The sequence below is a fragment of the Musca autumnalis genome, unplaced genomic scaffold, assembly GCF_047663935.1.
Source record: "Musca autumnalis isolate F117 unplaced genomic scaffold, ASM4766393v1 scaffold_2, whole genome shotgun sequence".
NCBI classification, from domain to species: Eukaryota; Metazoa; Arthropoda; class Insecta; order Diptera; family Muscidae; genus Musca; species Musca autumnalis.
In genome coordinates this window covers 227,960,971-228,089,922 of record NW_027411755.1, presented here as the reverse complement: position 1 = coordinate 228,089,922, position 128,952 = coordinate 227,960,971, and the positions used below count along the sequence as shown (strand labels likewise).

The 128,952-nt window shown below is 34.9% G+C and overlaps 5 protein-coding genes across 7 annotated transcripts in view; 3 read left to right on the top strand and 2 right to left on the bottom strand.

Moving 5' to 3' along the window:
- The first annotated feature begins 7,626 nt into the window (after window positions 1-7,626).
- Piezo (piezo type mechanosensitive ion channel component) lies at window positions 7,627-81,562 on the top strand. Of its 3 annotated transcripts, none has more exons than XM_073970987.1 (23): window positions 7,627-8,259; window positions 8,420-8,617; window positions 8,685-9,238; window positions 9,313-9,700; window positions 13,345-14,020; window positions 14,460-15,234; window positions 15,309-15,466; window positions 26,853-26,918; window positions 39,339-39,490; window positions 44,512-44,686; window positions 44,748-44,967; window positions 50,241-50,525; window positions 51,514-51,567; window positions 61,647-61,782; window positions 61,845-62,128; window positions 69,300-69,389; window positions 69,744-70,026; window positions 70,250-70,623; window positions 70,686-71,245; window positions 71,452-71,736; window positions 78,238-78,517; window positions 78,583-78,724; window positions 80,719-81,562. In XM_073970987.1, the coding sequence occupies exons 1-23, from the start codon at window positions 8,014-8,016 to the stop codon at window positions 80,935-80,937; spliced, it is 6,600 nt and encodes a 2,199-aa protein (XP_073827088.1). In that variant the 5' UTR covers window positions 7,627-8,013; the 3' UTR covers window positions 80,938-81,562. The 3 variants fall into 3 exon arrangements, with proteins under 3 accessions (XP_073827088.1, XP_073827087.1, XP_073827089.1); XM_073970986.1 differs by having other exon boundaries at window positions 50,238-50,525; XM_073970988.1 differs by lacking the exons at window positions 50,241-50,525; window positions 51,514-51,567.
- On the top strand, window positions 25,481-26,201 carry LOC141395325 (uncharacterized). The gene has a single exon (XM_073970990.1). It carries the CDS (start codon window positions 25,506-25,508, stop codon window positions 26,076-26,078), a length of 573 nt encoding a protein of 190 aa, XP_073827091.1. The 5' UTR covers window positions 25,481-25,505; the 3' UTR covers window positions 26,079-26,201.
- On the bottom strand, window positions 41,456-42,745 carry LOC141395323 (probable transcriptional regulatory protein Teth514_1449). Its single transcript, XM_073970989.1, has one exon. The coding sequence runs from the start codon at window positions 42,484-42,486 to the stop codon at window positions 41,602-41,604; it is 885 nt and encodes a 294-aa protein (XP_073827090.1). The 5' UTR covers window positions 42,487-42,745; the 3' UTR covers window positions 41,456-41,601.
- A 31,365-nt stretch (window positions 81,563-112,927) lies between the features above and the next one.
- Window positions 112,928-113,875, top strand: LOC141393354 (uncharacterized). Its single transcript, XM_073966353.1, has one exon. The coding sequence runs from the start codon at window positions 113,036-113,038 to the stop codon at window positions 113,408-113,410; it is 375 nt and encodes a 124-aa protein (XP_073822454.1). The 5' UTR covers window positions 112,928-113,035; the 3' UTR covers window positions 113,411-113,875.
- An 11,721-nt stretch (window positions 113,876-125,596) lies between these two features.
- LOC141395321 (pyruvate kinase-like) overlaps window positions 125,597-128,952 on the bottom strand; it is a 7,240-nt gene continuing 3,884 nt past the window's right edge. Inside the window, exon 2 of the mRNA XM_073970985.1 lies at window positions 125,597-125,878. Coding sequence (XP_073827086.1) covers window positions 125,643-125,878 — 236 coding nt within the window. The 3' untranslated portion in view covers window positions 125,597-125,642. The remainder of the gene's footprint in view (window positions 125,879-128,952) is intronic.

The window sequence follows — 128,952 nt, the reverse complement described above, 5'->3', positions numbered from 1 at the left end:
GGAGCATACAGTCTTATCTTCCTTCTAATGTACTGGGCACAGGATACTCAGGTTCCTATCGTAGGGTACTCGTTCTTCCTGTCAGATGGTGCTAACTAGCTGATGAATACACCTTGTCAGCGTGTCGCCTCCGGTTTTAAACAGCTCGGCTGGTAGGCCATCAGCTCCTGCTGCCTTATTATTCTTCAGCCGGTTTATTGCTGTCTTTACCTCATCTCATGACCAGTTGGTATACATTCAATACCATCTTCTGGGATTGGATCTGTGGTATCTTCGTCGTCTTCGCTGCTATTGGATACCAACAGTTTTGAAAAATGTTCTTTCCATATCCTGAGCACACTATTTGTATCAGTTACCAAATTACCTTGCTGGTCTCTACAGGAGAATGTGCCTGTACCAAAGCCATCAGTTTGATGCTTGGCTCTTTGGTAGAATTTTCGGACTTCATTCTGTCTCCTGTACATTCGATTTGTTCACACTCCCGCTTTTCCATCTCTCTCTTTTTCCTGTGGAAAAGATGTTTCTCCTCTCTCCTTTTCTCGCGATACCTCCCGCACGCGCCGCGTTGCTACGGATTGTAAAGTAGCCCTATATGCCGCATTTTTCTCTTCGGTAGCAGCACGACACTCCTGGTCATGCCATGGATTCCTTGGTGGAGGTCTCTGGTATCCAAGTACTGATTTTGAGGTTGTTTGCATGGAGTGGACAAGGTTTTGCCATTGTCCTGATATGTTATCGGGACGAGGAGTGCTTTGATTAAGCAGTTGGGCCAGTTGAGTGGAATATGCTGTGGCTATCTGTTGTGATTGCAGCTTACCGATGTCCAACTTCCGTGTTGTGTCTGTTCGCACTTTGCTTGCTACGTTTAATCTGGTACGTACCTTTGCTGCAACAAGGTAGTGGTCCGAGTCTATGTTTGCACCTCTGAACGATCGTACATCCAACACGCTTGATGCATGTCTTCCATCTATCACAACGTGATTAATTTGATTTCTTGTTCTTTGATATGGCGACAGCCAGGTGCCCTTAAGAATATCGAGATGTTTAAATCTGGTACTGCTAACTACCATGTTTCTTGCAGCTGCAAAGTCTTTCAGCCTCATACCATTGTCAGATGTTTCACTGTGGAGACTGAATTTCCCGACTGTTGGGCCAAAGATATTTTCCTTTCCAATTTTGGCATTAACATCGCCTAGTATAATTTTAATGTCATGGGCAGGACAACGGTCATAAGTTTCTTCTAAGCGCTCGTAAAAAATATCTTTGGTCTGTTCGTCCTTGTCTTCAGTGAGAGCATGAGCGCAAATAAAGCTGATGTTGAAGAATTTTGCTTTTAATCGAATTGCAGCGAGCCTTTCATTCACTGGGGTGAAGCTGGAGACCAGATGTTTTAACCTCCGACCAACTACAAATCCGCAACCAAACTCATGCTTTGTGTCATGGCAGCTATAAAACAGTGCGTCTACCTTTAGGTGTTGTTGTGACGCCTTTCCCGTTCTATCGTATTTCCTGTATGGCAGTAAGGTCGGCTTTGTACTTTTCAAGTACGTCTGCCAATGCGTAAACTGCACCTTCTCTATAAAGAGTGCGAACATTCCAGGTGCAGATTCGCAGATCATGGCCCTTAAAACGTTTGCGGGATTCGTCAACTTTAGAGGGGTTTGTTTTTATTTTCTTTCGTTTTTTCATAGTAGGCTGTTTTTTCTAGGGGAGGGTTACTAACCCGACTCCCAAACCCTAGTTTTTAACGCTCTTATGGGTGAACGCGCGGCACATGTTAGCTCACTACCTCAAACGGGTGCTAAAGGTAGTTTCCCCGGTGACACAACGGGAATGTCAGTGTCCACTTGAGATCAAAGAGGGACCAAGATAAATCCTGGGCCTTGCCATGTTAAAACCGGTCAGGACCGTTCCTTGGTATCTTCCATCCCCTACGTCACCCAAATAAAAAATATATAATATAAAATATAAATCATAAAATATTAAATATTCAATATAAAATACAAAATATAAAAAATAAAATATTAAATATAAAATACAAAATATTTAATATTCAATATAAAATATTAAATATGCAATATATAATATTCAATATAAAATATTAAACATAAAATATATTATAGAAAATATAAAATATTCAATATAATTAATATTTTATATTGAATTGAATATTTCATATAAAATATTAAATATAAAATACAAAAAATGAAGTATAAAATAAAAAATGTAAAATATAAATTATAAAAAAAAAATCAATACAAAATATAAAGAATAAAATATATAATATAAAATATAAATCATAAAATATAAAATATTCAATATAAAGTATAAAATATTTAATATTCAATATAAAATATTCAATATTCAATATAAAATATAAAGTAAATAAAATATAAAATAAAAAATATAAAAAATAAAATATTAAATATAAAATATATAATATAAAATATTAAATATTCAATATAAATTATTAGGTATAAAATATGAAATATTAACTATAAAATATAAATTATAAAATATTAAATATCAAATAATTAATATAAAATATTCAATATAAAATATATAATATAATAATATATAATATGTAATATATAATATAAAGTATAAAATTAAAAATATATGACATCTAAAAGATAAAATAAACTCTTAAAATATGAGAGTGATAGCGTATAAGTGATGTCAAGACTCATACGCAACCTGACATAAACAAATTTTTTCCTGCGGTTTCTTTTAACCTTTGAAATGGTTTATAGTTTTATTTATCTTGAATTCTTTGTGGAGGAATTAACTCTTCAATTTTCCATAGTTTTTTTTTCACTTTTAAAAAATCTTGTCGTTACTTTAAACTAATTGATGTTTCAGATAAATACATACGTAGTATGTATGTATTGTCCTGGTCATTAGTTATAGTTTTCCCACACTTTATGTATCATACCATCCTCATAAAATGTTGTTATTTCTTTCCCCTAAGGAATTTATATAAGATTTACTCCTTGTTACCAATACTGCTACCAGTTCTTACTACTGCTACTGGTAACACAATGGTATCTATAATCGTGTGTACAATCGTTCGTAATGTGTTACTAATTAACCTAAAACCTATTGTTGTTGTATTATCTCTCTGGGGGCTTTGACTAACTGTTGGTGGCAGCAGTGATTGTCTGGTGTTGGTTGTCATTTATGTTTATTGTTGTCTGTTTGTATAATTGTGAGATTGTGCGTTTTATCGGGTGTTGGGTATGTGTCCAAATGTGTATGTGTGTGTGAAGTGGCTTCCTCTTTATATGTTAGTAGTGTCACACATGAACATTGGTTGTGATTGTTTTTTTTTTCCTGGGCCCATTAGCGACACAGAACAACCATTGTCTACCAGAGAGAATATCACTTTGTGGTTGTAGGGACATTTGTGTCATCTTCCCCCTAAAAGTATGCAGCATTGTAAGCTTATGGCATTTATAACTAGCCGTACAACAACAACAGCAACGATTACAACATTTCTATGCGAATTGTTGTCATCCTTTGTTCTACTTTAATAGTGTTGGGGGTTTTAAGTATTTTTGCCAGTATGTTTTTTATTTTCTCTTTTTTTCAAATTTCTATAGAACAACACACATTTATATTTTACAGAGAACAAGCTAATTGCTTACGGCCATTTGTTGGTACTTTAAAAAACGTTCACTTTTATTATTTATATATGTATGTGAACCAAAAAAAAACGAGAACAGAAAAACGAATCTCATTTAAATTATAACAATTACATTTTAATTAGTTCTAGTTGGTTATAACAATTTAATTAGCTACAAGGGAGGCTGGTTGTTCTTTGTTTCTCTTTCCTGTTACAAATTAGAACTTAAGTAGAGAAATTATAACGAAATAGATTTAGAAATTTCATAAACGGTTAGTGCTGTATCTAAATGTTAGGAGATAAAAAAATTAAAATTATGTGTTAAATAGAGCGTATGATTGATGTCAGTACTTATACGTAATCAATAAAATGGCAAGCTGGCGAATACGTATTGACAACAGTTATTTTTAAGTTGGCAACAATTGCTTTAAATCATTTGATAAATTAAAAATTATAAATGTTGTATTTTATATATTTTATATTTTGCATTTTATGTTTTATATTTTACATTTTAAATTTTGTATTTTATATTCTATATTTTATATATATTATATTTTATGTTTTATAATTTATATTTTTTATTTCATATTTTAAATTTTATAGTTTGTATTATATATTTCTTTATACTTTATATTTTATATTTTACATTTTATATTTTATATTTTATTCTTTTATATTTTAAATTTATATTTTCTATTTTCTATTTTATATTTTATATTTTATATTTTATATTTTATATTTTATATTTTATATTTTATATTTTATATTTTATATTTTATATTTTATATTTTATATTTTATATTTTATATTTTATATTTTATATTTTATATTTTATATTTTATATTTTATATTTTATATTTTATATTTTATATTTTATATTTTATATTTTATATTTTATATTTTATATTTTATATTTTATATTTTATATTTTATATTTTATATTTTATATTTTATATTTTATATTTTATATTTTATATTTTATATTTTATATTTTATATTTTATATTTTATATTTTATATTTTATATTTTATATTTTATATTTTATATTTTATATTTTATATTTTATATTGTATATTTTATATTGTATATTGTATATTTTATATTTTATATTTTATATTTTATATTTTATATTTTATATTTTATATTTTATATTTTATATTTTATATTTTATATTTTATATTTTATATTTTATATTTTATATTTTATATTTTATATTTTATATTTTATATTTTATATTTTATATTTTATATTTTATATTTTATATTTTATATTTTATATTTTATATTTTATATTTTATATTTTATATTTTATATTTTATATTTTATATTTTATATTTTATATTTTATATTTTATATTTTATATTTTATATTTTATATTTTATATTTTATATTTTATATTTTATATTTTATATTTTATATTTTATATTTTATATTTTATATTTTATATTTTATATTTTATATTTTATATTTTATATTTTATATTTTATATTTTATATTTTATATTTTATATTTTATATTTTATATTTTATATTTTATATTTTATATTTTATATTTTATATTTTATATTTTATATTTTATATTTTATATTTTATATTTTATATTTTATATTTTATATTTTATATTTTATATTTTATATTTTATATTTTATATTTTATATTTTATATTTTATATTTTATATTTTATATTTTATATTTTATATTTTATATTTTATATTTTATATTTTATATTTTATATTTTATATTTTATATTTTATATTTTATATTTTATATTTTATATTTTATATTTTATATTTTATATTTTATATTTTATATTTTATATTTTATATTTTATATTTTATATTTTATATTTTATATTTTATATTTTATATTTTATATTTTATATTTTATATTTTATATTTTATATTTTATATTTTATATTTTATATTTTATATTTTATATTTTATATTTTATATTTTATATTTTATATTTTATATTTTATATTTTATATTTTATATTTTATATTTTATATTTTATATTTTATATTTTATATTTTATATTTTATATTTTATATTTTATATTTTATATTTTATATTTTATATTTTATATTTTATATTTTATATTTTATATTTTATATTTTATATTTTATATTTTATATTTTATATTTTATATTTTATATTTTATATTTTATATTTTATATTTTATATTTTATATTTTATATTTTATATTTTATATTTTATATTTTATATTTTATATTTTATATTTTATATTTTATATTTTATATTTTATATTTTATATTTTATATTTTATATTTTATATTTTATATTTTATATTTTATATTTTATATTTTATATTTTATATTTTATATTTTATATTTTATATTTTATATTTTATATTTTATATTTTATATTTTATATTTTATATTTTATATTTTATATTTTATATTTTATATTTTATATTTTATATTTTATATTTTATATTTTATATTTTATATTTTATATTTTATATTTTATATTTTATATTTTATATTTTATATTTTATTATTTATATTTTATATTTTATATTTTATATTTTATATTTTATTATTTATATTTTATATTTTATATTTTATATTTTATATTTTATTATTTATATTTTATATTTTATATTTATATTTTATATTTTATATTTTATATTTTATATTTTATATTTTATATTTTATATTTTATATTTTATATTTTATATTTTATATTTTATATTTTATATTTTATATTTTATATTTTATATTTTATATTTTATATTTTATATTTTATATTTTATATTTTATATTTTATATTTTATATTTTATATTTTATATTTTATATTTTATATTTTATATTTTATATTTTATATTTTATATTTTATATTTTATATTTTATATTTTATATTTTATATTTTATATTTTATATTTTATATTTTATATTTTATATTTTATATTTTATATTTTATATTTTATATTTTATATTTTATATTTTATATTTTATATTTTATATTTTATATTTTATATTTTATATTTTATATTTTATATTTTATATTTTATATTTTATATTTTATATTTTATATTTTATATTTTATATTTTATATTTTATATTTTATATTTTATATTTTATATTTTATATTTTATATTTTATATTTTATATTTTATATTTTATATTTTATATTTTATATTTTATATTTTATATTTTATATTTTATATTTTATATTTTATATTTTATATTTTATATTTTATATTTTATATTTTATATTTTATATTTTATATTTTATATTTTATATTTTATATTTTATATTTTATATTTTATATTTTATATTTTATATTTTATATTTTATATTTTATATTTTATATTTTATATTTTATATTTTATATTTTATATTATTATTATATTTTATATTTTATATTTTATATTTTATATTTTATATTTTATATTTTATATTTTATATTTTATATTTTATATTTTATATTTTATATTTTATATTTTATATTTTATATTTTATATTTTATATTTTATATTTTATATTTTATATTTTATATTTTATATTTTATATTTTATATTTTATATTTTATATTTTATATTTTATATTTTATATTTTATATTTTATATTTTATATTTTATATTTTATATTTTATATTTTATATTTTATATTTTATATTTTATATTTTATATTTTATATTTTATATTTTATATTTTATATTTTATATTTTATATTTTATATTTTATATTTTATATTTTATATTTTATATTTTATATTTTATATTTTATATTTTATATTTTATATTTTATATTTTATATTTTATATTTTATATTTTATATTTTATATTTTATATTTTATATTTTATATTTTATATTTTATATTTTATGTTATATTTTATATACTAGTTGGTTTTAAAAGGAACCTGGGAACTTTACTTTGTTTCACTTCCTTTGATACTTTCCCTGCCGTTTATGAAATTTAAACACTTTATTCTACTAAAATTAATTTTTTTAAAATACTTTATGTGAATTTTATTAATTAAATAATTTGTTTAAAATTTCTATTATTAAAAAAGGGAACTATTTAATTTTTAGAGTAACTTATAGGTCATCGGATTTTATAGCTAAGTCTAGTTTTAGGAGTTCACTTGTAGCCAATTATGTTTTATTTTGTTGTGATATTGTTCTTTAGTCTATCGTTTTGTTTAGTCTTATTTTGTATTTACATTGTTTTAATTTTTTTCATTTGTAAATTCGTCACTTCATTTGTTTTTAACGTCCTAACCGTGTAGTTGTCCTTTGTTCATAATTATTTTTTTAACATTTTATTTAAAAAAATAAAAATTAATGCTTTTAACAGAATGGTATCTTTGCCAAATATTATTTTTTTATCCACCTTTTTCTTCTTCTTCATTATTCTATAGTTAATGCGTGCGGCTACACGTAAACCAGCCAATGATACAAACAGTTCAGCTGTTGGTGTTGGTGGTGCGGGTGTCCTCGGTCAAACATCACCCAATGATATACCGTTGAGTAGCATCGGATCAAATCGTACTGCGAATCGTGAAGATGAATATAAATCGGGAATATTGGATCAAATTGCCTATGGCATAACAGGCGTTGGTGGTTTTATATATCAGAATAGTTATATATTCACCAATGTGCTGATGATGGTAAGTTTTAAAGTTTAAAAGGGTAGAACAGAATCAGAGTAGTGAGCGTTGCTTGATGTTACGCCATGAGCTTCCATCCAAAATTAAACTTCTTTGATTCTGTTTTGTTTTTCGTGTAACTCCCTTCCATGATTTCTAAGTCCTTTCTGTTTCTTTGTAGGCCTGGTCCATTATCTACCACAGTTGGTTGACATTTGTCCTATTGCTGTGGGCCAATGTGTTGTGGATGATACCAAATCAGCGCAAGGCCATGATGCGTTCTAGTCTTTTTATTGTAATTTATGCAGAGTTGTTGTTAATAGCCCAATATATTTATGGCATGGATTTAACAAATGATGAACTACCATCCAAGATTAAGGTAAGTCTTGAATACACCCTAATTTCCATATCAGGCTTAATCTTACTCCCTCCCTCTCTTCTTACAGATAACCGGCATTAATTTACAACAAATCGGTTTTGAACGTCCCAAAGACAACGATATGCAACCTTGTGTTCCTTTGATAGTGAAAACCTCATTCCTTCTCATGTTTTGGGTTACCATGAGACAATTCTTCAAGGAGAAGACAGATAAACGTCGCGACAGCAATACCTTGGCTGATATGTTTGGCCCGCTGCGATCTTCGGGTGATGATGCTGATGGCGGAGCAGATGCCAAGAAAACCTCAAAGTTCCTAAAGAAAATTGGCACCGTAATTAAAAATCTCCTAGTGCGGCTATGGATATGGTTACTAATCCTCGTGATATTCCTGTGTGCCATGACTGGTGACAAAATGACTGGTTTCCGTATTTGTTATATGGCCTTGTTCTTGTTCTTTTTATTGGTATTCCAATCGTCGTCCAAGGCCTGGGTAAAACTGATGTATGGTTTTTGGTTGTTCCTAATCTTCTATGCCATGTCCATATTGATTTTGATCTATACTTATCAATTTGATAAATTTGATCAGTACTGGAATGATTACTTGAATATCTCCAAGACTTTGTGAGTATTAGAAAATAATCCCTCCCCACTTTTATTATCTAAACCAATAATCCTCCTTCTTCTTATATTTTCAGACAAACGGACATTGGTCTGGAACGTTACAGGACCAAAGATTTACTCTTGCATTTCATATCGCCCACCATAATTGTCATTCTAACTGTGATCCAGGTACACTATTTCCATAAACGTTTTATTGCCTCGATGAATCAAACGCCAATGGTTGATAAACCCGGTCCCGATCAACAGCAAAGACAACGCACAAAAAGTGGCTCCCGCCCCGCCGACTATGAAATGAAAGATTTCACTGAATCGGCCGGGGAATTGGTGCGTTTGTTTTTGAAACGTTTCCGTCAAAAGGCTGAGAAATTCCTTAAACAATTCAAAGGAGTTTTCTGGAGCATTTTGGAATTACATTGGATAAAAGTGGTTTATATAACGGCATTTGTATGTGCTGTTAGTGAGGTAATAAAAAACGAACAACAACAATAAGGTTTTATGGAAGTTTGGTAACAAAACTCAAGGGGTTTTCTTGAGTTTGAAGACTTTTGTAAAATTTTGAGTAACAATCGGACTTTTAGAAAAGTCTTCTCTGCTATTACTAACAACAACAAAAACAAGAGAAATGTGTTCAAAATTTTAAAGATTTTTGGAATACTTACGGAGTCGAATACATTAGATTTGTAGGAGTACCTTAAAAAGACAATAGGCGTGGATTGCTTAAAGATTTTAGGAGTACCGGAAAAGCACAATAAACGTGGATTTTTTTTAAAGATTTTAGGAGGACCTGAAAAGCACAATAAACGTGGATTTCTTAAAGATTTTTAGGAGGACCTGAAAAGCACAATAAACGTGGATTTTTTAAAGATTTTTAGTAGGACCTGAAAAGCACAATAAACGTGGATTTTTTAAAGATTTTTAGGAGGACCTGAAAAGCACAATAAACGTGGATTTTTTAAAGATTTTTAGGAGGACCTGAAAAGCACAATAAACGTGGATTTTTTAAAGATTTTTAGGAGGACCTGAAAAGCACAATAAACGTGGATTTTTTTGAAGATTTTTAGGAGGACCTGAAAAGCACAATAAACGTGTATTTTTTAAAGATTTTTAGGAGGACCTGAAAAGCACAATAAACGTTGATTTTTTAAAGATTTTTAGGAGGACCTGAAAAGCACAATAAACGTGTATTTTTTAAAGATTTTTAGGAGGACTTGAAAAGCACAATAAACGTGTATTTTTTAAAGATTTTTAGGAGGACCTGAAAAGAACAATAAACGTGGATTTTTTAAAGATTTTTAGGAGGACCTGAAAAGCACAATAAACGTGGATTTTTTAAAGTTTTTTAGGAGGACCTGAAAAGCACAATAGACGTGGATTTTTTAAAGATTTTTAGGAGGACCTGAAAAGCACAATAAACGTGTAATTTAAAGATTTTTAGGAGGACCTGAAAAGCACAATAAACGTGAATTTTTTAAAGATTTTTAGGAGGACCTGAAAAGCACAATAAACGTGGATTTTTAAAGTTTTTTAGGAGGACCTGAAAAGCACAATAGACGTGGATTTTTTAAAGATTTTTAGGAGGACCTGAAAAGCACAATAAACGTGGATTTTTTAAAGATTTTTAGGAGGACCTGGAAAGCACAATAAACGTGGATATTTAAAAAGTGTTAAGAGGGCCTTCAAAGGCCAATAAAAGTGGGTTTTTTTAAGATTTTTCAAGGACCCAAAGACAACAAGAAACGTGGATTTTTTAAAGCTTTTTTCAGGGACCCAAAGACAACAAGAAATGTGGATTTTTTAAAGCTTTTTTCAGGGACCCAAAGACAACAAGAAACGTGGATTTTTTAAAGATATTTTCAAGAACCCAAAGACAACAAGAAACGTGGATTTTTTAAAGATATTTTCAAGTACCCACAGACAACAAGAAACGTGGATTTTTTAAAGATATTTTCAAGGACCAGAAGACAACAAGAAACGTGGATTTTTTAAAGATATTTTCAAGGACCCAAAGACAACAAGAAACGTGGATTTTTTAAAGATATTTTCAAGGACCCAAAGACAACAAGAAACGTGGATTTTTTAAAGATATTTTCAAGGACCCAAAGACAACAAGAAACGTGGATTTTTTAAAGATATTTTCAAGGACCCAAAGACAACGAGAAACGTGGATTTTTTAAAGATATTTTCAAGGACCCAGAGACAACAAGAAACGTGGATTTTTTAAAGATATTTTCAAGGACCCAAAGACAACAAGAAACGTGGATTTTTTAAAGATATTTTCAAGGAACCAAAGACAACAATAAACGTGGATTTTTTAAAGATATTTTCAAGGAACCAAAGACAACAATAAACGTGGATTTTTTAAAGATATTTTCAAGGAACCAAAGACAACAATAAACGTGGATTTTTTAAAGATATTTTCAAGGAACCAAAGACAACAAGAAACGTGGATTTTTTAAAGATATTTTCAAGGAACCAAAGACAACAATAAACGTGGATTTTTTAAAGATATTTTCAAGGAACCAAAGACAACAATAAACGTGGATTTTTTAAAGATTTTTTTATGGAACCAAACATAGCTATGAACGTTGATTTTTAAAGATTTTTTTCAAGGACCCAAAGACAACAAGAAACGTGGATTTTTTAAAGATATTTTCAAGGACCCAAAGACAACAAGAAACGTGGATTTTTTAAAGATATTTTCAAGGACCCAAAGACAACAAGAAACGTGGATTTTTTAAAGATATTTTCAAGGACCCAAAGACAACAAGAAACGTGGATTTTTTAAAGATATTTTCAAGGACCCAAAGACAACAAGAAACGTGGATTTTTTAAAGATATTTTCAAGGACCCAAAGACAACAAGAAACGTGGATTTTTTAAAGATTTTTAGGAACACCCAAAGACAACAAGAAACGTGGATTTTTTAAAGATTTTTTCAAGGACCCAAAGACAACAAGAAACGTGGATTTTTTAAAGATTTTTTCAAGGACCCAAAGACAACAAGAAACGTGGATTTTTTAAAGATTTTTTCAAGGACCCAAAGACAACAAGAAACGTGGATTTTTTAAAGATATTTTCAAGGACCCAAAGACAACAACAAACGTGGATTTTTAAAGATATTTTCAAGGACCCAAAGACAACAAGAAACGTGGATTTTTTAAAGATATTTTCAAGGACCCAAAGACAACAAGAAACGTGGATTTTTTAAAGATATTTTCAAGGACCCAAAGACAACAAGAAACGTGGATTTTTTAAAGATATTTTCAAGGACCCAAAGACAACAAGAAACGTGGATTTTTTAAAGATTTTTAGGAGCACCCAAAGACAACAAGAGACGTGGATTTTTTAAAGATTTTTTCAAGGACCCAAAGACAACAAGAAACTTGGATTCTTTTAAAGATATTTTCAAGGACACAAAGACAACAATAAACGTGGATTTTTTAAAGATATTTTCAAGGAACCAAAGACAACAATAAACTTGGATTCTTTTAAAGATTTTTTCAAGGACCCAAAGACAGCTTTAAACGTGGATTTTTTAAAGCTTTTTTCAAGGACCCAAAGAAAGCTATAAATGTAGATTTTTTAAAGATATTTTCAAGGACCCAAAGACAACAAGAAACGTGGATTTTCTAAAGTTATTTCCAAGGACCCAAAGACAACAAGAAACATGGATTTTTTAAAGATATTTTCAAGGACCCAAAGACAAAAAGAAACGTGGATTTTTTAAGATTTTTTCAGGGACCCAAAGACAGCTATGAACCTAGATTTTTTAAAGATTTTTTCAAGGACCCAAAGACAGCTATAAACGTGGTTTTTCAAAGATTTGTTCAAGGGCCCAAAGACAACTATAGACTTGGATTTTTTTCAAGGACGCATAGGCAACAAGAATCTTGTATTTTTCAATGATTTTTTCAAGGACTCAAAAGCAACAAAAATCGTTCTTTTGCCCTAGGTGTTCACTTGACTTAGTGCAGATTTTGAACACATTTCTCTTAACAAAATATCTAGCTTATCCCTTTAACTCCTTTATTCAGCTATCACAGCATAAAAAATACATTTTTTCTTCTCTCTCCTTTATTGTCATAATTTCCCATTTATCACTTTTAGGTTTCCCTACTTCATGTTCCATTCATTGTTTTGTGCGTCATTGGTATTATATCCAATGTACGCATGCGCATTTTCTTCAGTCGTGTCATCTCCCTCGTAGTCACACTAATTGTTCTCTCCAAAATGATCTATCAAATTGCCTATTTGGATCATACGAAATATAATGCCGAATGTATGGAGAATGGTCAAACGAAAATTGTCGGAAACAATGCGGAATGGTTTGGTCTATTTAAGGCAAGCAAAGAATCAGGTCTAATGGGTCTATTGAAAAAATATATTATTTATATGGTCATTGCCACGCTGCATGCTGTCATCTCGCTGCGACAATATCAAATGCGTCGTTTAAAGGGTACACAAAATGATCCATTGCCAAAGGTTCCATTCCCCGAAGTGACACGTGAAGATGCCGAAAAGAAGTTGGAGAGTATGATCAAATATTTGTTAAATTATGGTTTTTACAAATTTGGTTATGAAATTTGTATGATTTCATTGGTTTCGACCATAACCTATCGCCAAGATATTGTTGCCGTGGCCTATGCTGTGTGGTTGGTGCTGCTGTTGATATTTAAGAGGAAAAAGATTGCCCATTTCTGGGGTATCTTTCAGATATTCATTATGATATCGATTATTGTACAATATATTGTTTTGGTACAGCTGCCGCCAACAATGTGCACGAGTAAGTAGAACAAGTTGTGAAAGTGAGGTTATGGCGGAAAAACACTTTTTAATGAGAGGAATTAAAAGAATATCTACACTAAGGACTTCTTAGTCCACTAGATGTTTAAATTTAACTCATCAGTCCTCTAGAAGTTGCAATTGCATTCATACAAAACATGTGTTTTTGGTCATAACCTCGTAATGAAAGTGAGGTTATGGCGGTTTTTTTTTTTAAATGTGAAGAATTGAAAGGCAATTTGCACTAATGGTTGTTCAGTCCACTAGAATTTTAAGTTCAACTCCTCAGTCCTCCAGAAATTGCAATTGCATTCTTACAAAACATATGTTTTTGGTCATAACCTCAATTTGTGAAATTAACAACTGTTGAATCAATATACTGTTTAAAATCTTCCATAAATGTTGCATAATTTTTTAAATCCCCCCTTCTTTTATTCCAGAATACATTTGGGAAGGTTCTCCATTCTCCGACTCCATTCAAAAATGGGCCATGCTACCGGGCCCCCTGAAATATGATCACACCAAAAAGCTGATATTCGATTTTATATTGCTGTTGCTGGTGAATCGTCAGAAGCGAGTATTCTCCATTGAAAATATACCCAATTTCCCGGGTGGCAGTAATCAATCGGTGGTCAAGGATATTGCCAATTTGGGCAAAGTCGAATTCGTCAATCCCACTCATGATTTCCTCTCACACATGCGCAATTATTTGGATATTTTCAAGCATGCCGTATTGTGCGGCTTCTATTGGGTAACTTTAGCTGTGGTGTTTTTGGCTGGCACAAGTATAGCAGACTTTTTGGCTTTGGGTTATTTAATCGGGGCCTTCTTCTTTTTGTGGGAAGGTTCTGATTTCTATTTGCGACCAATTAAATCCATTATTGGTCTATGGAAAATTCTCATTGCCTATAATGTTGCTAATATTGTTATAAAAACTTGCCTGCAAATGGCCGGTTGTATGTTTATGAGCACATTGGTGAGCAACTGTTGTTGGCTTGTCCACATGTTGGGTATTAATTGTGCCAGCGATGGTCCGCCACCAATTGATCTCGATGATGATAATGAAACTGATTGCCCTGCCACCACTGTACAAGTTGTCCTACTATGGGATTCAATATGTTTTGCTTTCTTGATATTCCAATTGAGAATATTCAAATCACATTATTTCTGTCACATCATCACGGATACAAGGGCGAATAATATTTTGGCTTCAAGGTAAGAAATGGGGAATTTTAGTTTTGTATCCAAACAATAGCTTTAACTGTATTATTTTCCATCCCTATTTACAGAGGTGCTGAAATCATTGAACATCTGCGCCAAAAACAAATTGAAAAACGCCAAATATACGAAGAAGAAGTGCTGCACAAAATCAAACGTAAAATGGAAAAGATCCGTGCCACGCAACAGAAAATGTTGCGACCATTAGAAAAACCCACACACTTTGATGGTAAGTTGAGAGTTTTTAATTTTATTACAGAAGATTTGCAAATTTCTAAAGGAAACTGTGGAGGATTTGTGAAAAGCGACTGGCTAATAATTTTTATGGCCAGTACGAGAATAACATTTCCAAAGAGGTTTTAACTTCATACATATGCATCTATTAAAAAAATATGAGGGGTATCTGAAGATATTTAGTATAACCATCCTATAATTGTATACAAATTTAAAAATATATTCGAGTCAATTTTGTTAACCCATATTATTGCGCTAATCGACATTGGAAACCATTTAGTGGTATAGGGAGCAAGGCTGCAGGGCTACATGTTGTTTGTTATTTCTTAATCGAGTTGTGTTTCCGGGTTCAGGTAGAATACAACCTCAACTGGGTGTGTTCATAGAGACCTGATGGTTAGATGAAATGGTGTAGCGTATCGTAAGGCCCATTAAACAGATGTTCTGTGTCGTATTATCAATTCCATTCCGCCATCCAGAGCGCAATTGCGCTAATTCCAATATTGTCTGCCTTGGGAAGTTGAACTTTCTCAGATATAATGGACGGAGAATCGTTCCCAGTACATACTGCACACTGTTATTTAGGACGGCCCTGTCTTACTATGTCGATCTGTACATTTAAGCACCTATCTATCTCCGCTGTACATGTGGCGAAGAGTGTGGATGAAGATTTACTGGCTGATATTGTAAGGTTTCTGAAAACCATGTTGGTGATCGGCAATTTTCTCTACGTCTCGGGAAGAAGTAAGATCTAGAATGTCTTTGAAGCATGATCGGCTTGTAAGATTCTCACTTACTCGCATCTTCCCAGGTTTTAGTATCGGGACCACCCTATCCATTTACCAGGCTTCGGAAACTTCTGCCAGTGTATGTCCTCTCAGCTTCTCCGACTTGAAAACGGGAGGCACCTTGGTTGTTGTTGTTGTAACAGTGTTTTTATTATGTTTATATGTTCGTTCCTCTGTTCTATCTGGCTATGGGTCTATCTCCAGTTCCAGAAAAGTGACTGCTTCGATGGGATGTAGATGGCTAGGTTTGGGGGGGAAGTTAAAAAGGTGTTGTGTGTCGTGCGAGCCCATGCCGCATACTGGGCATATGTCTTGCACGGCGCGATCGATTGCCGCCCAATACGATTTTAGGCGACTGCAATATCCCGAGCGTAGTTGAGCCAAAACTACTCTGGTTTGTCGTGGCAGCTGACGCTCCTCAGCTGCGATAGATGGAGGATGTACTCCGAGTACTTTATTCACACTATAATTTCTTAAGGCCTTGACAACTGCGTCCGTCTGAATGCTATTCAATCCTGCTTGATATGCTTGTTGATCTAGGGGTTCTCTCCTGTATCGTTGGACCTCTCCCTCTAGAGCATGGATATCCTTCCTGATCTCCCTGAATGGGCCGGGCCTACCCACAAGATGGGGATTGGGATGGCTCACACGATAACATCCAAGCAGGTACTGCAAAGAAAGCATCTCATTGTGTTGCTTTACAGGAAGAATTTTGCCTTCTCATGTAGATGGTCCACTGAAGATTTGAGGAGGCACCCTGTCGCTGTTCTCAGGGCTGCATTCTGGCAAGTTTGAATCTTTTTCCAGTTCGAATCACACAATCTCGGGGACCAGACTGGAGCCGCATAGCTTACCACAGACCGACCTATCGCGTTATACGTGGCCAACAAGGTTTCTTTATCTGCAACCCTAGTGCTGCCGGCCAGGGACTTGAGGACCTTGTTCCTACTTTTCAACTTGTCGCAGATAGCTATGGCGTGTGCGCACGACGTGAATGTAGTGTCGAATGTGACCCCTAAAATTTTGGGGCAGTTTGTGGTCGGAATTCTGCTACCGTCGACCACGACATTCAATTCTCTTCCAAACTGCGCTGTCCATGTGGTGAACAGAGTGGCTGTTGATTTTGTGACGGAAATCTACATATTCCTCGAATGGAAAAAGGCGGTAAGATCAGTTAAATAGTTGTTCAGTCTCTCACAGATGTCATCAGGATAGGTACCCGACGCCAGGATCGTGCAATCATCCGCATACGTTACGATCTCGATGCCGTCTGGAGGGGGCGAAATACAGGAGAGGTAGAGGTTAAACAGTTCCGGAGATATCACCCCACCTTCTTATTCCTGAATTCCACGTACGACTGGCGTCCACACATATAGTTGACTATCCAACGTTTCAAGCTTGGCCGGAGGGTTGTCTTCTCAATGTCCTCAAACAGCGTGGAGTGCCTGACTGTATCAAAGGCTTTTGATAAGTCAAGCGCCACCATCACTGTTCTATCACACGGCCGTCTCTGGTTGAGTCCTTTACAGATATATGTGGTAATGGCGTGCAGCGCTGTTATCGTGCTGTGCTGCTTACGGAATCCATGCTGATGATCGGCAACTTGATAGCTATTTCTGATACTGGGGAGGAGCAAGGCCTCAAGTGTATTTGCTACGGGCGACAAAAGCGAAATCGGTCTGTACGATTCACTTTTGCTGGAATCCTTGCCTGGCTTCCGTAGTGGGACCACCCTGCCCATTTTCCAGACTTCGGGAACAACGAGGGTGGCTAGAGACAAGTTGAAGACTTTGGTGAGATACTCGACTCCCGGCTCATCCAGCTGCTTCAACATTACCATGGAGATTCCATCAGGGCCCAACGCTTTGGATGATTTAGCGTTCCTGATGGCATTGGCAACATCATCCATTGTAAATTGTGGTGGTTCATCCTCGGCAGGAAGAGATCTGATGCGACGTAATACTCTTCTCTTCGCCCTGTCACTCTGGGGATGCTCGAAAAACTGTCGATTGAAATTACTTGCGCACCTCTTCGGGTCAGTCAACGTAACGTCGCCAAACGTGACTGAGGTCCTATCATCCCTTCTTCCAGGGTTCGAGAGTGACTTAACCGTTGCCCACAATTCACATATACCGGCTCCAATGTTGCAGCTCTTCAGATGATTTAACCATTTGTTCCGCTTATGCTCGCCGACCAGTCTGTTAACTTCCAGTGTCACCTCCCTGACTCTGGGGTCATTGGGGTTGATACGACGAAGCTCATCACGCTCATTTGCTAATCCCAAGCCGGGACGGAGGAGGCACCTTGGTAGGTATGGGTGGTGTTGTTGTCGTCGGGGCTGATGGGGTCAAATTGCCCGACGCTATCACGTCCGCAAGGGACTCAAGTAACTTGTAGCCACCGGTTTTTTAACTCATCCGGAACTGGGAATTGGACATTTTTTTCAAACTGAAGATATTAATATATAAATTTCAGCCGAATCTCACAGAATTCTGCTTCATCATTTGGCGTCCTGTCAACAAATTTCTTGCATGTGGGGAGTGTAGCAACTTCCCTCGAAAAATGAATGATGAAACGATCAATGGTTCTTCGCCTTACACCCTAGACCAACTGAGGAGGACACTTCCCTGTTCGATTGAGATGGGATGACCACGGTATACATCTTATCGTCAGACATTGTCTTCACGGCTGAACTTTCTCGACACTGATCAAAAGTTGCACTCTCCTTCAGAAGATCGAACCACTCCATGTTCTGGATTGCCTAGTCCATTGCCCGAGTAAAATTGTCGTCATCACACGAAAATGTGTCCGCCGAGTGCTACATTGTCCGAGGTCATTGTTGTGGTCGTCATGTTGTTGTTGTAACAGTGTTTGTTATTATGTTTGTATGTTCGTTCTTTTGTTCAATCTGGATCTGGGTCTATCTCCAGTTCCTGGAAAGTGGCTGCTTCGATGGGATGTAACCACAGATCCACTGGAGTTAGATGAGTACATTTGGCTGGGCAGTTGAAAAGGTGTTTTGGGCAGATGTCTTGCACGGCGCGGTCGATTTCCGCCCAAAAAGAATTTAGGCGACTGCAATATCCCGAGCGTAGTTGAGCCAAAACTACTCTAGTTTGTCGTGGCAGCTGACGCTCCTCAGCTGCATTAGATGGGAGATGTATTTCGAGGACTTTATTCACACTATAACTGCTTAAGGCCTTGGCAACTGCATCCGTGTGAATATTATTTAAACCTGCTTGATACGCTTGTTGATCTAGGGGTTCTCTCCTGTATCGTTGGACATCTCCCTCTAGAGCATGGATATCCTTCCTGATCTCCCTGAATGGGCCAGGCCTACCCACAAGATGGTGATTGGGATGGCTCACACGATAACATCCAAGCAGGTACTGCAACGAAAGCATCTCATTGTGTTGCTTTACAGGAAGAATACTCATGTAGATGGTCCACTGAAGATTTGAGGAGGCACCCTGTCGCTGTTCTCAGGGCGGCATTCTGGCAAGTTTGAATCTTTTTCCAGTTCGTATCACACAATCTCGGGGACCAGACTGGAGCCGCATAGCTTACCACAGACCTACCTATCGCGTTATACGTGGCCAACAAGGTTTCTTTATCTGCACCCCAAGTGCTGCCGGCCAGGGACTTGAGGACCTTGTTCCTACTTTTCAACTTGTCGCAGATAGCTGTGGCGTGTGCGCACGACGTGAATGTAGTGTCGAATGTGACCCATAAAATTTTAGGGCAGTTTGTGGTCGGAATTCTGCTACCGTCGACCACGACATTCAACTCACGTCCAAACTGCGCTGTCCATGTGGTGAACAGAGTGGCTGTAGATTTTGTGGCGGAAATCTGCATATTCCTCGAATGGAAAAAGGTGGTAAGATCGGTCTCTCACAGATGTCATCAGGATAGGTACCCGACGCCAGGATCGTGCAATCATCCGCATACGTCACGATCTCAATGCCGCCTGGAGGGGGTGGAATACAGGAGAGGTAGAGGTTAAACAGTTCCGGAGATATCACCCCACTCCCTGTTTCACTCTACGAGGTTTGGACTTCTTATTCCTAAATTCCACGTACGACTGGCGTCCACACATATAGTTGACTATCCAACGTTTAAAGCTTGGCCGGAGGGTTGTCTGCTCAATGTCCTCAAACAGCGTGAAGTGCCTGACTGTATCAAAGGCTTTTGATAAGTCAAGCGCCACCATCACTGTTCTATCACACGGCCGTCTCTGGTTGAGTCCTTTACAGATATATGTGGTAATGGCGTGCAGCCCTGTTGTCGTGCTGTGCTGCTTACGGAATCCATGCTGATGATCGGCAACTTGATAGCTATTTCTGATACTGGGGAGGAGCAAGGTCTTAAGTGTCTTTGGTACGGGCGACAAAAGCGAAATCGGTCTGAACGATTCACTTTTGCTGGCATCCTTGTCTGGCTTCGGTAGTGGGACCACCCTGTCCATTTTCCAGACTTCGGGAACAACGAGGGTGGCTAGCGACAAGTTGAAGACTTTGGTGAGATACTCGACTCCCGGCTCATCCAGCTGCTTCAACATTACCATGGAGATTCCATCAGGGCCCAACGCTTTGGATGATTTAGCGTTCCTGATGGCATTGGCAACATCATCCATTATAAATTGTGGTGGTTCATCCTCGGCAGGAAGAGATCTGATGCGACGTAATACTCTTCCCTTCGCCCTGTCACTCTCGGGATGCTCGAAAAACTGTCGATTGAAATTACTTGCGCACCTCTTCGAGTCAGTCAACGTAACGTCGCCAAACGTGACTGAGGTCCTATCTTCCCTTCTTCCACGGTTCGAGAGTGACTTAACCGTTGCCCACAATTCACCTATACCGGCTCCAATGTTGCAGCTCTTCAGATGATTTAACCATTTGTTCCGCTTATGCTCGCCGACGAGCCTGTTAACTTCCAGTGTCAGCTCCCTGACTTTTGTCATTGGGGTTGATACGACGAAGCTCATCACGCTTATTTGCTAATCCCGAGCCGGGACGGAGGAGGCACCTTGGTAGGTATGGGTGGTGTTGCTGTCGTCGGGGCTGATGGGGTCACATTGCCCGACACTATCACGTCCGCAAGGGACTCAAGTAACATGTAGCCACCAGAACCGGTGTAGTGAGCCCAGCACTTGCGAATCCGCCTAATTGGGACATTTTTTTCAAACTGAAGATATTAATATATAAAATTCAGCCGAATCGGACAGAATTCTGCTTCATCATTTGGCGTCCTGTCAACAAATTTCTTGCATGTGGGGGAGTGGAGCAACTTCCCTCGAAAAATGAATCTATCTGCTACGATCAATGGTTCTTCGCCTTACACCCTAGACCAACTGAGGAGAACACTTCCCTGTTCGATTGAGATGGGATGACCACGGTATATATCTTATCATCAGACATTGTCGTCACGGCTGAACTGTCTCGACACTGATCGAGAGTTGCACTATCCTTCAGAAGATCGAACCACTCCATGCTCTGGATTGCCTAGTTCATTGCCGGAGTAGAATTGTCGTCATCACACGAAAATGTGTCAGTTTTTGCGAGGACATTGCTGTGGTCGTCATCGACCAGTTTTTTTATCATCCATAACCGTTTTGTATAAGGGGAACTGAGGTCAGTCATTGTTGTAGCTATGAGAGGAAATTGGAAACTAGATCTGTTACTCGATGAAGCAGACATATATCAGTTACAATTCCATATATTCAACAAAAAGGGAGGTATGGAGAACATTGTGACCTTAAGCCCCTCATTGCGTCAAGATCGCTATACCTGACGGGTATGATTTTCAGTTGTCTGGTTCCTCTGCGTCCATAAGTAGACAGGTTAGAGAGTTTAGCTGGGCAGTTAATCAACCAGTATCAAACTTATGCATCTATGTAGGTTTCTGTACTGCTACAACAACAACACTTTACCGATTAACTGCCTGCATCAGTGTGAATGCTATCCAAGCCTACCTGATAGGCTCGTTGATATAGATGTTCCCATTTATACCTTTGGACCTCTCTATAGATCATGAAGATCTCCCCTCTTTTGTCTGGGTGAGCGAATCCTGGCCAAGTTCTGCATCGGCAACATCTTTTTGTTCTGATACTCCGGTAAAATCTTCGTCTCCTCATGAAGATGGTCCACTTGTGTCATAAGAAAGCAACCTGTTGTAGTCTTCAAGCCGGCATGCTGGCAGGTTTCAACATTCTTTCAGTGTGTGGCGCTAACATTTGGATATCACATTTATGCTACGATGGAAGGGGGTAGTCTATGAGTACGGCATATACAATATACCTTCGGACAGCCTGTGCAACTACATTAACGCATGCTATCCAAGCCTGCCTGATAGGTTAGTTGATCTAGAGGTCCCCCTTTGAACATTCGTTTCTAGATCATGAAGACCTCCATTGTGGCAGAGATGCTCGTGTTATCGACAACCAGGTACTGCATCGACAACATCTTGTTTTGCTGATGCGTCGGTAAAATATTCGTCTCCTCAGGAAGATGGTCCCTGGGATGTCATGAGGAGGCACCCTGTTGCAGTCCTCAGTGCGGCATACTGACAGGTTTAAAATTACACAACGCGAACATTTGGCATACTGCGCTGGCGACGAATATATTTCCACGGACCTACCTATTCCTTTATAAAACTCAACATGGGTTCTTTGTCAGCGCCCCACGAGCTACCGGTCAGGGACTTGAGGATCTTGTTCATACTTCAGATCGTTTTGCAAATGCCAGGGGTTGTTCTAACGACTTCATCATGATATCGAACCTTATACCCAATATTTTGGGGTAGTTGTTGGTTGGTAGTAGGAGACCATCGACCAATATGTTTTGGGAGAGCCTCATTTCACCCGTCCAGGTTGTGAACAGTGTGTCAGTAGATTTGGCGCCGGATCCTTACATATTCCTCAGGTGGAAGAAGTGCATTAAGTCATTTATGAATATATTTAACCTATCAGCATCGTCGATAGGACCCGACGCCAAGATCGTACAATCAGGTTTGAACATTGTTCGCATACATTACGATCTCTAGACCGTCTGGAGGTTATGGAATTTCAGAAAGGTAGATGTAAGCAGTTCCCGAGATTTTACCCCTACTTGGGGAACTTCCTGTTTCACTCTGCGGGTCTTTGACATCTTATTTCAGAATTCCACAAGCGACTGGAGTCCGCGCATACAGTTTGAACGTTTCACCACTATGTCCTCGAATAGCTTGGCATGGTTGACTGTATGGAAGGCATTCAGTAGGTCAAGAGCCAACATAACTACTCGGTCGCACGGCCTGTTCTGGTTCAGTCCTCGACTGATATGTGTGAGTAATGCTGTTGTGGTACTGTGGATATTGGGCAAGTGGGAAACTGTTTCTCACCATGGGGGCTAAAGCGCCTCCAAGATCTTCGCTATTGTACGCTACCATACATTCACATTAGCTGGCATCCTTGCCTGGCTTGACTAGTGGGACCACCCTTCCAACTTTCCTGGCTGCACAATATGGGTGGCTAACGTTACTTAAGCATTACAATAGAGATCCCCCGTTGCTTCAGTATGGGGGTCACCCATGCGAACTTTCCGGGTTGCTGGCACAATATGGTTGGCTAATGATAGATTGAGGACACTTGTCAAATACTTAACTTCGAGGTCATACAGTTGCTTAGACATTACCATTGAGATTCCGTGTGGATCCAACTCTTTGGAAGATTTCGCGTTTCGTATGACATCTGGAACATCACTGCCTTCTCGGCAGAGGGGGCTCTTATACGGCTTAGCACACTCCTCTTCGTCCTATCACCCTTGGGCGCTCTATAAGCTGCCGGTTAAAATAACACGTGTACCCGATCTATCATCCTTCTACCCCGGATTCGAAAGTTATTTAGCCGTTGCCTACAATTTATTCAGTTCTGGCCAATGTATTTCCGTCTGATGACTGCAAGAGAAGGTTCCCTAACTCTTGGGTCTTCGGGGTTCGTACGACGAGCGAGCGAGCAGCAAGCGGTTTCAGTTGTGATGATGACTGAATTGACTTTTCTATTGTTCAGAAAAGTACGGCGTTCAAAGGTTATAAAGTCAGGTGTCTGTTAACAGAGACTATGATAGGAACGTGGTCTGAGCCAAGGGATAAAATGGGTTGTCAGGACCCCTCATTTATAAGTCCGGTTTCCACAACTGTGATGTGACTGAGCTGTAGCAATCTCCTCTTATCCTCGTGTGAGCGTCTTCGTTTACCCAGGAAAATGTGGAGTCACAGCATGTGGGGTCATTCAAGAGACGCATCCAAAACCCGACTTGAGTCATGTAGTCAAAAAATGTTGTAAAATTAAGTGCAATTACCAGTGATGATTGTAGATATGGCGAGTTCCTTTGTACCCGGAAATTGGTTCCTAGAGGAGTATTTCTTTTCCTTTGTACCCGCAAATTGGCCCCTAGAAGACTATTTCATTATCTAATTTATTTTACCAAGTGGATATTTTACTCTGTTTTATTTCCTATTAAGTTTTTTATAATTTTTATTTTCACTACAAATGTGAGGTTAAACATAACCTCAACAAAAATGCAAAGTGCCAGAAAATATAAACTATTTAATAAAACAACAAATAAATTAGGCTTTAGACGAGCATCAGATTATTTGATGCGTGATAGCAGTGGTCAATCGTGTAATGATGGTTCGGGATATCATACACCAAGTGGTGACAGATATTATGCAGCACACCAGAACGACAGCAGTGGAAGCAGCAGTCAAAGTGACAGTGTTTCAGATAATGATTTTGATCTCAATTTTTCACATGAATATGAAGAAATTGGAGCAGAAGAACCCAAGCAACATTATAACCAGATGGCATTGCCACAAATTGAAATAGAAGGAATGACACCACAGGTAATTTTGGAACGAATCATGAGAAATAAAGAGAGAAGAAGATGTAAAATTAAAATGTTTTTGTTGCTCTAAATAAAAGCCCACAACACCATCATCGGATGTTTTAACAATGCCTTTGGAGGGATATTTGGAGGCACCACGATTATCTTGCTACTCCTCCCACACCCAATCGGATATGTCAAGACCTAAGTATTCGCGCGACAACTCGGAAGATGGTTCAAGTGATGTGTTTACACCAATGGTAGTGTGATTTCTTTTTCGTTTTGCTTTTGTGCTTTGGAATTAAAAATGTATTCAATTTGTTTTTAGAATCCAAAACCAAGACCATCACCCATTTTGTTATCAGTCAGAACCTTACAAGATGACATGAACAATAAGAGTGCCGCCAGTTCAATGATATCATCGAATTTTACACGAGAAACTAGTTCTTCGTTGAGACGTAATTCTTCCATAAGACGACGTCGTCAATCTTCGGTAAATGCTGTTTCTTGGAATGATACGGTATCCATACAACAGGAACCGGATACCACAAATACTCCACCACCTCATTCACAGAAGACCGATGAAACGATGGACCAGGTTGCCATGCGCCGTCAACGTTTGTTGCATAGAAGACATCAAAGTGTGGGCAATGCAAAATATACCAATGATGATCAAAATACCTCCCACAAGGCCCAACGGAGACGTTCCAGTAATTTGTGGTGGGCCCAAGAGGAGGCGGCCAAACAAAATGCCCAACGTCCCTATAGTTGGGGTCCTGCTGGTGGTATGGATGTTTTTGCTACGGACTCTTCGTTAATGTGTTCGGCTGTTTACCCATGTGATCTGCGCTTGCTGCATGGACAATGTACACACTATGTGGATTTGTTTTCTTCCTACTTCACTTCTTCTTCTTCTTTAGAATATAGTTTTTTCCTAATAAAACAAGAAATTGTATAAAAGAAAAATAAAAAAATTCTTTTTGTGATCAAAAGAACTTGGACACAGATTTTTTTAGACGATTTTTGTTCTTTTTTGTAAATAACACCGTTTTGAAATTATTTTAGATTATTTGGGGTCTTAAAGGCGATTATGTGCAAACCCACATTTAATGAAAACTTGTGACAAAGTTTCCTAGGGTTACTTTTATTGAAAACATTGGCAGGAACCCAGAAACTGTCTCCCTGAAAAATATTAAATCCACAACGCGGACACCATTTTCAAAAAGGTGGCTCAGTGGTTGTTATTTTCCAGGGCACTACTGCAATGTTTTCTTTTAAATACACCCTCTTATATTGTGGGCAAGATCGCCGTCATTGTAAAAACTCAAATTCTTAGATACTTTGGAATGCCTGAACTAAAAAACACATTTCTCTTCTCAATGTTTAGTTTGAAATTTCTATTTTCTCTAATAAACAACAAAACCAACAACGTTAATGTATCAACGACCAGATCCATCACTTTAAATATTTCTAGCAAGGAATGAAACAAAAAGTAGTAGCCTATACCTGTAACAAACACTGGATGTTCACACCTATCCAGGCTAATTAAATACTTTTTTTAATAAAATAAATTTTAAATAATATTTCTAAGCTTTTTGTATAATAAAATGACTTTTAATTTGCTTTAATTGTTTTTTTTTTTTCTTCTTATAAATGCATTTTTTTAATTATTATTTTTCCGTTATTTTTATAATTTTATTTTTTGTTTTGTTTTTTTTTTCCTTTATTATAGAACATGGAAATCCAGTTTATGGCTCACGACCACATAAAAGGAAAGAAATTAAATTGCATCCTGCCGGTAAATGTTTTATTTTTATTATCACTGCTTACAATTGTTTTTTATGCTTTGGTATTAGCAGTAAGATTTATTATGCTTGTATGTATGTATATTTATTTATGTTTTTTTTTTATATACTGGGCACAAAAAGTCGTGTGGTTAGGAGGGAGGCATACGCAGACTTATTGTGTATAAAACAAAAATTCCCAAAGGATTTAGGTTGAGAAAAAAATTTCGATTTAACTTTCAGTAAAATTCTGCAATTAACTGTATCTTTATGCGGGAGGTATGAGAACGTTGGCTAATAAATAAAAAAGTGAAAGAAGATACGTACCTTCCACGTTTCGAAGAATTCATTATTCAAACCTGACTTATTTCAAGTCGTCAAAACGAGTTGTGGTGTCATGTAGGACCGCAGTAGCCAGCGTTTATATGACTGATATATGGCAAGCTCCTTTTGCAAATTAATTGTCAAGTGGCAATAATCGTGGATTTTTTAAAAAATATTTTTTCAATGATTTTTTTTAAAAAAATATTTTTTCAATAATCGTGTTTTTTTAATATTTTTTCAATAATCGTGGATTTTTTTTTAAATATATTTTTCCAATAATCGTGGATTTTTTAAAAAATATATTTTTCAATAATCGTGGATTTTTTAAAAAATATATTTTTCAATAATCGTGGATTTTTTAAAAAATATATTTTTCAATAATCGTGGATTTTTTAAAAAAATATTTTTTCAATAATCGTGAATTTTTCAAAAATATTTTTCAATAATCGTGTTTTTTTTTTAAATTTTTTTTAATAATCGTGGATTTTTTAAAAGATATTTTTTCAAATGTCATGGATTTTTTAAAAAATATTTTTTCAATAATCGTGGATTTTTTAAAAAATATTTTTTCAATAATCGTGTATTTTTAAAAAATATTTTTTCAATAATCGTGGAGTTTTTAAAAAATATTTTTCCAATAATCGTGGATTTTTTTAAAAAATATTTTTTCAATAATCGTGTATATTTTAAATAATCGTTTTTCAATAATCGTGTGGAGTTTTTAAAAAATATTTTTTTCAATAATCATGGATTTAAAAAAAAAAATATTTTTTCAATAATCGTGGATTTTTTAAAAAATATTTTTTCAATAATCGTGGATTTTTTAAAAAATATTTTTTTCAATAATCTTGGATTTTTTAAAAAATATATCGTGGATTTTTTAAAAAATATTATTTCAATTTTTCTATATTCGTGAATTTTTTAAAAAATATTTTTTTAAATAATCGTGGATTTTTTAAAAAATATTTTTTTAATAAACGTGGCTTTTTTAAAAAATATTTTTTTATAAAATATTTTTTCAATAAACGTGGATTTTTTAAAAAATCTTTTTTCAATAATCGTGGATTTTTTAAAAAATATTTTTTCAATAATCTTGGATTTTTTAAAAAATATTTTTTTCAATAAACGTGGATTTTTTAAAAAATATTTTTTCAATAATAGTGGATTTTTTTAAAAAATGTTTTTTCAATAATCGTGGATTTTTTAAAAAATATTTTTTCAATAATCTTGGATTTTTTAAAAAATATTTTTTTCAATAAACGTGGATTTTTTAAAAAATATTTTTTCAATAATAGTGGATTTTTTTAAAAAATATTTTTTCAATAATCGTGGATTTTTTTAAAAAATATTTTTTTAATAATCGTGGATTTTTTAAAAAATATTTTTTCAATAATCGTGGATTTTTTAAAAAATATTTTTTCAATAATAGTGGATTTTTTTAAAAAATGTTTTTTCAATAATCGTGGATTTTTTAAAAAATATTTTTTCAATAATCTTGGATTTTTTAAAAAATATTTTTTTCAATAAACGTGGATTTTTTAAAAAATATTTTTTCAATAATCTTGGATTTTTTAAAAAATATTTTTTTCAATAAACGTGGATTTTTTAAAAAATATTTTTTCAATAATAGTGGATTTTTTTAAAAAATATTTTTTCAATAATCGTGGATTTTTTTAAAAAATATTTTTTTAATAATCGTGGATTTTTTAAAAAATATTTTTTCAATAATCGTGGATTTTTTAAAAAATATTCTTTCAATAATCGTGGATTTTTTCAAAAATATTTTTTCAATAATCGTGGATTTTTTCAAAAATATTTTTTCAATAATCGTGGATTTTTTCAAAAATATTTTTTCAATAATCGTGGATTTTTTAAAAAATATTTTTCAATAATTATTAATTTAAAAAAAATCCATGATTATTGGGGATTTTTTATAAAATATTTTTTCAATAATTATTAATTTTAAAAAAATCCATGATTATTGGGGATTTTTTAAAAAATATTTTTTAATAATCGTGGATTTTTTATGAAATATTTTTTATAATCATAAATTTTTTAAAAATATTTTTTCAATAATCGTGGTTTTTTTTAAAAAAAAGTATTTTTTCAATAATCGTGGTTTTTTCAAAAAAGTATTTTTTCAAAAATCGTGCATTTTTTAAAACATATTTTTTCAATAATCGTGGATTTTTTTTTTAATATTTTTCAATAATTATTTTTTTTTAAATATTTTTTCAATAATTATGTTTTTTTTTAAATATATTTAATAATCATGGATTTTTTTAAAAAAAAAAATATTTTTTCAATAATCTTGGATTTTTAAAAAATATTTTTTTCAAAAATCGTGGATTTTTTAAAGAATATTTTTTAAAAATCCAAGTTTATTGAAAAATATTTTTCAATATTCGTTGATTTTTTAAATAGTTTTTCAATAATCGTGGATATTTTAAAAAATATTTTTTCAATAATCGTGGATTTGTTAAAAAATATTTTTTCAATAATCGTGGAATTTTTAAAAAATATTTTTTAATAATAGTGGATTTTTTAAAAAATATTCCTTCAATAATCATGAGTTTTTTAAAATAATATTTTTTCAATAATCGTGTATTTTTTAAAAATGTTTTTTCAATAATCGTGGATTTTACATCTTTGTGTTTATTTCAGCTTGAGTCCATATTTTGTTGTAATTCAATTGTTTGAATAACAACAAAATATTTTAAAGTGGATATGAAATTGATTAGTTGCGGGTGAAGGGTAGGGAATACTATAGTTTCAGTTGTCACCAAACAACTTCATCAGTTCCCTTTTTCGCCGACTCTGTATCGATAAACAGGTCAATAAAGCCATCTAGCAAATTAAATAAATTGAGAAATTTGCTGTATGACACTAAAGCTATTTATCCTACAATTTGAGTCGAACTAAAGAATTTCATATCCACCACAGTTTTTATGTCGTCTTTGCTTCGCAAAGAATACGAACATAGGAGTGTTGCTTCAATAAGCGGGGGTAAAAACAACAAGAAAGTTGTTTTTGCATTACGCATTGGTCAACAAGGCCGTGTTGATGCCTATTATTGTTGGACTGCAGAATTTTACATCTTTGTGTTTATTTCAGCTTGAGTCCATATTTTGTTGTAATTCAATTGTTTGAATAACAACAAAATATTTTAAAGTGGATATGAAATTGATTTCAATTTCATCATCAATTTCATATCCACTTTAAAATATTTTGTTGTTATTCAAACAATTGAATTACAACAAAATATGGACTCAAGCTGAAATAAACACAAAGATGTAAAATTCTGCAGTCCAACAATAAAAAACGCCATCGTGGATTTTTTTAAAAATATTTTTTCAATAATCATTATTTAAAAAAAATAAAAAATATTTTTTCAATAATCATTAATTTTTTTAAAAAAAAATATTTTTTAATAATCAAGGATTTTTTAAAAAATATTTTTTATAATCATGGATTTTTTAAAAATATTTTTTCAATAAACGTGGATTGGTAAAAAAGTATTTTTTTCAAAAATCGTGGATTTTTTAAAATATTTATTTTAAAATTCGTGAATTTCATATTTTTTTAAATAATTGTGGACTTTTTTAAAAATATTTATTAATAATTGTGGATTTTTAAAAAAATAGCGGATTTAAAAAAAATATTTTTGTAATAATCGTGGATTTCTTAAAAAAATGCTTTTTTAAATATTTTTTCAATATTCGTGGATTTTTTAAAAAATATTTTTTTAATACTCGTGGATTTTTTAAAAAAATATTTTTTAAATACTCGTGGATTTTTTAAAAAATAATTTTTCAATACTCGTGGATTTTTTAAAAAATATTTTTTAATACTCGTGGATTTTTTAAAAAATATTTTTTCAGTACTCGTGGATTTTTTAAATTTCGTGAATTTCATATATTTTTAAATAATTGTGGATTTTTTTAAAAATATTTATTAATAATTGTGGATTTTTAAAAAAAATAGCGGATTTAAAAAAAATATTTTTGTAATAATCGTGGATTTCTTAAAAAAATGCTTTTTTAAATATTTTTTCAATATTCGTGGATTTTTTAAAAAATAATTTTTCAATACTCGTGGATTTTTTAAAAAATATTTTTTAATACTCGTGGATTTTTTAAAAAATATTTTTTCAGTACTCGTGGATTTTTTAAATTTTTTTTCAATACTCGTGGATTTTTTTAAAAAATATTTTTTCAAGAATCCTGAATTTTTTAAAAAAAATATTTTTTCAAGAATCCTGAATTTTTTAAAAAATATTTTTTCAAGAATCGTGAATTTTTTAAAAAAAATTTCTTTAAGAATCGTGAGTTTTTTAAAAAAATTTTCTTTAAGAATCGTGAATTTTTTAAAAAAATGTTCTCAATAATCGTGGATTTTTTTAAAAATCCACCATGATTGAAAAAGTTTTTTTTAATTCACGATGATTGAAAAATATTTAAAAAAAAATACAATTATTAAAAATAATATCTATATTTTTTAAAAAAAAATCACGATTTTTGAAAAAAATACTTTTGTAAAAATTCACAATTATTGGAAAAATATTTATTGAAAAATTCACGATTCTTGAAAAAATACTTTTTAAAAAATCATCGATTATTCAAAACAAATTTAAAAAACATCAACGAATATTGAAAACAAATTTTTTGAAAAATCCACCATTATTGAAAAATATTTTTTAAAAATCCACTATTATTGAAAAAAATATTTTTTAAAAAATCCACTATTAAAGAATAAAACTAGTTTTAAAAAAATCCACGATTACTAAAAAAATTATTTTTAAAAACCAACAATTATTGAACAATATTTTTTAACAAAATTCATGATTACTGAAGAATATATTTTTTTAAAACCACGATTATTGAGACATGGACACTTCAGAGCTATCGGGCCACCTTTTTTCATTCCATCTTACCAGGAAGAATTGGCTTGTCCAAGAAAAAATATATCATTTTATTCGGTGAACATTTTCAACCCAACCTTAAATAATCCTTAAACTGCATTTTACCTCTTTCATCAGGAAGAATAGAAAAAATATTTATTTATTTATTTATTTATTTATTTATTTATTTATTTATTTATTTATTTATTTATTTATATATCAGGACAAAAGGAATACCTTCGGTAAAAAATTCAAACCGATAGATGAACAGTCCTTGCTGTTAATCAAAATTAACAGCCTTTAAACTGCATTTTAGGATTTTAAATCTTTCGTGTAATTATGCTGAAAAGCTTTTACTTGTCTAAGAAGAAAATATTAGTATTCAACGATATTTTTATATTTAGAGTTAGAGAGTTTTCATACGTTCGTTTTTATGAAAACACTCCTACATGTGCGAACTATATAGTGAACTATAAACAAGATGATTTGTCTGATATAGACTTTTTTGAAACTTGAAAGTGAGGCTTATTTTAATAGTAGGAATTTATTTATTTAGGTGATATGTTTCATTTGCCCCTTGTCCGTCTATGACTCATTTGGGTTTGTTTATGATTCCTGACACAGTATTTATAATCTTTTATTTAGAATTGGCTATATAGTTCCAAAACATATGAGTGATGTCGCACAAACTAACGTATAGAATCACGCAGTTTTTCATACAAACGATGAGATCGATTGGAACTACATGCCTAGCTAGTTCAAATCGTTCAATTGAACTAGATTTAGGCAACCATATCCTTATAATGAAATTTGTAATCAAGTAAGTCCGATTTTTTAGAAAGAGAGAATGGACGAAGTTATAGGAGCTTCTCCTTCTCATTAAAAATTTCACATGAAAAATTGTTAACCTGTTCGCAGACAAGTGCCCAGTGTATAAGAAATAAGAAATCCTATTAAAGTTATTGCATATTGGAGTTATAAATTCAAACATTTTATGTTCGAATAAATTCTATTATGGTATTATTCTTTCGATTTTGTTCGAACGTATTAAAATGCGTCCTATATAAAATTTAAGTTATAGTTTTTTTCGGTTTTATGGCATGATATTCCCTTTTACTGTATGTTTATTTTCCGATATGCTTTCTCTTGTCTTTATTTCCTTCTTCACCTGTGTCTCACCTGCTTGGAAACTTCACTATATTTTATTTTTATTCTCTTTTATTCCATAATATATATGGTTATATGTTTTCTTATTTTTGTACCAAATAATATTTGTAATTATTGAAAGTCTCTATCATATTGTCGATAGAATACGATATTTTTTGTGTGTTTGTCCTTTGTCTATGAATGCCAGAATTTGTAAAAAATGTGGAAATGTTCTAGCTTGAATTAGTTTTTCCACAAAGACGAAGTAAATATGCCTGTTCGTCTCCATGATTTGTTTAACACAAATTAAGATTCAGATCTTTTCTCATGATCTTCGGAATTTATTATTTATTTCAAATATTCGCTAATAGTACGTTTACATGTATATATTCGGATTTAATAAACCCACGGGTTCCAAATGTCAATTGCATTACGTATACGTTAAATAAATCTCCATGAACAACCAGCAACCCGTCAAAAAGCTATAATATAAACAGGCTATAAGACTTTTTTATTCGATGAAGGAACGTAAATTTTAAGATATAAACATTTCCCACATCCTCCCCTGTAAAGTTGCCAAAGACACTATATACCTAAAATGCAAGGATTCCAAGATATCTTAACTGGAATATTTCGAAAAAACTAGAAATGGGCGGAATTTGTCCCGCCTACTTTGGTTACTTTCCGATGTTAACTCTAAAAACGCCGATACACGTGTCTCATATTTTTAGCTCTATTTTCAAAATCTACTCAGTTTTCCTTGTCATTTTTTTGTTGTCGCACAGTGTCATGAACGTTTGTGGGGGAGGTACCGGAAGCAGTTGTCCTATATAGTTTATCTTCGAATGTCAGTCACTCCTTTCAGCAAGTATCATATCAGTTTAGTTGGTCATCGTTAATTTTTTAGAGCCTTTGAACCATTACTTTCCAAGAATTTGCACACGATAATTTTAAAATGATCCTCGAATAGTCATAACTTTCCCCCTAAGTGAAAATGTTGAACTTTTTTGAGAGAGGTGAGGGAAATATTACGATTTGCAACGTTTCGTCTAAAACAGATCAGAAGGTGTCTGAAAGGTTTCTATATAGCTTTTGACCTATCATCTAAGATAGTATTGGTTCGTCCAAGGAAAAAAATTATATCTCTCCCAATACGATAAGTATAGCTTTGTAATTTGAATCACAAAGAATATAATAATTAGGTTATGTAGCAATCATTATGTTGAAAAATTTTTGGCAACGCTAAAAATGTGATATTTTTTGGCCTCGGAGACGAATCCTGGCATTCAATTTCAATTTATTTTCATAAATGGGAACATAGCCCATAGGGCCAAGAGCGGTTCCAAAAGCTACAAAACATTCATGGTGCATTGAGGGGGAAAATATTGCTTGAAAGTCCAAAAGTCTTAAAGCTTTGCCAAAATATTGTCAATTAATTTCAATTTAGAATTTGTTTTAGTGGCAAAATACTAGTCCTATTTTCTGAGTTTTTGGGATGTTCAAAACGCTGTTTGGATTCGTCCAAAAAAGTAAATATCTAGAGATATAGAAGTCATATCATGAAGCTAAAAATCGTGCTACATACACTAGGGCGACCTAAAAAAAGATACAATCCCGCGACGGCCGGTTCTATGCACCGGATTGACTCGGAGCTCTTCTGGTCCGTGCCGGGATAGAAATGAACCCCGGGCCAGTATGGATCTGTTCCGTTTGCCAGATCCGCATCCACCACATGTCAACAATGGTGAGATGTAATGGATGTATGGAATGGGTGCATTTTCGTGGGTGCTCTGGCCATAGTAGCACCCGGGATTACAGCGACAGGTATGTTGCTGCTTGCTGCGTCAGCGCATCACCCAGTGCGTCTTCTACGTCGTCGTCGGAATACGAGACGCCCCCGCAGTCTCCCCAACAACAACAACAACAAATGCATCATCTAACACCACATGTTGTTGTTCAACGGCCCGGGAATGCATCATTCCTGCAATTCAATTGCAACAGTCTCCGCAATAAGGTCAGTGAAATTGTGGACTTTATGAGTCGGAAAAACATCATGGTCGCCGCGATCCAGGAAACAAAGCTCACCGCCACCTGTAGCTTACGTTGTGATGGTTACAACGTTTTGCGGAAGGATCGCACAAGAAGCGGAGGAGGAGGACTTGCCTTCCTAATACACCAGTCTGTCCAGTACAGACCTATCTCGCTTGAACTTGGCTCTAGTGACCCATACATGGAGTGTATGGGGGTAGCAGTAAAGTGTGGTACTGCCGAGGTAGAGCTGCTTAATGTGTAATGTACAGCGCTGGCAGAGCAAATCGATAGCTCCACGTTCTGCACGGTGAATGAAGACGCTCCTACGAGGATTAGAGGAAACTGCCACAGTTCGCCAGATATCACCATTGTGGCACCAAGTCTGATAAATGACGTAACCTGGCAATCCGTCATTTCCCTTAGTTCGGACCACCTTCCTATCATCGTCTCCGTAAACAGACCACCCGACTTCATAACATCTGAACGCCGTACTTTCCTGAACCATGGGAAAGCTGATTGGCAAGGTTTCAGAGAATTTACTAATCACCGCTTCAGTCAATTGCCCACCCCCTCAGATCCTCGGGTAGCTGAGAGAACTTTCCGAGACATCATCACTAAAGCAGCCGCTCGCTACATACCTGCTGGTCGAATACCCGAAATAAGACCAAATTTCCCAGCAGAGGCGACGGGACTAGCAAATGAACGTGATGAGCTTCGTCGTACGAACCCCGAAGACCCAAGAGTTAGAGAACTTACTCTTGAAGTCAACAGGCTAGTGGGCGAACATAAGCGGAAAAAGTGGCTAGACCATCTGAAGCAGTGCAATATTGGTGCAGGAATAAGTAAATTGTGGACAACGGTTAAATCACTCTCGAGTCCGGAAAAGAAGGATGACAGAACGGCTGTTACTTTCAACGGCGTGACAGTAACTGACCCAAAGAGGTGCGCGTGTTATTTTAACCGGCAGTTCATAGAGCACCCAGAGAGTGATAGGGCGAAGAGAAGTGTGCTACGCCGTATAAGAAGAACTTTTCCAGCCGAGGAGGTACCACCACAATTTACGATGAGCGATGTTGCAGATGCCATCCGAAACGCTAAATCATCCAAAGCGTACGGCCCGCACCGAATATCGATGGTAATGCTTAAGCAGCTGGATGAACCTGGAGTTGAGTATTTAACAAGTGTTCTCAACCTATCGTTAGCCACCCATGTTGTACCGGATGCCTGGAAAGTTGGCAGAGTTGAATCGTACAGGCCGATTTCACTCCTTTCGCCAGTAGCAAAGATCCTAGAGACGCTACTCCTCCCCACGATGAGAAGGTGTTTTCCAGTTGCCCAACATCAACATGGATTTCGGAAAATGCATAGTACTACAACAGCATTAGACGCCATATCCACACATATCAGTAGAGGACTGAACCAGAAAAGGCCGTGCGACCGAACAGTCATGGTGGCTCTTGACTTATCGAAGGCCTTCGATACCGTCAACCATGCCAAGCTGTTCGAGGATATAGAGAAAACTAATCTCCAGCCATGTTTGAAACGTTGGGTAATCAACTATATGTGTGGACGCCAGTCGTTTGTAGAATTCAGAAACAAGAAGTCCAAAACCCGTAGAGTGAAACAGGGAGTTCCCCAAGGAGGGGTGATATCTCTGAAACTGTTTAACCTCTACCTTTCTGAAATTCCACACCCTCCAAACGGCATAGAGATCGTGATGTATGCGGATGATTGTACGATCTTGGCGTCGGGTCCTATCGTCGATGACATATGTGATAGGTTAAATCTCTACATAGCTGACCTAGTGCAGTTCTTCCATCTGAGGAATATGAAAATATCCGCCGCTAAATCCACAGCCACGCTGTTCACCACATGGACGGCTGAGATGAGGCTCCCACTGAACATATTGGTCGATGGTGCACTGATTCCGACCACTAACTACCCTAAAATACTGGGTGTAACGTTCGATAGCATGTTCAAGTCGTCCGCGCATGCCACAGCTATTTGCAATAAGATCAGAAGTAGGAACAAGGTTCTCAAGTCGCTGGCCGGCAGCACTTGGGGTGCTGATAAAGAAACCTTGTTGACCACCTACAATGCAATAGGCCGGTCTGTGGTAAGCTATGCGGCGCCAGCGTGGTCCGCAAAGGTTAGCGCATCGCAGTGAAAGAAGATTTAAACCTGCCAGAATGCCGCCCTGTGGACTGCAACAGGGTGCCTCCTCATGACACCAGTGGACCATCTTCATGAGGAGGCGAAGGATTTACCGGTGCGTCAGCACAATAAGATGTTGTCGATGCAGTACCTGCATGGGTGTTACCGCAGTGAGCATCCCTGTCACGATTTAATGGACAGGCGCCCCCCACCCAGGCACGTCAGGAGAGACCTTCATGATCTAGAGAGAGAGGTCCAAAGGTATAAAAGAGAACCGCTAGATCAACGAGCCTATCAGGCAGGCTTGAATCGCATTCACACCAACATGGTTGTGCAAGCAGTACGAAGATACAGTGTGAATGCCGTACTTGGAAACCATCCCCCATCCATCGCAGCAGAAGAACGACAGCTGCCAAGGCAAACACGAGTGGTTTTAGCTCAGTTAAGATCCGGACGATGCAGCCGCCTCAATTCGTATTGGGCCAGAATTGACGCCACGATACCCAACATATGCCCAGCATGTGGATTGGGACCACACGCTACTCTGCATTTATTCAACTGCCCAGCTAACCCCACTCACCTGTCTCCTCATTCTTTATGGACGCAACCAGTCCAGGTTGCAGAATTCTTGAGTCTGGATACAGAGGAACTTGATAACTGTAATAATACACGAACGAACATATATGCGTTGCTACAACAACAACAACAAAAAAAGATTTATTTTAAAGGACCACCTTCCAAATGTTGTAGTGTTCGTTTTTTTCACAACAATGAACTGGTAAACTTGTCTTAAATATTGCGGCCTTTCGAGCTTTATCGTGGAAATTTTGTCTTTGACCCCATACAAATTACTATGGGGCACGAGATAACGTTAACCGATCGCCATAAATTTCATCTTTAAGGTTTTTGGACCAAATCGAAAAAATTTAGTGGATGAGCCTTTCAAAACAAACTTTTTGGGGTCGCCCTAGGAAACTCTCATTGGAATGAGAAAAGTCCAAATGTCTGTTCTGGATTGTCGTATAAATTAGTTTTTTTTTATACCACGGGTATATTACCCGTTTCGATTTCTTTAGTATCATTCATGTTTTCATATTTAATCTATCATAATTATATTTGAATTACTAATTTGTACTCGTATTTCATTTATAAAACGCATTTTAACATAAACTCAATACTTTTTCTAGATACAGATCCCATACATGATTTTATAGAACATTTATTTTTTATTCAATTGTATAAAAATGCAAGTATGTTAATTTTGAATTTCCAAACCGATTGTAAACTGTAACTGCACTCTAATTGAGTGGTCAATTGACAATGGAACTTAATTGTGAAACTTAGCAAAACGTACATATTGGTTTAGTTATAGTTTCATTGGACGACACGAGATGAACTCCCTAACCTAAAGTTGTAGTTTTGTCAATTTCTCCACACAATTATGTGTGCCAGTTGTTGTTCATAATCGTAAATGTACTTTTGTAACAACATACATACCTGTGTGAATATTATACCGTAATTGATGGCTTACAAATCATATTTCTTCTTTTTCAAGTTTCTATTACTTTTTTAACACATTTACATAAATGGTTATCTTTCTCTACATAAATATTTTATTCAATTGGCAATATGCCTAATAAATATTGAAAATTTGTGTTACATACTTTTTGACTTGTGTATAATGTAATAATAAACCCATGTAAATATTGTGTAATGTTTTTTTATACTTTTTAACTATTTACTTTTATACTTTACTAACATTTTTATTAATTTTTTGCCTGTATATAATAAATATATATTTTTTAATAAATTAATGTTTAATTTTATTGCTTTTTGTTGCATTTTACTAATATTCCCTACGTTTTAATATCCACCATAGCTGTTCGTGCTGGTGATTACTACATGTTTGAGGATATTGATGATAAATTCGAATTGGATCTGATAACCGACAGTGATGGTCTATTCGACAATGATAATGAGAATATTACCGAAAGTGAAATTAAAATGAATCGCCGAAAGACGTTGTATGATGTAAGTATTGTAAATTCAATATGTCAGAAGAATTTTTTTATAAATGTGTAATGAATGCTATGCAATGGTCTGAGTGTTTTTATTGTAAAAACAAAATGTTGTAAGCTAGATGGCTTATTGTTTTGAAATTTTAATAAGTTATGTAACAATTAACTTGAAACAACAACAACAAACCAAATCGAATATTTAATTCGTATGTTATGGCGCAAATCAGTTATTTTAGTTAGTGTCGATATAGATTTTTGCAGCTTTTGGGCCACTATCTGGGGAAGTATGAACTTGTGAGTTGGAACTTTCATCTACGGACAGATCGAATGTATTTAGGGTCTTTTCAGAATTTTATGGCACTTTTTACACATTTGAACTTGCCGACAAAATGTGGATTAGGATTAAAGTTCAAAAGTTTTGCGGAGGAGGGAATCGACCGACATAGTGCAATACGGAAGTGGATCTTATTTTGAGAGTCATATATTTCCGATAGATATCGCGCCCACTAGTCATTTTAGTGGGTTCCACGGAAAACATAATATGGCTGCACATCATCGGTATAAGTTTCAAAAGGATCTCCGAACAGACCGTAAACTGCACTTGGACACAAATGTTGAACTTTTGTGGGGGAGGTATCCTAAGGAGAGGACCGATATGGGCCATTTTAGAAGTTAAACTAATTTTGGATAAAATATGACGAAGGCCAAATTTTGGACCAAATCGGTCTATCAGTTCGAGAGTTATTGTGCTCTCCAACTACTACATATGGTGGCATAGGGGTTTTTACAACTTCGGGCTGTTTTCCCAAGAAGTATGGACTTGCCACGGAAAAAAATTTTACCGTTGTAATTGAGACAGCGATTGCAATTTGCTTCAACAGAAACCAAAGTTAGTCAAGAGCAGGTCTTAAAGTGAACTTATCCGAAATTTTGTGTGGGATGTACCCGAAGGAATGGGCAAATATAGTCCATATTCGAACCTGATCTATATCTGATACATATATTAGGATACAGCCTTCAAGAGTTATCGTGCGCACATTTTTTCCGAACATTTTTGAACTTTTGTGGGGGAGGTACCCGAAGGAGTGAACCGATATGGCTTATCTTCGTACTTAAACTAAGTTTGGGCAAAGTATTATGAATTCCAAATTTTGGATCGAATCGGCAGATCCGTTCGAGAGTTATCTTGCGCTCCAACCACTACACACGGCGTCATAGGTGTTTTTTGCATCTTTCAGGCAAGTATGGACTTGCCCCTACTGAAACTTGTACTGTCGTATAGAGGACAGTGAATAGAAGTTGCTACAACAAAAACCAAAGCGATTCGAGAGAAGGTCCTAAACTGAACTTTTCCGAAATTTTGTGTGGGAGGTACCCGAAAGCGGGAACCGATTGAGTCCATATTGGAACCTCATCTAAGTTTGGTAGAAATTTCACGATATGCAAACTTTCGACCAAATCAGTTACTCCCTTCAAGAATTATCGTGCGCACAAAATTGCCGAACATTTTCGAACTTTCCTCTTGGTACCGGAAGGAGTGGACCGATATAGCCCATCTTCAAACTTAAACTAAGTTTGGACAAAATATTACTAAAGCCAAATTTTGGATCGAATCGGTTGATCCGTTCGAGAGATATCGTGCGCTCAAGCCAGTCAGACAGACGGACGGACATTGCTAAATCGACTCCAAATTGTCTGAAACACATTTCGTCCAAACATACTTGGAGTCTAAAACCATTATTTCGATGAGGCACATTTTGCCCGTATGAAAGTGTATATACCCTCGTTAGCATAAATGCTGAGGGTATAAAAAGACATTTCCGAAATGTCAGGTCCATACCTAAGCAATATATTTTTGTAATCAGTGTATTGATCCTATGGTAAAAATTTCAGGCCGATCCGAGAGCTGCTCCTAAACGAGACTTAAGTCCAAAATGTAGTGCTTAAGGGCTGAGGTTATAAAAAGATACACATTTAATTTTTATTTATTATTTAAATTATGCATTTTAATTCTCCTATAACTTAACAGTTATAACAAGTATTTAACAACATTCACTTTAATATCTTTAGAAAAAACTTAAAAATAACATTTGTCTACAAAAATAAAACAGAAACATTTTTCGCCTATTCTGTTTCCTCCACTTCGATATTATCATAAACATCTTCTATGCCCTGAATTTCTTTAAGTTTATCAACAAACTTTTGATAATCAGCCTTTTCCTCTGGCGTCAGTTTCACCGTGTTCAATGGTGTATAAATGTGTTCGGTATTATTAACAGTATATCCTTTATTCTCCAATGCCTTGCGGACACCATTAATACCTTCTGGTTTGCAAATGAAATTCACAGATGCCGTTTCATCATCTACAACTTCAATATCTTCCGCACCCGATTCGATGGCATCTTCAGTTGCCTTATCTTCCAAACTTTCACCGGCTGCAATACGTGTTTTATCGGCTGTCGCTTGTATTAAACCGAAATCTTCAAATAAATGTCCTGCATCCAATTGTACACCACCACCTTTACGCAATACTGTGGACATATCCATTTTCAATTGGGCAAAATTATCCGTATATATGGTACAGACCATAAAAACTTTTTGCTTGTAGCGTACATCCAAACGATACTTTTTCAATTGTGTCTTGGAGGCAGTAAATTTTTTCAAATTATTTTGTATGCTAGCCATGGGCATATTTTTCCTCAGAGCTTCTTCGATGACACTTTTTAATTCCGAATTCAAATTGGGATCAGCACTGCCGCCATCCTGTATGGCCAAACGTATTTGTCTGGCGATTCTGGAAAAGAGAGCAGACTTTTGACCATCTTTGGCGGCTTTGATATGTCGTATGTTGGCCCATTTGGAATGACCGGCTAATAATGGATACAAATGCGTGGAAATGTCTCGTGTTGTACAGGTTAGATTGTTTGTCCAGTTGCTTGGTTGTACCTTTCCTGCGACTTGTTGTTTCAGCACATTATTCCGTAAAACAGTGAATAATAATTTTCTCATTGTAAAGTTATGGCAGGTGTGTTTTCCAAGTAGTTTTGTTAAATATTCAATTAAATTTGTATTATTTTATTGGAATTCTTTGTTATAGTAATAAAGCTAATTAATTATGCTATTGTAGGCTTTTATTTATTGTTAATATTTATTATTTTATGATTTTATTATTTGTCCCTACAAAGCTACGTTCGTTTATGTAAAAACACCAACACCAAGTTATAGGTTATGTTTATTATGTTTACCTCACACATAGAGCAAACAGCTGATTGTCAACGAACAGATGACGAACACAGCGATGATGTTATTTCGTATGAAAAATGAATAACCTAAACAAAAATAAGAGGTAAGAATGAGGTGTAAAGCACATGACGAAAAAATAATGAGCCAGGCAATACACGCTGTGTAACGGCGCGCAAAATAAAGATTTCATATGACGGCGTAGACGATACAAACAATTGTGACGGCGTTAATGCGTTGTGACCGTTAATTAATATGAAATAATTTGTAGTTTTTATTAGTTGTTGTGGTAATGAAGGACTGCCACTACTTTTAACAACTATTAATAAACATTTTAATTATACCCTACACCACACAGTGGTAAGGGGTATTATGTCTTTGTGCATTTGTATGTAACATACAAAAGGAAACGAAATAGACCCACAGTTCTTTTTGGGGATATACATATAATCACTTTCTGTGTCGATGAGCCACGCAATGCATGCTGTGTAACGGCGCGCAAAATCAAGATGTCATATGACGGCGTAGACGATAGAAACAATTGTGACGGCGTTAATGCGTTGTGACCGTTAATTAATATGAACTAATTTGTGGTTTTTATTGGTTGTTGGGGTAATAAAAGACTGATAATACTTTTTACAACAATTAATAAAGATTTTTCTTGAATATTTATTTGGAAAAACTATAAAACAGAAATACAATTTTAATAAGATCGATTTCACGACTGGGTTGTCTCTAGTCATAGTTTTCAACTCTCGTCTCTCTCGTCTTGTTTGTTAACGGGTTAGGTAGATGTCACAAATGTGTTTATTTATCGAAAAATTAGGGTGTATTTTCTTATTTTTAATATTAAATAAATAAAATAATATTCAGACCATTGTATAAATATATAAATTATTTAATATTTGTTTTCTGTTGTGTCATAAATAAACGAAACATTTTGTGTTAAATCCAAACAAATTTATGCATCCATTGGAATTTTATGTGTTCTAACAATCATCAAAATTTTCAAATTTTCAAATACCTTTTTTATTACAAAAAAACACAAATACAAATTTCCTCCCAACAACAACAAAACACATATAACCCAAATATATATAAAAATGCTGTTGTAAAACAAAGGTTTGGAAGGACATAAGTGCTGTGGAATATCGTCGTCAGGTATATTTACGACAACGTTCGTATGCCTCGGCACCACCCTCCCATATTGGTATACTCATGAATGAGCATCAAAATGATGCCGATGTTAATACCGAAGGTGGTATACGTATATCAACATTATCTGAACCTTTGTGCTATGCTCAACGTTCGACAAGTGAATATTTTGTGAGTGGCAAAAAATGTTATTCAAAATTTCCCAACAGGCAAAAACACACAATTTTGGTTATTTTTATCAACTTGTAAAAGACACCATTGTTTTCTTTTTAATTTCCAATTTAAAAAAATCATATTTTTTTAAATCACCTTTATTCTGAAGCGATGTACTCACAAAATCACACTACAAAACAATTAATTTACACTGAATTGTTATATAAAAATATTTTAATTTTGAAACGTTTTTAACAACTAATAAAAAAAGTTAATTTTATAAATATAATGTAACGTTATGTAAATAAATGTGTATAAAAACATCAAACACAATTGATTACACATTACCCCAGATTAATATGTTCATTACAGACATACATTTGTATAATTTTATATCGATGTTGTTGTTTTATTCAATATTTGAAATGGATAATAATGTCTATGCTAAATTTACAATTAAATTTTTGTATTATTCTACTTATAAAGGAGAGTCAAAAGCCTAGAGTACAAAAGGATTCCCTAACCGATACTGCCGGACCTTCCACCAGTAAGGCTGGAGGAGCAACAGGAGTAGAAACTCCCGTGAAAATACCACCCATGGAACCAAGGCAAAAAACCGAAGTTGATAGTGGTGAAATTACTGAAAAGGACACAGAAGAAGGTATGGTGCTATTTTCTTTATTATTATTATTTGAATGCTCTTGACACTTTTTTATTTCAAGATTTCGAAGCCAATCCCATTATACGTTTAATGGCCGGATTTTTGGTATCACTAACTATTCGCTTGAATCGTTTCTCACGCAATTATCGTTATGTGAATAAAATTTTGGAAGAAGAAAAGAAGGCCCTGAAAGAATCGAATAATCTCTATATGTTTAATGGCCGTTTTAGTGGTCGTAATGCTGCTGCCATATTCAGTTTAATGAAACGTAACATTGCCAGGTATTTCTTTCTGAAGATTTCTCTCTATAATTCTTAGGTTTTTTTTGTTATTTTCTTTCAACCAACAACAGTAACGTAAATATTTCCAAAATTTTATTAAGATTAATTTGGCTTTTTTTAAAAAATTTGTTTTTCAAATTTTGTCAAGTTTAATTGTTTTTGTTAAAACTGCATTTTCATATTATTGTTATTATTTAAAACATTTTTTCAAGTTATTTGTTTTTGTTATTAAAACTAGAAGTATTTTGTGGTATTATTAACAGAGTTAGTGCAAAGATTGATAGAATTTTTACCATATTAAGATTGTGTCAAATTTTGTAGGCAAAAATGGGGATTTTTCTCATTATTTTGTATGGCGACCATTGGAATATTTTTTTTTCTGTATGGCTAAAAGTGTTTCAGTTGCAATACTGGAAAATAAATAATATTTGTCCGCCGACTAAGTATACAGACGTGTGGAACTTATGTTATTTTGTGTGTGACTATTCTTATAGTGTTAATAAGATCAATACACAAGCAATTCTCTCTGAACTCACACCGATTCTCTCAAAGTGTGCCAAAAACCGAATTAGATATTCGGTTTATAATTATCCTGTTTAGTTTCTTGTTTGGGATTAGCGGTCGCCATTTGTTTTTTGTATTTTTTTTTTCATGCCAAGAAGATGGTAATTTTGTTACCTACCAGGACGCTATTCTTTTTAAAGTTAGGCATCTGTTTATAGGACATTTAGCTGCACCACTTTTGTTATTATTTTGTGTACAGCCATAGGCTAGACGTTTATAGCTGACAAACACTTTGTTATCAATCAGGGTGATCATGAATGTAAACTCCGCATGAGTTTTGCTTTTCTGCCGCTTCAACTTAAGGGAGAATGTGAGAAAACTCACGGGGAATCGGTGTTCATTATTGGACTGTATATAATTTTCCGCTCGTCCAAACCTTTTTTTTAACAATACAAGTCCATTTCAAAAATAAGATTCCTCGTAGCGTATGATTACTGTTAAATAAGTATTTCTCATACGGGACATTAATATATTAAATTAATAGTACGTATACCAACCATGATCCTTTCGTAGGCACAAGATTATCTTAAGAGCTTTCTACTAACAATTTTACATATGTAAAGGCGAGGGGATTAGTAAATGAGCGTAGTCGGTGAGCATAAGCGGAATAAGTGGTTAAATAATCTGAAGAGTTACAACATTGGAGCCGGTATAAGTGAATTGTGGGGAACGGTTAAGTCATTCTCGAACCCTGGAAAGAAGGAAGATAAGACCTCAGTCACATTTGACGACGTTACGCTGACTGATCCGAAGAGGTGCACAATTTAATTGAATCGACAGTTTGTTGAGCTCCCCGGGAGTGACAGGGCAAAGAGAAGAGTACTACGTCGCATCAGATCTCTTCTTGCGTAGGATGAAACACCACAATTTACAATGGATGATGTTGGGAATGTCACAAGAAACGTTAAATTATTTAAATCGTTGGACTCTGATGGAATCTCTATGGTAATGATGAAACAGCTGGATTTACCGGGAGTCAAGAATCGTACTAAAGATCTCATCCTGCGGCTGCCACCCAAGTCGTTCCGAAATCTGGAAAACGGGCAAGGTGGTCCCGCTACTGAAGCCAGACAAAGATACCAGCGAAGTTGAATCGTACAGACCTATTTCGCTTTTGTCGCAAGTAGCAAAGACCCTTGATGTTTTAGTCCTCTCCAGCGTCAGAAATAGCTACCAATTTTGTTGATCATCAGCATGGGTTCCGTAAGCAGCACATCACGACAGCTTCATCTCCACACATATTACTCGAGGAATCAACAAGAGCAACAGTGATGGTGGCACTAGACTTTTTTTTTTTTTTTTTTTTTTTTTGACGTGAATGTCAAAAGTGACTATGAAAAGGCGACAATATCGATTAGTTGTCAATGAGAGCCGTACCTAAAATTTTCTAAGCGACATTTTTGCAGAACATGTCGAAGCTGAAAAATTTCATTTTGTGGTACATTTATTGCGGTTCTTGAAATAAAGGATGAAAAGGACATGGAAGGAATCGAGTTAGAAGGTCGAAATGTTCTACGAAAAAGATCATCATTAGATTTGAAGCGAAAACAACATCGATCAAAGATATAACGCTAATTTCTGATGGCTTATAGGGTCTCCAGTGAAAAATTCATCACGCCATAACTCAAAAGTTCGACTCACGGCGGATCTGCTCTTTGGGGTTCTGTATATACTCATCAAGGGCTTTCAGCTTCAAAAGGAATTTTCCACCCCCCAAAATTTCGGTTCACAGTGTTATTTGTGTGCACGTCAGTCGTACATGGAATTCAGGAGCAAAAAGTCCAAGCCCTGTAGAGTGAAACAGGGAGTTACCCAAGGTGGGATGATATCTCCAGAACTGCTTAACCCCTCCAGACGGCATTGAGATCGTAATGTATGCGGCTGGTTGTATTGATTGATTGGTATCTGGTCCTATCGTCGATGACATACATATGTTATAGGTTAAATGTCTACATAACTGACCATCTGGGGACAATGTTCACCACTCGGATTGCTTAAATGAGGCTCCCACTGATCATATTGGTCGATGGTGTCCTGATTCCGACCACTAACTATCCCAAAATATTGGGTGTAACCTTCGATAGCATGTTTAAGTCGTCCGCGCAAACCACAGCTATTTGCAATAAGATCAGAAGTAGGAACAAGGTCCTCAAGGACCGCACTTGGGTGCTGACAAAGAAACCTTTTTGACCTCTTATAACGCAATAGGCCGATCTCTGGTAAGCTATGCGGTGCCAGCGTGGAATGCAAATGTTAACGCTACGCAGTGGAAGAAAATTCAAACCAGCCAGAATGTCGCCCTGAGAACTACAACAGGCTGCCTCTTAATGGCACCAGTGGACCATCTTCATGAGGAGGCGAAAGTTTTACACGTGCGTCAGCACAACAAGATGTTGTCGATGCAGTACCGGCTTGGGTGTTATCGCAGTGAGCATCCCTATAACGATTTAATGAACAGACTTCCCCCACCCAGGCACGTCAGAAGAGATCTTCATGATCTAGAGAGAGAGAGAAGTCCAAAGATATAAAAGAGAACCTCTAGACCAACGAGCCTATCAGGCAGGCTTAGATAGAATTCACACTGATGCAGAAGCGCAGGCAAGACAGAGATATAATGTGAATGCCGAGACCCCCATACATTGCAGCAGAAGAACGTCAGGTACCAAGGTAAACACGAGTGGTTTTAACTCAACAAAGATACCGGCGGTCTAACGCCACAATTTGTATTGAATATTATAGTACGGTTACGCTAGAGTTTTTTGCCGCGTTAACCCACTTTGAGAGGATTTATTTGACATTTGCGCTATGGAATTGACATTTGAAATCCAAACCCACAGGATTAATCCGGTTAAGTGTAACCGGAGTATTATATTCATATATAAAACAAGTAAAAAAGTATCAGTCGGCTTTGCCGACAGAGATATACCCTCAGCCTGTGTATATTGAAACAATTTTTCTCCAAAAAACGTATGTATTTAGAGGGTTTTAAAAATGTTTTGCGTTTGAATCGACAAAAATTTTGAATAGGATTAAAGATCAACCGTTTTGCGGAGGAGATACTAAAAGGAATGGATCGACATTGACCATTATGGAAGTGAATCTCCAGCCACTACATATGGTGCCTATGGGGTTTTTATACCCTTCGGGCTGTTTGCTCAAGAAGTATGGACTTGCCCATAAAAAACTTTTACCATCGTAATTGAGGCAGCGAATGCAAGTTGCTTCAACAAAAATCAAAGTGATTCGTTATTGTGAATTTTGTGTGGGAGGTACCGGATGGAGAGGACAAATATAGTCCATATTTGTACCTGATCTATATCTGGTAGATATATTAGGATGTGTAAGGTATAGGCCAATCGGCCACTCCCTTCAAGAGTCACCGTACGAAAAATTTTTCCGCACATTTTTGAACTTTTGTGGGGGAGGTAACTGAAGGAGTGTACCGATATGGCTTATCTTCAAACTTAAACTATGTTTGGACAAAATATTACTAAGGCCATATTTTGGACCGAATCGGCAGATCCGTTCGAGAGTTATCTTGCGCTCCAACCAACTCACACGGTGTCATAGGAGTTTTTTGCAACTTTCATGCTATTTTCTCAGGAAGTGTGGACTTGCCCCTGATAAAACTTGTACCGTCGTATGGAGGGCAGTGAATACAAGTTGCTAAAACCAAAAATCAAAGCGATTCGAGAGATGGCCCTAAACTGAACATTTCCGAAATTTTGTGTGGGAGGTACCCGATGGAGTGGACCTATTAAGACCATATTGGAACCTCATATTACTCTGGTAGAAAGTTTTCGCTATACAAAGTATAGACCAAATCGGTCAATCCATTCAAGAGTTATCGTGCGCACAAACTTTCCGAACTTTTTCGAACTTTTGTGGGGGAGGTACCGGAAGGGGTGGACCGATGTAGCTCATCTTCGAACTTAAACTAAGTTTGGGCAAAATATTACGAAAGCCAAATTTTGTACCGAATCGGTTCATCCGTTCGAGAGTTATCGTGCGCTCCAGCCAGCAGGACATACAGACAGACAGACGGACGGACATGGCTAGATCGACTCAAAATTGTCTGAAACACATTTCGTCCATACTACATACTTGGGGTCTAAAACCATTATTTCTATGAGGCACATTTTCATCGTATCAAAGTGTATATACCCTCCTTAGCCTAAAGGCTGAGGGTATAATTATCCACCACCACCCAAAATACTTCTAGTTTTAAATCACTTGTTTGCAATATATTATTTAATTATTTTTATTTCTCATACCGTTTTTTATTAATTATGTTTTGTTTCTTTTTGTTTTTCTTCTTCTTTTATTTGCATATTGTTTTGCATCTTATGTTACATATCATGTGTTATGCCAACTCTGTTATTGTTTGCTCTACCACCTCTGACCTATGAACATAAATGATACCACCAACAACAACTATCATCACCAACAACTACAAAAAAAAAATCAACCAAAAAAAAAACAACTACAACAATATCAAATATATCACAAACCTCACCAAATGTAAAAAAAATACAATCATAATGTTTATATCATTGCATCATTTTTTTATAATTTTTAAACATTTTATTGTAAAATAATATTTTTATTTAAACAAATTATTGTTATTGTTATTATTACCATTATTATTTTTATTATTGTTTTTTGTATTTTTGATCGATTGTTTGATTGATTGATTGACATGCTAGTAGTGATGAAAATGTAGATGCTACACGTCCTTTTGCTACTACCACCCCAACATCATCGAAACGGAATTCTAACCGAGCACCATCTACCACCAATATTCCAAACATAGAACAACCACACAATGATATTATGCAATCACCATTACCATCACAAATACCACCACCACCACAACCACCATCCATTAACATATCAACATCACAATTACAACAACAACCAATACCACCACAACAACAATATAATGATGATGATATTAATGCCATAGAACCATCATCATATGATGTCGTTGATAGGTAAACTTTAAACCTGAAAAAAAAGAACCACTACTAAAACAAATCTATGGTCGGCTTGGTCGATCTTGTTATATCCTACACCATTACATTTGCGATCGATGCTAATCATAAAAAAATAATGATAGGAGTGGTGGACCTTAATCTAAGTTTGATAATCTCTCCTTTCGATAGTTGTCTTGTCCATCAGCCATAATGGTCAGAACTACTTTCGGTGAAAATTTCAAAACAATTTACAAACAGCACTGCACTTAAGCGAACATTTTAAAATTTTGGGAGATACTCAAAGGAGTTGTCCGATGTAATCCATATTCGAACTTGATTTAAGTTTGAGAGAAATATTACGATGCGTAAAGGCCAATGTCAGCCATTCGTTTCGCTATCTATCTTGCCCACCAGCCATTTTAGTTGGCCTTGGGATATTTTATGTCAGGAAGTATGGTGATGCTAACGAAAAGCATTATATCGTTAATAACAGAACCATAGGGTTTATCTTAGGTGAAGATTTCAAAACGATCCTAGAACGGCACTTAAAAGACACTTAAGCGGAAATGTTATACTTTTTTGAAAGGGGTATACGGAGTAGTTGTCCGATAAACCATCTTCGAACTTTATTAAGTTTGAGAGAAATATTTGCATGGGCAATAATTGGACCAATGCCAGTCACTTCTTTCAATTGTTGTCGTGTCCATCAATCAAAGAGTTTTTTAACTTAAAATATATTGCAATTTCACCGGCAATGTAATGGTGTAGGAGGGCATAAACATATTTTATTTATTAATTAATTAACAACAATATATTATTTTGTAGTAGTTTTCCTTTGAAGTAGTCAGTAGTTCTTATGATTTCTTGGCAGCTAAACGTAAATAATTTTTTTACAAAACCTTTAAAAAAAATCAAAAATTATTTTAATGACAATTCAATGAAAATTTCTCTCAACAACACCCAACATTTATGCATATTTCCATAATTAACATTTTTTGTATTATAGCAAAGAGACACTCTCGGAACCGAATAGTAGCAATAAACTTGCACGACCAAAAGGGTAAGTTTTATATCATGCATTTCCCTCCTCTTCTTTTTTGTTATCATTTAACGCTTGTAATGTTCAATATTGTATTTAATATACATATATCTAAAAAATATTGTATCTATTTCATTTGAAATTATTTGTTTTGAAATATTTCATAATTATGTACTTGGAGCCAAGCGAAATTTTATTTTTGTATTCTATCGCAACTAGAAAAAAATCATTGATGCTACAGCCCAGCAAAAATACTCATTACAAAACTTCTTACTAACCCATTATTTTAACAACGACATGTCCAGCTTAATAATTGGTTATTTTTTTGTCACTAAAATAAGTTAATAAATAATAACTACATATTTAATTACTAATTTTAGTGGCAAAAAATAACCACAAATTTTGCTTGAGATGTCCTTGTTAAAACAATGGGTTACTATGAGGTTTTGTAATGAATATTTTTATTGGTAAAATTTATTGTGAAACAATTTTTGAGAAATGCTGTTGATAAGGATATGCTATTGTATTTGTTTGCTATAGTATCATCATTCATTATGAGAAGGCCTGACCAGCGTAATCGTTGTAATCCAAAACCTTTAAACATGCTGACATCTGCTCAACTACATAGTGATTCATACGTTCCAATATTCATCATTAAAGCAGATTAGATCGTTGCCCTTTCAAACACACCAATTATGCACAAGCGAATTGCAAGTTTCCATGCCTCAAATCCACAGTGCCTTTTGGAGTGAGATTTCTATATTGCGAGAGATTGCTTTAAAAAAACATACATAAGACTTGATTTTAAGTGAAAATTGGTGGTGTTTGTTTTAATGTTTGTTTAAACCAGACAGACCTGGTTACCCTAAAACTTGTAACAATCTCTACCAATTGCTGCTGGAAGTCGTCTGTTAACACAAAAAGCCAGCAAAAGAGAGCGAATCGAGAGAGACATTTCGACAGTTCTTTTACTGAGGGTTTGCAAATTCTTGCTGGACAAATTTCTTCTAGCAAACACTTGCAAACTCTTCTTCTTCTTCCTGAAAACAATCAGCTGTTTTTAATTGTTTGGTGATTTATGTTTGTGAAAATTAAAAACAATTTATTGTGAAAATAGCAAGCCTAATTGCATTGTTTTTTGGGAGAACAAAGTTGCAAATTGAAAAAATTCTTTTTTGTGTCATTTTCTTTTTTATTTATTGGCGGACAAATTGTTTTGGCAAATCAGCTGATTGCTGAGAAGGTGTCTGTCAAGGCATATTGAATAAGGTAGCCGACTCACGCCAGCTGATTGAACAAAAAAGCTCTGTTCATTTACGCGCAAGAACCTTCAAGTTTTACCACTTTTTACTCGAAAAGCGTTCCTTTACTTCAGACACCATATAATTCATATGGAAGCAGTATACAACTTGTACTACTTTTGCCGGTTTTGCCATTTTCAAAAGTAAAGGACAGACCAAAAATGTCAAAAAATTGTTGTAAACAACATACAACAACAAGTCTTCATACAAAATCATAACAAATTTTGACGTTTAAAGTGTACAACAAGAGGTTTTTTTTTTTGCTGCCATTTGACGAATAGGTTACCTGTTAAATCTGCCTTGGTGCCTGTTTACTTTTTATGATTTTCTTGCAACAGAGAATAAAAACTCCTTACTCTCTGAGAAAGTTCTTGCTGGACAATACTTGCTGGGAAAGTAACCAGACAGATCTAATGTATGAATGGAGTCATTGACTACCACAAAATGATAGTGTGGTCCAAGGAGGAAGTTGTTCATAATTGTCACTTGTAGTCCTGCAAGGTGATAACAACAGTGAACAATTTTCATAAATTTTTTTTTTTTAATTTTTGTTTTGTCGCCCACACCTCGCAATGTTGTCAATGTCATCTGTATAGGCAACTAACATATATTATTTTATGGCCCATTATTACATCCTTTCGGTAATTAAATGTTAGTCGTTTTGGGGCACATAGTCCGGTTTTTATTCTTACATGTTTGCTTTAAGAATAAGTGTCATCACTTTATCCTAAATCCTAGAAGTTCTCCCAGACCTAGTGTGGTATATTTAGATTCTTTGCATAGTTACGAATGGCCCAGCGACCGTTTAATACCGCAATTCAGTCTTGCTCCATATGACCTCTGCTTCTGATAAATAGTACTTGAAAATATCCCACTTGGTATTGCGAGTGACGCCTTTGGCAATTCGTTCGAGAAGAGTCCCACTATGGCTAGTTTATCTGCTTTTTCGTTACCAACAAGTCTATTCACGGCGCGCCCGAACTAATTTTAAATGAATGGTGCTTACACCTGGGATGTTTTTGCGTATTCTGAAACTACAATGGTCATAGATGAAAAAATGCCGGAGGCCTTTTTCCGAATAAAATCGTAAAAACCGAAAAAAATTCCTAAAAATGGTTTGATTAATTTAAATAGCCGCCCGGCTATTTTTTATTTGTTTTTTTTTTACTTTTCTCATTGTAGTTTCAGAATCCGCAAAAACTTTGCAGGTGTAAGCGACCTTCATTTAAAATTATTCAGGCGCACCGTGTCTTATGTCCTGGAAACCTATAAGAACTATTTTAGACATACAGGCATGTCACAGAAACCAATTCCGATCGAAAGTGAAATTGATTTCGTATTTAGCTTCTTCAGAAACCGAAAAACGAAAAATTTTTTCGGAATGAAACCACTTTTGGTTTCTCAAGTGGAATTGCATTTTTTTGGAAATATGTATGTCACTTTAAAACAGTCCAAAAACACTTAAAAATAATAAAATTATTGTTTTATTAACAAAATCACATTTATTTTCATAATTTTTATAATTTTAATTAAAAAATTGCCAAATTTTCATTATTTCTCAATCAACGAAACCACTTGTTAACGAAGTGTTGCCACATAATTTTTTCGTTAAAATCGATTTTTTCTTCGAACAAATATTAATCGTTTGCAAAAACTAAACAGTCTGGCATTACGAATGAAAACTTAAAGGGAAGATAAAACAGAAAACATAACAAAAAAATAACTCAAACAAGGAGTTTCGTACAAAATGTAAGTGTTTTTAAATACATATGTTATTTTGATGTATTAATTAATGTTTAATAATTTAGGGTCAAACAAAGAAATTCGGCACATGAAAAAATCTTTATAGATTTTATGCTCACACTGCACTGGGGTAGGACAAGGGGTCCGAAGTATCTCTTATATTCCTTCCGCGTATTTTTCCCGTATTGTGTTCATTACTTTGCGCCTCAATTACAGAAACAATAGAAACTCCCGGCATTTTGTAAAAGTTAACTTTCTTTTCGCACAAAAAACTTCCTTTTAATAGAATATTTTTTTACAATTTAAACTTCTACAGTGTTTTCTAATCATATGGTCTTTGTTTTGATCCTTTTTCGTCCAACGTTGCCATATTTATGCTAAATAATGACAATTCCGAAATTCACCAAATCGATCGGAATCTGAAGAAGCTAAAACAAAAACGATCGAATTGAAATTGCGGAATTGAAACCATTCCGATCGGAATCTGTGACATGCCTGATAGATTTGCCGCTTGACTGCTAGCATAAAAATCAACACAAATTCCTATTGAGGTTAATGTGTGAAGTATAATTTTTACGGCCAGTAGCGTTAAGGATGTAGGTGCTCTCCTAACCTAATTTTGACACGGTGCCCTGCATTCAATGACATCATTTGGAATTGGCTCTGTGACGGCCGGTTCTATGTTCCGAATCGACCCGAGAAGCGACTACATGTTCGTCTATATTTTTATACCCTCAGCATTTATGCTAACGAGGGTATATACACTTTCATACCGGTAAAATGTGCCTCATCGAAATAATGGTTTTAGACTCCAAGTATGTTTGGACGAAATGTGTTTCAGACAATTTGGAGTCGATTTAGCAATATCCGTCCGTCTGTCTGGCTGGTGCGCACGATAACTCTCGAACGGATGAACCGATTTGGTCCAAAAGTTAGCTATCGCAATATTTTGTCCAAACTTAGTTTAAGTTCGAAGATGGGTTATATCGGTCCATCCTTCCGGTACCTCCCCCACAAATGTTCGGAAAATTTGTGCGCACGATAACTCTTGAAGGGAATAGCCGACTTTGTCCATAGTTTGCACGTCGTGATACTTCTACCAAACTTAAATGAGGTTCCAATATGGAATCAATCGGTCCACTCCTTCTGGTACCTCCCACACAAAATTTCGGAAAAGTTCAGTTTAGGACCAGCTCTCGAATCGCTTCGGTTTTTGTTGTAGCATCTTGTATTCACCGCCCCCCATACGATGGTACAAGTTTTATCTGGGGCAAGTCCATACTTCCTGAGAAAATAGCCTGAAAGATGCAAAAAGCCCCTATGGCACCGTGTGTAATGGTTGGATCTCGAGATAACTCTCGAAAGCATTTGCCGATTCGGTCCAAAATTTGGCCTTCGTAATATTTTGTCCAAACATAGTTTAAATTCGAAGATAAGCTATATCGGTCCACTCCTTCAGGTACCTCCCCCACAAAACTTCAAAAATGTTCGGAAATTTTGTGCCCACGATAACTCTTGAAGGGAGTGACCGATGTATCCATACTTTGCACATCCTTATATATTTTCCAGATATTGATCAGGTTCGAATATGGACTATATTTGTCTACTCCCTCGGGTACCTCCCACACAAAATTTCGGATAAGTTAACTTTAAGACCTACTCTCGAATCATTTTGATTTTTCTTGAAGCGATTTGCATTCGCTACCTTCATTACGACGCTAAAAGTTTTTCAGGGGCAAGTCCATATTTCTTGGGAAAACAGCCCGAAAGGGCTCTCGAATTGTTCAACCGATTTGGTCCAACATTTAGTCTTCGTCATATTATTTCCAAACTTAGTTTCATGGGCAATACCGGTCCACAACTTACGGTACATCTCCCCAATATTTAAACAAATTTCACTAAAATGCTGGGACGATATCACTTGAATGGGGCAACCAATTTGGTCCAAATTCAAACTTTGGATCTCCTAATATTTTATCAAAATTTAGTTTAACTTCTAAAATGGCCCATATCGGTCGTCCCTAAGGGTACCTGCTCTGCAGTTAATTCCTAATACACATTTTTGTCGGCAAATTCAAATGTCAAAAAAGGGCCACAAAATTTTTAAGAGACCTTAAATACATTCGATCTGTCCGGAGGTGAAAGTTTCGCTTCACATTGGCTGAGGGTATGTATATATCTGTTGGCAAAGCCGACTGACACTTTGGTACTTGTTTTACTACAGTTCAACAATAAGATCATGCTACGAATTGAGTTACAAGGACAAACTGGTTTACAAAAAGAATACCCATTCGACTCGACTGGATACATGTTATATCAAAAAGAAGGTGCAATAACGCCAATAGGGGGGAATCAAAAAATTCATTCGCCATAACTTAGAAATTTGACCTTTGACGAAAAATTCATTTTGGGTTTTTAATATACTCACCAAGTGCTTTCATTTCCGCACAAATAGTTTGTTCCAATCTGTGTCACAGTGTAATCAGCTGTCTTTATACTTTTTTTGTAAATCAGCTGCTGTTAGCTCCAGCTGCCTTGTTATTTTTTAATCGACATATTGCCGTCGCTGTCTTTTGTTACCAATAGCTTCAAAAAATGCTCGTTCCATATGTTATGCACGCTTCCTGCATCTACTACCAGGTTCACATGCTCGTCCCTACAGGAGAATGCCAAAGCCATCAGTTTGATGTTTCATTCTTCGATAGAAATTTCTGGCTTCATTTTGTACAACTTTAGTTCTTCACATTCGCGCTTTTCCATTTCTCTCTTTTTTCTGCGTAAAATACGTTTCTCCTCTCTTCTTTTCTACCGATATCGCTCTAGCGTCCTTTCCAACTGTGCTGGTATGTTATCTGAGGCAGGGGTGCTAATGTTTAACAAATGTGTTAGTTGAGTGGAGTATGATGTGGCCGTCTCCTGAGATTGCAGTTTTTCGATGTCCAGTTTTCGGGCTGTCTTGGGGCGTATTTTATTCGCTACATTCAGTCGGTGCGTACCTAAGCTGCAACAAGATGGGGATCCGAGTCGATATTTGCTCCTCGGAATTATCGCACATCCAACACGCACGACGCATGCCTTCCATCTATTACAACATGATCAATTTGGTTTATTGTTTTATGATCAGGTGACTTCCACGTAGCCTTGTATATATCGGGATGCTTAAACCTGGTGCTGCTAATTACCATTTTCCTTGCCGCTGCGAAGTCAATTAACCTCATTCCGTTATCGGATGTTTCACCGTGGAGGTTGAATTTACCGACAGTAGGGCTGAAGATCGAACATTCCAAATCAGGGCCCTTAAAATGTTTGCATTTGGGGGGGTTGTTTCTCTTTTTTTTCTTTGTTTTTTTCATGGTAGTAGGCTTTTTACAAGGGAGGGTTATTTGCTTTTTGACTTTTCTCATTGTAGCTTCAGAATCCGCAAAAACTTTCCAGGTGTAAGCGCCCTAAATGTCCTGGAAACATAGAAGAACTATATTAGACATAGCTTTACGGCTAGTAGCGTTATGGATGTAGGTGTGTTTGCTTTTTCCGAGAAGACACCGTCCGTTAGAGCCCTCCGTGTATACCTTGATGTCACAACTTGTCAGTGGTGATCCATTAATCCATTCTTGTTTCTTGCCTTGTTTGTTCATACAAACAACCGTCGTCCAATGAACTAGATTGTGAACTAGGTCGTTCAATTGCCCAACTCTAAAGACTATTGCCTGCTGTCTTCTTGCTCTTAATCTGATTAATTGCACTCCCAACTTAATTTTGACACGGTGCCATGCATTCAATGACATAATTTGGAATTGGCTCTGTGACGGCCGGTTCTATGTACCGAATTGACCCGAGAAGCGACTACATGTTCGTCTATATTTTTATTTTGAGAGCTGCATTTTCCGGCATACATGTATGTTTGAAATCCTAATGGTTCAGTCGGAATATATAGTAACCCCGGTCCGTTTGTCACCGTCTCATCCGCCATAGTTCGGTGAGATGCAGCGGATTCCGAGAATGGGTAAATTTCAGTAATAGTTCCTGCCTAAAGTATTTGTTCCTTCGTGCTATGTCAACCTCATCCACAGATCACAAAAAATTTAACCTCCTTCAGTAGCGCGATTTTCTAACTCATTTTTTGAGTTACTGACAAAAATCGGTAAAATTAAAACGCAAAATTATGAATGAAAAGTTCAAATAAAAGTTGACAACACTCTTGCTATCGGTAGAACTTTACGACTGCTTTTTATTCCTCGCTAGCTTACCGAAAAACATCGGTAATTACCGAAATTATAAGCATTTTAATTTTGCCGACAATTGTGGGTAACTCAAATAATGAGTTAACAACTTTACTCATAGTTTATTTTACAACGATTTCATTTGTTTGTTTTGTTTTTGTTACAATAACAAAAGAAATTTAAACAATATCGATAGTTGTTAAAAGTTACAGAATAGGCCTACTGGTTGTTGTTTTGTTCCACCCATACTACCCAAACATTTTTCCTTCCATGAAGTCCTGTTTTGTCTAGGGGGCTTCCCCTCATTTTATTCCTGTCCATGATGACCCAGACATTTAAAATGTGTGTTTGATGGTATTACTGTGGCTACTCTGATTAAAAACATTGTATGTAACTTCTGCGTACATTAGAGATTCCAAGCACATATATATATTCAAATTTTATATTTATTAATTAATTTATTAAAAAAAAATATTGCATACTCCAATTTCTTCTCAATCCTTAGCTTAGATCATCGCTTTTATATAGAAAACAATTTGCAAATAACCTTGGCTCCAAGTTTCCAAATATTTTTTATTTATCATTTTCTTTTGCTTTAATTTATTAAAAATATACCTTATTCTAATCTACTGTACAGTATTAATTGTGTACAAGCAAAAAACTAAATTATATCAATTTGAAAAAAACTAACCCATATATAAAACAACATCCTCCTCATATCTAAATATTTATTTTATATCCTTCAAAAAATTATTGTCGATTGGTGTGTGTGTTTTTTGTACAATCAACAAAACAAAAACAATAAATGCTTTGGCTTTGTGTTCGTTAACTTGAATTTGCATATAGGCGTAAATCAGAGCCATTACCCGAAATACGCATAAAGGCTCCATCTGTCGATCGTAGTCGCCGTGGCTCAGTTGCTCTCATTTCGAATCAGTGGGCTCAAGAGAAAGTAACCAGGTAGCTTAGTTAAAATTCTTAATTTTCCAAAATTTCATTAAAAAAATTCATTATTTTAAAAACCAACAAAAATAATACAAAAAATTTTGTTTACAAATTAGAATGACCTTTTGATTGTAATTTGTTATATTATGATTTCATATTGAATGATTTTATTTTTTAAATAAGTCACAAGCTTAATACCCAAGGCTCAGGAGACTGTGAAATTATTGTCAAAGATCATATAAAAAATGTTTATTTTATGATATCTGAGTTTTGTTGGAAATTGTCACTCTGTTGTCAGAGAGAGCGAGAGAGAGAGGGGCGAAATGAAAAAAAAAAAAAAAACAAACCCCCCAAGAGAAAGCTATTTAGCACAACCGTACTTTTTTCAATGAAATTTAAAAAAAAAAAAAAAATCCATGAAAAAGCTCTTTCTTACAAACACAGTTTTCTTCCAATTAGGGATAGGTAATAAAAAGTAATAATTGATTTTACGACTTTTCGATTTTGCTCTAAAACTAAAAATGCGACTTTTCGGTCTTGCGATTATTTCAGTTGTCTTAAAACTCGACTTTTTCATAACCGCAGACAATCGATTATAATCGACTATTCGTCGATTTTCGAGTATTCTTTTGAAACTGTAAAACCGCCAACTCAACAATCTATGGGAAAACTCGAAAATCGATCACAAGATAATCGATTATGCGATTTTCCATCCAGACAAAAGTCGACTACGATTTTTAGATTTTTGACCGCAAAAAGTCGATTAATCGATTAACCGAAAGTCGAATTACCTATCCCTACTTTCAATGAAACTTTCCATGCCAAGACAATACATTACCGAATGACAATAATTTCACGAGTCGTTGCAAAATGTAACTCCTTCTTTGACTTGGCCTTCACCTTTAGATGATAGTTTCGTTCAATTCACAAATGTTGTACCTTATATAGGAATTCTTTACACGTATGTCATACTTTTTTCCTCCTACTTCATATTCCACTTGAACTTGAAAAAGCGATTCTGCTCATATTTTTTGCTTGCCTTGAATTTTATTTTATTTTCGATATATTTTTTCATAGCTTGTGGATTGTAATTTTACTTCTTTAAAAAATCTGAAATGTTACTCAATTTATATAAGACTGCAGCATGATTTTTGTTAACTTTAAAAAACGTTTTGTGAAAATATATGTTTGTTATATTAGTTAATGGAAATTAAAAAAAATTCAAAAACAAATTTTATAGGTCGATTGATTTTGAATCACCGTACAGAAACAGGCTGTTAATTTCGTTTTTCTGATTCAAAACTGTGAAAGCTCAGATGTGATGTTTATGATTCACCGTTCAGATTGATTTCGTTTTTCTGATTCAAAAATGTGAAAGCTCAGATGTGATGTTTATGATCCCAAAATGTACAGTTTTCGTTGCAAACATTTATCCAAAATGTTTCCAGTTTTAATAGAATAATAATAGTTTAATAATAGTGTCCTTAATCAGCAACGAGAAGATTCAGTCTACTATTTTATGTTATTTTATATATAAATCATCTAGCTGAGCTTTGCATTCTGCTACCAAACTCCCTGGCTATCAGAATTGACGAATACACGACACTGTATTCGAGTTTCATTCGAATGAATATCTATAAAAATGGAATAATCAATTCCATTCCTTTCTTAATTTATTCAAAATTAACAACATTTGTACACTTTTACTACTACTCTATATGTTCTCTTATGTATGTAAATATATACTTAAAAATCAACTTCGAATGTAAAAATATATATGTTTTTTACTTTATTCTCTACTAGTAGAATGTTTCTTTAAAACTTATACCAAAACTACTTTTTTTCGAAATAAAATTGGTAACAACATTACAATCATATCTCCACCTTACAGCACGGAATTGGCATTCGATGAAGATGATTTTACAGCCCGCGATCACAATATTATTGTGGAAGTATTAATTTCGGCATGGTATGCCATATTATCGAATACGGATTTGATTTGTTACATTGTGGTGTTTATTAATCAGGTGAGATTAAAAACTTAAAACATTAAATTTTGTTTATATTAATTTCCTTATTTCCGTTATAGATTGTCAATGCAAGTTTGATATCGCTACCGCTACCTTTGATGATTTTCCTCTGGGGTACCCTATCGCTGCCACGTCCAACGAAAACATTTTGGGTTACTCTCATCGCTTACACCCAGGCTATTGTACTTATCAAATGCATCTTCCAATTCAAATTAATTTGGACTAATTACCGTTATAATTTACCAAATCATCCATTGGGTATTGAAAAATTATTTGGCGTTGAAATGATACCGGATTATGCAACATATGATTTGTTGTTGCTGTTGGTGTTGTTCTTCCATAGGTAAGTAATATTTAGTTTGATAGGTTTCACCAATGAGGCCCCTGTGCCAACAACATCTTGCAAAACATTTGTAAGATAACAGCTGATTGAAAAAAACAACAAGTTTGGCGCAAATAAACAATAGGTGTGTCTTTTTACGTGATAATTTGTAATAATTATTACTAAATCTTACTAAATGTTGTCTTTTTACACCAAAGTTCAGTAAAAGAGAGCGAAGTGAGAGAACAATTTTGACAGTTATTTGATGAGAAATTGCTAAAAGTTGCTAACATTAGATGTGTCTTTTTACGTGATAATTAGTAATAATTATTACTAATGTTGCAGATTTTGACAGTTGTATAAAGGAAAAGTTGTAAAAAAAAGACACACTTATTTAGTCAAGTTCAAACAGCTGTTTTTTAATCATCTGCTAATGATCAGCTGCTCAATGTTTATCTTATTTTTGTGGAAAAACGCTATAAATATTACGATTCAGCTAGATTTATTGATTATTTTTATTAATATATTAATTATTATACCCTCAGCTTTTAGGCTAGAAAGGGTATATACACTTTCGTACGGGCAAAATGCGCCTCATCGAAATAATGGTTTTAGACCCCAAGTATGTTTGGACGAAATGTGTTTCAAACAATTTGGAGTTGATTTAGCAATGTCCGTCCGTCTGTCTGGCTGGGTGGCTGGTGCGCACGATAACTCTCGAACGGATGAACTGATTCGGTTCAAATTTTGGCTTTCGTAATATTTTGTCCAAACTTAGTTTAAGTTCGAAGATTAGCTATATCGGTTCACTCCTTCCGGTACCTCCCCCACAAATTTTCTGACAATTTGTGGGCACGATAACTCTTGAAGGGAGTAACCGATTTGGTCCATACTTTGCACATCGTGAAATTTTTACCAGACTAAGATGAGGTTCTAATATGGACTCAATCGGCCCACTCCTTCGGGTATCTCCCACACAAAATTTCGGACAAGTTCAGTTTAGGACCTGCTCTCGAATCGCTTTGATTTTTGTTGCAACAACTTGTATTCACTTCCCCTCATACGACGGTACAAGTTTCATCAGGGGCAAGTCCATACTTCCTGAGAAAATGGCCGGAAAGGTGCGAAAAGCCCCTATGACACCTTGCGTAGTGGTTGGACCGCAAGATAACTCTCGAACGGATCTGTCGATTCGGTCCAAAATTTGGCCTTCGTAATATTTTATCCAAACATAGCTTAAATTCGAAAATGGGCTATATCGGTCCACTCCTTCAGGTACCTCCCCCACAAAACTTCAAAAATGTTCGGAAAAATTTTGCACGATAACTCTTGAAGGGAGTGACCTATGTAATCCATACTTTGCACATCCTTATATATCTACCAGATATAGATCAGGTTCGAATATGGACTATATTTGTCTACTCCTTCTGGTACCTCTCACACAAAATTTCGGATAAGTTCACATTAAGACTTGCTCTTGAATCACTTTGATTTTTGTTGAAGCGATTTGCATTCGCTACCTCTATTACGACGGTAAACGTTTTTTCAGGGGCAAGTCCATATTTCTTGGGAAAACAGTCCGAAAGTGTAAAAAACCCTATGTCACCATATGTGGCGGTCGGAGAAAACGATAACTTTCGAACTGTTCAACCGATTTGGTCCAACATTTATTTGGTCTTCGTCATATTTTGGGAGCGGCATGTCCCGGAATGCCTGCTCCGGATTCTTTTCGTCCGTGCCGGGATTGAAAGTAACCCCGGGCCATGGTTTTGCGCCGTTTTTCAACGTCTCATCCACCATAGGTCGGTGACAATGAGATGCAACGGGTGCCGAGGATGGGTGCATTTCAGGAGCTGTTCATGTCTGACCTTCCTGAGGGAGTCATACGACAGGGTTTATATTGCTTCGTGCTGCACCAACATGAACCCCAGTGAGTTTTCATCATCAACATCATCGGATTATGAAACTCCCCCGCAACCTCCCCGACAGCAATATCAGCCGCAGCCATTAACACCGCGTATTGCTGTCCCAGTTCCTGAGGATGTGACATTCCTGCAGTTTAACTGCGATGGTCTTCGAACCAAAATCAATGAGATCGTGAACTTTATGAGTCGGAGAAATATTATGGTCGCGGCGATCCAGGAAACGAAGCTGAGCAACAACAGCAGTCTTCGGAGTTGTGATGGATACAACGTTCTTCGCCAGGATCGTACGAGAAGTGGGGGAGGAGGGCTTGCATTCTTACTGCACCAGTCTGTCCAGTACAAACCTATCACGCCTGAGCTAGACTCTAGGGACCCATACTTGGAGTGTATGGGTGTAGCGGTAAGGTGTGGAACCGCCGAGATAGAACTGCTGAATGTGTATATCCCGCCGGTCAATAGCTGTGCCCCGCGTAATTTGTCTAAAATCAGATCTCTGTTGCGAGGTGATAACCGGCTGGTTCTAGGGGACTTCAATGTGAATCATGTTATGGCATTCAGCTCTAGGGAATGGCCAGAGAGGTACAGATCTGGCTGAGCAAATAGATATCTCCACATTCTCCACTCACCAGGATTAGAGGAGACTGCTACTTTTCGCCTGACATATTCATCGTGTCACCCGGTCTGACAAATGACGTGACATGGCAACCCGTTATTTCCCTTGGGTCGGACCATCTCCCAATCCTCATCACCATAAACAGACCACCAGACTTCATAATAACCTCTGAACGCCGCACTTTCAGTAATCATGAGAAAGCGGATTGGCAAGATTTCAGAGAGTTCACTAATCAACGCTGCAGAGAAAAGCCCAATGCCTCTAATGTTCGGGTAGCAGAGATTCCGAATCATCTGTCATGTTTAACGGCGTGGCCGTGACAGATCCGAAGAGCTGCGCTGGCTATTTCTGCCGACAATTTATCGAGCACACCGATAGCGACCGGGCGAAGAGAATTGTTTTGCGTCGTTTGTGATCTATTCCAGCCGAGGAAGAACTGCCACAATTAACGATGGATGATGTTGCAGATGTTATCCAAGGCGCAAAGTCATCCAAAGCGCTTGGATCTGACGGAATTTCTATGGTGATGCTAAAACAGATGGATGACCCAGGAGTCGAGTATTTAAGCAAGGTCCTCAACTTATCAATAGCCACCCTAATAGTTCCCGATTCCTGGAAGATGGGTAGGGTGGTCCCGCAGCTGAAACGTGGCAAAGATGCCAGTAGAGGTGAGTCATACAGGCCGATTTCACTTCTATGGCCAGTAGCAAAAATACTCGAGGCATTACTCCTCCCCAGCATCAGAACGTGTTATCCAGTTGCGGATCATCAACACGGATTCCGGAAGCAGCACAGTACCACAACAGCACTGCACGCCATTTCCATATATATTGGACGAGGACTCAACCAGGACAAACCATGTCACAGAACAGTGATGATAGCATTGGATCTGACCAAATCATTTGATACGGTCAGCCATGCTAGGCTGTTCGAGGATATCGAGAATACTACCCTCCGGCCTTGTCTGAAACGCTGGGTCATCAACTATTTGTGTGGTCACCAGTCATATGTGGAATTCAGAGACAAGAAGTCCAAACCCCGTAGAGTGAAGCAGGGAGTTCTCCAAAGAGGGGTGATATCTCCGGAACTCTTTAGCCTCTGACTCTCTGCAGTTCCACGCCCTCCCGACGGCATTGGGTTAATCACGTACGCGCATGAATGTACACTCATGGCGTCAGGTCCCAACATCGGTAATGTTTGTGACAGGCTAAATGCCTATCTCATTGTTTTTGTAGAGTTTTTCCACGCGAGGAATATGGAAATATCCACCACTAAGTCAACAGCCACACTGTTCACCAAATGGACGGCGCAGATGAAGCTCCCACTGAATGTGCAGGTCGACGGTGCAATTATTCCGACCTCAAACTACCCCAAAGTCCTAGGGGTCACATTCGATAGCATGTATAAGTCGTCCCAGCATACTACAGTTATCTGCGATAAGCTGAGAAATAGGAACAGGGTCCTCAAGTCCCTAGCCGGCAGCACATGGGGTGCGGATAAAGAAACGTTTTTAACCACATACAACGCGATAGGTCGGTCTGTGGTAAGCTATGCGGCGCCAGCGTGGTTTGCTAACGTAAGTAATACGCAATGGGATAAACTACAAATCTGCCAGAATGTTGCCCTGAGAACAGCTACCTCATGTCTGCAGTGGACCATTTATATGAGGAGACCAAGATCCTTCCTGTGCGTCGACACAACAGGATGTTGACGATGCAGTACTTGCTTGGATGCTATAGGCAAGACCATCCAAATCACCATCTGGTGGATATGCCTGAACCCCCCAGGCATGTTAGGGAGGATTATCGTGATCTGGAAAGGGAAGTCCAGAGATATAAAAGAGAACCCCTAGATCAACGTTATTATCAGGCAGGTTTGAGAGATATTCACACTGACACGGTTGCAGAGGCTCTGGCAGCCTACAGTGCGAATATCATCATCAACGATCATCCACCACCCGTGGCAGCAGAAGACCAACAGCTGCCAAGACAAACGAAAGTTGTGTTGGCACAACTTAGATCTGGTTGGTGCAGCCGCCTCAATTCTTACTGGGCCAAGATTGATGGCACGCGGAATATCTGCCCAGCAAGTGGCACCGGTCCGCATACTACGCAGCACCTGTTTAACTGCCCAGCCAACCCGACTAACTTAACTCCACTCTCTCTTTGGACGAATCCTATTCAGGTGGCGTTCTTTCTGAACTTGGAGCTGGAGACAGAGCCGAATCAATAAAATAAAGATTTACATCTACTTGTAGAAGCTGCTACAACAACAACCAACCGTCTCTTCTGGTGGTTAGGAAGAGAGATTTCTCCATAGCGTCCCTCAGGAGAATGTTGTGGTTTACTGTGTCGAAGGCTTTCGTCAACTCCAGTGCCACTAATAGGGTTCTTTTATGTGGTATTTTGCTGTTCATTCCTTTTGTGACCCTTGTTCTGCGTTACCCCATCAATCCTGGTACAGTAGGGATTGAGGCGCTTCCACTAACCGGATCTTAGTTGAGCCAACTTAACTCTCGTTTGTCAAGGCAGCTGTTGGTTTTCCTCTGCCACGAGGTCGGAATTCATGCGATAGACTCCTATAGCCGCCGCGACTGCATCAAACTTTGTTGATATGTCTGTTGATCTAGAGGTTATCTTTTGTATATTTGGAGCTCTCTCTGTCTGGTGATGGTTATTTGGATAGTTTTGTCCATGACACCCAAGCGTATACTGCATCGACAACATCTTGTTGCGTCGACGCACCGGCAAGAGCTTAGTCTCCTTATGTTAGTGGTCCTCCGAAGACATGAGTAATTTGTAATTCTCAAGGCTGCATTCCACTGCGTATCACATACGTTGGCAAACCACACTGACGCGGCATAGCTTTCCACCGACCGATCTCTCGCGCTGAATGTTGTTAACAAGGTTTCTTTATCTGCTCTCCAAATGCTGCCGGCTAGGAACTTGAAGACATTCTTCCCATCTGTGGCATGTGCGGACGACTTATATAGACTACCGAATATGACCCCTAGGACTGGGGTAATGTGTTCGGAAATATTGACCCATCGATCTGGATATGCAGTGGATGCTTCGTCTCCGCTGTTCATGTGGTTGTTGACTTTATGGCGGATATTTTCATATTCCTAGCGTGAAATAACTCAACAAGATCAATGGGATAGACATTTTGCCTGACACAAATGTTATCAACATCCGCATACGTAAATAGCAGAAAGATAGAGGTTAAACAGTTCCGATGATAGCACCACTACTTGGAGAACTCCCTGTTTCACTGTTTAAACTGGCGACCACATACATATATAGTTGGTGAACCAATATTTCAGATAATGCCGGAGGACAGTATTTTTGATATCCTCGAATAGTTTAGCATGACCGACCGCCCCGGAAAATATCTGCAACCTCCTCGGTTGGAAGTTATCACATCCAACGTATAACACAAAATTGTCGCCTAAAATAACCCTCGCACCTCTTCAGATCTGTCACAAACAAGCCATGACAAGATTTTCGATAATATTTTTTCCAGTGGTCGATAACACATCAATCGTTGTACACAATTTACTTTTATCGATTTGAATGTTGCACTTGAGATGGTCTAGCCATCTTTTCCGTTTGTGGTCACCGACTAATCTGTTGACTTTCAATGGCAGGTCATCAGCTTATTCGCATTCCACCCTGCTGGCCATCAGCTCATTCGCATTCCACCCTGGAAAATTAGGTCTTATTTTAAAAATTGCGACTAGCAGGAATATTGCGAGCGACTGAATCAGTGATGATTCTCGTAAATTCCTCTCTGTTAATCGAACATCAAAAGGAGTGGGCATTTCTTTAAAGCTTTGGTTGGTGAATTTTCTTAACACAAATGGCTTTCCCATGCTTAAAGAAAGCTTAAAGGGCGTTCAATGGTTATGAAGTCGGAAGGCAATCCTAGTGCAGTACTCTTAAACTACCCTTTAAGAGGAATGTTTCGTGGGATAGGTATCAGTAGGAGTTGGTCGATTTACAACATTTAACAAAAATGAGAAACTAAATATATCGTTTTGTTGGCGCCCAACATTGGGCAACTATTAAGAAAGATAAATAACATGTATGGTCAAATCAGATAAACAAATCAGATGAGAGTTTTTTTCCAATTTTAACTGCTGATGTTATATCTGTTAAAGTTATCCTGCATAATGGTAACATTTTCGAAGGAATCCCAATATCGAACAGGTTTCGTGGCGTAGGTATTAGTTGGTATTGGCCGATTTCCAACACTTAATAAAATTTAGAAACTAAGTAAATCGTTATTTTGCGCTACTAAGTAGGAAAGGTTGTCTCCTATTTTAACTGCTGATCATTTAATAAAATTGAAAAACTAAATCGTTTTTGGCGCCCAACATGGGGCAATAATTAAGAATGTTTAACAACAAGTGTGACCAAATCATATAATAGGATAGGTCTTTTTCATTTTAACTGCTGCTCTTGTATCTGTTAAAGTTATCCTACATAATGGTAACATTTTCGAAGGAATCCCAATATCGAACATAAATGACTTGGATACCTTTAATCTTATTGTTCTCATTGCTAGCAACGGCGTGAATTTCCTGTAGCTCTTTTCTAGCTGAAAGTTCATCTTCATTTGGAGATTAATTGTTTTTCTTTTTCTTTCTTTTCAGATTCATTTTGAAATCTCATGGCCTTTGGAAAATCGATAACTATAAGACAGCAATGTTCCAAAGTGAAGCTGACGAGGATCGTAATAGTCTGTAAGTATTTTTGATAAACCTGCATAAAAAGTTTTAAATCAAAATAACCTGATTTCAGTGTAGGTATGTTTTTAAATACTCTTTCAATTTCAAACTAAATTCAAGTCAATTTTGAATATTGAAGATCACTTAAAGCAAACAATTAAGTATATTAAATCAAGAAATTTAAAGAAACATAGATCAACATTTCAAGAAAGAATTAAGATTTTTGGGAAATTTAGAAGGAAATCAAAAAATACAAATCAAATTCAAGAAAATACCACTACGAGGTATTCTGATTTTTTTTATTTTTATTATTCCTTCATATTTAAAAGTTGTATTATTAAATATTTGTTTGCTTGTGTCTTTTCGTAGTAATCCCTCTAATGCCGATGGTGCTGAAGAGAATTCAGGCAGTGATCGTCGACGTTCGATGGGTTCGGATTATGCCTCCGGTAGCCGAGAAAGCATGTCAGCCACTAATGAATTGGTGAAACGTGTTGAAAGTTTCCAACGTCATAAATATTTATGCGGCCTTTCGAAATTCTTCCATAATTTGATGCATAAGGCCCGTCTGCCAACCGATGTCTATGCCTTGATGTTCTTGTGTGATTTCATCAATTTCTTTGTGTTGTTGTTTGGATTTACAGCGTTTAGTGTAAGTGTTAACGCAAATAATTTCTAAAGGGTTACATATGAACTACATAAAACGATCTGCTTGCCGGGCAGTTTTTTTTGCTGTTAAAAAATAAAGGTCACGTAGGATCAAAATTAAATGTGGCTCTGTAACACCTTTATTCTTTTAAAAGAAATGTTTTAGCCGATAAAAATCATTCTCTTACTTTCTTCTAATTCCTAATTATAAATATTTTTTATTTCAGTCTAAACTCTCCGATGGTGGTGTTAAAACCTATTTGGCTGAGAACAAAGTCCCAGTGCCCTTCCTCATCATGTTGTTGGTTCAATTCATATTGATTGTGATTGATCGGGCGCTTTATTTACGCAAGGCTTTGGTGTTCAAAATCGCCTTCCACTTTATATCAGTGGTCGGCATACATATATGGATGTTCTTTGTTGTACCTGCGGTTACGGAACGTAGTTTCTATGCTTCGGCCCCACCAATTATTTTCTACATAATTAAATGTTTCTATTTGCTGTTGTCAAGTTATCAAATTAAATGTGGTTATCCTACTCGAATTTTGGGTAATTTCCTGACCAAGAGTTTCTCCATGATCAATATGATTTCATTTAAAATGTGAGTTTAAATTATTTAAATTCGAATTTTTACAAATAATTAATGTTTAAAACTTTTTACAGCTACATGGTGATACCCTTCCTCTATGAGTTACGTACAATTCTCGATTGGCTGTGCACAGATACAACAATGACCCTCTTCGATTGGTTGAAAATGGAAGATATATTTGCCAATATTTATTCTATTAAATGTTTGCGGCAAATGGAAACCGACTTCCCTGCAGTTCGGGCCCAAAAGAAGGCAGCCTTTATGAAATTGCTAATGGGTGGTGCTGTCATCTTATTTATTGTATTCCTTATATGGGGTCCGCTGACATTGTTTGCCCTTTTCAATGCTGTTGGCCAATCGAATGTTCCCACAGAAGTTAAGGTGTCGTTGAGGATAAGTTCATATGAACCCATTTATGTTACCAGTACACGTGAAAGTACCTATGTTTTTAATGATGAAATGTTTTCACAAATGAAAAATGCCTATATGGATATCAATAAACGTGAGGCGTTGTCATTCCTGCTAAACTATGATGCCTCAGATATTGCAGCAATAAAACTGAGTGGTAATTCACCGACTATGTGGAATATTGCACCACCTGATAAGATGAGGCTATTGGATGAATTGAATAGCAGTAAGTATGAAGTCAAAACCTCATCAACGTTTGAGTAAAGTTTTACATCATTTCTGGTAAAAAAGAATTGCCGTTCGGACTTAGTATCCCTTGTCATTCATTTTGTTTACCAAAAATAACGCAAAGCTTTACAGTTTGTTTGCACAATCAAAGGACCTCTTACAAATTGTCTTTAATATTAAAATTTTTGTATAATCCTTTTTCAGATGCCTCCCTAACGGTCCGTTTGGCATATGAGTTGACACGTACCCCACCATCCAAGGGTCAAACGGGTACTGTTGGCTCCGAACTTACCTTCCAAATGAATGAGACATATGCCTATCGAGATGCTCTAAAGGCCATGATTACAGGTGGATCCAGTGATAATAATTCCACCAGTAATGGCACATTAATTGAGGCCATTATACCAAATATTGTGCCTAAATTTATCAAAGTTCTAAACTCAGCCGATCCCATATATGTCTCAGCGTTGCTTGTAAATACCAACAATAGTAAGTAAAATTTTAATTAAATCCTACATAACCTCACATCATTTGGTTTGACTCGAGATCAGACGATATTGGAAAAAATATTTCTCAGCATAAGTGGAGGGTATACTAACATTCGTCGGAGACCCCTAGATATGTACCGCTTGGTCCGCATCGGTTCAATTTAGACCTTCCCGGATCTTGATGTTTGTTTGAAAGAAATATAACGATTTGCAAATTTGAAAGAAATATAACGATCCAGTCAAATCGGACACCTTATTCGTCTAATGAGCACACATTTTAATTGGTGTCCGCAGGGGTGTTTTTTAGAATTTTTGGATCATTATCTCAGGCTCAGCTCATGGAAAAAACTATATAATTGTAACCCGGACTACAAGGACTGCATTCCGTAAACATTTTAAAATATTCTCCGTAAACTGCTATGTTTCAGTCCCAACCGCACACGCAGCACTTAACATTCGCCGTTGTTGTTCCAATCCCTGAAAATTCATCCTTTTTGCAATTTAATTACTGTGGACTCCGAGGTAAGATCGAGGAAATGGTGGACTTTATGAGTCCAAGAAACCGAGCTCAACTAGAACTGCAGCTTACAGCGTTATAATGGCTACAGCATTTTTGAGGGATGATCGCTGCGATGCAAGAAACCAAGCTCAACAACAACTGTAGCTTACAACATTGTGATGGTTACAATGTGCTAAGGAAAGATCGCACCAGAAGTGGAGGTGGGGGATTAGCTTTCCTATTGCACCAGTCTATCCAATACAGATCTATCTCGCTTGAGCCTGTCTCTAATGACCCGTACATGGAATGTATGGGGGTAGCAGTCAGGTGATGAACTGCCGAGATAGAGTTGCTGAACGTATGCATCCCGCCGAGAAATAGCTGTATCTCAGATTACGTGCCTAACATTAGCCCGCTTTTGGAATGTCATAATCGTCTGGTCCTGGGGGACTTTAATGCGCATCATGAGATGTGGCATTCGGCCCTCGGAAACGACCAGAGAGGTACAGCGCTGGCTGAGCAGATTAACAGCTCTACGTTTTGCAATGAGGACGCCCCTACCAGAATTAGAGGAGAGTGTCACAGTTCGCCAGACATAGCCATCGTGTCACCGCGTTTGTCAAATGACGTTACCTGGCAACCCGTCATTTCCCTTGGATCAGACCATCTCCCCATAATAGTTTCCATTAGCAGACCACCCGATTTCATTACCTCTGAACGCTGCACATTTGTCAGTCATAGGAAAGCTGGTTGGCCGGGTTTCAGAGAGTTCACCAATCACCGCTTCAGAGAACTGTCCAATCCTTCTGATGTTCGGGTAGCGGAAAGGACGTTCCGAGACATCATCACTGCTGCAGCCGCTCGCCATATCCCTGCTAGTCGAATACCCGAAGTAAGATGAAACTTCCCAGCAGAGGCGACGGAATTAGCAAATAAGCGTGATGAGCTTAGTCGAACCAACCCCAATGACCCCAGAGTCAGGGAGCTGTCACTGGAAGTAAACAGGCTGGTCAGCGAGCATAAGCGGAACAAGTGGTTAAATCACCTGAAGAGTTGCAACATTGGAGCCGGTATAGGTGAATTGTGGGCAACGGTTAAGTCACTCTCGAACCCTGGAAGAAGGGAAGATAGGACCTCAGTCACGTTTGGCGACGTTACGTTGACTGACCCGAAGAGGTGCGCAAGTTATTTCAATCGACAGTTTGTCGAGCACCCCGGGAGTGACAGGGCGAAGAGAAGAGTATTACGTCGCATCAGATCTCTTCCTGCCGAGGAGAAGCCACCACAGTTTACAATGGATGATGTTGCCAATGCCATCAGGAACGCTAAATCATCCAAAGCGTTGGGCCCTGATGGAATCTCCATGGTAATGCTGAAGCAGGTGGATGAGCCGGGAGTGGAGTATCTCACTAAAGTTCTCAACTTGTCGCTATCCACCCTCATTGTTCCCGAAGTCTGGAAAATGGGCAGGGTGGTCCCACTACGGAAGCCCGGCAAGGATGCCAGCAAAAGTGAATCGTACAGGCCGATTTCGCTTTTGTCGCCCGTAGCAAAGACCCTTGAGGCCTTAGTCCTCCCCAGTATCAGAAATAGCTATCGAGTTGCCTATCATCAGCATGGATTCCTTAAGCAGAGACGGCCGTGCGATAGAACAGTGATGGTGGCGCTTGACTTATCAAAAGCCTTTGATACAGTCAGGCACTCCACTCTGTTTGAGGACATTGAGCAGACAACCATCCGACCAAGCTTGAAACGTTGGATAGTCAATTATATGTGTGGACGCCAGTCGTACGTGGAATTCAGGAACAAGAAGTCCAAACCCCGTAGAGTGAAACAGGGAGTTCCCCAAGGTAGGGTGATATCTACCGGAACTGTTTAACCTCTACCTCTCCTGTATTCCGCCCCCTCCAGACGGCATCGAGATCGTAACGTATGCGGATGATTGTACGATCCTTGCGTCAGGTACCTATCCTGATGACATCTGTGAGAGACTGAACAACTATTTAAGCGATCTTACCATCTTTTTCCATTCGAGGAATATGCAGATTTCCGCCACAAAATCTACAGCCACTCCGTTCATCACATGGACAGCGCAGTTTGGACGTGAGTTGAATGTTGTGGTCGACGGTAGCAGAATTCCGACCACAAACTGCTCTAAAATTTTAGGGGTCACATTCGACACTACATTCACACGCCACAGCTATCTGCGACAAGTTGAAAAGTAAGAACAAGGTCCTCAAGTCCCTGGCCGGCAGCACTTGGGGTGCAGATAAAGAAACCTTGTTGGCCACGTATAACGCGATAGGTCGGTCTGTGGTAAGCTATGCGACTCAACTACGCTCGGGATATTGCAGTCGCCTAAATTTTTATTGGGCGGAAATCGACCGCGCCGTGCAAGACATCTGCCCAGTATGTGGCATGGGCCCGCACGACACAAAACACCTTTTCAACTGCCCAGCCAAACCTACTCATCTAACTCCAGTGGATCTGTGGTTACATCCAATCGAAGCAGCCACTTTCCTGGAACTGGAGATAGGACCCAGAGCCAGATTGAACAGAGTAACGAACATACAAACATAATAACAAACACTGTTACAACAATAACAACCGAGTTCACCTGACAACCCGTCGTTTCTCTTGGATCAAACCATATCCCTATAATTATCTCCATCAACGACGTTATCACCTCTGAACGATCGCACTTTCATCCAATCGCTTCGGAGTTCTGCCCAAACCTTCTGATGCTGTGGTAGCAGAGAGAACGTTAATAATATCATCACTGTCGCAGCCGCTCGGCATATACCTGCTGGTCGAATACACGAAGTAAAACCTAATTTCCAAGCAAGGTGGGGAGATAACTCCGGAACTGTTTAAACTCTAACTCTCATGTATTCCATACCACTGAGATCGTTACGTATGCGGATAATTGTACGATCTTGGCGTGGGTACCTTGCCTGATTTACTTTGTAAAATATATATAATTGTTCCACAAACTCCCATACGGGACACGGGAGACTTCTCTCATAGCAATGAGTGCACCCCGATTCATATTAGCTCAGTGATATGGGACCTACTGTTTATCGCCGAGTCCGAACGGCGTGTCTGAAGACACCACTTTGTAGAGAAGATTTACATGGCTGAAATACTCAGGAAATGTCGCCAAAATTACGGAGGGGTATTTTGCCACCGTTGAGAATTTTGATGTTGACTGGCCGGGGAATCGAACCCTTCAGCGTGCAAGGCGGGTGTGCATACCATTGCACCACGGTGGCACTCACTCAAATTTGATCTTACCAACTTTTTCCGGACCACATGGACTGCGGTTATGAAAACAGTGTTGAATGTCCTGGTCGATGGCGGCATAAGTACGACCACTCAAGATCCTAGGGATAACACGTCGTCCGCGCATGCCACAGCTATCTGTGACAAGTTGAGATGTAGAAACAGGTCCTCAAGTCTAGCCGGCAGCACTCAAGTCCGGGCGAAGAATACGAAAATATCCTCCACTAAATCTACAGTCACTGTGTTCACCACATGGACTGCGGATATGAACACAGTGTTGAATGTCCTGGTCGATGGCAGCATAAGTACGGCTACTCAAGATCCGCGCATGCCACAGCTATCTGTGACAAGTTGAGATGTAGGAACAGCGTCCTCAAGTCTTAAGCCGGCTGCACTTGGGGTGCAGATAAAGAAACCTTGTTGACAACATGAAAACTTTAACAGATTGCCTCGTCTCGTCTTCTACACGAGGATACGAACATTCTTCCAGAACAGCAACATAATGGCATGCTCTCGTTGCAGTCCTTACTCAGGTGTCACCTGGGACGCACCACAATCACCGTATGATGGATATAACTCCCTCACAAAGGCATATCAGAAGGGAGAGGTTGGAGAGAGGTCCAACGATATAAGAAAGAACTTCTAGATCAGCAAGCCTATCAAGCAGGTGTCATAAACAACTATCATGTGAATGCGGTCCTCGGATTACATCCCCCATCTTTCGCAGGTAAAGAACGTCAGTAGATTTGGCTCAACTACGTTCAAGACAGTGCAGCCGTATACATTCATATGGGGCAAAACATCTCTTCAGCATGAAGTACTGGTCCGCACGATACACTGAACCTATTCTACTGCCATACCAAACGTAATCAACTAATTCCCGTAGCTTTGGTGTTGCAACCCATCGAAACATCGGTATTTGGAACTTTGACCCATATCGAGGGCAATATGGAGAATAAAACTATACCTCTGCAATAGAGATCACGAAGACTAACACCTAAACCTAACTGCACCTTTAGAGGTGTATGAAGGATAGGCCGTATTAAAATTTCAAAACGACCGAAAATGACGAATGTCCATAAACTGGACTGAAAGTTTTGATCTGTTTTGGAAAATGTACCTGAAGGAGTAAGCCGATACAGCCCATCTTCGAACTTGATTTATGTTTGGATGTCCTTATCGTTCTTACCACAGCTTTCGGGAAGAATTAACTTGCCCATGAAAACTTTATTTTTTGTAAAAAGGACCACTTTTGGAAGGATTTATTCGATGTGGAAAGTTTCATCTTAATCGGATACTCAAATCGTAAATTATCGCCCTCATCTGTCATTTAAGTTTATGACGTACAAAGTTAAGTTCAAATCGATTACTCACGCCCAAAAATTATGGTGTTAACCAGCCAGGTCTAGGTCGAACCCAAATTATCTCAATCGGATTTGCTCTTAACTTGGTCTCCCCTATTGGCAGTAAGGCTAGTTTTTATTATACCCTCAGCATTTATGCTAACGAGGGTATATACACTATCATACGGGCAAAATGTGCCTCATCGAAATAATAGTTTTAGACCCCAAGTATGTTTGGACGAAATGTGTTTCAAACAATTTGGAGTTGATTGAGCAATGTCCGTCCGTCTGTCTGGCTGGAGCGCACGATAACTATCGAACGGATGAACCGATTCGGTTCAAATGTTGGCTTTTGTAATATTTGCCCAAACTTAGTTTAAGTTCGAAGATGGGCTATATCGGTCTACTCCTTTCGGTACCTCCTACACAAAAGATCGAAAATGTTCGGAAAACTTGTGCGCACGAAAACTCTTGAAGGGAGTAACCGATTTGGTTATACTTTGCACATCGTGAAATTTGTACCAGACATAGATAAGGTTTCAATATAGACAATCGGTCCACTCCTTCGAGTAACTCCCACACAAAATTTCGGAAAAGTTCAGTTTAGGGCCATCTCTCCAATCGCTTTGATTTTTGTTTTAGCAACTTGTGTTGTGATGAACCTATTCGGTTCAAATGTTGGCTTTTGTAATATTTTGTCCAGACTTAGTTTAAGTTCGATGATGGGCTATATCGGTCCACTCCTTTCGGTACCTCCCACACAAAAGTTCAAAAATGTTCGGAAAAATTGTGCTCACGATAACTCTTGAAGGGAGTGACCGATGTAATCCATACTCTGCACATCCTATTATATCTACCAGACATAGATCAGGTTTAAATATGGATTATATTTGTCTATTCCTTCTGGTACCTCCCACACAAATCGTCATCCCGGACCACAACTTCCGGTATTTCTCCCCCAATAAAATGTCACTAGGACGATATCATTTGAATTGGTCAACCAATTTGGTCCAAACTTTGGTTTTCCTAATATTTTGTCAAAATTTAGTTTAACTTCCAAAATGGCCCATATCGGTCCTCCCTAAGGGTAAGGGTCTAAGTGCAGTTAATTCTTAATCCACCTTTTTGTTCGGCAAGTTCAAATGTTCAAAAAGGGCCACAAAATTCTGAAGAGATCCCAAATACATTCGATCTGCCCGTAGATGAAAGTTTACCTTCACATTGGCTGAGGGTATATCTCTGTCTGCCAAGCCGACTGATACTTTTTTACTTGTTTTCCTCTGACTTCCCTCAATCCAAACCAAGTTTGCGAGATAGATTCAAAATACTGAACACTGATTTAATATAAAAAACATCCTTTTTCTTTTTTCCCCAATAGATTTCCGCGACTTAAGCATTAAAGTTCACACAAATAACTACAGCTTCCAATGGTGGGAAATTGCCGACCATTGTAATGATAGTCACACTAATGTTCCACCTGCTACTGGTGCTGCCAATAATGCTAATGATGACGATGATGATGATAAGGATGACAAAGGTGATAAAGCCACTGAACTGTTGCAAAAGTTACCTTTGTTTGAATGTAATTCGGGTATAGTTTTCTATACGTTTAACGATAAGAAATTCCCCTCAACATGGACATTTATCACAGCTGGAGGGTAAGTCGTTTTAAATTCTTGATTAATTATCATTATTAAATTGTTGTTTTTCGTTCTTTTTCCAGCATCATCGGTATCTACACCACCTTTGTTTTAGTGGTCTCCAGATTTTTGAAAGGCTTTTTGGGTGGCCAAACACGAAAAATTATGTATGAAGATTTACCCAATGTTGATAGAGTATTACAATTGTGCCTTGATATTTATTTGGTAAGTTGAGGATTCCTTAAAGGTTATTTGTTTCAATTTTTATAATTTAAGAACATAAAAGGAGTCTTATATTGAAGAAATTAATGTATATTTATGTATTATATACATATTAGTTTAACATTATTCTATAGACACTAAAGACCTGGGTACATAAGCAGCCTCGTCTGCTTGCCTGCATTTTTGAAAGAAAGGGTGCTTTTATAGCACCTTTCTGAAAGAAAGGGTGCTTTTATAGCACCTTTCTGAAAGAAAGGGTGCTTTTATAGCACCTTTCTGAAAGAAAGGGTGCTTTTATAGCACCATTCTGAAAGAAAGGGTGCTTTTATAGCACCTTTCTGAAAGAAAGGGTGCTTTTATAGCACCTTTCTGAAAGAAAGGGTGCTTTTATAGCACCTTTCTGAAAGAAAGGGAGCTTTTATAGCACCTTTCTAAAAGAAAGGGTGCTTTTATAGCACCTTTCTGAAGGAAAGGGTGCTTTTATAGCACCTTTCTGAAGGAAAGGGTGCTTTTATAGCACCTTTCTGAAAGAAAGGGTGCTTTTATAGCACCATTCTGAAAGAAATGGTGCTTTTATAGCACCTTTCTGAAAGAAAGGGTGCTTTTATAGCACCTTTCTGAAAGAAAGGGGGCTTTTATAGCACCTTTCTGAAAGAAAGGGTGCTTTTATAGCACCTTTCTGAAAGAAAGAGTTCTTTTATGGCACCTTTCTGAAAGAAAGAGTGCTTTTATAGCACCTTTCTGAAAGAAAGAGTGCTTTTATAGCACCTTTCTGAAAGAAAGAGTGCTTTTATAGCACCTTTCTGAAGAAAGAGTGCTTTTATAGCACCTTTCTGAAGAAAGAGTGCTTTTATAGCACCTTTCTGAAAGAAAGAGTGCTTTTATAGCACCTTTCTAAAAGAAAGGGTGCTTTTATAGCACCTTTCTCAAAGAAAGGGTGCTTTTATACAACCTTTCTGAAAGAAAGGGTGCTTTTATAGCACCTTTCTGAAAGAAAGGGTGCTTTTATAGCACCTTTCTGAAAGAAAGGGTGCTTTTATAGCACCTTTCTGAAAGAAAGGGTGCTTTTATAGCACCTTTCTGAAAGAAAGGGTGCTTTTATAGCACCTTTCTGGAAGAAAGGGTGCTTTTATAGCACCTTTCTGAAAGAAAGGGTGCTTTTATAGCTCCTTTCTGAAAGAAAGGGTGCTTTTATATCTCCTTTCTGAAAGAAAGGGTGCTTTTATAGCTCCTTTCTGAAAGAAAGGGTGCTTTTATAGCTCCTTTCTGAAAGAAAGGGTGCTTTTATAGCACTTTTCTGAAAGAAAGGGTGCTTTTATAGCACTTTTCTGAAAGAAAGGGTGCTTTTATAGCACTTTTCTGAAAGAAAGGGTGCTTTTATAGCACTTTTCTGAAAGAAAGGGTGCTTTTATAGCACCTTTCTGAAAGAAAGGGTGCTTTTATAGCACCTTTCTGAAAGAAAGGGTGCTTTTATAGCACCTTTCTGAAAGAAAGGGTGCTTTTATAGCACCTTTCTGAAAGAAAGGGTGCTTTTATAGCACCTTTCTGAAAGAAAGGATGCTTTTATAGCACCTTTCTGAAAGAAAGGATGCTTTTATAGCACCTTTCTGAAAGAAAGGGTGCTTTTATAGCACCTTTCTGAAAGAAAGGGTGCTTTTATAGCTTCTTTCTTAAAGAAAGGGTGCTTTTATAGCACCTTTCTGAAAGAAAGGGTGCTTTTATAGCTTCTTTCTTAAAGAAAGGGTGCTTTTATAGCACCTTTCTGAAAGAAAGGGTGCTTCAGGGCCGATCCAATTTCGAACCATGCTGCCCTTTTCTTCTTTAATCTTTTATTTTTATTATGTCAGAAATGAAGCTGGCAAGCAGGCTAGGCTGCTCTATATTCTAAAACGATTGACTGTTTCTATTCCTAATATAGAGAAAGCTCTATTTCTTTTATTATGAGTCAACGTATTTATTTCTCATATTTCACATATTCTTTCTCCTATTTTTTGCAGGTAAGAGAAGCCTTAGAGTTTATGCTCGAAGAAGATCTATTTGCCAAACTACTCTTCCTCTACCGATCACCGGAAACCATGATCAAATGGACACGGCCACGTGAAGAAATCGCCGACGATGAAACAGATACGGATTCAGTGCGTAGCAGGGCGAGTGGGAGAAGAGAACATCAACAACAACAACAGCAGCCACAACATCCGCAGCAGCAACAACAATAATCGAATCTGTACACAAATAATGACTGGATATTAAGTTAAAAATATATTTAAAGTTTATAACCTAACTTTTCTTGCATCCCCCCCTCCCCTTCCTCATCCACATTTTTTACAATTTTAAATAATATTTGTCAGAAGAAAAAAACCCAAAAAGAAGAAAAACTGCCGACCATTAAAACAAAAAAAAAACTTTATTCTAAGTTATGTTTTGAAAAATAGTAAAATATTTAATTATTTTTGTTTTTCTTTTTCAAGTATATATAAAAATATTTAAGCTACAACTTTTGTATAAACATTATTGTTAAAACATTTAGTGTCAATGTTTGTTTATAGTTTATGGTGTTACAGGCGTAAAATGAGGAAATAAAATGCTACTAAAGACACCCTTAGGATACATGGTCCCCATAAAAGTTAAAACCTACATGAATAGGCCATAACCTCAATTGTCTTTGTAGGTTATTTCCCCCTTTTCTCTGTAGCACCATCTTATCTCCGGTCTTCTAATGTTCGAACAAGCCATTATTATTACTTTGTTTCTCATCTAACCTCAAAAAACGAAAACAAATTTTTGTAGTTTTATTTTTTATACATAAAAAACAATATATCGAATCAGAAAAAAAAAACAAAATTGAAAAGAAATGTTAAATGCATAACAACAACACCATAATAATAATAATAATAATAATTATATAAATGTAATAAAAATGTGAACTCATATTCAGGGATTTTTAAGCATTTTTTTGATACAAAAAAAAAAAAAAAAAAAGAAAAACAAATAAAAAACCATTAAAAAACAACTAATAAACCAAATGTTTACATATAGAGAAGAGTATTTTAAATACGCTACAAATTAGTTAAATGTACAATGTGTATTATGGTCTTTAATCATTCATACATTATAGTTTTCAGTGGTTTTGTGGAACATTCATCGCATATTTGTCTATAAGCATTGAGATCCCTTATAGGCTCTCTAGTCTCCTTGAAACGCAAACAAAATATGTATGCAAAAAAATCAAAATCTTCGTATCCATTTGTTTTTATCGTTGGTGTATTAGTATCCAAAGGAAAGCGTTTTTTAGTTTACTTGTGGTATAAGCTGTTTCCCGACCCGATCTAAAGATTATGGTATCATTATATGATATGCCAGAGGTTATGGTAATGACAACTCTGGACGTAAATTAACAGAATTTTTTAGTAACGGGTGATTTTTTAAGAACTATAGAAAAGTTAAAAAAAAAACACACGAAATTCAGAAAAATTCATGAAATCTTTATTTGAATCGATAGTACGGTCCATATAATTTAATGTTTGAAGATTATTTCATGCAAATTTTGAACATCACTGCGCCTCAAATGGTCCATCCGCTTAGTCCAATTTTGGCATACTCTTTCCAACATTTCGGCCGGTATCTCCTGAATAAATGCATCAATGTTGTCTGCCAATGGGTCAACTGAAGCGGGCATGTGTGTATAGACATGAGCTTTAACATAGCCCCACAAAAAATAGTCTAAAGGCGTTAAATTGCACGATCTAGGCGGCTGAACACAATTTTTCGATAAAAAAGTGAATCTTCGGCCAACTTTCCACGAGCCCATTCACCAAAAATTCTACGTTGCGGTAGGTTATTCGGCTTCAATTCTTGCATTCTTGCAAGCGTTGTTCGTTTGTAAATTGTAAAATTATAGACCAAACTGAAGATATTTGACAGTGAAACAAAACACGAAACGTGCGTCAGCTGTTTAAACCAGTGTTGCCAACAAGATAATAGATAAAAAAATCACGCGTTAGATCTTTTTTCATCAGAAAGTACACATCGGTTATTCGTTTTCGAGCTAGAGTGGATGCCGATCTTAAAAATGCCATTTCGAGAAAAAACGTTTTCAAAGTTTTTATTTCACATACAAAACACAACGGTTCTTTAATTTGTACACTGACATCTCAAAATAAGTCAATAAAAACTTCAAATAGATTAATAGACGATCATGTCAAAATAAAGGCAGAAACCACACAAATTGTCAGTGGTCATTTCTCATGGGACCAATATATATATGGATGGAAATAAAGCAAATGTTGGAAAAAAAAACGGAACAAGTGTCGTTTAGGGGCATCTCTCGGATCGGTCCGAAATGTTTACCATAGGTAGCCATTGGGACCCTGATTCCAACGATATATAATTTTCAGGGGGGTCTTGACATTTCGGAAATTTCGTACTTTACCACCTATAGGTTGTTTATGGGCACCTCTCGGATCGGGCTGACATTTTTACAGTAGATAGCCCTTGGCACACTGAACACAACGATATATAGCTTTCCGTGGGGAGGTCCGCACTTCCCGAGATATGGGTCTTGACTTTTTTACTTTTATCACCATTATTTTTAAAACCTATGCAATATGGGACTCGTTTTAAAGCTCACGAATAATAAATAAAGTGGGCTACGCGATCAAAACACTCCTTTAAATTGAAAGTGTTCTTAAGTTGCCGGCCTTCGACCGGGGATTTAAGACTATCTCCTATGGACAGGGATAAAAGTGGGCTACGCGATCAAAACTCTCTTTTAAATTGAAAGTGTTCTTAAGTAGACTTTCTCCTATGGACAGGGACAAAAGTGGGCTACGCGATCAAAACTCTCTTTTAAATTGAAAGTGTTCTTAAGTAGCGGCCTTCGACCGGGGATTTAAGACTTTCTCCTATGGACAGGGACAAAAGTGGGCTACGCGATCAAAACTCTCTTTTAAATTGAAAGTGTTCTTAAGTAGACTTTCTCCTATGGACAATGATAAAAGTGGACTACGCAAACAAAACTTTCCTATAAATTCAAAGTTTCCTAAGTAGCAGGCTTTGAACAGGAATTTAATTCATTCTCCTATAAACAGGTGTAAAAATAGGTCGCGTGCTCTCTATAAGCTTTAAAACGATACCCATATTGCCCACGTTAGAATTGAAAATATCAAGACCCATATCTCGGGAATTATTGACTTCCCCCGGAAAATTATATATTGTTGTATTGAGGATGCCAAGGGCTATCTACTGTAAAAATTTCAGCACGATCTGAGAGGTGCCCATAAACAACCTAAAGGTGTGAAAGTACGAAATTTCCGAAATGTCAAGACCCATATCTCGGGAATTATTGACTTCCCCCCGGAATATTATTTATCGTTGTATTCAGGATGCCAAGGGCTATCTACTGTAAAAATGTCAGCCCGATCCCCTAAACGGCGTTTAAGCCAAAAAAAAAACGTTGTTTTATGTTTTGGCTCCTCCCTGTTTGTTTATAGTAGCGCCAGATAATGAAAGTGAGAAAACTCCCACAAGTGAGCATTTATAAATGGACTGATGATGTTTGCCACAGTCAATGGAACTCAACAGGTTAGTTGGCGAGCACAAGAGAAAGAATTAAAGTTAGTTTAGCACAACTGTTAAGACACTCTCGAACCTCGGAGAAGGTATGATAGGTCTTCAGGCAGGTTGGCATGTTATTTATAAGAGCGAAGAGTATTAAATCGGCACATAAGATCCGTTTTTGCCGAGGCTGTATGATGGCTGTTGTTGCAATCATCCAAAGTGATGGTGAAGTCGCTTTATGGGTCGAGTTGAGGGTCTATCTAAAGCAGATAGGCTAAAAATATTTCGTGCGGTCTACCTCAAAGTGCTCTTAACAATGTGTCTACAAACGCCACGGCACAAAATGTACGAGTACGCTCACACGTATTTGGACGTGGATGGTCAGTAGTCGAGTATCTAGCTAAAGTGTTTAATTTATCCCCATTGCCAACTCCTTGGTGCTGAAGTCTGGAAAATAAACAGGTTGGTCCCGCTGTACTGAAACCACTCATGAATGACAGCAGAGGTGAAATGTAAAGGCTGATTGCCTTTCTGCCGCCAGTAGCAAAGACTCTTGTTACACTAATTCTTCAAAAGGTGAGAAACAATTTCTCAGATATCCAACATCGATACCTGCAATATTCGATACATGCAATATTCACACATACATATATTAGACGAAGACTGAACCAGAACAGACCGTGTAACCCTACAGTGACACAGGAAGTTTTTCAAGGTGTAGTAATAACTCCGGTACACACGTTAAGTTATGGACAACTGTTAAGATACTATCGAACCCACTCATGAATGCCAGCAGAGGTGTAAGCTCTAATTCCCATTCAGTAGAGTCGATTCTTGAGGCACTAATTCTCCCGATGGTGACAAGCAGTTGATATTGGGTATCGAAACATCAACATAGGTTGTCCTACAATAATATCACACTAGAGCAGTTTTAAAAAATCGATGTCGGATTTTTTTATGAGGCACCCTCCTAAAATGTTTAGGTTGGTTAAAAATTAAGATTGCCAAAGTTTGGGTTCAATCGGAATATGTTAACACGTGCACTGGGGCTTCAAAGTTTCCATGAGCACTTATATATGTATCTGACCCGATTTTCAAAATTTTTTGTAGGATTACTTGTTTAGCCACTACAAAGAACTGGTAAAATGTTTTCATCGAGTGGACAATAAATGTGGTCTGTAGAACGATTTCTTTAAAATTTGTATGGGATCAAAGGCTAATTTTCACATAATCACTCTACAGACCACATTTATTGTCCAATCGATAAAAACAGTTTACCAGTTCTTTGTAGTGGCTGAAGAAGTAATCCTACAAACAATTTTAAAATCGGGTCAGATTTTAATAAAAGCTACATATATAAGGGTCCATGGAAACTTTGAGGCCCCGGTGGCACGTGTTAACATATTCCGATTGAACCCAAACTTTGGCAATCTTAATTTATAACCAAACTAAACATTTTAGGAGGGTGCCGCATAAAAAATCCGACATCGTTTTTTTTCCATTTCAGTTAAAAACAGTCTAATATCCCACATATTAACCGGAGATTGAAGCAAGTCTGTTCTGCTGTGCTCTGTGACCGTACCGTGTGGTAATGCCTACGGTGCAATACATTTCTTATGATGGGCCGTCGGATTATTGATAACATATGTGGTAGGTCTATCTGAGAAATATGAATTATCTGCCGTTAAATTTACTGCCACCCACATCACCACATGGACACCTAAAATTAAGTTCACCCTCAACACCTTCGACAGCAGCGCAAGCCTCTGCTCTTTGGAGATAACATCAGAAGTAGGAACAATGTTCTCAAATCGCTGACAAACATTACTTTGCAAATGTTAGCGCTGCTTAGCTGTGAAGAATATTCAAACTTGTCATGAAAACACCATGAAGACTGTAAAAGATTGTCTCTTTATGACATCAATGTACCATATACAGTGTTGTGCATATCAAAAGCAACAAATCGAGGATGCTGCTTTAATTCAATTTTTTGATCCGTTAAAATTTTTAAAAATGTTATATTTTGTGCCCAGTTGTTTTTTATTATGTACTGAGAGCTTTCAACAAGTTGTTTCTGTACTTTGTAGTTGGATGGGATAACAACAACAATATTGACTGATCCTCGAGAACGGGGATTGCAAAACAAAAGCAACAATAGAATATTATTAAAAATGGTAGTGTCATCGGTGTAAATTAACTGTACTTTTGACTTAAATTTATATTCTGGGACATGGTAGTGTCATTTTAGAAAGAATTTGCATTTGTTATCCTAACAGGGTTGCCACTTTCTACCACTTTTCCCAGGGTCTGGGGAAAATATCATAATACCCTCAAATCAAAATTTTTTCCCTCATATAAAAGTTTAAATTTTAAAATATTCATTCGGAAATTGGATTAATATCAACCGTTCTTTTGTTTGCCGCAAGATAAAAGAGTTAAACAACCGAATAGTTGTAAACACAATACATCCTGGTGTAAGCCTCTTGAGGCCATCGGCACATTGAGGCTAGAAACGTTGAGGAAACTTTAAAAATAATGCGAATAGGAACCCCCGAGTATTAGTTGGGGCTCTTATTTCCGATATATGGCTCAGAGTACTTCGCAGTAGAAGTTTTGAAAACAATTTGAAAAGTTATACACTGCCCAAGAAACCATTGTCATACCCAATGGAAGACTATATGTGAAACAGCGGTAGAAAATTCAATGTTTTATGTGGTTTAAACGACCCAATATGATTTTTTTATTTTATGTTTAATCAATATTATTAAAAATAAAATTTAATAACAAAAAGTATAAAAAACCTGAATAATTTAGCCATATGAATTTAGCCATATTTTACCCACTGTTGGTTGAAACAATGGGTTCTTGACCGTGGTGTTGTTTGAGTTGGAAGCTGTATAACTTTTCAAATTGTTTTCAAAACTTCTACTGCGAAGTACTCTGAGCCATATATCGGAAAAAGAGCCCCAACTAATACTTGGGGGTTCCTATTCGCATTATTTTTAAAGTGTCCTCAACGTTTCTAGCCACAATGTGCCGATGGCTTCAAGGGGCTTACACCAGGATGTATTGTGTTTACAACTATTCGGTTGTTTAACTCTTTTGTTATGCGGCAAACAAAAGAACGGTTGATATTAATCCAATTTCCGAATGAATTTTTTAAAATTTAAATTTTTATATGAGGGAAAAAATTTTGATTTGAGGGTATTATGATATTTTCCCCAGACCCCGGGAAAAGTGGTAGAAAGTGGCAACCCTGTCAGGATAACAAATGCAAATTCTTTCTAAAATGACACTACCATGTCCCAGAAGATAAATTTAAGTCAAAAGTACGGTTAATTTACACCGATGACACTTCCATTTTTAATAATATTCTATTGTTGCTTTTGTTTTGCAATCCCCGTTCTCGAGGATCAGTCAATATTTTTGTTGTTGTTGTCCCATCCAACTACAAAGTACATAAACAACTTGTTGAAAGCTCTCAGTACATAATAAAAAACAACTGGGCACAAAATATTACATTTTTAAAAATTTTAACGGATCCAAAATTTGAATTGATGCAAAATCCTTGATTTGTTGCTTTTGATATGCACAACACTGTATATGATTAGGCGAAGATTTTACTATAACAGCATAATCGTAATAAGATTTTGTCGATACATTCCAGCTTTGATGATACCGCTCGAGCATTCCTGCCACAATCTTGTGGAATTCTATCCACCTGGATTCCACCAAGGCAACCTTCACACTTCGTTATATTTTTTCCTCAATCTTAAAACAAGTCCGAAAATATAGTCAATAGGACAACTCCTATGAGTATCAGATTCTGCAAGTTATTTGGCTTGTCATTTTTTTAGCATCTCCACCCTTTCCTTGATCCGCAAAAGATCCAAATCATTTTCCGATCCTAAGCATGACATATTCTCTAACACCGAGAAATGGTCAGGGCAATTATGAATAAAAATTCCGTGCGGAATTTGTTCCCCCAATTTCAAAATTTTTTATTTATGTCCAAAAAGGGAACGTTTTTGTCAAATCGGAGATAATAGCTATGTTCCTTTACTTACCTGAGGTTACCATTTTTAACATTTGTTAGCATTTTTAACCTGCAAAGCGTTCCTTAACCCCAAAAAGTGGTAAAACCGGCAGGAATTTTTAAGAGAGTGAGAGAGGAGAGAGTGCACAAATGCCTTTTTCTTCTACCACAGGCTACCAGACAAATTTCTGCAGGTAAAAAATGGTAGAACTGATTTTTTGACATTTGTTTGACGATTATTTCACAATGAATAAAAAATTAACGAAAAGCAGAAGAAAAAGGCGAACGCTGACAAAATAAAATTAAAAACTGTGAAATAAAAGAATAAATTTGAATTTTTTATGTTTCTTTTTCACATTGCTACCAGATCTACAATTTTTTCGTTCCTTTACTTTTCTGGTAAAAATGTTCTTCAGAGAGCAATTTTGACAGTTTTCTCTTTTACCACTTTTACCATTAAAAAAGTAAAGGAACAAAGCTAATATTCCATAATTGATTCTAGTAGTTTTCAACGTTTTAAAATATTGATTTTAAAACAATTTCACTTTTTAAAATTATTTTGCGAGCGGGAAATTCCGACCCTTTGGCATGACATCTTAACCAATTCCCATAGAATATGATTTTCACTAACTTTTTGGCATGGCATCTTTACCAACCCTTTGGAATAACATTTCGATTTTTATCAAATGTGAAATTTTATTTAGTATTGATGGAATTGATTCAAATGTTGATGCAAATATCCGATGGTTTACGAATTGTATTTATCATTCATGGACTCGTTCAAATGCTGAAGAAGCGATCGGAACTTTCACGAATTCATAATATACAGTAGAGTTGTGCCATAGGAACTATATGGAACTATCTCACTAGTTCACTTCGCAGTTCGAATGGCCCACATTTTTTGTTTGAACAAACTGCGTATACTTAACATCACACGTAATATTTCATGATGTTACTCATACGTTTTGGAACTAGTACAAGGAACTAGATTACCCAACTCTAATATACAGTGAAATCATGACATCGCATGAAACCACTTCCATAAAATAGGTCTGTTCGATAACTTCGCAAGTAAAAAGTACTTGCAATACTTCTCAGTCTCTTTTACTGAACAAGTTTGTTATCGGAAAGCATTTTGAAAAAGTTTGTACAAATTTGTGGGTTTCAAACAGACCTAATTTAACTGGGTAGTATCTATTTCTTAACATTGGAACTCCTTATAATATTTCTTATTAAAAACAATTATACGCACTGGGTTAATATTCAACTCTTTAGCTTTGTTCCCGTACTTTTTAAATTTGTCATTCCGTTTGTAACACATCAAATATTCGTCGGAGACCCTATAAAGTATATATATTATTGATCAGCATAAAATTCTATGTTGATTTAACCATGTCCGTCTGCCTGTCTGTTGAAATCAAGATACAGCTCGCAATTTTAAAGATAGAGAGTCAATATTCGGTACAGAAGTTTTTATTACTTGCAGGATAGTTGGTATTGAAAATGGGATATATCGGTACACGTTTTGATATAGCCCCCATAGAACGGTACCTCCCGATTTTCGGTATTTTTAAAGTTTTAGCTTCATTATCCTACCAAAATGGCTGAAATTTGGTATTTAGTTATCGTTGGGTGTATAAAACTTTCCACCTGAAATTTGTTGATATAAGTCCACGCATTCATATAGCCCCCATAGAACGGTACCTCCCGATATTCGGTATTTTGAAGGTTTTAACTTCATAATCCCATCAAAATAGTTGAAATTTGGTAGTTAGTCTTCGTTGAGGATATAAAACGTTCCACCTAAAATTTTTTGGTATAGGTCCATGCCTCAATATAGTCTCCATAGAACGGTACCTCCCGATATTCGGTATTTTGGAGGTTTTAGCTTCATTATCCCACCAAAATGGCTGAAATTTGGTATTTTGTTATCGTTGGGTGTATAGAAGTTTCCACCTGAAATTTGTTGGTATAGGTACACGCCTTCATATAGCCCCCATAGAACAGTACCTCGCGATATTCGGTATTTTGAAGGTTTTTAGCTTAATTATCCCACCAAAATGGTTGAAATTTGTTAATTAGTCTTCGTTGAGGATATAAAACGTTCCACCTGAAATTTGTTGGTATAGGTCCACGCCTTTATATAGCCCCCATAGAACGGTACCTCCCGATATTCGGTATTTTGAAGGTTTTAGTTTCATTATCCTACCAAAATGTCTGAAATTTGGTATTTAGATATCGTTGGGTGTATAGAACTTTCCACCTTAAATTTGTTGGTATAGGTCCACGCCTTAATATAGTCTCCATAGAACGGTACCTCCCGATATTCGGTATTTTGAAGGCTTTAGCTTCATTATCCCATCAAAATGGTTGAAATTTGGTAATTAGTCTTCGTTGAGGATATAAAACGTTCCACCTAAAATTTGTTGGTATAGGTCCACGTCTTCATATAGTCTCCATAGAACGGTACCTCCCGATATTCGGTATTTTGAAGGTTTTAGCTTCATAATCCCATCAAAATGGCTGAAATTTGGTATTTAGTTATCGTTGGGTGTATAGAACTTTCCACCTGAAATTTGTTTGTATAGGTTCATGCCTTCATATAGCCCCCATAGAACGGTACCTCGCGATATTCGGTATTTTGAAGGTTTTAGCTTAATTATCCCACCAAACAGGTTGAAATTTGTTAATTAGTCTTCGTTGAGGATATAAAACGTTCCACCTAAAATTTGTTGGTATAGGTCTACGCCTTAATATAGTCTCCATAGAATGGTACCTCCCGATATTCGGCATTTTGAAGGTTTATCCCACCAAATTGGCTGAAATTTGGTATTTAGTTATCGTTGGGTGTATAGAACTTTCCACCTGAAATTTGTTGGTATAGGTTCACGCCTCCATATAGCCCCCATAGAACGGTACCTCCCAATATTCGGTATTTTGAAGGTTTAAGCTTCATTATCCCACCATATTGGCTGAAATTACGTATTTAGTTATCGTTGGGTGTATAGAACTTTCCACCTGAAATTTGTTGGTATAGGTTCACGCCTTCATATAGCCCCCATAGAACGGTACCTTCCGATATTCGGTATTTTAAAGGTTTTAGCTTCATTATCCCACCAAAATGGCTGAAATTTGGTATTTAGTTATCGTTGGGTGTATAAACTTTCCATCTGAAATTTGTTGTTATCGGTTTACGCCTTCATATAGCCCCCATAGAACGGTACCTCCCGATATTCGGTATTTTGAAGGTTTTAGCTTAATTATCCCACCAAATTGGCTGAAATTTGGTAATTAGTCTTCGTTGAGGATATAAAACGTTCCACCTAAAATTTATTTGTATAGGTCCATGCCTTAATATAGCCCCCATAGAACGGTACGTCCCGATATTCGGTATTTTGAAGGTTTTAGCTTAATTATCCCACCAAAATGGTTGAAATTTATTAATTAGTCTTCGTTGAGGATATAAAACGTTCCACCTGGAATTTGTTGGTATAGGTCCACGCCTTTATATAGCCCCATTTCCGACTGAAATTCGTCGGTATAGGTGCACGTTTCGATATAGCCTCCTAGAACAATACCTCCCGATTTTCGTAATTCTGAAGGTTGTGACGTCAATATCCCACAGAATGACTGAAATTGATATTTTGTCTTCTTCATAAAAGAAAGGAAACTAACTGTTCCATTTTACTTCAATACAACTCGTGGTGGAGGGTAAAACAAGTTCGGCCAGGCCGAACTTAACGCCGTTCTTACTTGTTAATAGTAAAACTCGTAAAAGAGAGAAAGAGAGAAAATTTGTTTTCACACAAAAGTTTTTTCGAAAAGTTCGGGAATGCAAAAATGGAAAAAAACGTCAAAAAAGCTGGAACAAATGTCAAAGTCAACGTACCAGCCAATCAGACCCCGGCAATCATGTTACTATTTTAGTCGAGTAAAAAGAGCGTCATTCAGCGCCATTTTTGTTTAAATAGAAATCAACATTTTACAACTTTTTTGTGTACGGGAACGGGTTTTCGGGTAAAATGTGTAAAGGTCGTACAAATTGTAAAAACTGTTTAGTTTTGGAACAAAGCTTTTGAAAGAAAAAGAAAATTGGGGTTATTCTGAAACGGCAGAAACACAAGGGGAATTTTCGTTCAGAATAACCCCCAATGACAAAAATTCACTGTGAAAAATAAGCCATACCCGTTTAAAGTTCAAAATCTCAGAAACCCCGTTTTCTTTACATTTACCGTTATACAGTTTATGAAGTGACCCAAAAAAAATGTACTTCACATTTGACTATAATACACTTTGACAGCTTTGTCTAGATTTTGTACGAATAAAAAAACATGGTATAATAGAAAATTACTTTCTGCCATGAAATAAAACAAAAACAAAAAATAAACTAACTAATTTTGTGTTAAATATGTAATTTCTTGTGATTTGTTTATGATTATGTTTCTTTCTAATAGCGCAACAGTTGTAATTGTTATAAACTATATTATTAATTACCTAGAAGATAATTATGTGTATGTAAAACTGTGCATAGAGATTGAGGATTACTGAAATCTCCCTCAAAACAACCTATCTATCCATCTGTTGAATGTAACAATAATTTACAACAAAAAAAGAATACCTATAAAATTTTTTTATACAGAATTGTTCTCGCTTCCATTATCCTACATACAAAAAACCCCAACCACCTACATTCATATACATATAACAAAATTAAACCCAAAAGAGTAACAGCAAGTAATCAAAGAACAATTTTATCTGATTGAAATAAATATATTGCAAATAACTGTTCGTGCCAGCTTCTGACCATACTTTTATAAATGAGATGATTTAGATTAGCAAATATGTCTTATTGGGAATCTCTAATTTAAGGACCTTTTTCACATTATCGAATTTAAAACAATGCGAAAATTAAAACATTCACAGTAATGATAATGGATTCGAAGTGAAGGTCCTCCTCTTTCATTCATTTGGAAAATTTATTAAAATTGATTTTTGAAATTTTACCTGTTAGGACAAAGATCATTTAATATTAATTTTATAAATTTCTCATTGCAACGATATTCAATCGGATAAAAATTGTTTACCTACATCCCCTGTCTTATATTTTTCATTTTCAGTCGGCTTTCATATCCATACAATTATTTTATATAAAAAACTGCAGTAAATAAAAAAAACAAATCTAGCCAAAATATATTTGTTAAAAAATGCCTTAAATGTTGTAATTTATTAAATAAATGATAAACAAAATAATGGATGATACAATAATATATTAAACAAAAGGTTAAAAAAATACCAAAAATACTAAAACATGTTACATAGAACACATATTCACAATAAATTGATTTGTCAAAATATTTTATCCAATCTTATAGAAAGAAATATACTGTGCGATTTCGGTTCAAGTTTTTGTCAATTTTTTCTTGAATCCTTCCGAAATTTTGCAAAATATTGCACCTTTTTATACCCTCTAACATAATATGCAGGGTATATTAAATTTGTTTTTCAGTTTGTAACGCATTGAAATAATCATTTGCGATCCTATAAAGTATTTATATTTTTGATCATGATAAAATTCTGAGTCGATCTAGCCACGTCCGTCTGTTGTAATCACTCTGGGTCCACAAAAATGAACGCTCTAGCTATCTTTTTGAACCCGAGTAACTTTTTCCATAGGCAGGCCAAGTTAGAACATGGGTTATATCGACCCATACAACGGTACCTCCGGATTTTCAGTATTTTGAGGATTTTCGCTACAATTTTTAACTAAACTACCTGTAATTTGACATTTGGAGTTCTTAGGGGTCACAACACTTTTTACCAAAAATTCTCAACTCGAAATTTTGGTATAGCCCCCATATAACGGTACCTCCCGATTTTCGGTATTTTGAGGGTTTTAGCTACATTTTTGACTGAACTACCGGTAATTTGACATTTGATATTCCCTGCAGTCACGAAACTTCTCCACCACAAAAATGTTCAGTATAGGTCCATGTGTTGGAATAGCGCCTAAATAACGGTACCTCCCGATTTTCGGTACTTTTAGGGTTTTAGCTACATTTTTGACCGAACTACCCCAAATTTGACATTTGATATTCCCTGCAGTCACGAAACTTCTTCACCGCAATAATTAGGTATTTGGGGTTCCCAGTGCTCAAAAAAAATCTTCACATAAAATTGTGAAAATTAATTATTCCATATAAATTCAGAATATTTCATGGTGGAGGGTATATATTAGGGCGGGGCGATTTGTATGGAAGAAAAAAACCTTAATGGGCCCTTCGCGTTTCTGATTCCTGAGATTGAACTGAGCAAAAAAGTCCACTAGACCATAGGTCTAACGCGAAAATGGAACCTCCCGATTTTGACTTTAAGTTTTTTATCCATGTTTTTTGGACATTTTAGCATATAACGGCCAAACCATTGAGATTTCCGATCCAATACAAAGACAAAAATTGTAGCCAAGACAGTGATTAAGAACTCTCTAATACATCGCAAAAGCATTGGAACGCTCCTTCAGGCAGTTTTGGCCTTGAGAAGGTGCAAACTTTTCGGAAAATTTCGATAAATGGGACTGTGCTACAAAAGATGACCAAAAAAATATTCAAGCGTTTTGATGCAAAATTCTATCGTGTTGGGATCCATGGACAACGAAAAGGCCTTTAGTACGTTTGGGTCACTTCGTTTTATTTATCGGTTGACGTTCGATGGAATGATCTCACGATATTATCTAAAGACCTAGGAAGTTGATTTTCCATCACAACATGAAGGTTAGAGTGATTCTGCAACCCCTAGCAACTGGAAGAGCATTATTTGGTGACGGAAGTCCAGAAAAGGCTGAACGACCAATGGTCATATATGCCGTTGTCAACGTCTCCTAGTTTCCTGGATTTTACCTTCTGGTTTACAAATAGATGCGAAGGAGATTATCGAAGACTACTCCAAGGATTTTTGGATTATGAGGAGTGGGGATACGTCTGTAATTGATGAATACATTAAGCGGCGTATTGACATCTCTCAATCAGGAAGTGTATAAGGACAATGAAGACTGCGCCGGAGATAACTTTAGATTGTGCTCCCGGAAGAAATTTGTGACAGTTGACACTTTTCAACGGATGAAATTATTGTGCAGTTTTCTGCATACGAGACTACCGAAATATCTGCTGTTGGAGGTAGGAGATTTGGGAGACAGTTCTCCGCCTTGCTTTAGAATGGGAATGATGCGTGCCACTTTCCAAATGTCCGGAATTACCAATAATAATTCTCTCAACTATGCATCTTCGTGGGTGCAAGTTGAGTTTAAAAGTGACACTTCTAAAGTACAGGTCGCCTGGATTTGGTTGGCATTTTTTCTATATTTCTATCTCAATAAACTGAGGAAATTTTTTCTATACGAAAAACCTATGTCAGTAACCTGAGGATATTTTTTATATACGAAAACCCTTCCTAGTAACCTGAGGAAATTTTTTCTATACGAAAAACGTTCGTCAGTAACCTGAGAAATTTTGGTCAATACGAGGAACCTTCCTCAGTAACCTGAGGATTTTTTTTTCTACACGAAAAACCTTCCTCAGTAGACTGAGGAAATTTTTTCTTTACGAAAAACTTCCGTCAGTAACCTGAGAAAAATTTTTCTATACGAAAAACCTTCGTCAGTAACCTGAGGATTTTTTTCTATAGGAAAAACCTTCGTCAGTAACCCGAGAAAAATTTTTTTATACGAAAAACCTTCGTCAGTAACCCGAGAAAAAATTTTTTTATACGAAAAACCTTCCTCAGTTACCTGAGGAATTTTTCTATACGAAACCCGTTCTTCAGCAACCTGAGGAATTTTTTCTTTACGGAAAAACCGTCCTCAGTAAACTGAGGAATTTTTTTCTATACGAAAAAACCGTCCTCAGTAAACTGAGGAATTTTTTTTCTATACGAAAAAACCGTCCTCAGTAAACTGAGGAATTTTTTTTCTATACGAAAAAACCGTCCTCAGTAAACTGAGGAATTTTTTTTCTATACGAAAAAACCGTCCTCAGTAAACTGAGGAATTTTTTTTCTATACGAAAAAACCGTCCTCAGTAAACTGAGGAATTTTTTTTCTATACGAAAAAACCGTCCTCAGTAAACTGAGGAATTTTTTTTCTATACGAAAAAACCGTCCTCAGTAAACTGAGGAATTTTTTTTCTATACGAAAAAACCGTCCTCAGTAAACTGAGGAATTTTTTTTCTATACGAAAAAACCGTCCTCAGTAAACTGAGGAATTTTTTTTCTATACGAAAAAACCGTCCTCAGTAAACTGAGGAATTTTTTTTCTATACGAAAAAACCGTCCTCAGTAAACTGAGGAATTTTTTTTCTATACGAAAAAACCGTCCTCAGTAAACTGAGGAATTTTTTTTCTATACGAAAAAACCGTCCTCAGTAAACTGAGGAATTTTTTTTCTATACGAAAAAACCGTCCTCAGTAAACTGAGGAATTTTTTTTCTATACGAAAAAACCGTCCTCAGTAAACTGAGGAATTTTTTTTCTATACGAAAAAACCGTCCTCAGTAAACTGAGGAATTTTTTTTCTATACGAAAAAACCGTCCTCAGTAAACTGAGGAATTTTTTTTCTATACGAAAAAACCGTCCTCAGTAAACTGAGGAAATTTTTTCTATACGAAAAAACCGTCCTCAGTAAACTGAGGAAATTTTTTCTATACGAAAAAACCGTCCTCAGTAAACTGAGGAAATTTTTTCTATACGAAAAAACCGTCCTCAGTAACCTAAAGAATTTTTTTCTATACGAAAAAACCGTCCTCAGTAACCTAAAGAATTTTTTTCTATAAGAAAAACCTTCCTCAGTAACATAACGAAATTTTTCTATACGAAAAAAACATCCCCAGTAACCTGAGGAATTTTTTTCTATACGAAAAAAACATCCCCAGTAACCTGAGGAATTTTTTTCTATACGAAAAAAACATCCCCAGTAACCTGAGGAATTTTTTTCTATACGAAAAATCTTCCTCAGTAGCCCGAGGAAATTTTTTCTATACGAACAAAACATCCTCAGTAACCTGAGGAATTTTTTTCTATACGAAAAACCATCCTCAGTATCCTGAGGAAATTTTTTTCTATACGAAAAAACCATCCTCAGTAAACTGAGGAAATTTTTTCTATACGAAAAAACCATCCTCAGTAAACTGAGGAAATTTTTTCTATACGAAAAAACCATCCTCAGTAAACTGAGGAAATTTTTTCTATGCGAAAAACCTTTCATAGTAATCTGAGGAAATTTTTTCTATGCGAAAAACCTTTCTCAGTAACCTGAGGGTTTTTTTTCTAATTCCAATTTTTACCACCAAGTGTTCAATGACTTTGTCAATATTTTGGGATGAAAGCTTCTGTCATCGTTTTTAATATTTTTAATATTTTTTGTTCCTCTTCAGTAACCAAAAGTGAAATTCTTTGCCAGAACTGAAATCGCCCTGGTACTCATTTCTTAGAAAACAATGCATAAAATTAAACTCATGCTAAAAAGCGAAAAATTCGATTCGAATGCTTCTTAAAAATTTCGCTAAACAATTAAAAATAAAATATATATTGGCATTAAAACAATTAGATAGAAAATAAATAAGAATAAATCAAAAAATTAAATGTAAATTCAAGAAAAACATCAAATCAAAAAACATTTTGCAAACCATATCGACAAAAAAACAACAACAAAACAAATTAATCATTAAGATTTTTTTAAAATATTTTTCTAATTGGAATTAAAGATATTTTTTCTAAAATGATAAATTTTTTATTAAAATAAAAAATAAAAATAATAAATAAAAGAAAATAAAATAAAAAAAACACAAAACAAAAGTTATCCTATTACAAATATAAAGAAAAGTAAATTGTTTGCTTAGTTTTTATGTATTTTTATATATAACATTACAAAAAAATACAAAAAAAAACATTTTTATACTTCAACTAACGAATAAAAATTAGAAAAACATTAATATTTGTTTCAAAAAATAATAAAATTAATTAACAACTACAAAAATTATATTAAGTGTTTTTTACCTTTATTAAATAGCTATTATTATTATAATTATTATCAATAAATATTAAAAAATGAACGGTACCTATTTTAATAATGTTTAATATTTAGCAAAAAATTAAAGTCAAACTACAGTGTATAACAACTATAAAACAGAAAAAACAAAAAAGAGAAAATTATTAATAAACCAATTTGTATTTGATAACTAATTGTAAACAAATATAACAACTAAAAGAACAACATTAAAGAAATGTTTGTATTTTTTCAAATAAATTTTAAAAAATATACAATATTGAATTTTTTCTTGTGTAAAATGTTGGTTTTTGCCAAAATGGATGGATTATGCCATTGCGACATCTCGATTGTTTGACCACCTACACCAACCTACTTTGCATCACTGTAATGACGATATGTTTTACTTTCATTGTCAGACTTTTCAATTGTAATACGCCAAATCCAAGTGGAGATATTAGCATAAGAATAAAACGTTGACTTCAAAATCAATAGGCTCCCTCCTCTGAGGGACCTTCATTTCCAATATTTCGTGAAGACCCACTCAAAAGTACGGCCTTTTAATCGTGATTACAATGCTTAGATGGGCAGACGGACGGACACACATGGCGCGACCAACTCAGCTCATTCACTTTGTTATATCATTGCTTTAAGGTCATCGGAATATCATTGCTTCAGGGTCTTCAGTCAATGATTTTTCCTGCGTAGAGATTAAAAAGAAGAGAAGATGAGAAAGACATCTTTCATTGACGACTTAATTAAATAATATTGACCTTGACTGTGGTTAGGTCAAATTGCAAGGAAACTTGTTGATTCATGTATTTTGTGATTAGTTACACATACGCACACACCAATATGGATGAACTTTGCTGCTGGCCATCACAAAAAATTGTGTGGTAAACCACAAGAAAAAATAACAAACCAATATCAATAACTTTTGAGGTTTCTTGAAGGCAAATAAAAATAACAACAAATCGATAACAGACGGATTAGACGAAACAACAAACGTTCTACTTCTGTTGTTGTTTCCGTGTAATCCTCTGGTACTTTGCATAATACAACGACATTGAAAATGTCATAACACAAAAAGAAAGAAAAAAGTGAAAAGGTTGGAATTCAACGACTGCGGAAGACCTTTCCAAGTGTAGTAATTAGTAAATTTTTTTCTATACGAAAAAACCCGTCCTCAGTAAACTGAGCAGATTTTTTCTATAAGAAAAAACCCGTCCTCAGTAAACTGAGGAGATTTTTTCTATACGAAAAAACCCGTCCTCAGTAAACTGAGGAAATTTTTTCTATACGGAAAAAACCATCCTCAGTAAACTGAGGAAATTTTTTCTATACGGAAAAAACCATCCTCAGTAAACTGAGGAAATTTTTTCTATACGAAAAAAAAACTACTCAGTAAACTGAGGACATTTTTTCTATACGAAAAAACCCGTCCTCAGTAAACTGAGGAGATTTTTTCTATACGAAAAAACCCGTCCTCAGTAAACTGAGGAGATTTTTTCTATACGAAAAAACCCGTCCTCAGTAAACTGAGGAGATTTTTTCTATACGAAAAAAACCGTCCTCAGTAAACTGAGGAGATTTTTTCTATACGAAAAAACCCGTCCTCAGTAAACTGAGGAAATTTTTTCAATACGAAAAAACCCGTCCTCAGTAAACTGAGGAAATTTTTTCCATACGAAAAAACCCGTCCTCAGTAAACTGAGGAAATTGTTTCTATACGAAAAAACCATCCTCATTAAACTAAGGGAAATTTATTCTATACAAAAAAACGATCCTCAGTAAACTGAGGAAATTTTTTCTATACGAAAAAAACGATCCTCAGTAAACTGAGGACATTTTTTCTTTACGACAAAAACCATCCTCAGTAAACTGAGGAAATTTTTTCTATACGAAAAAACGCATCCTCAGTAAACTGAGGAAATTTTTTCTATACGAAAAAACCATCCTCAGTAAACAGAGGAAATTTTTTCTATACGAAAAAACCATCCTCAATAAACTGAGGAAATTTTTTTCTATACGAAAAAACCATCCTCAATAAACTGAGGAAATTTTTTCTATACGAAACAACCATCCTCAGTAAACTGAGGAAATTTTTTCTATACGAAAAAACCATCCTCAGTAAACTGAGGAAATTTTTTCTATACGAAAAAACCATCCTCAGTAAACTGAGGAAATTTTTTCTATATGAAAAAACCATCCTCAGTAAACTGAGGAAATTTTTTCTATATGAAAAAACCATCCTCAGTAAACTGAGGAAATTTTTTCTATATGAAAAAACCATCCTCAGTAAACTGAGGAAATTTTTTCTATATGAAAAAACCATCCTCAGTAAACTGAGGAAATTTTTTCTATACGAAAAAACCATCCTCAGTAAACTGAGGAAATTTTTTTCTATACGAAAAAACCATCCTCAATAAACTGAGGAAATTTTTTTCTATACGAAAAAACCATCCTCAGTAAACTGAGGAAATTTTTTCTATACGAAAAAACCATCCTCAGTAAACTGAGGAAATTTTTTCTATACGAAAAAACCATCCTCAGTAAACTGAGGAAATTTTTTCTATACGAAAAAACCATCCTCAGTAAACTGAGGAAATTTTTTCTATACGAAAAAACCATCCTCAGTAAACTGAGGAAATTTTTTCTATACGAAAAAACCATCCTCAGTAAACTGAGGAAATTTTTTCTATACGAAAGAACCATCCTCAGTAAACTGAGGAAATTTTTTCTATACGAAAGAACCATCCTCAGTAAACTGAGGAAATTTTTTCTATACGAAAAAACCATCCTCAGTAAACTGAGGAAATTTTTTCTATACGAAAAAACCATCCTCAGTAAACTGAGGAAATTTTTTCTATACGAAAAAACCATCCTCAGTAAACTGAGGAAATTTTTTCTATACGAAAAAACCATCCTCAATAAACTGTGGAAATTTTTTCTGTACGAAAAAACCATCCTCAGAAAAACTGAGGAAATTTTTTCTATACGAAAAAACCATCCTCAGAAAGCCTGAGGAAATTTTTTGTATATGAAAAAACCATCCTCAGAAAAACTGAGGAAATTTTTTGTATATGAAAAAACCATCCTCAGAAAAACTGAGGAAATTTTTTCTATACGAAAAAAACATCCTCAGAAAAACTGAGGAAATTTTTTCTATACGAAAAAACCATCGTCAGTAAACTGAGGAAATTTTTTCTATACGAAAAAAACCATCGTCAGTAAACTGAGGAAATTTTTTCTATACGAAAAAAAACTATCCTCAGTAAACTGAGGAAATTTTTTCTATACGAAAAAACCATCCTCATTAAACTGAGGAAATTTTTTCTATACGAAAAAACCATCCTCATTAAACTGAGGAAATTTTTTCTATACGAAAAAACCATCCTCATTAAACTGAGGAAATTTTTTCTATACGAAAAAACCATCCTCATTAAACTGAGGAAATTTTTTCTATACGAAAAAACCATCCTCATTAAACTGAGGAAATTTTTTCTATATGAAAAAACCATCCTCAGTAAACTGAGGAAATTTTTTCTATACGAAAAAACCATCCTCAGTAAACTGAGGAAATTTTTTCTATACGAAAAAACCATCCTCAGTAAACTGAGGAAATTTTTTCTATACGAAAAAACCATCCTCAGTAAACTGAGGAAATTTTTTCTATACGAAAAAACCATCCTCAGTAAACTGAGGAAATTTTTTCTATACGAAAAAACCATCCTCAGTAAACTGAGGAAATTTTTTCTATACGAAAAAACCATCCTCAGTAAACTGAGGAAATTTTTTCTATACGAAAAACCATCCTCAGTAACCTGAGGAAATTTTTTCTATACGAAAAAACCATCCTCAGTAAACTGAGGAAATTTTTTCTATACGAAAAAACCATCCTCAGTAAACTGAGGAAATTTTTTCTATACCAAAAAACCATCCTCAGTAAACTGAGGAAATTTTTTCTATACGAAAAAACCATCCTCAGTAAACTGAGGAAATTTTTTCTATACGATAAAACCATCCTCAGTAAACTGAGGAAATTTTTTCTATACGAAAAAACCATCCTCAGTAAACTGAGGAAATTTTTTCTATACGAAAAAACCATCCTCAGTAAACTGAGGAAATTTTTTCTATACGAAAAAACCATCCTCAGTAAACTGAGGAAATGTTTTCTATACGAAAAAACCATCCTCAGTAAACTGAGGAAATTTTTTCTATACGAAAAAACCATCCTCAGTAAACTGAGGAAATGTTTTCTATACGAAAAAACCATCCTCAGTAAACTGAGGAAATTTTTTCTATACGAAAAAACCATCCTCAGTAAACTGAGGAAATTTTTTCTATACGAAAAAACCATCCTCAGTAAACTGAGGAAATTTTTTCTATACGAAAACACCATCCTCAGTAAACTGAGGAAATTTTTTCTATACGAAAAAAACCATCCTAAGTAAACTGAGGAAATTTTTTGTATACGAAAAAACCATCCTAAGTAAACTGAGGAAATTTTTTGTATACGAAAAAACCATCCTAAGTAAACTGAGGAAATTTTTTGTATACGAAAAAACCATCCTAAGTAAACTGAGGAAATTTTTTGTATACGAAAAAACCCGTCCTCAGTAAACTGAGGAAATTTTTTGTATACGAAAAAACCCGTCCTCAGTAAACTGAGGAAATTTTTTGTATACGAAAAAACCCGTCCTCAGTAAACTGAGGAAATTTTTTGTATACGAAAAAACCCGTCCTCAGTAAACTGAGGAAATTTTTTGTATACGAAAAAACCCGTCCTCAGTAAACTGAGGAAATTTTTTGTATACGAAAAAACCCGTCCTCAGTAAACTGAGGAAATTTTTTGTATACGAAAAAACCCGTCCTCAGTAAACTGAGGAAATTTTTTGTATACGAAAAAACCCGTCCTCAGTAAACTGAGGAAATTTTTTGTATACGAAAAAACCCGTCCTCAGTAAACTGAGGAAATTTTTTGTATACGAAAAAACCCGTCCTCAGTAAACTGAGGAAATTTTTTGTATACGAAAAAACCCGTCCTCAGTAAACTGAGGAAATTTTTTGTATACGAAAAAACCCGTCCTCAGTAAACTGAGGAAATTTTTTGTATACGAAAAAACCCGTCCTCAGTAAACTGAGGAAATTTTTTGTATACGAAAAAACCCGTCCTCTGTAAACTGAGGAAATTTTTTGTATACGAAAAAACCCGTCCTCAGTAAACTGAGGAAATTTTTTGTATACGAAAAAACCCGTCCTCAGTAAACTGAGGAAATTTTTTGTATACGAAAAAACCCGTCCTCAGTAAACTGAGGAAATTTTTTCTATACAAAAATACCCGTCCTCAGTAAACTGAGAAAATTTTTCTATACGAAAAAACCCGTCCTCAGTAAACTGAGGAAATTTTTTCTATACGAAAAAACCCGTCCTCAGTAAACTGAGGAAATTTTTTCTATACGAAAAAACCCGTCCTCAGTAAACTGAGGAAATTTTTTCTATACGAAAAAACCCGTCCTCAGTAAACTGAGGAAATTTTTTCTATACGAAAAAACCCGTCCTCAGTAAACTGAGGAAATTTTTTCTATACGAAAAAACCCGTCCTCAGTAAACTGAGGAAATTTTTTCTATACGAAAAAACCCGTCCTCAGTAAACTGAGGAAATTTTTTCTATACGAAAAAACCCGTCCTCAGTAAACTGAGGAAATTTTTCTATACGAAAAAACCCGTCCTCAGTAAACTGAGGAAATTTTTTCTATACGAAAAAACCCGTCCTCAGTAAACTGAGGAAATTTTTTCTATACGAAAAAACCCGTCCTCAGTAAACTGAGGAAATTTTTTCTATACGAAAAAACCCGTCCTCAGTAAACTGAGGAAATTTTTTCTATACGAAAAAACCCGTCCTCAGTAAACTGAGGAAATTTTTTCTATACGAAAAAACCCGTCCTCAGTAAACTGAGGAAATTTTTTCTATACGAAAAAACCCGTCCTCAGTAAACTGAGGAAATTTTTTCTATACGAAAAAACCCGTCCTCAGTAAACTGAGGAAATTTTTTCTATACGAAAAAACCCGTCCTCAGTAAACTGAGGAAATTTTTTCTATACGAAAAAACCCGTCCTCAGTAAACTGAGGAAATTTTTTCTATACGAAAAAACCCGTCCTCAGTAAACTGAGGAAATTTTTTCTATACGAAAAAACCCGTCCTCAGTAAACTGAGGAAATTTTTTCTATACGAAAAAACCCGTCCTCAGTAAACTGAGGAAATTTTTTCTATACGAAAAAACCCGTCCTCAGTAAACTGAGGAATTTTTTTCTATACGAAAAAACCATCCTCAGTAAACTGAGGAATTTTTTTCTATACGAAAAAACCATCCTCAGTAAACTGAGGAATTTTTTTCTAAACGAAAAAACCATCCTCAGTAAACTGAGGAATTTTTTTCTATACGAAAAAACCATCCTCAGTAAACTGAGGAGATTTTTTCTATACGAAAAAAAGTGAAAAGGTCGAAATTCAACGAATGCGGAAGACCTTTTCGAGTGAAGTAATTAGTTAAAATTCTATATTTTCTATACGAAAAAACCATCCTCAGTAAACTGAGGAAATTTTTTCTATACGAAAAAACCATCCTCAGTAAACTGAGGAATTTTTTTCTATACGAAAAAACCATCCTCAGTAAACTGAGGAATTTTTTTCTATACGAAAAAACCATCCTCAGTAAACTGAGGAATTTTTTTCTAAACGAAAAAACCATCCTCAGTAAACTGAGGAATTTTTTTCTATACGAAAAAACCATCCTCAGTAAACTGAGGAGATTTTTTCTATACGAAAAAAAGTGAAAAGGTCGAAATTCAACGAATGCGGAAGACCTTTTCGAGTGAAGTAATTAGTTAAAATTATTTCTATACGAAAAAACCATCCTCAGTAAACTGAGGAAATTTTTTCTATACGAAAAAACCATCCTCAGAAAAACTGAGGAAATTTTTTCTATACGAAAAAACCATCCTCAGAAAAACTGAGGAAAATTTTTTCTATACGAAAAAACCATCCTCAGAAAAACTGAGGAAAATTTTTCTATACGAAAAAACCATCCTCAGAAAAACTGAGGAAATTTTTTCTATACGAAAAAACCATCCTCAGAAAAACTGAGGAAATTTTTTCTATACGAAAAAACCATCCTCAGAAAAACTGAGGAAATTTTTTCTATACGAAAAAACCATCCTCAGAAAAACTGAGGAAATTTTTTCTATACGAAAAAACCATCCTCAGAAAAGCTGAGGAAATTTTTTCTATACGAGAAAACCATCAAACTGAGGAAATTTTTTCAATACGAGAAAACCATCAAACTGAGGAAATTTTTTCTATACGATAAAACCATCCTCAGTAAACTGAGGAAATTTTTTCTATACGAAAAAACCATCCTCAGTAAACTGAGGAAATTTTTTCTATACGAAAAAACCATCCTCAGTAAACTGAGGAAATTTTTTCTATACGAAAAAACCATCCTCAGTAAACTGAGGAAATTTTTTCTATACGAAAAAACCATCCTCAGTAAACTGAGGAAATTTTTTCTATACGAAAAAACCATCCTCAGTAAACTGAGGAAATTTTTTCTATACGAAAAAACCATCCTCAGTAAACTGAGGAAATTTTTTCTATACGAAAAAACCATCCTCAGTAAACTGAGGAAATTTTTTCTATACGAAAAAACCATCCTCAGTAAACTGAGGAAATTTTTTCTATACGAAAAAACCATCCTCAGTAAACTGAGGAAATTTTTTCTATACGAAAAAACCATCCTCAGTAAACTGAGGAAATTTTTTCTATACGAAAAAACCATCCTCAGTAAACTGAGGAAATTTTTTCTATACGAAAAAACCATCCTCAGTAAACTGAGGAAATTTTTTCTATACGAAAAAACCATCCTCAGTAAACTGAGGAAATTTTTTCTATACGAAAAAACCATCCTCAGTAAACTGAGGAAATTTTTTCTATACGAAAAAACCATCCTCAGTAAACTGAGGAAATTTTTTCTATACGAAAAAACCATCCTCAGTAAACTGAGGAGATTTTTTCTATACGAAAAAAGTGAAAAGGTCGAAATTCAACGAATGCGGAAGACCTTTTCGAGTGAAGTAATTAGTTAAAATTATTTCTATACGAAAAACCCATCCTCAGTAAACTGAGGAAATTTTTTCTATACGAAAAAACCATCCTCAGTAAACTGAGGAAATTTTTTCTATACGAAAAAGCCATCCTCAGTAAACTGAGGAAATTTTTTCTATACGAAAAACCATCCTCAGTAAACTGAGGAAATTTTTTCTATAAGAAAAAACCATCCTCAGTAAACTGAGGAAATTTTTTCTATACGAAAAAACCATCCTCAGTAAACTGAGGAATTTTTTTCTATACGAAAAAACAATCCTCAGTAAACTGAGGAAATTTTTTCTATACGAAAAAACCACCCTCAGTAAACTGAGGAAATTTTTTCTATACGAAAAAACCATCCTCAGTAAACTGAGGAAATTTTTTCTATACGAAAAAACCATCCTCAGTAAACTGAGGAAATTTTTTCTATACGAAAAAACCATCCTCAGTAAACTGAGGAAATTTTTTCTATACGAAAAAACCATCCTCAGTAAACTGAGGAAATTTTTTCTATACGAAAAAACCATCCTCAGTAAACTGAGGAAATTTTTTCTATACGAAAAAACCATCCTCAGTAAACTGAGGAAATTTTTTCTATACGAAAAAACCATCCTCAGTAAACTGAGGAAATTTTTTCTATACGAAAAAACCATCCTCAGTAAACTGAGGAAATTTTTTCTATACGAAAAAACCATCCTCAGTAAACTGAGGAAATTTTTTCTATACGAAAAAACCATCCTCAGTAAACTGAGGAAATTTTTTCTATACGAAAAAACCATCCTCAGTAAACTGAGGAAATTTTTTCTATACGAAAAAACCATCCTCAGTAAACTGAGGAAATTTTTTCTATACGAAAAAACCATCCTCAGTAAACTGAGGAAATTTTTTCTATACGAAAAAACCATCCTCAGTAAACTGAGGAAATTTTTTCTATACGAAAAAACCATCCTCAGTAAACTGAGGAAATTTTTTCTATACGAAAAAACCATCCTCAGTAAACTGAGGAAATTTTTTCTATACGAAAAAGCCATCCTCAGTAAACTGAGGAAATTTTTTCTATACGAAAAAACCATCCTCAGTAAACTGAGGAAATTTTTTCTATACGAAAAAACCATCCTCAGTAAACTGAGGAAATTTTTTCTATACGAAAAAACCATCCTCAGTAAACTGAGGAAATTTTTTCTATACGAAAAAACCATCCTCAGTAAACTGAGGAAATTTTTTCTATACGAAAAAACCATCCTCAGTAAACTGAGGAAATTTTTTCTATACGAAAAAACCATCCTCAGTAAACTGAGGAAATTTTTTCTATACGAAAAAACCATCCTCATTAAACTGAGGAAATTTTTTCTATACGAAAAAACCATCCTCAGTAAACTGAGGAAATTTTTTCTATACGAAAAAACCATCCTCAGTAAACTGAGGAAATTTTTTCTATACGAAAAAACCATCCTCAGTAAACTGAGGAAATTTTTTCTATACGAAAAAACCATCCTCAGTAAACTGAGGAAATTTTTTCTATACGAAAAAACCATCCTCAGTAAACTGAGGAAATTTTTTCTATACGAAAAAACCATCCTCAGTAAACTGAGGAAATTTTTTCTATACGAAAAAACCATCCTCAGTAAACTGAGGAAATTTTTTCTATACGAAAAAACCATCCTCACTAAACTGAGGAAATTTTTTCTATACGAAAAAACCATCCTCAGTAAACTGAGGAAATTTTTTCTATACGAAAAAACCATCCTCAGTAAACTGAGGAAATTTTTTCTATACGAAAAAACCATCCTCAGTAAACTGAGGAAATTTTTTCTATACGAAAAAACCATCCTCAGTAAACTGAGGAAATTTTTTCTATACGAAAAAACCATCCTCAGTAAACTGAGGAAATTTTTTCTATACGAAAAAACCATCCTCAGTAAACTGAGGAAATTTTTTCTATACGAAAAAACCATCCTCAGTAAACTGAGGAAATTTTTTCTATACGAAAAAACCATCCTCAGTAAACTGAGGAAATTTTTTCTATACGAAAAAACCATCCTCAGTAAACTGAGGAAATTTTTTCTATACGAAAAAACCATCCTCAGTAAACTGAGGAAATTTTTTTTATACGAAAAAACCATCCTCAGTAAACTGAGGAAATTTTTTCTATACGAAAAAACCATCCTCAGTAAACTGAGGAAATTTTTTCTATACGAAAAAACCATCCTCAGTAAACTGAGGAAATTTTTTCTATACGAAAAAACCATCCTCAGTAAACTGAGGAAATTTTTTCTATACGAAAAAACCATCCTCAGTAAACTGAGGAAATTTTTTCTATACGAAAAAACCATCCTCAGTAAACTGAGGAAATTTTTTCTATACGAAAAAACCATCCTCAGTAAACTGAGGAAATTTTTTCTATACGAAAAAACCATCCTCAGTAAACTGAGGAAATTTTTTCTATACGAAAAAACCATCCTCAGTAAAAAAACCATACTCAGTAAACTGAGGAAATTTTTTCTATACGAAAAAACCATACTCAGTAAACTGAGGAAATTTTTTCTATACGAAAAAACCATACTCAGTAAACTGAGGAAATTTTTTCTATACGAAAAAACCATACTCAGTAAACTGAGGAAATTTTTTCTATACGAAAAAACCATACTCAGTAAACTGAGGAAATTTTTTCTATACGAAAAAACCATACTCAGTAAACTGAGGAAATTTTTTCTATACGAAAAAACCATCCTCAGTAAACTGAGGAAATTTTTTCTATACGAAAAAACCATCCTCAGTAAACTGAGGAAATTTTTTCTATACGAAAAAACCATACTCAGTAAACTGAGGAAATTTTTTCTATACGAAAAAACCATCCTCAGTAAACTGAGGAAATTTTTTCTATACGAAAAAACCATACTCAGTAAACTGAGGAAATTTTTTCTATACGAAAAAACCATCCTCAGTAAACTGAGGAAATTTTTTCTATACGAAAAAACCATCCTCAGTAAACTGAGGAAATTTTTTCTATACGAAAAAACCATCCTCAGTAAACTGAGGAAATTTTTTCTATACGAAAAAACCATCCTCAGTAAACTGAGGAAATTTTTTCTATACGAAAAAACCATCCTCAGTAAACTGAGGAAATTTTTTCTATACGAAAAAACCATCCTCAGTAAACTGAGGAAATTTTTTCTATACGAAAAAACCATCCTCAGTAAACTGAGGAAATTTTTTCTATACGAAAAAACCATCCTCAGTAAACTGAGGAAATTTTTTCTATACGAAAAAACCATCCTCAGTAAACTGAGGAAATTTTTTCTATACGAAAAAACCATCCTCAGTAAACTGAGGAAATTTTTTCTATACGAAAAAACCATCCTCAGTAAACTGAGGAAATTTTTTCTATACGAAAAAACCATCCTCAGTAAACTGAGGAAATTTTTTCTATACGAAAAAACCATCCTCAGTAAACTGAGGAAATTTTTTCTATACGAAAAAACCATCCTCAGTAAACTGAGGAAATTTTTTCTATACGAAAAAACCATCCTCAGTAAACTGAGGAAATTTTTTCTATACGAAAAAACCATCCTCAGTAAACTGAGGAAATTTTTTCTATACGAAAAAACCATCCTCAGTAAACTGAGGAAATTTTTTCTATACGAAAAAACCATCCTCAGTAAACTGAGGAAATTTTTTCTATACGAAAAAACCATCCTCAGTAAACTGAGGAAATTTTTTCTATACGAAAAAACCATCCTCAGTAAACTGAGGAAATTTTTTCTATACGAAAACACCATGCTCAGTAAACTGAGGAATTTTTTTCTATACGAAATTTTTTCTATTCGAATAAACCATTTTCAGTAAACTGGGGGAAATTTTTTCTATACGAAAAAACCATCCTCAGTAAACAGGGGGAACTTTTTTCTATACGAAAAAACCAACCTCAGTAAACTGAGGGAAATTTTTTCTATACGAAAAAATCAACCTCAGTAAACTGAGGGAAATTTTTTCTATACGAAAAACCTTCCCCAGTAACCTGAGGAACGTGTTTCTATACGAAAAACCTTACTCAGTAACCTGAGGAAATTGTTGCTAAACGAAACACCTTCCTCAGTAACCTGAGGACATTTTTTCTATACGAAAAACGGTTCTCAGTAACCTGAGGAAATTTTTTCTATACGAAAAACGGTCCTCAGTAACCTGAGGAAATTTTTTCTATAGGAAAAACCTTCCTCAGTAACCTGAGGAAATTTTTTCTATAAGAAAAACCTTCCTCAGTAACCTGAGGAAATTTTTTCTATAGGAAAAACCTTCCTCAGTAACCTGAGGAAATTTTTTCTATAGGAAAAACCTTCCTCAGTAACCTGAGGAAATTTTTTCTATAGGAAAAACCTTCCTCAGTAACCTGAGGAAATTTTTTCTATAGGAAAAACCTTCCTCAGTAACCTGAGGAAATTTTTTCTATAGGAAAAACCTTCCTCAGTAACCTGAGGAAATTTTTTCTATACGAAAACCCTTCCTCAGTAACCTGAGGAAATTTTTTCTATACGAAAACCCTTCCTCAGTAACCTGAGGAAATTTTTTCTATACGAAAACCCTTCCTCAGTAACCTGAGGAAATTTTTTCTATACGAAAACCCTTCCTCAGTAACCTGAGGAAATTTTTTCTATACGAAAACCCTTCCTCAGTAACCTGAGGAAATTTTTTCTATACGAAAAACCTTCCTCAGTAACCTGAGGAAATTTTTTCTATAGGAAAAACCTTCCTCAGTAACCTGAGGAAATTTTTTCTATAGGAAAAACCTTCCTCAGTAACCTGAGGAAATTTTTTCTATACGAAAAACCTTCCTCAGTAACCTGAGGAAATTTTTTCTATACGAAAACCCTTCCTCAGTAACCTGAGGAAATTTTTTCTATACGAAAAACCTTCCTCAGTAACCTGAGGAAATTTTTTCTATACGAAAAACCTTCCTCAGTAACCTGAGGAAATTTTTTCTATACGAAAAACCTTCCTCAGTAACCTGAGGAAATTTTTTCTATACGAAAAACCTTCCTCAGTAACCTGAGGAAATTTTTTCTATACGAAAAACCTTCCTCAGTAACCTGAGGAAATTTTTTCTATACGAAAAACCTTCCTCAGTAACCTGAGGAAATTTTTTCTATACGAAAAACCTTCCTCAGTAACCTGAGGAAATTTTTTCTATACGAAAAACCTTCCTCAGTAACCTGAGGAAATTTTTTCTATACGAAAAACCTTCCTCAGTAACCTGAGGAAATTTTTTCTATACGAAAAACCTTCCTCAGTAACCTGAGGAAATTTTTTCTATACGAAAAACCTTCCTCAGTAACCTGAGGAAATTTTTTCTATACGAAAAACCTTCCTCAGTAACCTGAGGAAATTTTTTCTATACGAAAAACCTTCCTCAGTAACCTGAGGAAATTTTTTCTATACGAAAAACCTTCCTCAGTAACCTGAGGAAATTTTTTCTATACGAAAAACCTTCCTCAGTAACCTGAGGAAATTTTTTCTATACGAAAAACCTTCCTCAGTAACCTGAGGAAATTTTTTCTATACGAAAAACCTTCCTCAGTAACCTGAGGAAATTTTTTCTATACGAAAAACCTTCCTCAGTAACCTGAGGAAATTTTTTCTATACGAAAACCCCATCCTCGGAAAACTGAGGAAAGTTTTTCTATACGAAAACCCTATCCTCGGATTCTATACGAAAAACCTTCCTCAGTAACCTGAGGAAATTTTTTCTATACGAAAAACCTTCCTCAGTAACCTGAGGAAATTTTTTCTATACGAAAAACCTTCCTCAGTAACCTGAGGAAATTTTTTCTATACGAAAAACCTTCCTCAGTAACCTGAGGAAATTTTTTCTATACGAAAAACCTTCCTCAGTAACCTGAGGAAATTTTTTCTATACGAAAAACCTTCCTCAGTAACCTGAGGAAATTTTTTCTATACGAAAAACCTTCCTCAGTAACCTGAGGAAATTTTTTCTATACGAAAAACCTTCCTCAGTAACCTGAGGAAATTTTTTCTATACGAAAAACCTTCCTCAGTAACCTGAGGAAATTTTTTCTATACGAAAAACCTTCCTCAGTAACCTGAGGAAATTTTTTTCTATACGAAAAAATTTTTTTCTATACAAAAAAACCATCCTCAGTAAAGTGAGGAAATTTTTTTCTATACGAAAAAACCATCCTCAGTAAAGTGAGGAAATTTTTTCTATACGAAAAACATTCCTCAGTATAGTTGTAGGTATACTTCTGTAGGGTAACATGTGATTGCCGTCTTTCTGCAATTTCTTGTGATAGCCTTTCCCATTTCCTTCGCTGTCAATTATAAACAAAACCCCCACTACCACCGTTATGCATTGCTGTAGGCCATAACAAAAACAATTACCAAGAAAAAAACCTTCGCTATAAAAACCACAGTTTGCTATTGGAAATATTTTAGTTTTTTACAAGACGTCGTTGAGTTCGTAGTACACTTCCTGCCACCGAAACCGGAAAATAAATAACCATACATAATTAAGGATCAACTATTTCAAAATGGTTAATACAACAATGCAAGAATGGATGTCGAATGAAATGGAACGCCTTTCCTTAAAATGGGAACGTTATAAACCCGCCTGTTCCGGTTATAATCGTATACATTCGGTACGCCTCTCCAAAAGCGTTACACACATGCTAAACAATCCATTGCCGGCAGAGGATCGTTTAGGTGGTAGCTGTTCATCAGCGACGTCTATGCAACGAGTTGGAGCAAATGGAGCTCCATGTTCACAGGTCTTAAGTCGTTCGCCATCCTCGTGGGAGGAAGTATATCCTACTGTGCGAATTACCCGTCAAGACTCCGAGGGGGAGAGTAAAGAAACTGCACAAAAATTTGCCTATTATCGGAATTGTTCGACACGAGTAACGTAATTTTCGCCGAAGCTATTTTGGTTTAAATATTAGAAAAAAACGAAGAATTTTTGTAAAGTGGATTTTGCCAAATTTTGTCATGGCATTTGAAAAAAAGTGAGAGAGTAAATGCCTCGTAGGAGGCAATTTTAAACGGGAGCAATGCATTTCATTTTTGTTGATATTTGCAACTCCTCAGTAGAATATGTAATAGAATTTCGAAAATTTAGAAAAGAATTTTGTAGTTCTTGTTAAGAGTTGTCTATTTTTGTATTTCCCTTTTTGTTATGGATAGTAGTTAGATATGGAGAAAAGAAGAGACGAAGAGAGTGAGTGGGAATGTGAAAAGACTCCCCTATAAGTTAAGTTAAAAAAATGTTGAATCTTTCAAAGAAACAACAACGAAATGTTTTAATATGAAATTATGTTTCATGTAAACGAAGTTTCTAATAAACGAAAAAAAAATAAATTGAAATATTAAACAAACATTGCCTGTATTATATTTCTTAAATAAGCAAAAGGTAAGTGTTGTAGACTTTAGGCCTCGAATGGATCAATCGATTTGGTTGCATTTGTTAAGGAATATTTTTTTTGGGCACATGGATTTTTTAAAGATTATTTTTCTAACACGTGGAATTTTTAACGAATATTTTTCTAGACCGTGGATTTTTTAAAGAATATTTTTGAGCTTGTGGATTTTAAAGAATATTTTGTAGCCCACGGATTTTTTAAAGAATATTTTTCGGGCCCGTGGCTTTTTTAAAGGATATTTTTCGAACTCATGGATTTTTTAAAGAATGTTTTTTCAGCCCCTGGATTTTTTGAAGAATATTTTTCGATCCCGTGAATTTTTATACCCTCAGCATTTATGCTAACGAGGGTATATACACTTTCATACGGGCAAAATGTGCCTCATGGAAATAATGGTTTTAGACCCCAAGTATGTTTGGACGAAATGTGTTTCAGACAATTTGGAGTCGATTGAGTATGTCCGTCCGAACGGATTAACCGATTTTGGCTTTCGTAATATTTTACCCAAACTTAGTTTAAGTTCGAAGATGGGCTATATCGGTCTACTCCTTCCGGTACCTCCCCCACAAAAGTTCGAAAATGTTCGGAAAATTTGTACACACCATAACTCTTAAAGGGAGTAACCGATTTGGTCCATATTTTCCCATCGTAAAATGTGTACCAGACTTAAATAAGGTTTCAATATGGACTCAATCGGTCCACTCCTTCGGGTACCTCCCACACAAAATTTCGGAAAAGTTCAGTTTAAGGCCATCTCTCGAATCGCTTTGATTTTTTTGTTTTAGCAACTTGTATTCACTGCCCTCCATACGACGGTATAAGTTTCATCAGGGGCAAATCCATACTTCCTGAGAAAATAGGCTGAAAGTTGCAAAAAAAACCCCTATGACACCGTGTGAGGTGGTTGGAGAGCAAGATAACTCTCGAACGGATCTGCCGATTCGGTCCAAAATTTGGCCTTAGTAATATTTTGTCCAAACATAGTTTAAGTTTGAAGATAAGCCATATCGGTCCACTCCTTCAGGTACCTCCCCCACAAAAGTTCAAAAATGTTCGGAAAAATTGTTCGTACGGTAACTCTTGAAGGGAGTGGCCGAATTGGTCTATACTTTACTTATCCTAATATATCTACCAGATATAGATCAGGTTGAAATATGGACTATATTTGCTCACTCCATCCGGTACCTCCCACACAAAATTTCGGATAAGTTCACTTTAAGACCTGATATCGAATCACTTTGATTTTTGTTGAAGCAACTTGCATTCGCTTCCTCAATTACGTTGGTAAAAGTTTTTTTAGGGGCAAGTCCATACTTCTTGAGCAAACAGCCCGAAGAATGTAAAAACCCCCTATGGCACCATATGTTGTGTCTGAAGATCCACTTCCATAACGGGCAATGTCGATCCATTCCTTTTAGTATCTCCTCCGCAAAATTTTTGATCTTTAATCCTAATCAAAATTTTTGTCGGTTCAAACGCCCAAAATGTTTAACACCCCCTAAAAACATACGTATTTTGGGAAAAAATTGTTTCAATATACACAGGCTGAGGGTATATCTCTGTCGGCAAAGTCTACTGGTACGTTTTTACTTGTTTAAAGCATATTTTACAAGCCCGTGGATGTTTTAAAGAATAATTTTCGAGTCCTTGAATTTTTTAAAGAACATTTTACGAGCCCGTAGATTTATTAAAGAATATTTTTCGAGCCCGTGGATTTTTTAAAGAATATTTTTCGAGCCCGTGGATTTTTTAAAGAATATTTTTCGAGCCCGTGGATTTTTTAAAGAATATTTTTCGAGCCCCTGGATTTTTTAAAGAATATTTTTCGAGCCCCTGGATTTTTTAAAGAATATTTTTCGAGCCCGTGGATTTTTTAAAGAATATTTTTCAAGCCCTTGGACTTTTTAAAGAATAGTTTTCGAACCCGTGGATTTTTTAAAGAATATTTTTCGATCCCGTGGATTTTTTAAAGAATATTTTTCGAACTCGTGGATTTTTTACAGAATATTTTTTGAGCCCGTGGATTTTTAAAGAGTATTTTTCGAGCCCTTGAATTTTTTAAAGAATATTTTTCGAGCCCTTGAATTTTTTAAAGAATATTTTACGAGCCCGTAGATTTGTTAAAGAATATTTTTCAAAGCCCGTAGATTTGTTACAGAATATTTTTCGAGCATGTGGATTTTTTAAAGAACATTTTTCGAGACCCTGGATTTTTTTAAAGAATATTTTTCGAGCCCGGGGATTTTTTAAAGAATATTTGTTGAGCCCGGGGATTTTTTAAAGAATATTTTTCGAGCCCGGGGGTTTTTTTTAAAGAATATTTAACGAGCCCGTGGAGTTTTTTAAAGAATATTTTACGAGCCCGTGGATTTTTTTTAAGAATACTTTTCGAGCTCGTGCATTTTTTAAAGAATATTTTTCGAGCCCGTTGATTTTTTAAAGAATATATTTCGATCCCGTGAATTTTTTAAAGAATATTTTTCGAGCCCGTGGAATTTTTAAAGAATATTTTAAAAAATATTTTTCGAGCTCGTGCATTTTTTAAAAAAAAATTTTACGAAACCGTGGATTATTTAAAGAATATTATTCGAGCCCGTGGAATTTTTAAAGAATATTTTTCGAGCCCGTGGATATTTTAAAGAATAATTTTCGAGCCCGTGGATATTTTAAAGATTACAATTGAACTTTTTTTAAAATTACAAGAAACCCCGCACAGATTATGAAAGAGGACCGAAAAAAAGAAGACACGTGTATCGGCGTTTTGAAAGTTTACGTCGAGAAGTAACCTAATTTAGTAAATTTTGTCAGAGCAGGAGTACCTGCCATCATTATAGTATTTAGGACCATGCCAAAATCATGGATGTTAGGACTCGTATGTCAGATATATATTCACTGGACAATAGCCGTAGACTATCCCCGAATTTTTACATACAATATCAGGAACCTACGACTTATCCTGATGACTTTGTTTTATTCCCCGATACGATTTGTACCAAATAAAACAGGGTTCGTTTTAGATTACGTTTCTACAATGCTTTATTTACTTTATTACACTTATTCAGAACCGACTTTAATTACAAAGCACACAGCAAGTCTCTAGTTAGCACGCTGCTCTTATTTAACCGATCTGTTCAGTTCGACGCTTAAAACACAACTAACTCGTCATTGCCAGTTCCCCTGTATTTATATCCCAAAGTCTCCCTGTTCGAGAGTCCTCTAGAAAATGTCTGGCAACTCCTCGAATATGTACAACGAACACACAGACGCACATTCGCACTAAGCGAACAACCAGACTCACATACATGGGGGATGATCAATGACGTAATTACAACAACAAATAAATGCAAGAAAAGAAGTAACAAACTAAACGATAATTACATGATTTTGGCAAAACAAACAAAAGAACATTAACAAAAGGTAATGTAACGACTAGAATGATGAAGAGAGTTCTACATGGTAGTTGTTGTTGCTTAAATAAAATAACTGCGTAATAAAACGTTACGTTACAATTCAAATTTTTAAATTAACGGAAATTAAACTAAATTAACTTAAACCTATCAGTTACATTCGTAACAATATTTTCCGTATATATATATTCCATGGTGTAAGAAAGAAGGTGATACAATAATACCAACTGATGTCTTCATTTGCTGTCAAAACATATTTTTAATCAAAAACAAATAACAAATATTTCGCTTCTATAAAAAATATCTGTGTACAACATCTTTGTTTAAGCTTCGCGAATAATATTTTAACATTTTCTTCTAACTTTTGTGGATATTTCGCGCAAAAAAAAATTGACAGCAAATGAAGACTACAACCTAACGTCAACTATTGGATCACCTTGTTAAATTCGCCTTGATATATTCACCATAGATATTTCAAAAACATTTTGGATCGAGTACACATAAGCTCTGTTCCAGAACTAAAAAGTTTTTACAATTTTTACCATTTTTACACCTTTTGCGTTCCCGTACACAAAATTTATATGAAAATCGTTTACGACTTTTATAACTTTTACGACTTTTACCACTTTATAAAGTACGGGAACAGGCCAATAATCTTCTGAAAAAATTTATTATGAAAAAACATCAATAAAATTTATTTTGTGACCGCAGATAACGAAAATGTGAATAAAAACGGTAGAGTATTGTCCTAAATCATATATAAAAAGCGAAAGCTTCGGGAGATGTTAAATAGTATAGCTACTAATTTCTTTGGTTCAGAGACTCACAATGAAATTTGATATGGAACATTTCCTCTTTTGACACAATCCCCAAAAAGTGAAGTATTTTAGGATATTTTGAGTCAGTATGGAATAAATTTTAATTAAGAGTCTAAAAGTTTAACAAATAATTTCTACCTATAATATCTAATTTTGTAACGTCATTTTCTTAACAAAGTGTTTTAATTAGATATATAGTTTGTTCCGGCACTTATAGTGAAATTTTGTGTAGAATATTTCTTCTTTTAACGACTTTCATCTAAAACTAAATTTCATGTTACTTTCATGCATCAACCCGAAAAAAAGAACAAAACTAATTTATTCAAAAACAAGTAAGAAAAGTCTATAGTCGGACGGAGCCGACCATGGGATACCCTATACCACTATCCCTGGACAATCGCTCTCCACGGAACTTATTTTCAATGATTGTGAAAATTTAATTATCAAATATCAGAGATGTAATGTATAATACTTATGACCAAAACCAAAAAGTTATCTAGCATGACGAAGACATTTTTATAGCAGGGAAGAAAAATTTAGTTCACACAAACTAAAATGTAATGAAACCTACTAATGTAGTACTACTACTTCCGTTGTTTAACCGCTACGTTCATGGTAGAACAAATACAAGGTAAAGTTAATACTACAACAAATACAACTCGAACAACAACCACAAAGGAATTTGTTTTTGTTTGTAAACCTTAGTGTCAACGTAAATGTAAACAAAACAAGGAAATGTCTATAAATTATTGGAATTTAAAAAAGTAATAATTTTTCACATTTGATTGAATATTTTGGAAAACATGAATGAAAACTCGTTAGATTTTCAATGTGAATGTTTCCATATCATTCCACTAAATGCATAATTTCTCGCAGAAAGTAGAATACTTGAAAAAATGTTTCGGGTCGCTGGTAATTCATTGAAAAAAGAGAAGCTGTTTCAATCATTTGCTTTTGAAAACAAAAAAGCACATGTTTATTAGGGCTTTATTCTTTTCAAGTTTAACAAAATACCACACATATTAACAAATATTGTACCGCCTCTATAAGCGGTGTTTTAGTGTGCGGCATGTCGTTCGGACCTGGAGGAGGTTACATGTCAATGATATGAAGGAGTCTTTATGGGAAATAGTTTTTTTTTTCTGATGAATAAATTTGTTCATCAAAAATATATATCCCTAATATACATCGAACATAGAAATAAATACATAAAATGTCGAATGGAATTTGACACTAACACTACAACCCAGTTCAGTCAGCTGGGTATTGCTGCTACCTTTTCTTGTTCTACCATGCGCTACGTTATTGAAATTTTTACCAATTTTACACAAAAGTTTCAGTCCATTTAACCCGCTAAGTATTGTTACGGAATTAGATTTGACTAATCTCCGTGTAGACGTTGTTTTATTTCCCAGTACGATTTGTACCAAATAAAACAGGGTTCGTTTTAGATTACGTTTCTACAATGCTTTATTTACTTTATTACACTTATTCGTAACCGACTTTAATTACTAAGCACGCAGCTTGTCTCTAGTTAGCACGCAGCTATTCTTTTACCGATCTGTTCAGTTCAACGCTCAAAACACAACTACTACTTCATTGCCATTTCCCCGGTAATTTATATCCCAAAGTCTCCCTGTTCGAGAAATATCTAGAGCATATGGCAACACCTCGAATCTGTGCAGCGAACACACAGACACACATTCGCACTAAGTGAACAACCATACTCACATACATACATGGGGAGGCACAGTAATGACGTAACAACAACAAACAAGTGCAAAGAAATAAAGAGGTGACAAACTAAACAATAATTACATGACTATGGCAAAGCAAAACAAAAACACATTAATGAAAGGTAAAGAACTAGAATGATGAAGAGATTTCTACATGTTGTTGCTTAAATAAAGTAACTGCGTAATAAAAACTTTACGTTACAATTCAAATATTTAAATTAACGGAAATTAAACTAAACTAACTTAAACCTATCAGTTACATTCGTAACAGTATTATCTGATCTTCACGTTGGTTTGTGCGCTTCTTCTTCATCATAAATTCAAACTTTGTTTAAAATTTTGCGGGTTATTATTTTGACCTACAGAACCGCTACAAAATTGGTTAAAATTTTGTTTTTGGTCCATTTCATCCCCTGAACATTTCACGATCATCACCAAAAACTAATCATTTCTATTCTGGCCCGAACCCAACTTTCTTAAGAAATTCGCTACAATCGGTCCATAATTGCGGCTTTAAGCTTGTTTACAATTTTTTAAGGACGGACACACATCGCTAAATCGCCTTATCTCGTCGAGATATGAATTTTGGCATACCAAATAAGGGGTCTAGGACGAATATTTCGTGGTGTTACATAAACTTTTGGAGAGACAATATGTAGCATGGGATAAAAATGTGTTTCTCTACACAGAACCCATTATATATTAGGCAGTAGGCCCGTTATCTAGCAAACACTTTATTGCAATTTACATCAGAGGAAAGGTCAGTAGTTTTTCCCATATGTAGGCTACTTTGCGAAATATATATGTCCTGAAGCAATTAAAATATCGACCAAAAATAAAATTTTTATATTTTTCATACATAAGTAATGGTCCATTTCACCCGCTAAAGAATATCAGATCATCATTCAAAATTGTAGGCATCTTTTTCGACCTATACTCTTACCCGGTGCAAAATTTCGTGACTATTGATGTATAGTTGCGACTTCTAGCGAGTTTATTATTACACTACAAACAAATATCGGAATATATTAGGCTGTAACTCTGTTATCTGATCATGCACACCAACATAATTGACATCAATTGAAAGGTCAAGCGTTCCACTTTCAAGTATATCTCACTTGTCCGGAATGTCACTTCCAGAAATTAAGATATAAGCTGTATATTAAAAATTTTCACAATTTTCACACAAAAGTTTTGGTCCATTTAACCCTCTAAATATTATCCGATCGCCATCTCAAATTGCAAGCTTCTCCTTTGTGATATACTCTTACCTTAATTTAAATTACGCGTTGATCGGACTATTATTGAGACCTACAGAGCCGCTAGAAAATTGGATAAATATTATGTATTTGGTCCATTTCACCCGCTAAATATTTCACGATCATCACCAATAAGAATAGGGATCTATTCTGATCTGAACCCGACCTCCATACAAAATTTCGTGACGATCGGTCCATAATTGCGGCCTGGAGCGTGTTTACAATTTATAATGGACAGACGGACGGACGGACTGACGGACGGACACACATCTCAAAATCGCTTTATCTCGTCGAGATATGAAGATTGGTATACCACATTGGGGGTCTCCGACGAATATTTCGCGGTGTTACATGAATTTATACCAAAACAAACTTATAATACCCTTTTGCACATTGTGGTATAGGGTATAAATATTTGGGAGTTTTGTTGGCAAACTTGATGTATATATTTTTTGATATATATTGTAAATACATATTTCATGTATTCAGCGACAGGGTTTAAAAGCCAGCATCTAAAAACATTAGCATTAGCTGTACACTTCAATTGCTACACAATATTCACACACACGGCTAAATAAGCAACCGAACGCAAATTTATTTTTGTACATTTTTGCTTATTTCGTTTTTTACGCCTAATCTTTTTTTCGTTAGGCATAATCGACAACCACGCTACATATTTAGCAGTCGGCTGACCATTCATCGCAGCGAACTAGGCTCAGACGGTGCTTTTTGTGATTAGAGTTGCCAACGCACTAATAAAAAAGATGTCATTTAATGTCAAAATGCTCCCATCATACGGTAGAACCTTAAGGGCCATTATTACATGTGTTCTTTTACTATCTGATGGATTAAATAATGCAAAATAAACTAATTTGGAGGCATAAAAAATATAATTTTCACATTGATAGTTAATGGCAAGAAGCTCCTCCTTGAAATTCAATCATCACTTTTAACTTTATCGTAACCGGAACGCTATAAATCTGTTCGGTAAATCCAAACTATAACAAAAGAAGACTTATAATAATGGGGGTTAGAATACTAATTATTATTGTTTAAAAATAAAAAATATATATTTTAACCGGCTTCACCAAAAATTCACATGTCTTTTGAACGAAAAAGTGGAATTAATTATATCGTGATTTTTAATGCATTACACTGATCTCAAAAACAATTGTTTGCTGAAAACATGGCTAAGCCGTTGAAACTTTGTTGCTTATTCTCTTTTCTGATATGTGTTGATCATGTGTGCTGCAAAATATGAGTATGCGTGAATGATGCTTTTTTATTACAGCGACGAAATCAAATAGCATCAGCATCGCTAGCAATATTTTTGTGAAATTTGTTGCTACATGTTGCCGTTGTTCATTGTTGCTAAACATATTTCGAAGAAATTTTAGCAGGCAAAGCTGCAAATATTCGGTGCTTTTGCTAATATGGCGTTAGCATTTTAAACCCTGTTCAGCGACTTATATTGAAATTTAATGGAGAATATTTTTGTCTTTGACGTCTTCTAACTAGAATGAAGTTTTGTGGGACAAAACTTAATAAACCCAGATAAAGTACAATATTAACCCTAAAACGTGATTTTACTTTTAGCACATTCCTGGCGTTTGGGTATAATTTAGAACTTTGATGTATTCGGGGACCTATAGTAAAATTGTATGACAAATAATTTTGTAGAATACTTTGATCTGATACGATCAAATTTTAAAGGAGTTTTTAAACGTTTTTGAAAAAAAGGGACCAAAAAGACCCCTTTAGTGACTCGCATGAGGGTTAATTTTTTCCATAAAAAGATTCCCCGAATTGTTATCAGCAATATTGCCAAAGACACTTTATACCTAAAATGCAAGGCTTCCAAGGAATCTGATGTCGAATATTTCAAAACCTGTAGAAATGGGCGGAATTTGCCACGCCTATTTAGGTTACTTCTCGACGTAAACTTTCAAAACGCCGATACACGTGTCTTCTTTTTTTCGGTTCTCTTTCATAATCTGGCCGAATTATCTTGTAATTATTTTTTGTGTTGTACAGTGATATTTTACGATCCCGTGGAGTTTTTTAAAGAATATTTAACGAGCCCGTGGATTTTTTTTAAGAATATTTTTCGAGCTCGTGCATTTTTTAAAGAATATTTTTAGAGCCCGTTGATTTTTTAAAGAATATTTTTCGATCCCGTGAATATTTTAAAGAATATTTTTCGAGCCCGTGGAATTTTTAAAGAATATTGTACGAGCCCTTGAATTTTTTAAAGAATATTTTTCGAGCCCGTGGATTTTTTACAGAATATTTTTCGAGACCTTGGGTTTTTAAAGAATATTTTATGAGCCCGTGGATTTTTTAAAGAATATTTTTGGAGCCCGTGGATTTTTAAAGAATATTTTTGGAGCCCGTGGATTTTTAAAGAATATTTTTGGAGCCCGTGGATTTATTAATCAATATTTTTGGAGCCCGTGGTTTAATTAATGAATATTTTTGGAGCCCGTGGATTTATTAATGAATATTTTTTGAGCCCCGTGATTTTTAAAGATTAGAAGAAGATTAAAGATTAGAAGTCTTAAGTATAGTTTAAGGCATGTTCGAGGATTTTTTAAATTTTCATTGAAAGTAGTCCTTGTTATTCTGACAACTGTGATATATTTGTTCGTGGGCAAGTCTATGCTTCCTGACAATTACCCAAAATCTCTAAAAATCGTATAGTGATGAAATCAAATGGCTGGTTGGCACGATAACTGTCTTTAACATTAGATCCAGTTCCAAGATGGATCATGTCGAACCATTTCCTTCAGACACATCATACATAAAACTTCAACGCGTTTGCGCTTTAATACAATTTAAAGTCACTTTTCGGATCGTATTGAAATTTTGATAATTGTTTTAACTGCTTCCTTTAAGGTGTAAATATGAATTTCCAATTCGCTTCTTTGAATAAGATAAGCTTTAAATGTTCTGGATGTTGAATTCTTTTTTATTCAATACTACATTTATAAAATTGACTTTTTAGTTGACTTGCGACCACCCTGCAGCATACATTCAATGTCATCTTGTTCGAAGAAAGCATAAATTAGGCGTAAATTATTTGTAAATCCAGCAGCATCCTTCCAAGGGGACACAACTAAGACCGTATCACCGGTTTTTACAATCTCCAAACGTCTGGCAACATTTAGGGCGTATTGTATGCGAGCATCTACCCCAGCCGACCAATCGTCATCGGGTTTATCTGCAAGGAAGAAAAAGAATACACGATTTCTACTTCAGTTTATTTTTAATTCAAAGTTAATTCAATATTATTTGAATGAACCTTCCTAATGTAGAAAACCAGCCGCAAACGTTTTAAGGACCAACCGCAAACGTTTTAAGGACCGTTTTAAGGTGATTCTGTACCTATAACATCTTACAGAGAAGTTTGTAGATTACGCCGTGACAATACATCTATCAGTACAGGAAGGCTAGGTATCACAACAACAACTAACGGTTCTATGCACGAGACTGACTCGGAGGAATCTTCGATTAAAGGGCGTCACCTCATTTTCCGAGCTCGTGGATTTTTTAAAGAATATTTTTTGAGCCCGTGGATTTTTTTTAAGAATATTTTTCGAGCTCGTGCATTTTTTAAAGAATATTTTTCGAGCCCGTTGATTTTTTAAAGAATATTTTTCGATCCCGTGAATTTTTTAAAGAATATTTTTCGATCCCGTGAATTTTTTAAAGAATATTTTTCGAGCCCGTGGAATTTTTAAAGAATATTGTACGAGCCCGTGAATTTTTTAAAGAATATTTTTCGAGACCATGGATTTTTTACAGAATATTTTTCGAGACCGTGGGTTTTTAAAGAATATTTTATGAGCCCGTGGATTTTTTAAAGAATATTTTTGGAGCCCGTGGATTTTTAAAGAATATTTTATGAGCCCGTGGATTTTTTAAAGAATATTTTTGGAGCCCGTGGATTTTTAAAGAATATTTTTGGAGCCCGTGGATTTTTAAAGAATATTTTTGGAGCCCATGGATTTATTAATGAATATTTTTTGAGCCCCGTGATTTTTAAAGATTAGAAGAAGATTAAAGATTAGAAGTCTTAAGTATAGTTTATGGCATGTTCGAGGATTTTTTAAATTTTCATTGAAAGTAGTCCTTGTTATTCTGACAACTGTGATATATTTGTTCGTGGGCAAGTCTATGCTTCCTGACAATGACCCAAAATCTCTAAAAATCGTATAGTGATGAAATCAAATGGCTGGTTGGCCCGATAACTGTCTTTAACATTAGATCCAGTTCCAAGATGGATCATGTCGAACCATTTCCTTCAGACACATCATACAAAAAACTTCAACGCGTTTGCGATTTAATACAATTTAAAGTCACTTTTCGGATCGTATTGAAATTTTAATAATTGCTTTAACTGCTTCCTTTAAGGGGTAAATATTAATTTCAAATTCGCTTCTTTAAATAAGATAAGTTTTAAATGTTCTGGATGATGAATTCTTTTTTATTTAATACTACATTTATAAAATTGACTTTTTAGTTGACTTGCGATCACTCTGCAGCATACATTCAATGTCATCTTGTTCGAAGAAAGCATAAATTAAGCGTAAATTATTTGTAAATCCAGCAGCATCCTTCCAAGGGGACACAACTAAGACCGTATCACCGGTTTTTACAATCTCCAAACGTCTTGCAACATTTAGGGCGAATTGTATGCGAGCATATACACCAGCCGACCAATCGTCATCGGGTTTATCTGCAAAGAAGAAAAAGAATACACGATTTCTTAAGATGACAACCTTGAGGTAATAGAAAATTTTTCGCTATTTAGTTCAAAGTTAATTTAATATTACTTGAATGAACCTTCCTAATGTTGAAAACCGCAAACGTTTTAAGGACAATGATGGCCGATTCAGCACCTATAACATATTACAGAGAAGTTTGTAGATTACGCCGTTACAATACATCTATCAGTACAAGAAGGCTAGGTATCACAACAACAACTAACGGTTCTATGCACGAGACTGGCTCGGAGGAATCTTCGCCTCATTTCTCGAGCCCGTAGATTTTTTAAAGAATATTTTTCGAGCCCATGGATTTTTTAAAGAATATTTTTCTAGCCCGTGGATTTTTTAAAGAATATTTTTCGTGCCCGTGAATTTTTAAAGAATATTTTTCGAGCCCGTGGATTTTTTCAAGAATATTTTTCGAGCCCGTAGATTTTTTAAAGAATATTTTTCGAGCCCGTGGAGTTTTTAAAGAATATTTTTCGCGCCCGTGGATTTTTTAAAGAATATTTTACGAGCCCGTGGATTTTTTAAAAAATATTTTTCGAGCCCGTGGATTTTTTTAAAGAATATTGTTCAAGCCCTTGGATTTTTTAAAGAATATTTTTCGAGTCCGTGGATATTTTAATGAATATTTTTCGAACCCGTGGATTTTTTTAGAGAATATTTGTCGAACCCTTGGATTTTTTTAGAGAATATTTGTCGAACCCGTGGATTTTTTTTAGAGAATATTTTTAGAGACCGTGGATTTTTTAAAGAATATTGTTCAAGCCCTTAGTTTTTTTAAATAATATTGTTCAAGCCCTTGGATTTTTTAAATAATATCTTTCGAGTCCGTGGATATTTTAAGGAATATTTTTCGAGCTCGTGGACTTTTTAAAGAATATTTTCGAGACCGTGGATTTTTTAAAAATATTTTTTTAACTCGTGGGTTTTTAAAGAATATTTTTCGAGCCCGTGGATTTTTTAAAGAATATTTTTCGAGCCCGTGGATTTTATGAAGAATATTTGTCGAGCCCGTGGATTTTTTAAAGAATATTTTTCGAGCCCGTGGATTTTTTAAAGAATATTTTTGGAGCCCTTGGATTTTTTAAAGATAATTTTTCGAACCCGAAGATTTTTTAAAGAATTTTTTTCGAACCCGAGGATTTTTTTAAGAATTTTTTTCGAACCCGAGGATTTTTTAAAGAATTTTTTTCGAGCCCGTGGTTTTTTTAAAGAATATTTTTCGAGCCCGTGGATATTTTAAGGAATATTTTTCGAGCCCTTGAAGTTTTTAAAGAATATTTGTTCGAGCCCGTGGATTTTTTAAAGAATATTTTTACAACCCGTGGATTTTTTAAAGAATATTTTTACAACGCGTTGATTTTTTAAATAATATTTTTACAACCCGTGGATTTTTTAAAGAATATTTGTTCTAGCCCGGGGATTTTTTAAAGAATATTTTTCGAGCCCGTGGATTTTTTAAAGAATATTTGTTCGAGCCCGTGGATTTTTTAAAGAATATTTTTCGAGCCCGTGGATTTTTTAAAGAATATTTTTCGAGCCCGTGGATTTTTTAAAAAATATTTTTCGAGCCCGTGGATTTTTTAAAGAATATTTTTCGAGCCCGTGGATTTTTTAAAGAATATTTTTCGAGCCCGTGGATTTTTTAAAGAATATTTTTCGAGCCCGTGGATTTTTTAAAGAATATTTTTCGAGCCCGTGGATTTTTTAAAGAATATTTTTCGAGCCCGTGGATTTTTTAAAGAATATTTTTCGAGCCCGTGGATTTTTTAAAGAATATTTTTCGAGCCCGTGGATTTTTTAAAGAATATTTTTCGAGCCCGTGGATTTTTTAAAGAATATTTTTCGAGCCCGTGGATTTTTTAAAGAATATTTTTCGAGCCCGTGGATTTTTTAAAGAATATTTTTCGAGCCCGTGGATTTTTTAAAGAATATTTTTCGAGCCCTTGGATTTTTTAAAGAATATTTTTCGAGCCCGTGGATTTTTAAAGAATATTTTTCGAGCCCGTGGTTTTCTTAAAGAATATTTTTTGAATGACAGCTTTGTTGTTGCTTGCTAGTGTGGCCGTTCATTTTTGTCATTCATCAGGCAACCACAAAATATTTTGTGGTTGCTGGACGGTTGGACAGTTATCGATAATTGCAAAAAAACGTCATTCAAAATTGACAATGCGTACTGTACTTAAGAACGTTAAAAACTTGGGTTTGGGCGTCGGGTTAGTAACCCTCCCCTAGAAAAAAACAGCCTACTATGAAAAAACGAAAGAAAAGAAAAACAAACCCCTCTAAAGTTGACGAACCCCGCAAACGTTTTAAGGACTATGATCTGCAAATCTGCACCTGGAATGTTCGCACTCTTTATATAAGGTGCAGTTTACGATTTGTCAGGTGTACTTGAAAAGTACAAGGCTGATATTACTGCCATACAGGAAATGCGATGTAACGGGAATGGCGTCACAACAACACCTAAAGGTGACGCACTGTATTATAGCTGCCATGACGTAAAGCATGAGTTTGGTTGCGGATTCGTAGTTAGTCGGAGACTAAAACATCTGGTATCCAGCTTCACCCCAGTGAATGAAAGACTCGCTGCAATTCGATTAAAAGCAAAATTCTTCAACATCAGCTTTATTTGCGTTCATGCTCCCACTGAAGACACGGACGAACAGACCAGAGATACATACATATATTTTACGAGCGCTTAGAAGAAACTTATGACCGTTGCCCTGCCCATGACATTAAAATTATACTAGGCGATGTTAATGCCAAAATTGGAAAGGAGAATATCTTTGGCCCAACAGTCGGGAAATTCAGTCTCCACAGTGAAACATCTGACAATGGTATGAGGCTGATAGACTTTGCAGCTGCAAGAAACATGGTAGTTAACAGTACCAGATTAAGCCAGATCGAAGAACAAGTAATAAAATTGATCACGTTGTGATAGATGGAAGATATGCATCTAGCGTGTTGGATGTACGATCGTTCCGAGGTGCAAACATAGACCACTACCTTGTTGCAGCAAAGGTACGTACCAAAT

What these genes read in the sequence shown, in the direction of transcription:
- Piezo (XM_073970986.1), top strand. Translation starts at nt 8,014, where the DNA reads ATGCGTGCGGCTACACGTAAACCAGCCAATGATACAAACAGTTCAGCT. An exon ending in ATGAAACGTAACATTGCCAG is followed by an intron (nt 44,968 to 50,237) that starts GTATTTCTTTCT and finishes TTGACATGCTAG; the next exon opens with TAGTGATGAAAATGTAGATG. An exon ending in TGTGCCTTGATATTTATTTG is followed by an intron (nt 78,725 to 80,718) that starts GTAAGTTGAGGA and finishes TATTTTTTGCAG; the next exon opens with GTAAGAGAAGCCTTAGAGTT.
- LOC141395325 (XM_073970990.1), top strand. Translation starts at nt 25,506, where the DNA reads ATGAACAATAAGAGTGCCGCCAGTTCAATGATATCATCGAATTTTACA.
- LOC141395323 (XM_073970989.1), bottom strand. Translation starts at nt 42,486, where the DNA reads ATGAGAAAATTATTATTCACTGTTTTACGGAATAATGTGCTGAAACAA.
- LOC141393354 (XM_073966353.1), top strand. Translation starts at nt 113,036, where the DNA reads ATGGTTAATACAACAATGCAAGAATGGATGTCGAATGAAATGGAACGC.